The 133,463-nt window shown below is 39.8% G+C and overlaps 2 protein-coding genes across 10 annotated transcripts; one reads left to right on the top strand and one right to left on the bottom strand.

Moving 5' to 3' along the window:
• Positions 1-24,325: 24,325 nt before the first annotated feature.
• LOC127378444 (steryl-sulfatase) lies at positions 24,326-84,806 on the top strand. 8 transcript variants are annotated; one of them, XR_007888050.1, is made up of 16 exons: positions 25,664-25,744; positions 26,424-26,587; positions 28,417-28,538; positions 29,009-29,131; positions 30,108-30,519; positions 30,740-30,876; positions 34,671-34,808; positions 35,332-35,491; positions 35,788-35,909; positions 51,782-52,009; positions 71,622-71,778; positions 74,539-74,697; positions 74,970-76,015; positions 82,986-83,141; positions 83,385-83,477; positions 83,823-84,806. XR_007888050.1 is itself a non-coding variant. In XM_051427276.1 (10 exons), exons 2-10 carry the CDS (start codon positions 26,436-26,438, stop codon positions 38,484-38,486), a joined length of 1,719 nt encoding a protein of 572 aa, XP_051283236.1. In that variant the 5' UTR covers positions 24,326-24,381; positions 26,424-26,435; the 3' UTR covers positions 38,487-39,915. The 8 variants fall into 8 exon arrangements, 6 of the variants coding, with proteins under 6 accessions (XP_051283236.1, XP_051283237.1, XP_051283235.1 ...); XR_007888051.1 differs by lacking the exons at positions 74,539-74,697; positions 74,970-76,015; XM_051427276.1 differs by lacking the exons at positions 25,664-25,744; positions 51,782-52,009; positions 71,622-71,778; ... (3 more) ...; positions 83,385-83,477; positions 83,823-84,806 and adding exons at positions 24,326-24,381; positions 38,134-39,915.
• On the bottom strand, positions 36,584-51,978 carry pnpla4 (patatin-like phospholipase domain containing 4). Of its 2 annotated transcripts, XM_051427307.1 has the most exons (7): positions 51,799-51,978; positions 50,331-50,425; positions 47,752-47,887; positions 47,300-47,365; positions 45,939-46,091; positions 44,087-44,246; positions 36,584-38,499 (listed from the first exon to the last, which is right to left on the bottom strand). In XM_051427307.1, the coding sequence occupies exons 1-6, from the start codon at positions 51,976-51,978 to the stop codon at positions 44,115-44,117; spliced, it is 762 nt and encodes a 253-aa protein (XP_051283267.1). In that variant the 3' UTR covers positions 36,584-38,499; positions 44,087-44,114. The 2 variants fall into 2 exon arrangements, with proteins under 2 accessions (XP_051283267.1, XP_051283266.1); XM_051427306.1 differs by lacking the exon at positions 36,584-38,499 and having other exon boundaries at positions 43,880-44,246.
• Positions 84,807-133,463: the final 48,657 nt, after the last annotated feature.

Here is a 133,463-nt window from a genome sequence, read left to right as displayed (position 1 = left end):
ACACTCAAAGATCCTCACAGGAACAGAGCACACACTCTCACAAAAAATAGTCACAGAAACAGGCCAATAATACCGCCAAGGCTGTACCTTCCCTGCCTTACCTATCTCTCTCACCTGTTGAAGTGAAATGCCAAAAAAGTAAAACATCTATTAATAATCTGTAAATTGTCAAAATCTGCTGCTGCTAAGTTCCTGTTGTATGTACAAGCTGATGTATGCACAAATAAGCTCTACATGGCTTAACCATGGAAGAAGCGACAATAAAACTGTGCTCGTGGACTGAAGAACTAATGTACTGATCATATTAAACAGCCACATTCACCATGTTTGATTTTAGCTGTCAGAGTATTGGATAGGGTGGCCATTCGTCCGGCTTTTAAATGCCCTGTCCGGCTGCAGGCACAGCCTTAAGCCGGACACTCATTTGTCCTGCTTTTGAGAAAATAACTAAAAAGGTCCGCCTTTTGACACATTACCTCGTTAGTTTAATACTCATTGGCTAAAAAGCTGTGTCAAAATAAGTCATTTCATTGGTTACATTTTCCTGTTGTGACCTATCAACACATGGCTAATGTTAATATTCAAATGAGCCAAGTGTTGATTCGCCACGCAGGCTGTCAATCAAGCTCTCAGCGACAGAGAACGTAACGTGAGCTAACGTCAGTTGTTGGACTGAAATTCTGAAAATGCTCATACTCATATGTATAGGCAAAGCCTAGGAAAAGCCTATACATCTGAAACAGAAGGTGCTGCATTTGTTTTACCCTTTATCTATCCAGATAAAAACATTAAGAACAGTTTCTGTATGATGTTTATTATCAGCTGTAGCTATGTGGTATGTGTATGCACCTTTATGTAATCTGGTGGAAAAACATCAAAATTTAAAACCGGATCATACCAAACAAATATCTGCTGGCGTGTCCCGGTGTATGCAAAGTGTCCTCCTTTTTGATGTGAAGGAAATGGCCACCCTAGTGGTGGAACATGTTGGCGACATGCGATGCTAACTTTGTGTTACACATTGAACTTTACTGTAGCTCGGCTTTCTGTTATGATGCAGAATAACGTGAGGGTGGTAACTACTATTGTGAAAAATGACAGTGTTTTGGTTATGATATACTTAGTCACTATTTAATAATGGTAATGATCCAGTGTACTATGTGTTAATTCAAACTATTACAACATATTTGTCCTATCATGTACTAGTTGTGATTGTGTGGGTAAAATAAAGCCTGATACAGGATTATTGTTCTCTGCATAACACACTTTTATGACCCGTGATGCACACAAAGGCAGTCTTGGAACCATTTGATCTTCCATTTTATTAAAAACATACATTTGAATTTATAGGTGACAGTGTGTATCAGAACATACTCCTAAAACAGTCACCACAGCTTAAATACAATCAGGATATAATGGCTCTCCAAAGTCCTTCATAACTAATAATAACAGTTTACTGCCACCAGATGAATTAACAAACAATAGAAGTCAATACTTGGGTGTTTCACATTGTTTGCAGTAACTTTCTGGGTCACCTAAATGTGCATTTCATTTGCTGCATCCTTAAATGATTGTGCACCAGAGAGGGTGCAGATCCTACTGGGTGTTTTCAAATATTGCACAACATCTCATGCATGGTGTGAGCTCAGAGGGTTCAGAAGTTACCCCTCCCCGGACACTCACAGAAGTTGGCCTTGGTCGAGAGGACTTGTTTTGGAAGATTTTTTATTTTTATTTTTTATGTGTTAAACATCAAAGGAGATGTGTTTTTTCCTGGAAATGGACCGTGTGAAATGTGAATTTAAAGGAATTGGAATGAGATGGCGACCCGCTGTGCCGGGGCCAGCATGGGGCAGAGCGGGGAATGTTTTATGTCTATATGTTTGTTAGAAATGCATTCTTTTGATTATGACTCTCCACTTTAATCTGATCGCACACATCTGTTGGAGACACTCACACATCCTTCCTTTCTCTCTAAAGCATTCATGTAGTGTTTTGTGATCATGTGGACAACAATAAGTAATAATAACACTATCCAAAATGGTGCTCCAGCTCTTGTAACGCTCGGAGGAATATTTTAGTGTCGTACACATCATGATTTTATTGATTATATGACATGAGGGCGCTGCCTCAGTGCTAACGTCCTGTGTCTGTCTTCACTTATGTTGTAGTGGTGTGAGCAGTTTACAAGGACAAAGCAGGACAAAGATTTTATAATGATAATTCTTGGCTCTTAATGAGTGAGAGGACCTTGAAATGGAAATGGTATTTCCAATTTAATTTGATGGAATGTGGCCTGCACCCTGAAGTCTTCTCCCATGCTGTTTTTCTGTTTCTTTGTCTCTCTGCACACAACATCATCAATACACAGAGGTAAGATAAAGATAAACAGACAGACCTGTGTAGTCTTTTATATATGTTGATGGTTTGTTCTATGTGAAGGTATCTAAAGCTGTGCAATGTGCCAGAAAAAAAAAACCTAGGTTGGATTTACAGTATAAAGTTCTTATTGTCTTCAGGTGCAGATAAACCAATATGATTTTCCAGCACAATATATCACAAGAGACTTGCAGAGACAAACAAAACAAGGGTATGATTATAGCAGCAGCATTATGGCATAACAGCATGTCATTTCTGTTCAGAGATCCACAGTGTTTTGTTGGCTCACTATGGCTCTACAGCAGTGGTTCTGATAATGGGTGCTAGAAACTAGATGACCATCCATTGGTGCAAACCATTTTCTTTCTAGCTTGTCGTGAAATAACGCTCCAAAATTAGGTAAAATTTTGGCAATGGAAAAACTGAACAGAAGATGGATGGCTTGCCAAGGTAGGAGGACTCAGAGAATTGAGAATGGAAACTTGTATAGTAATTTGTATGGTGTCACTCTGTGTTGTAATACTGTAATGTTAGTAGTAGATATGAGAAATGGTAAATTAATGCTACCACCCCAGTCAAAAAAGTCTGGACACATTCCTGACCTAATGTCCTGGGAGTGAGACTCATTCATCTATCTTTCTCCTGAATCCCTTTGTGCACATTCAAGACATCCAGCAGCATCAGAATCAGAATCAGAATCAGAATCAGAATTGTTTGTTGCCAGGTAGGTTTTTACACCTACGAGGAATGTGACTTGGTGCATAAAATATACAAACATACAAATAACACAAAAATCACACAGAAAAATAAAGTACTTTTAAAATATCAATAAATAAGCTAAGCAGGAAAGAAAACTGTGCTGAAGATGGCGGTGCATTAATGTAATGCATATATACAGGGTGGGTATAAGAGTATTTCAACGGAAGAAAGAAGAAAAGTGGGAAACAGATCAGCTGGAGTTGTTCCCCTGATGTTCATGAGCTCTTCTCTTGTGAAAGAGCTAATTTTATCCATAGATCATATAGAAACAATCATGAGTGCTGCTTCAAGTACTTGGTCTTTGCGTCTGTGTAGTTTAAAAGGATACATTCTTACTTTATGGATGTTCCAATACAGAGGGAGCAAATCAATCAGATATCAGAAATAAACAATGAAATGACAACTTCCACTCATTCCACTCATTACCTCCTGTTGTTGTAAAATACACTGTCAAAGATGATTAACTCAGCTGTTAGTGTTGAAAAGAGACTGAGATCAGAAGTTAGATACAGAAATGACTCATCCTCCTACAGTGCATACACCGGCTTAATAATAAGGCCCACACTGACGTATAATAGAAACCAGAGGCATTGGCAGAACAGTGGTTGGGCTCAAGGTAACACAATGTGAATGACTGTAGACCTCTGTCATTCTGTATTCAACTCCCATCAATACATTGCTGGTGTGGAAAACCCACAGAGAGCTGAGTGGCTGCAGAGACAAACTTCTCTGTGTCATCTGCATGTCCTCAACGTGAAGGAGGTGGAACCGTTTTTGTTCAGAGCTGGAACAAAGAGCGGTGCGTGCCTCAGCCTGAGCAGCATTTGGTCATTGTATGAGTCCTTGGTATGCAGTGTGGACCACAGGCTGATAACAACCTTGGATTCATTGATCTGTGCATTTCTCTTTACATGCAGGCCAGTGTTGTTGTAGCCTATATTCATTAGATCATGGCTATTGATTCCACTGCATTACTGGGTCTCCCTGGAGAGACAGCCTACTCCAGAGTTACAGGTTAAATATTTGTCTTAGAGAAGCAATAACTGTAGAACATGTAAGTTTTCTGTCCTTGTTGGCTCTCTAGCTCACTATAATTGCACATAGAAACCCAAGGCTATGAAGAGACGCTAACTTAAATAAATGGCAACACTCACTTCTTCATTTCCCATCCTCCTCACCAGCTGCTTCCTCAACACTGGCTGAAGTGTTAAGCAGATGGACTGTGAAAAATAGTTAGGAGTGTGTGGAGCGCATACAAAGAGGAGTGCAATCACATGCATGTGCAAATGCGCACGCATAAGCATGCACACACACACACACACACACACACACACACACACACACACACACACACACACACACACACACACACACAAAAAAAAAAAAACAACATACCACCTTTGCGTGCAGTAATCCCCCCAAGATCCAAACCATGGGGTCTTTGAAGAAGTGCTGTCTGGCAGTTTTTCCTAATGCTGATTTGTGTTCCGTGGCTGATCCAACACGGCTTTAGGTCCTCCGGGATCCACAGAATTACTATCCAGCAGTAAGAAAGAGGGAAGAGGCCTAACAAAGGAGACTCACACTGAAATCGATCCTTCTCAGGCTGATTTCGACTGCCCTTTGAAAATGCTCCAAAGTATACAGTGTTACAGGAAGAGTAGCACTATTTGTTCTTTTTCACAAAACACTGAGCAGAGGAAAAACTGCTCCCTTTAACCATGAAGGTGATGGAGATGATGACAGAATAAAGCTGCCAGATACAGCAATTATTTTTGGCCCACCCTCTTCCTCCTCACATAGTTGGGTTTGCACCCAGCACTTGCCTTCAGGGGCACCTACACATTTGGTCTCCTAGCCCTTCATGTGTTATCATTACATTGATGTCACAGAGTTCTGCTTCTATTTTCTGAAAGATAAATACATCTCTGGTGATCTTTGAAAACTCAGAGTCGTTAAACAACATTTTGGTATTTTTATAGTCCTCAAAAAGGTTTAAAGCCTGGCATGTCATGGAAGAAAAAAATCACAAATATAGAAGGATACAAGCTATTATTCAATTGAGCATGCAGTGTAAGGTTGTAGTTCCATTTATACTATTTATGAAAACAAAATTCATATACAGTAAATTTAACTTAACTTATTACAAAAAAACAAAACAATTTTACATGATGAAGTGCTGAGGATGATATAAGCAGTCCCATAGCCTGAGGGAAGAAGCTGTTCTAAAGTCTGGTGGTGCAACAGTGAATACTTCTGTATCTCTTGCCAGCGACACCATGGTGAACCATGGATGTGTTAAGAGAACTGTATACAACACTGGCTCCGTTCATATCTATGAAAGCTGCTCAGTGGCGCAACCTGACCAATAACACATTTTTATTAATATTTCATATTATATTTAGTGCATAACAATGACAGTATATATCAACTGATAAATTGTACAATGAATGCAAATGGTGGACACAGTAACTGCAAGACGTTTGTGTAAAACGAGCAATTTGGATGAATTTTGAGCAGATTATTTCCTGTGGATATTGATTAGAGATTAGTTTTACTGATAATTTTAGTAACTTTTAATACAATTCTCTGTCTGTATAGTATATTTTTTTTAACAATCATATACACTATCTAAACCTAAAGAAAAATACAGTTGTACTTTTTCACAGAAATAAATGAAATGCTGAAATATAGGCCACTGTTTTTATTTTTAAAGTTTTCTTACACCCCTTAAAATCAAGAAGGCCTTGCAACTTCCCCGTGAAGTTTTGGCAACCCCTAGTGGGGGACCCAGCCTCCAGGTTACGAAGCACTGCTGTATTGGATGTTGTTTCAGCAATACTGGTCCTTTTTGACTATTATCAGTTAGCTGCAGTCGGCAGTCTTAACCACTGTGCAGACTGATGCAGTGCATAATGAACAGCAACAGTTATCAGGCCATTAGTCATTATGTTTTTCACTCCATGATACCTTCTGGGCTCTATACTGTCCATCTGTCCATCCAGATAAAAATAACGAATCGTCTGCATGATGAAAAAATGTATAACTCATACACCAAGTTGCAACACGCTGAAACCAATATTAACTGCTTATATTAATTTTATTTCTTATGTTGTAGAAAGACACCTTTTGCTGAAGGTAGTATACTCCCCTCTATGGAATCTCAGCATATTAACAGTAAAACAATGGTGAAAAAAGTGTACAAACAAAAAATTTCCATTACTGACTGCAGACTGGCAAGCTGTCCAGGGCCCAGTGCATGTTAAGATAGGCTCCAGGAACCAAATAGGTGAGCACAGAAAATTGACAGATGTATGAATTACTGAGTGAATTAAAATTATATCAGAGTCAACACATTTGTTCCTGTCATAGCAGCTTTAAACTCTAACAGCATAAATCTCACTTTGTGTTTTTTCATGCAACCTATTCTTTTTCTGCCAATACTGTACTAGAGTGCAGTACCAACTGGAATCATGAAATGCTTTAATTCAATTATACGTGCCTATAATGTGATTAGCAAAATAACTTTTCATCAAGCAAACCTTCATCTGTGGAAATCAAATCTATTCATGAAGATAAAGCAGAAACCTGCCATGCTGTCACACTGAGCTGAATCATGCACCTACATGCGTCTGTACACAGGCCTCCACACTTATAAAACACAGGCAGCCTTGTGTTAATTGTGAATGCATCAGAACTGTCAGGAGGGAAGAGACAGCTGCCCTCATTTCCCAGGTTCGCTCTCCCAGAAATGCTAACGCTGTGTTCTCCTGTAGGTCTGTGAATTACAAACTGTCTGCTTCATTTAGCCTTACTCGGCCCGTATTTGGGGGATTAGAGCATCAGAGCTGGCTCGCATCACAGCGGTACAGATTTCATCAGCTCTCATCATGACTAATACAATTTCCGTCAAGTCTTAAAAGCCAAACATGCCAAGCCATGTTATTGTTGTCTGTTAGCCTCTGATTAAAAGCTCCTCCACATGCTGCTGATGGAGGATGATATTCCTGAAACACTGCTGACACCATACATCACCTCTGCTCGCAGGTGGAGTTTATTGATATTTGACAGTGCTTAATGATCAGCTGCAGATATTATTGGTAAAACCTTAATTCACTTCCAGCCAGTATTTAGAGGGATGGTGTCAATTAAATAGCATTCACCGATCAACAAAGACCTATTTAGTGTCTAACAGTTAATCATCCAACGTAATGATGATTTCAGTTCTACCAAAGTACAGAGTACAGTATGCTGACAGCAGTACAGAGCATGCTAACAAGCTCAAAATGGCAAATTATACCATTTACCACTTTTTGCCATGTTTGCACTAAACACAAAGTAGAGCTGAGGCTGATGGGAAGGCCATTGTTGGTCTGGTTATGTGGACAAACACATGGCAGCTTTCTATGAAGCTACTGTTTAATTCATTTTTTTTGGCTTCTGCGTTATTTTGATTTGTTAAATTTTCTTGGTTCATTGCATTGTTTGCCTCTGTTCCAGCAATCTTTTTGTTGCACTTACTTCTGTCGACCTGCATCTTACACATCCCTTTTTAAGTTTTCAGGTGTCAAGAAACATCTGCCCTTTATATGGGATAGCGGTGCTACAGTACAATCCTCATACAACATCTTTACAACATCTTCTGCCAGTCAGTCCACTAGTTGAGACATTTCATTATGGACCAAATGGTAAAGGGTAAATGTACTTGTTTAGCACCTTTCTAGTCTTCCAACCACTCAAAGCGCTTTTACACTACAAGCCACATTCGCCCTTTCACACATATTCACTCAGCGATGGCAAAGCCCATCAAACAGAAACTAACTTATACACACACATTCACACACCGATGCACAGCATCAAAGGGGCAATTTTGGGTTCAGTATCTTGCTCAAGGACCCTTCAACACATGGCGGGAGGAGCAGGGGATCGAACCAACAACCTTCCTTCATTAGTGGCCGAAAATCAAAGTGGCTTTGATTTTCAGGTATTGTTAATGGTATTTTAGAGTTTGTAATTTCCTCAAAAACGACATAAAGTTTACTAATTTTGCAGCCAATGACACTTTCTCTCTTTCTGAGGGCTGATGTATAGATCTACATACACTGTTTAAACACACACTGTATACAATTAAATTAAATTCAATTTGATTTGTATAGCACCAATTCATAACAGAAGTTATTTCAGGACACTTTTCAAATAGAGCAGGTCTAGACCGAACTCCTTATAACAATATATACAAAATGTATACAGCATACAGTATAGGTGTTTGAGCAGACACCTCGTATCATTTAATTTTAAAGCATCACAGATGTATCATAAATTTACTCACAGGCTCCTGCCGGATTAGCTGGTGTTGAAGGCTTAGTGGCATCCATATCAAAATTTAAGAATTATTTTTTATTATTTTATTATTTTGCGAGATAGAATCATTGATGTCATGATAATGTTTTGGTGCAACATGAATTATTTACAGTTTACATGGAGCGAATTGAATCTGCGACGTGGCAGCTGCAAAGTCATCAATTCACACCCTTGCTGCTCAAGTGAAATGATGAAGTTGTTTTTTCCACCATTAGGTGTTTATGTGTTGTGATCCTCTCCTGAGGGTGTGTTTTACTCACACAGACACACACATATACACACTTCCCCCATTTTGCTGCTCTCCCCTCTGAGGTACAGAGTCAACATGTCTCACAGAGCGCAGCTGAATCAGAGCCGAAGGAATTTTCCTCTGAGTGCTAAGCATCCATTTACATGTGCACACGGGGCAGCCGGTGGACAAGTGAACGCAGAGATCAACAGGCTGTCTTTTTCTCTGTCTTCAAGAGAGCTTTGAGCTAACACATCGGTGAGGTGTGAGATTTATTTTACATCCAATAAAGGCTTTGATGTGGGAGAGCCAAACACAAAATCTAAGGAAATAAAATAGTTGTCATGCAGTGCTCACTACAGTAGACTGCTATTCAGAAGCTGATTCTTGTATATGCATGGGTTTAGATAGTATAGTTGCATCAGACACCACAGTAAATGCTAGTGCATCATCCCATAAGCTGCCACCCGTTGGCCAGCCATTGTAAATGCTACAAATATTTGCTGTCCAACCAAGTGACCATCTCGAAAACTCCTTGAAAATGCATGTTTTGAAAAAATATATATTATTATTTTTCATGCCTAAAGAATACAAGCTGTTGTGACAATTCATGCATGAAAGTGTTAATATAAAACATTTTAAATGCAGTAGTACACTTGATGTGGAAAGAGTCCTGTTTGTTTCATATTTTAAAGAAAATCTTTTACTTGGCCACCCAACACATTTTGAGGACCCTCATCAGTTTGCACCCTAATCAGTTTTACATTGCCGTCCACACACCTTGCAGCATTCTGACACCATACGTCAGAATGCTGCTTGTTGATTTCAGCTCAGCATTCAACATGCTCTCCCTCTCAAAACTGATACTCGAATCTCACACACTCTGCAACTGCATTTTGGACTTACTCACAAACAGATATACCAGATAGTTCCTACTGGTGGTCACACCTCCTTAATACTAGTGCTCCGCACTGGAGCCCCTCAGGGCTGTGTGCTCAGCCCCCTCCTGTTCACACTGTACACCCATGACTGAATCCCCTGACATTGAGAGAACTCTATTGTGAAGTTTGTGGACGACACTACCATCATCAGCTCTATTTCAACAATGACACTTCATATCGGGAGGAAATCATCAATCTTGAAGAGTGGTGCACAGAACCCAAAGGACACTTAAATACAATACCCAGGGCTTTTCACCCTGCGGCTGTCTGGCAAGTGTTACAGAAGTATCCGCTGCCATACCACCAGACTACAGAGCAGCTTCTTTCCCCAGGCTGTGAGACTTCTAAACTCATCCTCTGCACTCCACCATAAATAAATGACATGGAGCTTTACAATGAAATTGCTCATACCTACATACATTCTGGTTGTATACGTGTTTAAGTATATATGTATATAAGTAACTGTATATATTGTTTACTTTTATTTTATTCTATTCTAATTCAAATATTAGTATATAGATTATATGTGTGTGTAGCATAAGGGGACTACAACTGTACAACCCTGTATTATAAAATGACAATAAATTAACCTTCATTGGGTGGTGATTATTACCTGGGTGCATGGGGCTGCAGGCACTGAGGGCTGACACACTAGTAATAATGTTGTCTAACTTGGTGCATTGAGCTTAGACATAGCTTAGCCAAGAGTTAAAACACACTTGAGACTTTCAACCAAAGAGGATAGACTACTTGTATAGTGGCTATGTGAATGTGTATGAATGTGTTAGTTTCAATGGTGTGCAAAAGGGTGAATATGGCACGTAGTGTAAAAGCGCTTTGAGTCGTCTGAAGACTAGAAAGGCGCTATACAAGTACAGGTCCGTTTACCATTTACCATGTTAAAATGATATGCAAGGTAAAATTAGCATTTTCCTTGGGTTCTCCTCTTTTTTGTGGTGAGCAAATGACAACAATCACAATCAGCTATGTTGACCTCACTTCTTCCTGCAACAAAATTTACACACATCTGTGTTGCCACTCTTAAATTTCACTTTGCCATGACACTGCCAGCTGATGTTTAAAATGGCCCCTGGCTGCACAGGAAGTGATGTGTAGTGGGATTACCACTTGAACTGTGAAGCTGGTTAGATTGTGAAAATTGACTGCAGACGCTCAACTGTTGGCCAGAGAGCCAAGCCTCTAAATGAATGCTCCTAACCTTTGCACGTCCTTCCCACAGCCAAATGAAATCAACATGTGGAGCAAGTTGAAATGCCGGTACTGAACATCCGTCTAATTACTTTGATTCTGGCTGTCTCCTGTGATCTCTGAAATCAACAATAACAGGCAGATACAAAACCGAATTAAATGCAAATAAGCATGCCATGAGCATGATCAGAGAAAACAAACTATTGTGAAAATTAACTTTATTTCTGAGTCAAAAGAAAGATATATTAAGTCTTATTAGATCTTTGTTTTGCAGTTTGCAAGTTTCTTTGTAAGACAGAAATCAAACTATTTCTCTCCGCATGACTGAAAACCCAGAGGGCCAAGAGTTTTGATTAAGTCTGTTTTATTTTGTTTTGTTTTTGTGTTACTGCAGTGCTGTATCGACTCACATGCGCATACATCTGTATCTCCACGCTGTCACATGCACACTCTGCCCTAATTCTGCCGTCAGAGCCGGGTACAAGCGAGCTCTCCCAAACTGCTGCAGGCTGCAAATGCCTTTCATGGCTCTGACCTGGAGTGTGTGTGTGTGTGTGTGTGTGTGTGTGTGTGTGTGTGTGTGTGTGTGTGTGTGTGTGTGTGTGTGTGTGTGAGAGAAGAGAGAGGGGTAGAGAGAGTGGTGAGCTCTCACTTCAGCAATGGTGAAGCAGAAACCACACCATGGCCTCAGATTTCACCATGAAAAAAGAGAGTTTCTTATGAAATATATACATCAGTATAACTTAACAGCGACTTAAAACTCATACCACAATATCAACAGGAATGCTGTCTCATAATTCCATTTGGGTTTTATAGAGTGTTTGATATAGCTGCGAGGGAAATCAAAGCCATCAGCCATCTGCAGTGGTTCAGACCCCTCAACAAAGCAAAAAAACAACAAATTCATGCATTACATTTGCAGCCATTAAAAGTATCAACTGAAGAGGAGAATTTTAATTTCAGCCATTATGTATGTCTACTATGTTCTTATCATTTTACCCCCTGTCATTGTTTGCTATAAAAGTGTCTGGAAAATTTAAAAAGTACAGATTCCTTGTTGGGTATAAAAGATCATAACCTGTCTTTAAACATTGTTTCTTCTTATCCATCACTAAAACACAGTGTGCAAAAATGAGATGTTATGAGTATTATTGGACTTAAATTTGAATTATAATGTGGATGAAAATGTTATCTGAAACATTGCTGCTATAATGGTGTCAGCAGGGGTTAGGTTTTCTTACCCAGCAGGACTATTTAGGTGTATGAACCTGAAAGAACAGAACATTTCCATGATATAGTTTTATGCATGAAAGCCTCAGATATGAGTTTGAGCTGAAATCACTGAAACATATTTACTACTTGGTTAAAGCTAAACATTTCTGCATTAACATGTCTATAAATACTAGACCTAGGTTATATTTTGATAAGTTTCCAACAATGTTAAAACCCAGTGAAATAGATCATTTTACTCAGGTAATGGTGTATTGTCAATGCCTGTCACATTTTACCATAGATCTTGGTGTTTTTTTAACTATATATTTTAACCAGATGAATGATTTTGGTCACTAAACTTCTGGATCTTAAGTTATCAGAGAAACAAGCTGAGCACGTCAGCAGCAGCTCGGCTAGCAGCCCCTCTGGGATGTCCTCTATCCACCAAACATTGTCAGTTGAAACTGCTTTTTACATTTTTCCAAATCTGATCTCCCTAAATAGTTTTTAACCCCCACAGTTCACTGTGGTGGCTCCTTCTTGTTCCATTATTCCCTGCGAGATTTAAAATTAATCTACTGATGAAAAATTACCAATGATGAACAGTTGATTTCAACACTAACATCGGTGATAAATACATTCTCTTTCCTGTGCCTGCCTCACAATAAAAGCCACTCTGTTTCTTAATGCTTTTAATGTGAAGTAGCAACATTAGGAAATGCTGGGTTATCATACAGTAGCACTGTGACATAATACAGCTGTGAAGCAGCTGTGGGAGAGTGAACAGCGGGGCGGCTGTGGCTCTGAAGGTTGTTGGTTCAATCCCTGGCTTCTCCCACCACACATCAAAGTATCCTTGAGCAAGATACTGAACCCCCGGATTGCTCCCGAAGACAAGAAAGGCACTATACAAGTACAGGTCCATTTACCATTTAACAGTGAGGCTGATATCAGTGAGATCAAATTACAAACAATACAATTAATAATAACATAATCAACACTAATTAATGGTATGAGATGGGATGGTCCAGTGATGCCAGTGACTTTATACTTTAGACTATAGATACCTCATTCAGTTATTTCTGTATTGGCACTTAAAATTTAGAGTGGCAAGACAACTTATGTTCAGTGTGTAGGTTTTTAGTGTTGCTGCAAACCTTTTCATCTATATGTCAGGGCATTTGTCGAGCACTTAACATGACAGCACTGTCAGGGTGAGGCAAACACATGGAAAGAGAGACTGGTTAGAGATCAAAACAGCGTTCAACACACAGTGACTGTCCTAAATGCTGGGAGGCTGATCAATATGATCAATATTCAGTCCCATTTAATTAAAAAAAATGTTTTATGGCTGCACCATTCAACCAGTTTGAATAATCTTCTATGTTGTATACACATAAAAGCTGTAGGTTTAAACAGCTCTTGGCTGTGCAACACAAGTTATTCAAACTAGACAAATATTGAGAGATTAAATCCAAGAAAAGTGAAAAATGCTTAAAGCTATGCTTGTTCATTGGAGGTTGAAAACCCAGAAACTGTCTATGGACCTCCACCGTAGTGAAAGGATGGATTTTACTTTTTAATGACCTCACATTCAGGAGTAGCCTCTGTTTTGGGTTCCACATATACTCAAACAAAACATTACACTTGCATTACTCTAGCAGTCCTGCATAACACTAACTGCATCCTGACCTTCTGACTGATGCTCTAAATGCCCTTTGGGATCGCTTAACAACACTGCTCCCTGCTGGTGACACCCTCACATCTGCCTCCTAGGACCTCATCTGTTTGAGTAAACAAAACAAAGAATGAGAGATCAATATTTGACCAGAACTATCTGGACAATTAGGATTTCCCCTTTACCCTTAAATGCTGTTGGTTTATAAGCCAGGAAGGCCTATCAGATCCTTGTGTTCTTCTCTTTTAGCTGTTCCCCAAAGAACAAAAACATTTGGTTATGCTCCAAGCCACTGGACAGGACAGCCTTCCAGAGGATCTGAGAGGACCTGAATATACTGACATTTCTTAACTAAACTATTCAGTCTGGCTTTCATGGAGTGTTTTATAATCCTTTGGTTTCAATTTATATACTTATTTTATTTATCATCATTATTTATTTTATTCTATGTTGTTTCATCAACATTTTACTGTTGACCATTATTTATGTTATTTCATTGTATTAAAATTTGTACTGTTTTATTTATTTTTAATCAATTTATTTTTTGTAGTATTTCCTAATTTTATTTTTAGTTGCCATTATTGCTGTCTTTTATTATTTTAACTACTCACCTTTTATTGTTGTCTTATTTAACTGTTTGTTTGTTTTTTGCATTGCATGTTGTCTCTTATTGTTGTTGCTTGTAAAGCACTTTGAATTGCATTTCATTTGCCTAAAAGGGGCTATATAAATAACACTTAAATGATTAATTGATTGATTGATTGATTGATTACCTTTGCAGTTCTTGACCCCATTCAGTGTTTAAAGACTCTAAATAAATGAACTGTATTTTAATTTTTCTTTGCTTTATAGTAACTTAACTTACTGGGGACAACTGGGTATTCCCTTGCCATGAATGTTTTTACTGGCTGTCCGGCCAAGTGTGTTTCTTTTCAGATCCTCTCTATGTGCCATAGGAGTCCATGCTCAGGACAGCTCCATCTGCTGCTACGAAGTGCTTTATTATTATATGTATAAGTTACATATTTAAGTAGTACTCCCCAACATCTGTAAGCAAACTCAAGCAAATCAATACAGTTCCCCTGAAATGCAATATACCTAATTAAAAATTCCAGAATCTATGAATATGCAAATTTCTTTCATTTTTAAAGTTTTCCTGCTGGACACAAGATGTCTACTACATCACTGTTAAGTCCATTCTCAGTGTATGTGTACTGCTGGCAGCAGATGAATGTAAAAACATCCTTCTAGTGTCAAACTCAAATATACATCATTCTGCACAATCAAGCTCAAACATCTAACTGTAGGAACTAAAAGAAAAACAGATTTTTGAGTGAAGGGGACTTTAAGTGCTGTTCTCACTGAGGGCTGTGGCCCGGAATCCACTGCAAAACACCAAAGTTTTTATTTTGAAACATTTGGATGCCTCTATTTTGGGGGATTTTAACTTTTCAGCCCCATACATGCCTACTAGAGATAGAGATGTCTCCTAAGCCACGTTTGCTGGACTCAACAACATTACATCTTTTGCCTCTGTGCTGGTGAAAAGAGAGCTGACACCCACAAGGCAAAGCCCTCCATTTACCGGTTGATTTTTGTTCCGAGCCTCACCTGCGGCTGTGAGTTGGTCACAGTCACTGAGCAGAGACAAGGAGAATCTGTAGAGCTCAGCGTTGAGCCTGTGCTCCTCTGTATTGACAGCATTTGCCAGGATTTAGGCACCTGTTAAGAATGCCAACCCCCAGGCTCCCTAGGGTGCCTCTGTTTGAAGGTGTACAGAGACCTCAAGGTGAATCCAAGACACCTGTGTCTCCCACAGGAGGAGTTAAAGGATGTGTGGGCTGCTCTGCTTGACCTGCTACTACAGCTGAGTACACAGCTGTAAATGTAACTTTGGCCTCACGACACACAGATCTCATTGAGGTGTTTCCAGTGTTGCTGAATCCTGAAATGGTGAACATTACACAGGATTCAGAATTTTTGAGACAAGTAGTTTTGTGTGTGTGAGTTCCCGGACTTTACCTTTACCCACACATCTCCTAATACTGCCATGCAGATGAAATTCAGTTATACACCTTCCTCACTTAATCCTCACACTACTTTATATATAAAAAAGGAAAATCTTGATGCTGAGTTTTTACTTCTGCGCCAGTCAGTCTTGTCCCTTAGTGATTCCCAACCAGGTTCCAACTAATTTGGAAAAATGAAAATGAAAAATACAATTTAATTAAAAAAAATACAGCTTTAACACTTAATCACCACAAAAAAATCATTGTGGACATCTTTAGATTTCCCTGACCAAATTTTAAATCCATCTGATCAGTTCTCTAGGAGAAATTTGTTTATGTACATGTGTAATTTGCCAAAAATGACCACAAAATTCGAAATGGCCGACTTTCTGTTTGGTTTATGGCTCAAAGAGGCTGGACATGATACGTGTGTACCAATTTTCATAAATGTTGGTGTCATGGGTGCTGCTCTTGAGCTATTGAGCCATTTTTCCAATACTATATGCAAGACCCATTTTTGCCACTACTGACATGTCCAAATTTCATGCCCTTTAAAGCATGTGTAGGCCGCCAAAAATGCAATTCATTAACATTCATAATTATAATCCTAGCCGTTCTAAAAGGGCCTTGGCAATTCAATTCAATTCAATTTTTATTTGTATAGTCCCAATTCATAACAGAAGTTATCTCAGGACACTTTTCAAATGTCTAGCATGTCTAGACCGAACTCCGTATAACATTATTTACAGAGACCCAACAGTACCACCATGACCAAGCACTTGGCGACAGGGCAAGGTGGGTGGTCATCTGTCTCGACCAGACTTGGCAGCGGTCACTGCTCAGTGAATGGACACATTTGGAACATGACTCGTAGTGTTGATGAAGGAGTTCATCTGACAGGATGGTTGGAAACCACTGCCCTAAGATAATGGAAAGTCTTGGTTCTCTCTCCTTTTCCTTTACCTTCTGAAATATAGACGTCAAAATGAGAAGGGTATGACTGCTTTGTTTGATTCTGACATGTCTAAGCTCAGGCCAACTGTGTCTCAAGCTGAGATGAAAATTATTATTGCTTATCACATTTTTATTTCATCTACTTCCGACTATTCAAACCTCTTTCCATCCAGTTTACGATTCTAGTGATCAATTTTAGAACTGTTTTTATGAATGAACTCACTCACTTACTGTGATCATACAAGGAATCAGGAAGTCACAAAAACCATGACAGAAGGCATCCGAGAGGAGGAAGATAACCAGTTCTAAAATGTATAAAATTATGTTTTTTTACCTATTGAACATTTTTACATAATGTTGTTAAACATACTATAAGTGAGTATGAGTTTGTTAACTGGTTAGACCATCAGCGAGAAGACTTTGTTTTTTAAGTTGTGGTAATCTTAATGGCCTCGATGCCTTCTTTCAGATTCCCCTTGAAATCAATGAAAATAGGTGCTAAAAAAAAACCCATTCTTGTCCATAGGGGCCGGCAGAATCAACACAAAATAAAGTTCTTTATAGGGGCTTTAAATGGCAAAGCAGATTGTTAAAATGGTAGAACCTGGAATCATTAACATAACATTAACTTCTAACTTCAACTGCTTCCACTTGGTAAAATATGACACTGTAGGTATGCTGTCAAATTCAGTTGACATTGTATAAAGAGTCAGAAATTCTGCATATGGAGGTGGTGGGCTGGATGGATGGCTTAAACATACCCAGGAGACCGTTGGGTCCTGTTGTTTGATAAACCTGCATTTTTTATAATTGCCAGCTCCATGGGCTGCAAAAAAGAGGCCTGATAGTATTGAGTCTTATGGAGAAATAACCCTACTTCTCACTTTTATTATCTCAGTAAACAGTTTCATAATAGGTTCAGGTTCAGTCTCAGTCGCTAGTTTCAAATCCATGGCCCAATTTAGAGTAAAATATATGATGACATAGCCTTAGGACGTTGCTACCTTGTGATTGACAAGTCATTCTCAGTGAGTCAGTCCAGCGCAATGCACAACACTCCGATCAAACTGTCAAACTAGGCAGTGCTGATCAAATCCGAATTAAGATTATGTTACTCTGTTGCCTATTTTTCATTTAAAATCTTTTTACTGTACTCTTTATCTGTGATACGAGAATGTGAGTGACTAGGCAAACCACCATTGTTTCCTGATGAGTACAAGTTGGAACTAAGCTCAGCTCAATTTGCAGTACATCACCACTGCTGGTTCAAAAAAACCGACACAGCAACAATTAAATTTCAGTTTGACCTCCAAATGAAGACATTTAAATAATATGGATAAACTGTTGGTTTGTTCGGACCTGTTGCATAATCTGTTTTGTGTATCTCGACCTGTTAACTGTTGCGGTGATGTAACCATTTTCCCCCTCCCAGTGAGTGCAGTTTACTGGCATCACTTCATACACTGTATTTTCTATTACATTCGGTTGCCTTTTAATACCACTAACAAGCCCTGTTGCCTCCAGTGTTCTTTTAATTTAAAGTGCTTCACAACAACTGGCTCTTATCGTCAAGCGTCTGATGCCTGAGTCTTCTTCCACGTCCTTAGGTGTTCGAACAACCCAACCTGCAGGAGGCCTGTGTGCTGTGTTCTCCAGCCTTTGTGTTAGAGAAGGCAATGGAGCAATCTTTGAAGAGAAAGAAAGAAGAAAAATGCTTTAATGCATCAGATAGTACAGACAAGAGATCAGTGTTTTGAAGAGCCATGCCCAGCAGGAGCTGCAGAAACCTGCAGGGATGTGAATCGACTGCTCATGACGATGCCTAATGGTTGAATTTGTGGCAGATGGATAGCTGTGCAGTCTATTATGTGCGCTGTAAGCTATCGAGTGGTCAGCCTCGTCACAGTGCATTCGTTCAAGAAACAAATGCATACACACAGACAGCTGTGCATAGGATTATCTGAATACGCACATTCAATTCAATTCAATTCATTCAATTTTATTTGTATAGCGCCAATTCATAACAGAAGTTATCTCGGACACTTTTCAAATAGAGCAGGTCTAGACCGAACTCTTTAACATTAATTACAGAGACCCAACAGTACCACCATGAGCAAGCACTTGGCGACAAGGGCAAGGAAAAACTGCCTGTTAAAAGGCAGAAACCTAGGACAGATCCTCCGGCTCTAGGTGGGTGGTCGTCTGTCTCACCAGTTGGGGTGGAGAGAGAGAGAGAGAGAGAGAGAGAGGAGAGAGAGCGACAGACAGACAGACAGGTGCACAGCAACAACAGTATTGGCAATGGCAGTCAAGCAGGACCATGGCAGGAGGCTCCACCAGGATCCATGAGAACCTGCGAGACAAGCACAAGAACTCCGGGGAGAAGTGGAGTTAGTAACATGCATTAAAGGGACATGAATGAGTGCAGAAGAGAGAGGAAGAGAGTAGCTCAGTGCACCATGGGAAATCCCCCGATAGTCTAGGCCTATAGCGCATAACTAAGGGATGGTTCGGACTCACCTGATCCAGCCCTAACTATAAGCTTTATCAAGAGGAATGTCTTAAGCCTACTCTTGAAAGTGGTGAGGGTGTCTGCCTCCCGAACCACAACTGGAAGCCGGTTCCACAGGAGAGGAGCTTGGTAACTGAAGGCTCTGGCTCCTGTTCTACTTTTAGAGACTATAGGAACCACAAGTAGCCCAGCATTCAGAGAACGTAGTGTTCTAGTGGGGTAATAGGGTACTATGGCTCTTTAAGATATGAAGGGGCCTGACCATGAGGCTTTATAGGTGAGGAGGGTATTTTAAATTCAATTCTACATTTTATAGGGGCCAATGCGAGTAGCTAGTACGGGAGATGTGATCTCTTTTTCTAGTTCCTGTCAGTACTCGTGCTGCAGCGTTCTGAATTAATTGGAGCGTTTTAATGGACTTATTGGGGCAACCTGATAATAAGAGTTGCAGTAATCCAGCCTTGAAGTAACAAATGCATGGATTAGTTTTTCTGCATCTGTCTGTGATAGTATGTGTCTAATTTTTCTAATATTACGTAATGAAGAAGGCGTCCTGAGGTCTGCTTTATGTGGGGTTAAATGACAAATCCTGATCAAGAGAACTCCAGATTCCTGACGTGGTGCTGAGGCCAAGTTAATGCCATCTAGGTGACTATATCTTTAGACAATGAGTCTCTAAGGTTTTGGGGCCAAGAACAGAATTTCGTTTTTCTGAGTTTAACATCGAAAATTGCAGGTCATCAGGATTTTATGTCCTTAAGACATGTTTGTAATTTAGATAATTGATTAATTTCATTGGGTTTGATTGATAGATATAACTGCGTATCATCTGCATAACAGTGAAAGTTAATGGAGTGATTCCTAATAATGTTGCCTAAGGGAGCATATATAAAGTAAATAGTATTGGTCCAGTACAGAACCTTGTGGAACTCCATGACTAACTTTAGTATTTATGGAGGATTCATCGTTAACATGTACAAACTGAGTACGATCTTATAAGTATGACTTAAACCAGGTTAGGGCAGTTCCTTTAATGCCAATTTGATGCTCAAGTCTCTGTAAAAGAATATCATGGTCAATGGTGTCAATGCAGCACTAAGATCTAATAATACAAGTACAGAGACAAGTCCATTGTGAAGCAGTGAGGTCATTATTAACTTTAACCAGAGCTGTCTCTGTGCTATGATGAACTCTAAATCCTGACTGAAATCCTCAATAAACTATTGTTATGTGAAGTCACACAACTCTTTGGACTACTTTCTCCAGAATCTTAGAGAGGAACGGGAGGTTAGAAATCGGTCTATAGTTGGCTAAAACCCCTGGGTCGAGTAGACTTTTTAAGAAGGGGTTTAATTACAGCTACTTTAAAGGACTGTGGTACATATCCTGATAATAAGAAAGATTAATCATATCCAGTAGAAGTGCCAATTAAGGGAAACTTCTTTAAGCAGCCTAGTTGGGATCGGGTCTAACAGACGGTTGATGGCTTCGATGAAGAAATGATTGAAGTTAACTGATGAAGATCGATAGCGAAAACAGTCTAAATATACATCTAAGTTTACATTGACGAAGTCCCTGAACTTGGAGAGCCACTGATAACTGTTGATGGCAGTTGGTGATTAATTTTTTCTCTAATAGTAATAATTTTATTATGAGAAGCTCATGAAGTCATTGCTACTTAAGTTTATGGGGATATGTGGCTCAATAGAGCTGTGACTCTCTGTCAGCCTGGCTACAGTGCTAGAGGAACCTGGGTTGTTCTTTTTTCTTCTATTAGTGCTGAGTAATAGGCTCCTCTGGCATTACGGAGGGCCTTTCTATAAATCTTAGATCATCTTGCCAATTTGAGCGATATTCTGATAATTTGGAAGAGCGCCATTTCCTTTCGATTTCCTAGCTATTTGCTTTAACTGGCGGGTTTGGTGGTTATACCGGTGCTAGTTCCTTGTTTTATAATTTCCTTTTTAGGAGCGATAGAGTCTAATGTTGATCGTAGTGAGCCTGTAGCACTATCGACAAGATTATCATTTCAGAGGGACTAAAGTTGTTATGGACTCTGTTAAATTCGACATGGCATTGAATTAAACACTGAAGGAATCTCCTCCTTAAATTTGCTACGCACTGTCGATAAACATCTGCTGTAGGAAGTTTTGCCTAATGGCTTATAATCTAATAGTATGAATTAAAGTTACTAAATAATGGTCGATAGGAAAGGTTATGTGGGAGACTATTAAATGTTCAATATCAATGCCATATGATAAAACAAGGTCAGGTGTGATTAAACAATGGTTGGTTTATTTACACTCTGACGAAGCCATTGAGTCTATTAATGATATAAATGCATTACTAAGGCTGTCATTGTCAACATCCACATGATATTAAAATCACCTACATATTACTTTATCTGATTTAAGGACTAAGCTTGATAGAAACTCTGAAAATTCAGATATAAAATCAGACATCATTCAAGTATTTACAAAGACTCTTCCGTAGAACAGTGTTTTTTTTGTAATAGAGATAACATAACAAGCCACAACCCCACTTTCAATAGGACAATACATTCAACATGGCAACCGTTAAGAATAAAAATAATGATGATGGAAAATGATAAGCAATGGTTAACAAGGAATAACAAACCCACATCTATTTAAAACAGACTTCCTGTTGCTGATATAAATATTTAATATCTATGATATTGGCAGACATAAAATTGTTTATTATATGTATAATTAGATATGGATGTAGTTTCAGTGATGTCACCTAGGTCTCTGAAGAGCCATTGTGAAGATCAGTGGCCTTGGGAGTCCTGACTTTGGTGGCTCCCAGCTAATCCAAAAATGGCCAAATACAGGGAGGATGGGTGGAACTGAGGCGGGCTGAGTGAACCCTAGTTACTGAAAACTACTGCCTGTGACATCACCCACCTGTCACTTCTGTAACCAACCTCAAGTGGCCATTTGAGGACCTGCAGTTTTAGGTACTTCCATGCTGGCTTTCTTTGCCAGCCATAGAGGTTGCCGCTTGGCCCACACATGTATTGTACCAATCAAATTGCAGTACCAGCACCAAAAAGTCCTGCCCTAAGAGAACATCAATATAGTGCTGTTACTGCAGAAAATAAATGTATCGTTCTCTGTTGGATGAGATTTAATCCCAAGACCCAAATTGGAATATACTGTTGTTGATTTAGTATTGAATCTTTGAAATGCTTAATCTTTTCTCTTGGTAATTCTTATAATCAAACATTTTGCATTTGGGATAATATCTGCTGAATTCAAAACTTGTTGAAATTAAATTCCTCATTTTCCTCAAAGCCCCTTAAGGCCTTATCAGGGGGGACCCTGGAGCTGAGGCCGGTTTAAGATTCCCTCTTTAGGTGTAGATTCTGCAATGTTGGAGCCAAACAACAGATGCCAGTATTTCTCCATGCTTCCACTGCTTCCTAAATTCCCCACAACACATGAGATGAAGGAAAAAAGGCACCACATGGATTTAGAAAGGGATTTGAATGGCAAGGACATCTGGCATTTGTGTGGCTTGAAAACATGTTGAGGCTGTGTGACATGAATTAGGGAATTAGTTTGAAAAGCTACAAAGTTACTAGTTTACATGTTCTTGATGGCTGTGTGACATGAAGTGCAGAGGAAAGTATCAGAAATTTAAAGACAAGAGGAAAAGCAAAGCAAAGAAATAAATCACTATTTCAATACATGATACATGTTTAGTACTTAGCATTTACTGAAGTGAAGTAATAGTGAAGAAAGAGAGGAGAAGCATTGTCATGGTGTGTAAAAACTTAGTGCTAAGTGGAATGTAACGTCACATACAGGATTGTTTCTCTTACAATTACTAGTAACAGCTCTACTTTATTAGCTCTACTAGAAGATGTCAGGCTCATATGGGTTCACAGGTCTGAAATATAGTCATGGGTCAACTCCACCTTCATTAATATTTTATAATACACTCCACATACAGGCAATCAATGTAGAGATTACGCAATAATTTCAGTTTAGGTGTTATATGTATTCTTTTACCGGCTCTTGTGAGTCGTCTTGCTGAAGCACTCAGAGCAATTTTTCTTCAACTGTACTGTGTCAGGATGTAATAAAAGCATTAATTACAGTTTCTAAATGCCAGTTCCACCAGTAGAGCAGCAGGATCAGTCTGTGGTTATGGGGGTGATTATGAGATAGGTGCATGGATTAACAAGGGAGAGAGATGTTGCACTCAGTGCCATTTCTGTCAAGATATAAAGATAAAATCAATACCTCTGCTGCAGTGTCCACTTACTAGCCTCTTTTGGAACTGTCAGCCACATTACACAGCCTTCAGAGGAACTGTTGCAGCATAATGCAAGGTGTTGGTGTGTGACAGTGTGATGTTTCTGCTTTTTGAGCTGTTTATTGATATTAGGAATTATTAATTTTATAGTCATTTTGGGAACTCAAAAAAATAAAAATAAATGATTACCTGACCATTCCATCTGTTCAGTTGTAAGAAGACTAGAATATTCTTGTGTCAAAAAGTGACCACAGGTTAACTTTGGCCATAACGTGAATATATATATATTACTATATATATATATATATATATATATATATATATATAATATAACAGTGACCCCTCCACTGAACAATAAGGATTCTACATAGTTTTCTTCTTTTTTCCCAACATTTTTAAAACACACAGGAAACCACTCAACGTGATAAAATAGTGTTTTAAACTTTACTGACTACAGAAATGTTTGCCTGGATAATGTGACATCCTCATAAAGTATTCTGAACACTTCACTGTGTATACAGCTGATGTTAATTGAAGTTCATGGTTTCAGTGCTAATTGGGCAGGCTGGACATTATAGGACTGGGCCCAGGTCTCCGTGGCCAATTTTATTATAGACTACTGTATCTGATTGAACATATTTTAGTTTAATGGTTCCTGTACTCAAATCAAATTTACTACCATTGTTATTTTTCTCCCTCAAAGGGATCGGTCAAGTTTTATTTTGAAACTCAAAACCGGAAGCGCTCTTCTGTATTTCGGCTAACCTGATACAAGCGCAAACTCCACGTATCGCGAGACTTCTGGCATATAGCCACACCATTGACAGTATATTTCCGGAAAGTTTGTTGTGCTTGAGGTAAGTGTTAAACACCTGAGCGTCATTCACTTCCAAAAAAGTGACACAGCAGAGCTCTTTTTTAACACTTCCGGTCACTTAAGGCCTAAACACGATTCAAAGAGGACAGTATGGAGCAATGAGTGTCTGTGTGGTTAAATATGAAAAGTTGTCTACTAATGACATCTCGAAGTCCAGTTGCTGTCAGTCTTTAAGTTAGAGTTCTCTGTGTAGGCGCCTGTAAGAGCTGCATGAATGACAGCTTGCCATACAACCATTAAATCAATTGTTTGAGGGTTGTGGATACAGAGGTTGCAGTGTTCAGATCCTTTACTGAAAATATCAATATTGACATGTACAAATGCTCTATTTCTGGTTTTAATCCTGTAAAATGTAAAGGAATTTATTTTATAACTGTTTATTATTGTATTGTATGATATATTTAGTTAAATGTTATGCACACAGAAATAACAGAGAAAATAAAATGGCACATAGTGACAGTAAAATGAATAAAATAATAATAATAATAATATTAAAAAAGATAAACCCCTAATAATCCAAAATAAATATATTAAAAAGATAAGAAAATGGTCTACGATTGGATATGCATAAATGAAGGGGGAAAAAATACAGGACAGAGAGAACTGTATTAAGTGAGCATGCAGGCAACTGGATTTTCTCTTTAATATGGATAAAGGTCCAGTGTGTAAAATTTAGGAGGATATATCGGCAGAAATGGAATATAATACATGTATGTTTTCATTAGTGTAGAATCACCTGAAAATAGGAATTGTGTTTGTGTCACTTCAGAATGAGCCGTTATTATCTACAGAGGGAGCGAGTCCTCTTCTTTGGAATCCGCCATGTTAAACCACTGTGTTTCTACTAGGGCTGCCCCCTAATAGTCAACTTAGTACTCAAACTCTGTTTGGGAGCTGCACCTTGTCACCTGAATCAAAGTATGTGGGGATTGTTGCAACACAGACTTTTTCTCTTGCAACATAGTAACACACTTACCGGTACAATGTTGCATATACTAACTGTACTAGCTGATGCCACTAGCACAACTGAACTGACTATGCTCACAGCCTCAACGGAGGCCAGCTGATTTCCAGTGGCTCCAACCAGAGCTAGTTAATTTGTGAGTAACTGTTAACATTATATATCCATCAATAAGTTCATAAGTATTTATGTTGGTGAAGTTGGAAGTTATTTATTATGTGTTTTGACCAATGAGAGTGTTAAAAAAAATTATATATTTTTTTTTATTGCCTTTAATTGATAGAGACAGCTGTAGAGTCCCAGGAAAGTGGGAGATAGAGAGGGGATGGCATGCAGCAAATCAGCAAGGACAGCAAGGTACATGGGGCGCCAGCTCTACCAGGTAAGGTGCCCCATGCTGATGGATTTTTATAGTAATGAAATAACTTCCAACTTCACAAAAACCAATACTCACGACTTATTAATACAGGATGAGGTACTCCTGAATGTGAGTTGTTTGAGTCGACTATTAAGTGGAATAGACATGTAAAATTAAAGTAAAGTACAAGTAGTTCAGAATAATAATTAATTTACTTGGATTTACAATCCAAGCAATCCACATTTGCTGAGTGTGACTCAGCAAATGTGGATTGCTCAAACATCTCAAATGCATAAACCTCAGTTAAGTTTTTACAATGTTCCTACCTGAGGGCAGACACACCATCACATCCTACCTGTCTAATACATGTAAAATACACCATTCCTGCAGTTCTGTTGTATAGTTTTTGGTAATTTTAGACATGAATGTCTAAAGTCAACACATCTGGTTTCACAGTAAATGGCTATCCCTGCCCGTACATTAAAATATATTTATAGTGAAGCACACTATAACAGTGAAAAAAGTGGACCACTCTTGCTTCCTCTATAACACAGTCCACCCACTCCACTGTAAACTGTGTTAGCAGCATCAGCAGTGAGGACATTCTAGGATATGTAGATGCTGTTGGCTGCTGTAAGAAAACCAGTGGGTGTGTCTATAAACTACAGCTATATCATCATTTGGTGTTATTTCTCTCCTCCAGTGTTTCAACAACATGAAGTCTGCGTGGCTGCTGTCCTCTCTGCTGCTGCTGCTGGAAGTGAACTGTGAGTCTCTTCAGGGAAGCAGCAAGCCCAATTTTGTCCTGATGATGGTGGATGACCTAGGAATTGGAGACTTGGGCTGCTATGGCAATACAACACTGAGGTAAAAAATATTGCCATTTTCTCAGAGGGGCTGGATGGCTTGAGTTTATTTTTACTTGTGTGGGTTAGAAAGATGATTCACATGACCAGTCACTCACATGTTACCTTTAACCTAAACGTTGTCCTGGGGAGACTGTAACCTCTGATACTCATGCCTCCAGGAAGGCATCCTAACCAACCAGTGGGACTGGTCCCAAAAACATGTTGCTGACACACATGCAGTGGCTCCTTGCAGGGTTTCAATGAATGTTTTGTTTATTTGCTCCAGTCACAAGTCAAGTTTGGTCTGTGTCTGCTGGATGTGTAAAAAGCCAATTGCTGACACATTGATCAAGTATCTTAATTAGATCACCATATGGCAGTGTTGTGTTGTGTGTGTGTGTGTGTGTGTGTGTAGCTGCCTCAAAATGGATCAAAGCAAAACAAAAACCAATGGTTTTCAGTGTTGTCATGAGCTCTGTTAAAGGGCCAGTTCATTGAAATGACAAACACACATATTTTCTGTCTTCCCCCTAGCTGTATCTGTATCTTTGGTTTCGGTCTTAAAGTCCTAAACTTTGAGTTTGGAGTCCTACACAAGTCATAATGCGGTCTTCCCCAAATGTAATGCCATTTCACAACAAAACGAAATCAGTCTATCTGTATGTATCAGTATATCTTTGGTATATATTTTTTTCAACTGGCGCTCAGTAACGTAACGCTATTTCTTTATGGTTCTCTCCTGTAACTTGATTGGATGCTGTCAGATTGGATCGATTTCTTGGTTGGTGTCTTTTATTTCAACATGCTGTATACGACTTTCAGACTAGATGTTGCACTAGAGCACCAAAAGAGCGAGTGCTACAGTCCACCAGACTCCATTAACAAAAACACAGATTTTACCTCGTTGTACGTAGTTTTACCACTTTCCACAACAGCAATCACCAACTCTGGTTTGGTCAAAATAAACCCTTAATTCACAGAGTTACACGAGAAAGTACTGTAACGGGCTGCTATGGCTGCCATGTTTAGTTAGCTGATCCTTGGGGATGAATGTGTCACTAACAGGACTTGCTCAGCTTGTTATTGTGTGCCTGACAACATTATGAAAATAATCCTTACAAGCCTTTTTATTAAAGTAAAAAAGTAAGATCTTTTTTGTTTATCCAGAAACAGCCTGTTGCCACCAGATTAGACAAAACAAAAAAAGTAATTTAACCTTGTAGATAATCATAAAACACACCATTCAAACTCTAGTCTTTAGTCTTTCCCATTGACATATTAAACGATGGATGTTGCATTGAATCTTGTGCTGGTGACGTCATTTGGAGACAGAGTCTATGCAGTAGTAATGGTGTTGGCATTGTGGTATTGAAATCCCACCGATACGCCCGGCCGACTCTATCATGAGCAAAGCTAGTCAATCATGACGTTGAACCCCCTTATAGCTTCAAATAACTAATTAAAACTTATCTTACACACACTTAAACTTATCAGAAAAATAAACACATCATACATCAGTGTGATAAGAACTAACTAAAATGACAGAAACCATCTTTGGGAAAATGCTCATCCACAGGCAGATGGAGTATAATGTCATTCTTTGCTCTGGAAATTATGACTCCACTATATGTTTACATAGCAAATAGTTGTTTGCTGCTATATTAATATTCTAAATCTCATATATACAACCTTTAATGGACTGAACCTGTAAATTGGACACAAGCTGTTTTCACTGGACTTTTTCCCCCATAATTTTGGAAGATAAGTTGCCCTTACATTCAGTTTCACGCAGAAATAAATGGGACTTTGAAATCTGAATGTTCAACCTTGACTATCAATTGTTTGCAGGACCCCAAATATTGACCAGTTGGCACAGGAAGGGGCGAAGCTGACCCATCATATCGCTGCAGCAAGCCTCTGCACTCCCAGCAGGGCAGCATTTCTCACCGGACGATACCCGATACGATCAGGCCAGTTCAAAGACACCAACATAAAAAACCTTTACTGACTGACACAGTGCTTAATGTTGGTCTTCAGGCAATATCCACACACAATAGAACTGTTAAATACTGTCACATTAAACAGGTTTTTACACTTCCTGTGGAAGTCTCATTTATCTAGTGTGTGATTTATTTATTTTTTATACTTCTTATACTTTTACAGCCTTTTTAATGGTAAGTGACAGCAAAGGGGGAGAGAGAAAGAGAGGGGATGACACGCAGCAAAGGGCCACAGCTCAGATTATGGTGTACCAGGTGAGCTATCCAGGCGCCCCTAGAGAACAGTCTGTCCACATACAGTACACTGTATTCCCTAACCCTTACGAGAGATCAGATTTTTTCCTACCCTCGCATAGTAGTTTGACTTTCAAACAGAAAGTGACAGCTCTAAAGTGTTATGTGATTTAAACGTTTTTTTCCTTAATTTTTATTCATAACAGGTATAGCCGGTGTTGGCAGACCTGGTGTCTTTATATTGAATGCAGCCTCCGGAGGTCTTCCCAGCCAAGAGGTTACCTTTGCCAAGATTGCCAAAGAACAAGGCTATGAGACGGCTCTTATCGGTAAGCAGCAATTATCCTTCATTTCACAATTTAAGTGTGCATTTATACTCTAAATTTGGAATATTTAGATTTGATATAGTTAAAATCTTAAATTATATCTTAATATTTCTTCATCATGTGTGAACCTACCATGACATCACACATTGGTTTATGGAGTACCAGTCTGAAGCCTTTAGTTTGGCATTATGGCCGTGGGCATGCTGGCTTTTTGCAGCCAGTGGCAGTGATGTATGGCGAGTTGAGCTTCTCTCATCTGAGTCGAGAAAAAGGCCATGCACTGAATCTTGATTCATACTTGATCAGCCCTGCCTAGTTTAACAATTTGATCTGAGCTTTGTGCTTTGCGCTGTATGGATTCACTGAAAATGACTTGTCAATCAAAAGGTAGCCATGCCCTAAAGCATACCCTGCTTTATTGTCTATTTTTCTCTAAATGGGACCATAATTTACTAAATGAACATCATGTTTGGAAGATGAATTAAAACTAGCCACTAACCCTCCACCAACACTACTTTTTTCATCTTGCCATGCTAAACAACTTTATAATTGGTGGTTTTTCTCATTGAAACATACATTGGTACCATCTGTTGAGAAATCAAATTTTTTTCTTTTTGGGAAATGCACAAGAACGCTAACTTAGAGGATCAAAGAGAAACAGTGGGCTAAGACTTGAGACTCAGGATCAAATTTCACCCTACATCAACTCGACGGCACCAGGCCAGAGGCAGGTCTGATGAGATTTGAAGTGGAGAAACACACTGTTTTGTTTCCTTTATGAGTAAACAACGTTGGGCAGGCAACTCGCTGAAGATGCTGTCAGTGGGATTTGAAGACACACAGATCACAGAGCCAAACGCAGATGCAACGCCTTAAAGCTGCTGGAATTTTCTAAATGTTTGTGCCTTTAGCTGTTACTCTTAAAATTTTCTTTCAATACTTAAATTTTCATTATTTTCTGTCTTTCTTCTTCTCACAGGAAAATGGCACCTAGGACTTAACTGTAAGAGCAGTGACGACCATTGCCACCACCCCAGTATCCACGGCTTTAACTATTTCTTTGGTATCCCCTTGACCAACATGCGGGACTGCCAGCCAGGACATGGCACCGTGTTCCAGTTCCATAAATATTTGCCATGGAGGACACTGGCCATTGTCTTGCTCACTGCAGCCTTACTCCACTACAGTGGCTTTATCACCATCCGCAGATGGACGATTCTGAGCCTGCTGTCCCTGTTGGTGATGGTAACAGGTCTGTTAGCAGGATTCATAATGGTTATTCCATACTTCAACTGTGTTCTCATGAGGGACCACAGAGTTGTGGAGCAACCGTTCACATCTGAAAACCTGACTCAGAGGATGACTCATGAGGCAGTGGACTTCATAGAGAGGTACATGTCAGCTTTCCTGATCAGAAAACTCTTGTTTTGTTGATGGGATTCTTTAATGGTCAAAATTGTTTCCTAATGCTTTGCTACACATAACACTTTAGAGAACATGCATTAAGGAGAAAGAAAAGAAAAAAAGCTGTTACTGTAAATTGCTGTCCTGTCTGTCCTGTTATATTTGCTTGTAATGCTGGTAATTAAACTGTATTTTCTGTTACTTCAGGAACTCAGCAAGGCCTTTCCTGCTGTTTGTCTCTTTTCTCCAAGTGCACACAGCCATGTTTGCTTCAGCAGCATTCAGAGGAACGAGCCACCACGGCATCTATGGAGACGCTGTCCATGAAGTGGACTGGAGTGTAGGTGAGTGAGCAGAGTCTGCTTCATTTAATGTATAAATCTTAGTTAGTGTATTTTTTGTAATTGTTGACAAATCCAATGAAAAGACCAAACTAACAATGTGTTAGTCCATCGCTTAATAAATTCTGACTTCCCTACCCTGTCTGCGGCTCTCAGCTCCTACTCAAGACATAAATCTTTTAAAACAGTTCATAAATATAATTTTATTTAAAAAAAATGCAATCAACAATTTTGTAAAGAGTAACAAATAATACTTTTTTTTAAGTAACTCCTAACACTGTTGCACATTACAGTAGTCATTTCATCCATTGCACATAAAATAATTTATTAATGCAGCTTTAAGGAGCTATTCTACACTGAGTTTGTGTTTTACTGACCTCTGTGGGTAGAAAGGTTCAAAGGTTCAAGTGTTTTATTTACGATCACACCCAACTATGATATAGTGTTTTCCAATAGTGCACAATTGTTAACTTTTACAGAGGAGCAATAGGAAGCATACAAAGAAAGCATGTTGACTGGAAAAATCACAAACTGGTATGGGATGTGCACGGCCCAGGACAGGAGGACACTGCAGCGGGTAATTAAAACCGCTCAGAACATCATTGGTACTCAGCTACCCAGCCAGTGATATTGGGGAGGTGAGGTGCCTATGCAGAGCCCAAAGTATACTAAAAGACAGAACACACCTGTTCACCCTGCTGCCATCTGAGATGAAGTACAGAAGCTTCCTCTGTTGTGCCACCAGACTATAGAGCAGCTTCTTAGCTGTGGTCAGAACTCAAAAGTGCACCACTCTTGAACTTTGAACTCAACCCTACAGGACATAATTCCTGTGGGGTACTATTGTTGCAGCTCTGGATGATGGCTCGAGATCGAAAAGCTGCAAGGTGAAAAAAATAATAAACAGCCAGGAAGAAAAGGAAGTAACAATTCTTTCCCATTCAGCAAGCAAAACAGAAAGCAATTATTGCCCTCCCCTTTGTGCTGACACAATACTAACACTAATTACACATTCATTTGGAAAACAGGCCCCCACATTGAGTCCAATGTTCATGTCGTGGGGCAGCTGTCCTTGAGACTGAAAAGCAATTAGAGCAAAGAGAGATTTCAAATGACTGCAACAGAACCATATAATAATGAAGGACTAGCAGACATTATTATTAATTATTATCAAAAATGTATCTGTTGTCTTGTCACTAAATTTCCTTCGTATTGGTAGGGCTGCTCGATTATGGAAAAAATCATAATCACGATTATTTGGGTCAAAATTGAAATCATGATTATTCAAACGATTATTTTTTTAAACTTCAGAAACATGCTGCATTTATTGGACATTTGTCAAAAACACTTTGCAAAGAAGTCCTCAGTTACACTTTCCTTTCCCCATAAACATTTGTAAGTCTCCTTTTTACATTGACATAGTGCACTCTCGCAATCTCTACAAAAAGTTAAATGAAATAAAATACACAAAAGATAAACTATAGAAAAACAATTTGTGACTATAGAAAAACAATTTGTGACTGACTCGTGCAGTGCATGCTGTGGGGGAGGGACGGAAATACCCATGCGCGAAATACGCAGACTGTGGCTGTGTCCCAATTCAGGGGCTGCATCCCTGAATTGGGACACAGATTTTTTTACAACATTGCACAACAGAAAATGAAAAGATCATCGTTTCCCCCGATTTTATTAGTTCTGAGATTGATTGGCCCCAAAATCGTAATCATGATCAAATTTCGATTAATTGAGCAGCCTTACGTATTGGAGATGTACTATTTTTCATATCAGATATTTCTCTAGCCAGTCTTTTGCTCTTTTTTGTCATTTGCATGAACTCTAAATTCACTAATGTTTTTAAGTGACAAGATGCATGTAGTACCACTCATGTCACAGAAGTAACACGAGTGCACTTTCTACACTAAAAGGTCTTGTTGTTTGATTGACCGATTGATTAATCCGCCGCTGGTAATGGTAAATGGTAAATGGACTGTACTTATATAGTGCCTTTCTAGTCTTTCTACCACTCAATGCGCTGTACACTACATGTCACACTAACCCCATTCGCACACATTTATACACTGATGGCAGTGTCATACACCAGTTTGGGGTTCAGTGATTGCTCAAGGTCACTTCGACATGCAGTGAGAGAGGCCCAATAGCGAGCTTATCTACATCAATTGTTGGCTAGCTAGTTACATTTGAAAGCCAATGTTGATCAAATAAAGATTGATCCCTTCTGTAGCCAGTCTCACGTGTCAGTTTGAGTGACTCATATAGGCTAGCCTAGCAAGCATATCTGAAAGAAGAAAGTTGACTGAGGCTCTGTCCGAAGCTTGCTCTACTACTGTTGGAGCGCAGAACAAAAAGGGGTGGGACTTAGGAAGGGTAAACTATCATAAACCCTGCAGTTCCCCTCAGTTCTCAGAGCTTTTTAGCCTCCTTTATTGTTTGGACCACAACTTTCCAGTATGGATCACTTCAGGGCTCTCGTCAGTCTGGTATCCAGCAGAAGCAGACAGCTGTTTCCAATGTAAAAGATCTGATCAACCCAGTATGCACAACTGACCAGCACCAAACTATATGTATTAAAAAAAAAAAAAAAAAAAAACGGGCCTGGAGGAAAAACAACAAAACCCATTAAGCGTTGATCTTAATGAACTACGCTAATTCTTTGAAATGTGTATTTGGTTTTTGGCCTTCACAGTGCTGTTTATGTGTACTGCTTGATGTAAAGTTTTCATTTGTAAGTGAGAAGAGAATATAAAGACCTTTAACTTTATTTTTGTTGCACCTAACTTTTGTTTGGCCCCAGGTTCTGTACAACTCAATAGCTACTATGAGCGACTCTCTATTACATTCTCTTCTTGAATGTGAATATGATATTGGGCTTGGGGGTAGAGGGGGAGGGTTAGAATTACTCTAGCTGAGATAATTTTTTTCCAGATACATTACAGGATGGAAATCTAACTTGTGGACACCGTTTTATTACTCTGTTGTCCAGCTGCCAGAATCCAGGTGGGAGAAGCTCTAAGATGATCAAAATATTAATATGCTCATCTGAGTCTCCTTAAGTTATTCAGTTATTACCTTGCTTTCACAGCATTTACACTTTACCAGCAACAGCCAGAGTTTCACCTCTCAGGCAACACACAGGTTGCTCCAGGGAGACTCCTGACACTTGTTACAAATTACAAATACTTGCTCATAAACTATCAAAATAAAATACAAAATACTGATATGAGAAAATGTAATTCATTAAAATAGACGTAATTAAAAATACATTCCATAAATTCTATACAAACTCATAACACATTTATGGCCCAACAGGACATCACATGATTCACTTCCAGAGATGCTAATTGTTTTGATAAAATGTGTTTATTTAAGTATAAAATAACATTAAATAACGTTTTTTAAGTATTTCAAATACACAAATACAAGCTCTTAAAGTATTTTGTGAGAAATAACAGTGTGTCTGCTCAGCACATTACAAAATACTCAAAAGTCATATAATTGAAATACTGCCCATCTCTGTAAGTATCACATATCTATCAGGAACAACGTAAATTGGGTTCCAGTGTTAACAGGAACAGTTACCAATAACTTTCAGTGTACATATTTGTTGTATTATTGTGTGAGTATTGTTGTAAGGCAGATTTGAAAATTAAATGTGAACCTCTCCTTTAAACTCACAGCCATTGTTTAATTTGAGTTTCAGTGTACAGGAGTACAGAACCAACAACAAAAATGTGTCCCAACATTTACAGACTGCACTGTATATTGTGTCTTATTTTTAGGTCAGATCATGCAGACTCTGGACAGACTCAACCTGGGAAAAAACACTCTGGTTTATCTGACTTCAGACCAGGGGGCACACCGAGAGGAAATCTCTACCAGAGGGGAGGTCCATGGAGGATGGAATGGAATTTATAAAGGTACAGCATGACGAGAAACAGGAATTTAGATATTTTAGATTGCTGTCAGAACCTCACATTTATTGCATTTATAGCAGCAATACATGTTTAACAGCTTTAATGAACATTGAAAATTCCCTTCATCTGCAACAATTAGTCAATTAATTGATTAGTTGTCAACTATTAAATGAACTGCCAATTCAATTAATAATTTAAATGTGAATATTTTCAACAACATTTTATGAATGTAATTTGTTTATTTTAACAAATTATGTCAGGAGTGTGCTGGTTACTCAGGACAAACCAGTTCACCACTACTCTGTCAATCATTTGAGACTGGACGCCAGACATGTAATCTTAATGTTTGGACTCAGCAGATCTGATTCAAAATGCAGTAAAAGTTTTGTAAGGCAGCAACTGTGTGATATGCTCTGTTATCTGTGCAAGTGGCCAGGCCTAAGAAGCAGACCTGATTCAGCACCGTTTCAAGAGTGCTGGATGTGAAATGCTGTCATGACTTTGTTTTTGTCTTTCTTGTGAGCAGCAGGGAAGTCCACGAACTGGGAGGGAGGGATCCGGGTCCCAGGAATTCTGCGTTGGCCAGGAAACATCCCCGGTGGTATACAGGTAGACGAGCCCACCAGCAACATGGACCTGTTTCCTACAGTGGTGCAGCTGAGCGGAGCCTTGGTCCCAGAAGACAGGTGAGGCTGTGCAGCAGTGACACAGCATGCCTTCCACGTCAGAAAAAACAAGTGGAGCCTGAAATCTAGGTCACATTTAAAAAAGAGAGAGTCAGGGTGAGCCTGAGTGATTCTCTGATTGAGATCCTGGATCTTACCACAGTAAACATGCTTGCTAATGAGGGGGGATTATTCAGGTAATCCAGAGGCTTTGATCAGAGGGTTTCATCAGCCATTGTGATTCACAGTAATGAGCATTAGAATGTGTTTGTGTCAGACAGATGATTCACTGTTGACTTCTGTCCTCTGGTGTGCAGGGAGGTCGATGGTCATGACCTCATGGATTTGCTTCAGGGGAGAGCTGAAAGGTCCAATCACGAGTTCCTGTTCCATTACTGCAACGCCTACTTGAATGCAGTCAGATGGCACCCCGAAAACAGTAAGACTAAACCATCACCCAATCATATGCACAAACTGTTATCCACAATATCTTGTGTATGGACAACTGACAGTATATATAGTTAACAGAGCTTCTGGGTCTGTGAAGTGAAGCAGGTGTGGAACTTAGTGTCTTAAACATGCATTCTATGTAATGGCCAGCAGGGGGCAGCCCCATTGGTTGCTATAAAAAAAACAATAGCATGCAGTCTAATGGAGAAATTAAACTACTTCTCACTTGATTTATTAGCTCAGTAAAAAGTTTCCTTATGAGTTTATGGTCTCAATTCCTAGTTTCTCAAGTCTTCTTCCATACAGCATGAATTGATTGGAACATAATTTACTAAATGGTTCATTTCGTAAATTATGTTCCAATTTAGAGTAAAATAGATGGTAAAGAAGGGTATGGTTTTGGGCATGGCTACCTTTTATAAAATCGTTTCAGAAACATATTTTTGTGTACTCTTTAGCTGTAATACGAGAACATATATGACGGATGAGTCAAAACTGCTCAGTCAATGAGCACAGCTCAACTCACTGTATGTCCCCTCCACTGATTCTGACAAACCATCATTGCGATGATCATAATGCCCAACTCGATGCTTCAAAACGTTACTCCACAATCAAATGGGGATGGACTGGGGTTGGGTATTATGTTAAAGATTACATATAAGATAAGACACAGAGAGACTTTATTGATCCCACACAGGGGAAATTGATCATGATCATGATCACATGGTATGGAGCACAAACAAAATTAGAGATGTTCAAATACAATTTTTTTCTTTTCCAGTAGCGATTCTGATACAATTGCCTGAAAAAAAAAGAAAAGCCTGTATGATTGCTATCATTGTTGAATGGCCTGACTCAGGTTAAACCCTTTGTCAGAATCAGAATAGGGCAGGTTGTGACTTTGTGACTTTGCTATCCTGGGGGAAAAAATGGACGGGACACTGCTGGGAAGTTGGTTTTCGGAGTTAATAAATTAGGCCTATGTAGTATCGGATCGGTGCACACGTGTACGTGCCGATACCAAATACCACATTTTAGTATTGGAGGTATTGCTGATACAGAAATTGATATCGGAAAAACTGATAGCACACGCAAGTACAGCATATTTTACCTAAACAAAGAAAGGACATTCAAAAAGGCACTTATGATGCGTTTCACCAAACGCCTATCTATGGTGTCATATCTCTCTTCTAGACCCCCTAACAACAGATATTCCATATTGTACCTTTAATTGCCTTGTTAACCCATCTTAAAACACACTTCATTCATACTCAACAGAAACAAAATACAACTCACCAAAACTGTTTTGGTTAATCACTGTTCCAACAAACACCAACTCTAATATCTCAGTTACATGTAAAAATATTCTGGCTCTACACACTGTTACTTCCGGTCTGATGCCTCTCTTGCTCCTCTCCCGCTTTACGCCACTTCTGACCCTGCTGTGTCTTTGTTGGTCGGTGTCAGAGTCCTGGCTGGAGCCGCATCATCCAACATCATCACCTCTGTACTGTATGTGCTCAAACTGGTCAATACCAAACCCTTAATTCACTGGGTTTGATGTGAAAATATGTTTGCTCTACAGAAATGTGCCACATGTCGAAGTATCCTTGAGCAATATACTGAGCCCCCAAATTGCTCCCGATGCCGTGCATCGGTGTGTGAATGTGTATGAATGAGTTAGTTTCTGTTCGATGGACTTTGCCATTCACTGTGTGTGAATGTGTGTGAAAGGGTGAATAAAAGCGCTTTGAGTGGTCGGAAGACTAGAAAGGCGCTATACAAGTACAGGTCCATTTACCATTTACCATTCTTTCCAGCTGGACAATTTGCGCCACCCACTGCTTTTCTCATGAACTCCTAATATTTGTTGGTGGATTGAAACTAAATTTGGTTATTGAATCTTTTGCATTAATAAGTTTCCGTTCAGCAGCTCACTTTCACTCAGATGTCAGAGGATCCTTAGACACACCACCAATGACAGATGGTAGATTATGTATCTGCAGCAAATTTTTCTTCTTAGTTCATTTTTTTAATTGCAGAAACAAAAACTGCAGCTTGGCTTTATTCACTGTGTGCTTCTTCCAGCTGTGGTTGCTGTAGGGGTCAGTTAGATAAGATTCAGACAGCTCATCTACATGGCAAACTGCCCAAAAATACACTCACTGCCTCAAGGCAAGAAGTTTCACTTAGTGGTTTTATTTTTTCTTCAGGTAGCTCAGTGTGGAAAGCCTTTTACTTCACACAAAACTTCTATCCAGAGAACGAGACGGTCTGTTTCCACACTCATGTCTGCCTCTGCACGCCAGACTATGTGACCTACCACAATCCTCCACTGCTCTATGATCTCTCGAGGGACCCATCAGAGACCACGCCGCTGACTCCTGACACCGAGCCGGCCTTTTACTCCATCCTTGCTGTGATGGAGGAGGCCGTGGAGAGGCATCAGAGGTCAGTAAAGCCTGTGGAGAGCCAGATGTCTGCATGGAACGTGATGTTGAAGCCCTGGCTGCAGCCCTGCTGCTCCACACTCAGTCAGCTCTGTCAGTGCCATGAGGACGAATAGGGTGTCATCAGGGCTACAAAAGAAGATAATTTCAACGGTTAACAATGACAATGAACTAGTAACATCTGTGACCTCAGAATACGGTAGCCAGATTACAACAAATATCTGTAAAACACAGTTTTTAACATCGAATACGAAATTGTCCCGGTTTTCAGTACAATTTAGAATAAAAATTATAACTTTATACTTGTTTTCATTGCTTACATAGAGTTTAGCATGTTCTGTCCCACTCATTATTAATTACAAATATAAAAACATAAACGATTCACCACATGTCTAAATTCAACTGAGTCTGAGGGTGACATGCAGCAGGGTCGCGGGTCAGTATCGCACCAGGGCCACTGCAGTCTAGACTCAGCCTACATGGGGCATGCTGTCTGGGCATCCTGAAAATTGGTCTTTTCTTAAGAGCTCCAGGACGCTTACTCCTTTATAAAGTTCCCAGCAACCAAAATGCTGCATTTATGCTGTGAGTGTTGTTGAGATGTGTGCTTGATCTGTGTGCTATGGGTTAATATAGTTGTCCCCCATCCTGATGAGGACACACATGTGCGTTTTTACATTCATTTGCTGAAAGTGGAAAGGTTTTCTGTGCTCACTAAAAGAGAGACATACTTACAAATAGTCTGCTTAGAACAGTAATGTGTGTCTGATACGCTGAAAGAGTCTACTCCTTCTACCTGAAAAATATCTGTGAATATGCTAAATTTGTTCATTCCTAAAGATTTCGTGCTGGACACAAGAAGTCCATTCTCAATGTATGTGCACTGGTGGCTTCAAGTAAATGGTAAATGTTCAATGGACCTGTACTTCTATAGAGCCTTTCTAGTCTTCTGACCACTCAAAGCGCTTTTACACTTTTCAAGTGTCTATGTCACTTGTTTAAGTTGCATACTGGACCAGGATTTGACTTCAAGACTATTCGTGATGTCACAAATTATGCTCGTAGCCTTAAAGTCAGATTTTCAGTGAGCACAGAGAAACTTGCCTTCTCCTCATGCACAAGCCTTACTCAGGGTTAACTTGATTGAACTAATTCTATAAGCTGTTATGAAACTGAAAATTCTTTTTTGACTAAGCCTGAGATGGGAAACTCAGATTTCAGGTCTAGGCTTGAGGTCTGTTAAACCTGCTTTCTGACACATGGCCCTGCAATCAGGACATAGCCTAGCTTAGCAGGGAAAACTGCTATCCTGGCTCAAGCTGTAAAACACCTCTAAAGCTCACTTGCACATTGTATCTGGTTTGTTTAATCAGCAGACCCATCTGTGCCACATGGTTCTCATTTTTTTTTTTACAGCTTTCACCATCCTGGGCTTTAGTTGTTGTAGTGTGTGTTGTCAGTATGTTTTGTACTATCGTGTAGCAGGATGCTGCAGTGCACTCTTTGAACACCCCTGATGTAATAAAGAGGCTGTTTCAAGTTGGAGCATTGATTCCTTCTTATATTGGACAAAAACAAATAGTGTCTGAGGGGTCTTTGCAGACTGTTACATTGCAGTTCTTTTTTATTTAAAGCAATGATCAATAGTTTTTATATTAAAGCAGCAGTAGGTAACTAAATGTACTTTTGTCATATTTTCTGAAACTTTAACTTTATACTGACAGTAGAACATAAGACAGATATTCTGTGAATTGATCTGCTCCTCCTAGTGTTCCTAATGAGATTTTCATGAATCTGCCGGGCCTGAATAAAAACAACCAATCAGAGCTGAGTGGGAACGACAGAGGCACCATTCAGCTCAATGTAGCATGTAGCTAAATGATTGTGAAGCTCAGTTTGAGATCCTTGTAAAACATGAAGCAACATCAGTTTGACATAGATTTCACTGCAGTTCTTCGGCACTACTGCCTCTGCAGCTGATCCTGTAACAGCAGCACTGCACATAACAGCTGTGATAATATCAGAAGCTCAGCAGCAGTAAATTAGCAGCTGACCCATCTGAACTTTGCCTAGCAGTTTCACCACTAACCTCCACCAACAAACCAGAGCAGTGGCGTTTTCTTCGAAAATGAGGGAACCAAAAGACCAGATTGCTTCCTGGTAAGACACTTGTTTGTAATGAAAATATCCGGTGGAGTTGTTGTCACATCAGTAGTTTAAGTCCCAATCCTTTTTCCTGAAGGGACCCCTTTTAATCATTGAGAAAACTGACAATCCCTGATCAAGTGACATATTTTATGGATATTTCATATTATATTTAATACATAACAATAACATTACAGAACAACTGATTAACTTTACAGTGAACCCAATAACTGCAGGATGTTTATGTAAAATTAGAGATTTGGATGAATTTAGAGCTGATTATTTCTTGTGAATTAGTTTTTTAACAATCATACATTCTTAATAGGCTTCTTTTTTTGAAAAATTTAGTCTTTTCTTCTCCCTGGTGCATGGCTATTGTTCTTTTAGATCTTCAGTTTTAACTGTGTCCTTTTCTAACGCAGGACGAGGCTGGGAAAGAAAAACTTAGATGCATAGAATAAGAATGAAAGTCTTCCTGATTGAACTCTCTAAGCTTCAGTTGACTAGACTTTCACACTGGACAGCTTACAGAGAAGTAAACAACAAACATCCCTCCATACAGTACATACATATATATACAGTGTAGAAAAAAATCATGTAGTTGTTATGGCTGTAGTTCCAAACCTGGGGGTCACGCCTTCTTGATTTTAAGGGATGTAAGCAAAGTTAACTTACACAGTAGGTCACATATCTCAGCATTTTGTTCATTTCCGTGAAGAAAAAATTTAATTGATATTTTTAAAGTTTAGATTATTATTTAAGATATAAACTAAGACTTGAACCTGTACACAGTTTGTCAAAAAAGAAGCCTTTTAAGTACGCATGATTGTTGGAAAATATAGAAATTCATAATAAAGATTTCAGAAACTTTTTATACAATTCTGTCTGACAATTTATGTATTTATTACGATGCATTATTTCCTGTGAATGTTGCATCAGCTTCACAAAAATTATCCAAATCACTCGTTTTACAAACACCTCCTGCAATTATGGAGTTCATTATTTGGATTCATTGTACTGTTATTGTAATACTTTAAATATAACATATCTATAAAATGCCACTGATGTCAGGGATTGTCAGTTTACTCTATGATAGAAATGGGGTCCCTTAAAGGGAAAGGTTGGGAACCACTGTATTATGTTACTGGGTTCATTTTCTGGCTGAGCCCTCAGGAAACACAGGTTTGTTTTGGCAGTATGGGAGCTTGTTGGTGTTGTTTGTTTATTAGCTTCAGTAAGGGCAGCTCTCATACCTGCTGGACTGCATGTTTGTAAGTCTCATACAGACCTAAGAGGATTTTTCTTCCAGTCCATCATCTATGGGCTCTTTTTTTACTGCATTCAGAACTAGTTTTTAAAACCAAGTATACCGTTTTTTTCATGATGACAGTTCAGACTGTGTCTCTGCAGTGACTCAGTTTAGCTCACGCTTCACAAATGTTCACTTCTGTGAGCTGACACTCTGCTTTTCAGTGGATTTGGACATGCTTATCAGAGTGGTAACACATTGCAGGTGCGAGGAGTTTTGCAGTACCATACAGTGAAGTCAGCAGCTGAATAATTACACCAATAAATGGGATTTTTTTAGCTGGCCAGTTTCCAGACAGCAGGACCCTTCAGGGTTTCATTACTGAGGGGGAATTTTCCAACAAGATGAGCTGAAACAAAACGTATAAAACACACAAGCTGGGGAATCTTCCGCCCCGGGTGGGAACTGTAATTTAAGGGATGCCTTAATTGAGCCTCATTACCAGAACCAGCAGGTGGTCTTACATAATACCAGTGGGGAAACACTGTTTGGTACATCTGTGTGTCTGTGTTACGAAAGCTATTTTAAATGTCGATATTTCTTTTTTTATGTTAATAATGTATTTTTATGATACTTCATATACCATACCTGAGTTTCAATACAACAACGCTGAATCTTTATGTAAAATACAAACTCTTAATTTATCAAGACAAGCAAAGGGTCAAAGTTTATTGTTGACCCTGAAAATAGTAGCTTAATGGAACGATTGCATCTCAAGGTCTCTTGGGTACATGTGATACAACTTAAAGCACAGGAAAAAGCAAAGTAAATCAACTTTGAGTTGGGATTGATTTGACAAAATGCTATTTTCAAGAAGGAACTAGCAAAGAAATTATATAACTATAGAGTTAGATAATTAGACAGCCAGGAAAGTTAAGTCTCATTCCCAGGTTGTCAGATAATCGACTATCTTCAAGCAACCAACCCAATGTGTCTTTCTGTTTTTCTTGGTTATGATAGGTTGTTTTTGTTCAGCTATAGTGGATTCTTGCAAATGCCATCAGGAGCACTAGAAGGAGCCAGAGGAACCAGATTTCTTCACAAATGATCTGTCTCATTTACTACCGTCAGCAAATATCATACAATTTTATTTTTATAATAGTTACCTACTGCAGCTTTAACTTATGTAACATACTTAAGTTATATCAGGTACGTTATTTGAATGACATTAGCATGAGAGGGATACGTCATATTTTGAAGCAAAGGGCCACTGACTAAGTGGCAGTATTTGAGGAGTTGGGAGACTTTTTGATCATTTCAGCTGTCGTCAGTTATGATGATTGTGGGAAACACTTCTTAAGCTGTAAGACGCTTCTGGGAAACGAGGCCCTAGTAAATCCCCCCGTCCCAACTGTCATTTCACAAACTGCAAAAAAGTATCGATAACCAATTCCAAGTCCTACAGTCATTCTTTTCTACTGATATGGTGTAATAAATTAAACAAAAGTCTTAGTTCCAGTTGGTGCCTTTTGAGCATTAACATCCTGACTGTGTATAGATAGTGCAACATAATGAATTTGCCTCCTTCATGAGTGAAGCAGCAGGCTGTACGTCTCCCTAGAACATGTGAGTCTGTCCTGAGGAAGGAGCAGCTCTCACACACCAGTTCAACTGACTGAAAACTGATATGGAACCTGCTCACATCTCCTGACGCTGGAAGAAATCAAACAGAAACCCAGCAGCAGAGAAACCCAGCGGAAACGTCCGGCACTTCAAAAGCGATGCTTCATCCGTGTGTCCTGAGGGAGCTTCCAACATCCATGACGGCAGCATGGACTTTCTGTGAAGTGCTGCGATATCCAATATATTTATTTTTTCTCACTGCTTCAAGCTGGGGGAAATTAAATGCCTCCTTGGAAAATTGATGAAGAATCCATGCTCACATGAGGGCTTTTCATCATGTTCAGCTGCTGTCACATAGAGCAGATGAAAAGGTCCAGAATGTGTGTGTGATAACACTTATCTGATTGAAGCTCACAATGACACACACACTCTTTCATGCTCTGCTTTATAAATATAGACTGAGGCCTTGATCCCAGAAGAAAAACAGGCATCTTAAGAAATTTGCCAAACAAACCAATACAGGTGATGTTTACAGATCAGTCAGTCTACACAGGGCTGAATCAATGTGTTTGAAGTTTTTCTGTAACATCACCTCTTGATATTTTTGGGGGAATTTTATTTTTTTAGAAAATCAAACCAGAAATAAATACAGTAAAATCCATAAAATTCATTCACATTTCTGTAAATGGTACTTCATACTTCTTAGAGTCCGTTCGTGCCACAAGGGTCAGGTCATCCAGTCCTCTCTCTTCAGGAACCTCACTGCATCATTGAAACCTTCTTCACATAAAGACTGCATGCTGCTGGTGGATGGTGGGAACAGAGCCTGGTTCAGACGTTTGATGTTTTCCATAGAGAGCTGAGGAAAGCCAAGAAAGTGCTATATTTAGGTCCAATTTTCAAGAAAATTAGAAAGCCTTTGTTTTCATTAAAACAAATGGAATTTATTATTAATGCCAATTAATAGCGGCTATGGAAATGCTACTGTGTAACCCAGAGATTCTCAAACATTGTCATAAATCACAAAAATACACATAAAAGGCTGTTTTTGACTAAAGGTTAATATGTAAATTTCAGAAAACCAATGTTAACAATGACACCAGTGGGCATTAATTGAACTGCAGTCAGCATCCAGTTGCTTGCACTCACACTTACACAACAGCGAGCATCATGCATGACATCAGCCAAATGTGATATACACAAGACTGAAAGCTGGAAAATAAATTACAATCATTTAGAAGAATGTTACTATCTACTCTTGCCTTGCTCTGGACTAGTAAAAAGCAATCGTTAGCTTTGTACTTTTACATAATGTAATAGTGACATTATTGTGGGCTGAAATCTACCGTTTGTCATTATCATTGACATATTAAAAAAGATGGATGTCGCATCTCCACTTCCTCTCACTGTACAAAAATTAAGCCAAAATATGCTGGATATGGCCACTGCCATCGTTTGCCATTCAGAGTCAGAGTCTGCGCAGTACTGATTGGAGTTGGGGCTGCGGTTTTGAGCATAAAACCATATGATGATACCATATGACCATAAAATGATGACCGCTGACAGGTGAAGTGAATAACATTATCTTGTTATCATGGCACCTGTCAGTGGGTGGGATATATTAGGCAGCAAGTGAACATTTTGTTCTCAAAGTTGATGTGTTTGAAGCAGGAAAAATGGGCAGCATAAGGATTTGAGCGACTTTGACAAGGGCCAGGGCAAGATGGTTGGATGACTGGTTTGGAGCATCTCCAAAACTGCAGCTCTTGTGGGGTGTTCGCAGTCTACAGTGGTCAGTACCTATCAGAAGTGGTCCAAGGAAGGAAAAGCAGTGAACCAACGACAGGGTCAACATATCCACTCAGATAGTATTTTACTAGCGATAACATTACTGAGCAAGCAAGCTAAGGTCAGCCAGCCAGCCGCAACCCAGCCACACTGAATAACATTACCTGGCCCCCGCAACCCACCGTGCCAGCCGATAAGTAACCTACAAACAGCAAGCCTGCCTAAAGTTTGGTACAAACTAGCTGATGTTATCCACTGTCAAAATACAGTTTTTTGCTACATTAGCTATTGAGCTATTGTAGCTATTGGGCAAAGCTGACATCTGGAACCAGTTTTGAAACTTGCCTGATCTAACATAGGGCCAGCTATGGTCTTACAGTTGGCTGAGATATGGCTATGTCTTAGGCCATGTGCGGCTCCCAGGTCTGTACCACCTGTGGACCATAAATCATTGCTGTAAAGTGGGCTTTGTGGGCTGTCACTGCGGCAGGAAAATTCTTCTATGTGTTGTATCATACTTAGAATTCTGGATACTACAACTTTAGACATACACACTGCATATCTTATGTATTCCATTTATTACATCACAGCAGGGCATATTTCAAAATGGCTTGTTACTATTGTGCTACATTAGACATTAACAGTTAGCTGGGAGAAATGGCTTACGGCAAAATCCATCCCTAAATTAGACAATATTTTCAAATAACACCCTTAGGTATGTCAGATCTTTCAGACCAATTTGATGAGATGATCCAGTACTCACCATTACGTTCATATTGGCCAGTCTAAGTTGAGTATTGAAGCGCCCCCCGTGGACCGGACACACGTCCTGCAGTCCAGCAAACGGAGACACAGTGATGGTTCGTCCCACAGGCAGAATTGGAAGGCTGTCAGTGAAACCTCCATCAATCCATTTCTAATAGAACAAAACCAGGATACGAAAACTGACAGTCATCCAGGTAGACGAAGGTAAAAGGATTTGCTTTAATAGAGCTTTTTCCACAGCAGCCATTTTTACATGAAACAGTGATGATACTAACTAATGTTTATTCCCATTCAGGTCAGAGTCAGGGTGCTGCTACTGTGCATGCTGGCTCACTTGAAAGGCTCTACTACACTAAATGGAACAGAGCCTGTGTTTACTATTTCATGTCACAATGGCTGCTGTGAAAAGGTCTAGTGTTTTAGACTTGATTTACACAATTTTACTATTTGCATTTGGGGAAACCCCAGAGAAAAAGCCGAGCAGTGTGTTCTTGTAATTGAACATGTAAATGTAAATGGGTAAGGATGTGAACTCACCTGTACTTGTCCTTTCACACAATGATTCCAAATACATATTTTTCACAACAGACATTTTGACTTGTTATAGTAAGAAAGTCCCAGGTGTTACTAAGACCAATTACAAGTTACGTCACTGCAGTTGCGCGTGCATTGTGGTGGCAAAAAAACACGCAAACAAGTGGAGAGGGAAAGGGAAGCAGCTAAATGGGATTAAAGTGGATTATTCACCCATGTGCTTTTCTACTGTCACATGTTCAAATGTCTTCAGTGAAAAGGGCTACCAGCCTAAAAACATTTCTTGAATGTATCCTGCCTTTCAAAGAAAACACATATAGACAGAAATATATTTATATCAGAAATTATTTACTTTTACTTTGAATGAATGGACTGTACTTTTATAGTACCTTTCTAGTCTTTCGACCAGTCAATGCGCTGTACACTACATGCCACACTCACCCCATTCACACACTGATGGCAACTGGTGCCAACTGCTCACCAGAACAGAAACTAGCCATTCATACACACTCAAACAGCATCGGGAGCAATTTGGGGTTCAGTGTCTTGCTTAATGACACTTCGACATGCAGCGAGAACCCGGGGATTGAACTGCCAACCTTCAGGTTAGTGGACGACCCGCTCTACCTCTGAGCCACAGCCGCCAGATTGACGCAGCAAAAATGCTTAATATTGTGCGTTTTGTCGGACTTTTCCTAAATACCAGTTTATTTTCAGGAATGATGGAGCACATCAAATTAATGAAACAAAGATATTTTAAGTTAGAGACGCAGGACCTGGAATATCTCTACTTCATGCAGTTGAAATACTGAATGAGGCCATTACCTGTCCTCTGAATTCCACTGGTTTGAGTCCAGCATAGATGGGCACATAGCTGCTGGCCAGTAGAGCCTGAGGAAGTTCAATGTGTGGGACAATTTATCAGTAAACGTTTATTGACCCACAGTCACATGACACAATGACTCTTCAGCAGGAAGTAGTTGAACATTTAACACTTTGGCCTCGTCCACATCAAATGCGAACAATACTTTCTTTAGGTGTCAGATAAAAGAGAGACAGCAGAGTCAAACCCTTTTTGTGCCACTGCTGATATACAGTATGTCGACATTACTCACACAAGTATTGACTTTGTTATTGCCGTTTTCTGATCAAAGCAATAAAAAAAAAACACTACGCGCTAGAATGAAGCAAAACAACGGTGTAAAAGAATCATAAACATTTATGGCAGCGTTTTAAACTGAAGGGATCAGCATTATGTTTAGAGAGGTGGTATGTACCTTTATGAGCTCCTCCCTGGAGGTAAACCTGGATACGACGTGGTTCTTGCCACTTCTGAAGTGTGTTATTGAAACATGGAGGCGGTCGGTGGCCAGACTGTGAGCCTCGCTGGGCAGAATCTCTTCTATCCCCTCTCTGGAGAGAATCCGCACACAGATGCTCATTTGTCAGGTTTTTAATAATAATATCCCCACAGGGCATCGTAAACGCAGTGCTTTTTACAGCAACATGTAATTATTACTCAATCTGTTGAACATATACAGAACCACCAAAGCATACGAATGAAGGTAACTGTAACAGTATAGTCAGCTCACCATTTTTTCTCAAAGCACAATGCTTGTGTTTCAAGGCTTATTGTTTTGTAAAATTTGTATTCCTTTTTTATAATCAATGCAAAATCCTTATCCCCACAAAACCAACCTGACTTATACTTCAGAATGTCCTTGTGAAGGTAAAGAACATCTATATGAACTTGGTTGGACTGAAGGGCAACACACACTGAAATGACACTGATATTTAGATAATACAGCAATCAATTTGTGATCTTCACAGTGTGTATCATCTGTCGTCTTTGCATCAGGCAATATTGAGCATTATACAACCCTAATACAAATCTGATATTTTGTTACAGTATTGACACGACACAAATGACTGCTCAGCGAGGACCTATTGTGCTAATTTCCACTGGCACTCAACTGGAGTAGCTTTGCATTATTCACTCTTCAAAAACATCCATATATATCTTATACTGGCTGTTAATGCAACCACTCAGTCCATCCTCTGTCTGACACAAGGTGTCTTTATCTCTCTCAGTCATTCCCTGCCTGGAACAGATAACCATATAAAGAAATATGTAACTAGCAGACGCTGACGACTCATGTCATCTGGAATAGACAGTGGAAAGAGCAGTCTGAATACTGACCTTTTTGCTCACAGGGATTACCTTTACATACATTTATTTCATTATATGACTTGGCTTTGTTTATTATCATCTGACATGGGGACATTATATATATGACAGACATAAAGCATAATTGGTAGGGTGTGTATTGGCAAGAATCTGGCAATACCATATGTATCAGGATACAGGCATTATGATTCAATATATTGTGATATATTGTGAAACTGTAAGCAAAGTGATATATTGTGATTAAAATAAAAAACTGAAGAAAACTAATAGTACAGCCATATACACTGTGTTCCAAATTATTATGCATATACTGTTTTTGTTCTTTTTTCCCTAAAGAGTCTATATAATTGGCAGTCAATAGGACTTTTTTTTATTATTATTTTAATTATATTGTAATCTGGATTTGATTAAACACAATTACCAATGATGACAATGCCATTTTTTGGCAAAATAATTAAAAATGCAGTGTTCCAAATTATTATGCAAAACAGAGTTTCAAAACACTCAATAGTTTCTAATGGATCGAGGGGTTCTTGGGACTCCAGAGGCACCAGCAGCTTCAAATACCTGTTCGCTACTCATCAGTGGCTTTTTCACAGCTGCTCTCTTAATACGATGGATTAGCCTTACAGAAACGTTCCTTAACACGCCTTTATCTGAATGAACCCATCTGCGCTCTGAATCAGATACAAATCTTTTCACAGGACGATGATCTTTCTTAATATTTCGTAAGATATCCAGTGGTTTCATACCTATTCAATTCAATTCAATTCAATTTTATTTGTATAGCGCCAATTCATAACAGAAGTTAGGGGTAGGTACGATAGGGGACAATGAGCAGTGATTATAGTAATAATAGTATCTGTAGTAATAATAATAGTAATAATAATAATAACAGTGATATTAGCAATGGGAGTCAAGCAGGACCATGGCGGGAGGCTCCACCAGAAAGATACTGCACTATTTCACGCTTTTCATCTGCAGAAAGATCTTTTTTCCCCCCATATTGCATGAAACCTGTGTCTTGCTTAATAATGTGGAACAACATCCTTAAGTAGTTTCCCATTAATTAGGCTCACCTGGCAAACTAATTGAGACACCTGTCTGAGATTGATGTCAGTGATCTGAACAGACATGGGAAGCAGCACAATGGAAAACTTTCATTGAAAAACAAAAAATCAAATGTTTCTTTAATTGAATTTTGCATAATAATTTGGAACACAGTGTATATACAATTGTGGGGGGTGGGGGGGGGTTACTTTTTTATGCAACCAGAGCAGTGGGATCTGCATTTATATTTATCACAGGCTATAATGTTGGATGTTATGACACTGCTATCTAAAGGTTGAGGGACAAGAATAAATCTGGGTCTGGCTTTTAGTCGTTGGCGGAAGCTTTGCGAAATAAAAGGCTGCAAGCAGATGGCGAGCTGATGTTCTTTCTGTTGGACTAGTCAGTAATGTTCACTGGCTTGCCGTGTCCTGTGTTGTTGCACTTAATGTAATGTAACGATTGATGTTTGGCTGTGATAGCAATGTTGCTGCCTTGCTAATTTTGCACTTGTGCAACTGTCCACATTCACCACAGTGTACTGCAACCGGGGGCACCAAATCACAACAAATACCAAATCTTACCTACTGTTGCTTTAAGTGTGTGCTGTGTAATTACCGTAGTGTGAGCATGAAGTTATATCCTGGTGTGACGGCTCCCAACGGCTGTCGTCTCACACTGTCAGCGAACCCGTAAGTGAACTCTTTACAGTGCTGGAGCAGAAGGAAACAAACACATCACACCTAATGCAGTTACACTTGGTTTATCAAGGTTGATTCAGTCACTGAAGCCACAATTACAACTCACACACAAATTAAACTGCTTCACATTTCAGGTTTTTGGATGCTTAATCTGGTTCAGACACAGCTTTATTGGCCAAGTATATGTACACAAACAGGGAATTTGATTCTGACTTTAAGTTGCTGTCAGTGTATACAGAACAACTACAGGAGGATTTTAAGACATACAGATAAAACTGTATTCATGTGTGACAATGTTAGTTCCCATAGTAGCCATTTCATTGTAGTGAGACCATTTCCTGAAACTTAAACCCCACTGTTTAAAATGGTCTACTGTGACCTCTAGGATAATCACAGCTCATGAAACTGTAAAAGCACAAACTAGAGACAGAAGGCATCCTAGCTATGTTGACCAGTGTGTCTCAAACTTTTTACACTGCATACCATACTGTGCCAATATTAGGTTCTCCAAGTTGCACCATTATGACCAACGTTAAAATAAAGTAGCGTAGGCGGGCCCTATTCAGCTACGGACAGTTCACGCAGGATGCAACTGTATTCTAAATAATAAGAGACTTTATTGTTGACTGTTGTTGAATCCTGAACGGAACCGATAGAAGAACCAGCTAATTTGGCTAATTTCACTCACTATCTTGTGATCGCATTTTAGCTCGTAACTAATCATTGATGTTTGCATGCGCCACATGCATGAACGTGACTATGTAGCAAGTCGATATTGAGAAAATATTACAGGAAATGCAAAACCTATTGTAAATTTCAGTATTTTCATTCAAAATCTTTCTTACAGAAATCTACGAATGTCAAAAGTTTTTGATACTAAATTACGGCATGTTTTTGGTCAAAATTTGTTAAATTTATCACCAAATCTGTGTAACAAATGGTATCAACACAAAAATAGCTGCAATGACTTCTGAGACGCAGTAGATGGGAATGGCCATCATATACTTCCTTTACACAAAATTTGAATAGGTGCCAAACATAACACAATGTTTATTACAAATGTATGACTAGAAAGACTTGAGACACAGTGCTGAGCTGCATCTCAATTGAATCTTCAGGTTCCCAGCTTTCAGATCACTTCTATGTGGCACAAACTATTGACCTGCTACCCCTCCCTTAAGAAGACAGAGATGGGTGTATGGTTGAAAGGGGTGGAGTGCAGTGGAGTCTAAATTATATTAACATTTCTATTTCTATTTTGTTCTGGGACTTCTGGAAACCCCTCAAAGACCCCCAAGGGTCCCCCAAACTCCCCTTTGTTCCCCACTGCTCCACTGTGCAAACTCTTCTCCTTTCTGTGGGCTGCAGGAGGAGGTGAACGATACCTCTAACTTGTCAGGAGCTGTGATCATTACGGCAGCCACCAGGGCCCCGGCCGAGGCCCCTGCACAGGCCCTGAGGGAGCCCAGCAGCTTGTCCCCGTGACGGAAAAAGGCCTCCACAGCACCCAGGTGGTAGATCCCCAAGAAACCACACGCAGCAAAGGACAGGTTCAGGACTGTCATCCTCAACACCTACAAAGACAACAATGACAAGGTAAAAGTCTGTACTTGAATGTGCAAGTAAATTTTACTTTTAGTGGGATCCTATTACATAGGGCTCAACTCACGTGCTCTATTTAACCATGTGTTACAGCTGGAGAACCCAAACTGAAGTAGGCTTATTTGTCACACAGACGTTTGCCCTAATGTCCTCAGTCACCATCATCTTTTCCGAATGTAAACGCGTTTCTCCTAAATGACAGCAGTTCTAAACTTAAACAATGGGTAGTATATTATTATAATGTATTGAATACTGCAATTTAATGATGCACAAACTGTTACCCACACTCCCTTGAATACCACATTTTAAAGTCTACAACATAACCCAATGCATTTCTCTATTGCATTAATTAATAAAAAATTCCATGTCATTAGGATGAGAATCGAGAACCAGATCCAGCTGAGAACCGGTTTCAACTTGTCCAATAAACAGAATCATATGCCTCTCAAGATGGAGCAGTGAGAAAGAAACAGAGAGGGTAAATAAATATCCTATATTATAATAACATTAGTGCCATACAGGCAGATTTAGCAGGTTTTTACTAAGATAATTTAAATGAAAGTGAATACTGTACAAATATTAGGGATGGAAGTCGACAACAGATTCCAAATCAAACAGCTGTTAAACAGTGGAACTTTTACACACCTAAGTCACAGACCTTTTTTCTACTCTGTTTCTACACTGTTCATTCTCCGAGATAATAACAGTTGCGCTGACACTGAAAATGTGTAAAATGTTTTTCACACACAAAACTGATCAAGATTAATAGTGGAACTGATAAAGAACTGGACCGATGGGGCGCTCTAGTAGTTAACCTGGGAGAGCTGGCGCCCCATCGGTCCAATTCCTTATTAGTGTACCGTGGCTGAGTCAGTGGCCATGGGTTAAGTCCAACCTGTGGCCCTTTGCTACATAATGGTAATGGCAAATGGTAAATGGACCCGTACTTGTATAGCGCCTTTATAGTCTTCCTATCTAGTATTCCCATCCCCACGTCACTAGTTAAGTAACCATATAATAAATTGTAATATGCATGGAGTAATGGTATTACACATGGCTTTTCTTTGTTTTGATATTGAAAAACCCCTATCGGTCAACCCTGAACCTTGTAGTAGCATAGAGCACAGGCTGTTTTTTTAAAGGTAACCACAAACCGCTGCTGAAGAAATCCACTAATTCTGATAAGACACTACTACTAGTAGTAATTATATGTTATTCTACAGAAATGTCCACTTTTGGAACAGCAAGATGACTTATAATGTATTTCTTTTTCTAACATTTACACCTGGACTACATTATTATATGGCTCATTGAGGTTATGAATACACAGAAATGACAGCTCATCTTCTTTTGTGCATTAATTTAAAGACAACATGAAGTGTCTTTTTGTCACTGGTATTACATTAATACTTTGGCAACTAGACTTTATGAAATATAATTTCTCAATCTCTTTAGCACATGTAGGTGGAATCACAGGAAAAAAATGTTAATGCAACAAATGAGGAGGTTATCTTTCATTTATCTATCAGGTTTGTTAAAGTGTGATGTTTGTTCATTTGTGCAACCATGAAATTGCTGTAACAATGAAAATACATGAACAGCTATAAATGTGTATTCATAACCTCAATGAGTTAATAACGTAAGTTGTACATTTCTGCAGAATTACCCTGATAGTGATAGTAATAGTAATAATAATTATAATATAGCAGTAATATGGTAATCAAACATGACAAGATCCCACGAGATAACATGTAAAAGATTTTAAGGACTTGTATATTTAAAATGTATTATAGTATTATTTTGTACAAGCTAGGGGATGTATTTCTGTATGAGAGCTGTACATGAAGAGACATGTACAAGTTCACATCAACATAAATGGCTGAAAAGCGATTTCTCTATGTGTCATCAGGCTGGTTGCAGGCTGTACTGAGTTAACTGTGGTTTCTTTGAACTTTCACAGATTCCTGACTCGGTCGCTTCGGTCAAAGTACAGAAAAACAAAGCTAACGTTAGCTAACATTACTGATGTAACCTTTGGTCAGACTGAAGAGAAGAAGAGGACGTACCGTGTTTACGGTCTCAACATGGAAAACATTTAGCGTTAGCTCATTTTAACGGCTATAATTTAGCTATCTACAGAGGTAAAACAACTTGTTACTAGTCGATAAAGGTATATATGTAGCGTTAGTTACAGAACTACCGGTATACTCCCTGCTACATTCTGTCAATGTCTACACTGTAGCGCCCGTCACTGAAAGTCAAGTAGTCCGTGACAATAAACAATACTGTTTCCGCTCACGACTTTCAAAATAAAACTTCCACCTGCATAAGAAATTTTCGAGCCACCCAATGCACCAGTTCACCAGCGACTAACCTTTGTTTGTGTGTGTTTTTCATGTCAGAATGTAAATATCCACCTCTTTTTTCCTTTTTTTCGTAGGGTTTTGCACAATGGGTTTTTCAATTCAATTCAATTTTATTTGTATAGCGCCAATTCATAACAGAAGTTATCTCAGGACATTTTTCAAATAGAGCAGGTCTATACCGAACTCCTCAAACAAATTTAAGTTTAAATAAAACAATAACTATTAAAATGTATGAAGAGAGAGCTATAGTGTAGATCAGTATGGAGCCAGAATGGTGACTTTAAAATTTGGCATCCAAAAAAAAAATTGGAATTGAAAACAAAACCAGTACTGAAAAAGGAAACATTGGCATTGAAATATTTGTATTGAAAACAGTTGTATTGGCATTGAAACAACTATTGGCACTGAAAAAAGAAACTAATTAAAATAATTAAAATCTTAAAATCTTATTATTTTATTTTATTGGGATTATTTTGTATTTTTCAATGACAATCTTCAGATTTTTTCTTCATGTCACTTTTTTTTCAGTGACAGATTTTTTTACAATGTCAGTTTTTTTCAGTGTCACTGATTTTCAGTTTCAACTTTCTGTCACTGTTTTGGCGTAGAGAGGGAGGGGTCTGAGGGGAGGGGCAAGTAGAGCGTGGTTTGCATATAATTTGCATATCGGCATACTCAGTGGCGGATTGGCCATTGGGAGCACCGGGACTGGCCATCAGGAGCACCGGGACATGTCCCGGTGGCCAGTCCGCCGAACCGGCGATTGGCGATGGCCGGGTCACGCTTGATTTTGAAATAAACAATCCGTCGTGCGGCTCATTAGGGTATCTGCCTCGCTGAAGCTCACACGGACTGAGCAGCAACGTTGGGCACAAACACACCCCCTCCTCTCTTTTTCTGAGGCTCTCTGTCACAGCACTGCAGGCAGACACACACCAAGCTGCGTGTAACTAACATAGACACAACATAATACATTATATGAATATTGAAATCCTTGTAGTATATTATTTCATTGAACCTTTATTTAACCCGGTAAAATCCCATTGAGATTAAGAACATATTTGTTGTTTTATGAACATAGCCAATGCATATAAAAATGGTCAATTAGTGAACAGAAACATTTATTTTGTAGGGGAAAGAAACAGAAAAAACTGTGTGTGGAGCCTTTGCTTTATTATTTTACGCTGTTACATCACTAGGCGCCCAACCTAACTCACTCTTGGTGTTGCGTTAATCGGGTGGTGTTGGCCTGCGATGGTATCAAATTCCCGGCCTGAATTATTGTCCCAGTCCGCCCCACTGAAAAGTACGTCTCTTTTCCGGAACCCGCCGTCCGCTCTGAAGCCATGGTGGCATTGCTAAAATGTCCTGTTCACCGGGAACTTCCAAACCGCAAGTAAGTCTGTTCATCATTCAGAGCGGATGGTGGTTCCGGAAAAGAGACGTACTTCTTCAGTCTGACGATTTGCAAATTATATGCAAACCACGCTCTACTTGCCCCTCCCCTCAGACCCCTCCCTCTCGACGCCAAAACAGTGACAGAAAGTTGAAACTGAAAAAAAACTGACATTGTAAAAAAAATCTGTCACTGAAAAAAAAGTGACATGAAGAAAAAATCTGAAGATTGTCATTGAAAAAAAAAAAAAAAAAATCCCAATAAAATAAAATAATACGATTTTAAGATTTTAATTATTTTAATTAGTTTCATTTTTCAGTGCCAATAGAACTGTTTTCAATACAAATGTTTCAATGCCAATGTTTCCTTTTTCAGTACTGGTTTTGTTTTCAATTCCAATTTTTTATTTGGATGCCAAATTTTAAAGTCACCATTCTGGCTCCATAGCTCAGACTTCCTCTCAGACAAAGTTTTTATTATATTTTCGTTGTTACAACAGACAAACGAACACTGAACAAAGCAGACAGAATGGAGGTCCTAAATAAATACATAAATGAAATAAAATAAAAACTAAAATAAATAAAATAAAATACAAAATCTGAAAATAAATTAACTAAAAATAAAACAGGCAGGTGAGTAGGCAAGGCAGGCAAATCAACACATCTGTCTACCAAAACTATCCCATTTTTCTTTTATCATATCATTTTCACAATTTAATCTCCCCAACATCTTCTCGCATGCCACAGTCCCCATCATCTGTGTTTTCCACGTACTCAGTGTGGGAGCTTGGGGTTCCCTCCAACACCTCAGAATAGTCCGTGCACATGTTATTAGGCCAGTTTTTAATATTCTAAAACTGTATCTGTTCAACAGGGGTACCATAGTTCTTGGTGACCTGGGAAGCTCACAATTTAATGATTTACTCATATAATCTATAACTTTTTCCCACAAGGGGAGGATCTTAGAACATTCCCATAATGCATGTGCCACTTTCCACCCCACACTTCCAACATAAATCATTATTAATTAAACCCATTCTGTTTTAAGTCTTGATGGGGTAAAATAATATCTATGAATTATTTTATACTGAATAAACTTGCCTCTGGCCTCTCTTATGTATTCTTCAGTGTTGGAAAGAATCCCCTCCCATGTTTTTACATCCAGTGTACAAGACAGATCTTTCTCCCATATCATCTTGAGATTACTACAACCATTATTACTTGTCCAAGGACACATCTCATACCATCTTGAAGCCTTATGATGTATTTTGGGTAATTGTAAGTAGCATTCGATTGGACTTCTGTCCTGACCAACAGGAACCACCTCTTTAATACAGTGTCTAATTTGTAAGTACTTCCAAAAGTGGCCTCTACCCTCTAATTAAAATTTTTCTTTAAGTCTAATAAACGAAAGAAAATTGCCATTTTCAAATAGATCATCTATTATTCTGATGTCTTTTCTTAACCACTGAGCCCAATAGATAGGCTGTCTTTCTATCTTTATTTTCGGATTGTGCCATATGGATGAATATTTTTGAGTATACTGAGAGATTTTACATCTCTTATGTACCTCCTGCCAAACCATTTTCGAATGTCCTAGAATAGGGTTAATCACCTTATTTTTCTCATTTTTAGCTGTTTCTGCTAGAGCCTCCATAGGTTTAAAGGGGGAGGTCAGCCCCCGCTCAATCAGGACCCAGTCCAGATCAGCACCAGCTTCATCCCAATGTCCCGTAGGCTTGGACATCTCAAAGGCAACACTGTAATATTTTATGTTCGGTAATGATAAACCCCCTCTCTTCTTGGACTCAAATAATTTATCCAAACGAATTTCCTTTTTTTTTCCATCCCAAAGAAATAGTTTTATCATTTTGTCATATCTAACTAATAGTTGTTTTGGAATGCATATGAGTATTATCCCAGTTAGGTAATTTATTTGTGGTGCCACCACCATTTTTATTGCATTTACTTTACCCCATAATGTCAGGTGTAATTTACTCCAATTATCCAAATTAGCTTGTATTTTATTTAATACTTTTTCAATATTAGTTGTCATAATTTCCCTTATATCTGGATCTAATTCATCCCCTTTGGTAGCCATTTGAAATCAAAAGCTGATAACTGCTTATGTGAACAAGTTTGAGACACTGGCATGGCTTCTGATTTGTGCCAATTGATGCAATAACCAGACACTTTAGAATATGCTTCAATAGTTTCTAGTAGAACTGACACAGAATTGGCTGGATCCCGGCTCAGTACCAAAATATCGTCAGCATAAAGAAATAATTTATGCTCCCTGCCACCTCCAATGACACCCTTAATTCTCGACTCTGCTCTAATCGACATGGCCAATGGTTCCAAAAAAATTGTGAACAATAGTGGACCCCTGTCTAGTTGACCTGGTTATACTGAAAAACAGAGATATTATCCCGTTAGTAAAGACTGCAGCTTTAGGGCAGGGATATAAGACTTTTATCCATATGCAGGAACCGTTGCCAAACCCAAATTTTGAAAGGGTTGCAAATAAAAAAGCCCAATCCACCCTATCAAATGCTTTTTGAGCATCAAGTGATATGGCTGAAACAGGGTGAGGATTAGTTCTGTTCATCCAAATTAAATGCAACAGTCTCCTCATGTTATCAGATGAAGATCTATGTTTTATTAATCCAACTTGGTCTTTGTGAATAATTTTGGGTAGAACCTGATCTAATCTTAGTGCTAATGTCTTGGACAATATTTTACAATCAACATTTATTAGGCTTATAGGTCTATAATTAGCTGGGTCCATTGAATCTTTATCTTTCTTTGGTATCAGTGATATAATGGCCTGATTAAGACTTTCTGGGAGTGAGCCATATTGAAACGCTTCATGGAAAACCTCTGTGAGAAATGGACAAAGAATATCAACATATTTCTTATAATACTCCACCGGGAAACCATCTATACCAGGTGACCTCCCGGTTTTCATACCTTTAATTGCGGTTCTAACTTCAGCTTTCGTTATGAGAGCATCCAAACTATCCTTTTCCTCTGAAGACAGTTGTGGAAGCTTTACCTTCTGGAAGAAAGAGTTCAAGTCTTCATCACTAGCCGAACATGTAGTCGTATACAAATCTTCATAAAAGTTTTTGAAAACTTCATAAGTTTTTTTAGCTGATGTGAATAGTTTATCATCTTTTCTAATTGCTGTAATAGTGTTATTTGAATCCAGGCGTTTTAATTGTCTTGCCAATAATCATCCAGTTTTTTCACCATTTTCATAAAAACTTGTTTTGAGCCTAAATAGTGAATACTCTGCCTTTTTATTGTATATTTCATGTAATTCAAATTTTAGTTTAGAGATTTTTCTGAAATATTCTTCATTGTATTGTTCAGCAAGTTGCTTCTCCAATTTACCTATTTCTTTTTCCAATTGTTGTACTTTTTCTTTATTGTCCTTTTTCTTCCATGAACTATAAGCTATACATTTCCCCCTGATGAACGCCCCGACGAAGTGCATCCCAAACAGTAGCTAATCTTTCTGCAACAAACTTGTATTTAGTCTCCACCTCCCAACATTACCTTTAGTAGTATGTAAGTTTATAAGTAATTCAACCGGTGCATGGTCTGTTATTGCTATAACTCCTATATTGCAGTCTATTACCAGGTCAACAAGTGAGCTAACAACAAAAAAAAATCTATTCGTGAGTAGGATCTATGAGAGTGAGAATAAAATGTGTATTCCCGTTCTTCTGGATTTATGAGTCTCCAAATATCTATCAAACCTAGGTCTTCCTGTAAGGTATCTAAAGCTGCTCTGTCTCTGGGGGATGTCCCTGTTCTGACATTACTGCGATCCAAATGATCATCTAATGCTTGATTGAAATCTCCCCCTAAAATAATCTGACCATCTGTATCACCCAATATTTTGTTGACCTCATGAAAAAATGATGTGTTTTCTCTGTTTGGTGCATATAAGTTGCAAAGTACAACTTTAACTCCATTAATAAGTGCTTCCACACCTAGAATCTGTCCATGAGAGTCCTTAAATTGATTTAATATAGCAAAATTCAGTTTTTTGTTGATGAGGATAACAACTCCACAACTCTTACTTGATACTGAGTTATGAAAGACGTGACCGACCCAATTACGTTTCATTTTTAAAGCTTCGTCTTGGTCCCTGAAATGTGTTTCCTGAATTTATGCAATATCTGTGCCTTTAGATTTAAGATAAGTGAGTATTTTTTTGCGTTTAATTGGTGTGCTACAGCCATTAATATTCCATGTCACTATATTGATATGTCCACTACTCATTACTTCCAAAGAGTATAAACCTTCGTCTCATTTTACCCTCTTCCATAATACTGTCCCTCGCTACTTCCACACATATTAATGTCTTATTCCTGCCATCATGAAAATGAAAATGAAAATGCCTCCAGAACCAGTGTCCCAGAACAGGGACATGTACAATACCAAATAACAGTAACTCAAAAAACACTGCCTTTAAAATGAACATGACAGTGTAGTAAGCCTTGGGCTCAATATGATTCCGGTCCGTGTAGGTCCTATAGACGGTACCTTCTCCTCCTCTCACCAACCGTCCGGTTACAGCAGCTCCTCGGAGTCTCCGTCTCCACCGAGCCTTCAAAATAAAGTTCCACTCTCCCTCATAATCACGTCATACAGTCAGTCGTTCTCCGTGCTTTGAATGTTTTCCCGAACAAAGACCTCATCTTTCTTTGGGTCGGTAAAGCTCAGTCTCTTCCCCTTCCAGGTAAACCTCAGAACTGCCGGGTGTGCCAACGTGTGTTTCACCCGGTGGTCCCACAGAGCTTTCATAATTGGGGAGAACTGCCTTCGTAAGTCGGAGCGCTCCTTGGTCATAGCTTCGTAGATTGAGGGAGTGCAGTCCTCCCACCGTATCCCTCTCTCTTTTTTCGCGGCTGTCAAAACTTTCTGCCGAGCCATGTAGCGTAGAAATTTCTCCAGTATCATCCGCGGTGGTTGGTCGTCACCTGTCCTGGGTCCCCCACTTCTGTGGCTCCTCTCGATCTCATATTCGTCCCCCTGTAGCCCCAATCCTTCGTTAAGTATTTTCTTTATGTAGTCGTTCATTGCATTCCCTGTTTCTTTTCCTTCTTTCAATCCAATCAGTTTAATGTTTTTACATCTCCCTCGGTTTTCTTGGTCATCAACATGGCTCCAAAGTTGCTCCACTCTCTGTCTTAACACTTTGTTTTCATTGATCATGCTAGTGTTGCTATCCTCCACATCAGCAATACGATTTTCCACCTCTTCGAGCTGTGTTTGCAAAGCACTTACTGTGTTTTTGAGTTCTGTTGTGTCCGACTTAATCGTCGACACATCACTCGCCACTTCATTCAGAGTCGAGCTCATCTTTGAAATTTCTGGGAATATCCCCCATGTTGTTCCCTTGGCTAGCTTCGCTGCAAGTGGGGCTAACAGGGTTAGCTTGTATAGTAGCTGAAGTCAAGCGGGTTTCTACACTTCGTTTTCCCTGGTTCATTGTGCGGTTTAGATCGCGTAACTTCGTGTAACTTTGACTGTGTAGGAGTATCGACAACTTACGACATTAATTAGACTTCCACAGAGACTGTATGTAATTTAATTGTTATTAGTTGTCAGTGGAGAATGGGAGCTTATCTAAGACGCGGCCATTTCCCAGGTCTTCCTCACGTGACTCCCCCTCTCAGACTTTTTACACCGTGTACCACCTCAGAAAATATTTAGCCAAGTACCACCATTCTGACCAACAAGTACAGCAGCGTTGGCTGACTTTATTCAGGTATGGACAGTTCACCCAAGAGGCAGGTTTATCCTGATAAGAAGATTATTTATTGTTGACTGTTGTTAAATCCTGAACAGAACCGGTTAAAGAACCAAAGCAAATTTGGTGGAAAAGGGGTACTCTTGATGTGCAACTCTCTTTCAAATAGTAACCTGTTTGGAGCCACAATTGCAGCCATTCATTTACCGCTGTTTACTATCTTGCCTCATTTTAGCTTCATCACGGATGTATGCTTGCACTAATGAATGATAAACGATGTTGAAACTAAAATATTACAGGAAATGCAAAACTTATTTTAAATTGATATTAGTACTTTAATTTGAAATTTTGATAGTATTACATGTTTTTAAACAAATTAGTTTAATTTTTTAAAAATATTTCAGAGATTCCTCCGTGTAGCAGGCAGCTCCCATACCACCAATAGTACATGGGCCTTAGTTTAAGAACCAGTGGTCTAGATCAGTGGTTCCCAACCTTTTTTCCTTGAAGCCCCCCTTGCCTATGTCCAAGACAAGTCAGGCCCCCCAACCCCAACCCCTACCCGCATACACGCACTAAATAGGTAATAAATAGCTTAATGAATTTAAATGTGGACCAAAAATATGTTTCAATTTGGATTATACAGAGTTTTGATTATCCAATTGGGTGTGTTATTGGGATTTTATCAATTACATTTTTGGAAATAATAATTTGTGACCTGCTCCATCACTTTGAGTCACTTTGACCCAGAAACACATTTTGAGTTTTCTTCATGGCTGTAAAGAGGAAAGTCTCAGCTTTATGGCGATACCAAAATATCTTTTTGCCGCTGTCACTCTCACTCTCAGCTGCCGGTGCGGTGAAATAGTCCGTAATAAGGTCGATCCAGTTGTCCTCTGAAGTAGCATGTCTTACAGGAATTGAATTTAAAAGTCGAGCAATGTCGTCGTCGCAAAAAATCATTTTGTCTAGGCTGTCAATCTGTCAATCTGTCTCTGTGTCTGTGTATCTAAACTGACAGTTGACAGATGACGCAGATGACACAAACACGCTAGCCGGTGTTTTGAAATCTGACACCTGTTTCGTTTTATTTATGCTAGCTATATTTATCCTTTGTATTTTACATTAATTTTGACATTGTATTAAAGCTGAGACTTTATTCAATTAGAAACATGTAAAAACTGAAAATAGCCCAAAATTGTATTTTCTTGTAAAAACGTGTTTCTACACAAACGGGCCGCTGCGACATCCGACTCATTTTGATGGAACGCGTCACATTTTGGTAACCCCCAGGTTGGGAACCACTGGTCTAGATGACATGTGGTTGTTAAATAAAATAAAATAAACGTGCCCATAGTAAGTAAGTAAAGCTTTCTTTATATAGCACCTTTTTGACACAGAGATCTAAAGTGCTTTACAAACAACAAATAAACATAAGGGTATAACCATACCCAATCAAACAAACATAGGGTGTATGTGCATGTAAATACAAACAAAGGAAGATAAGAAAGGGAAAGAATAAACTAAAAGAGAGACGACAGATGAGGAAACAAACAATGAGATCTATAAAAAGGCTTGCCTGTAGAGGTGGATTTTGAGCAGCCGTTTAAAACAGTCCACAGATTCAGTAAATTTGTGTGATTGGGGAAGACTATTCCACAATGTTGGGGCTAAAACAGCAAAGGCACAGTCACCTTTAGTTTTACAGTTAGAGCGGGGGAATGGATAAAAGGCCGAGATTTGAGGAGCGGAGTGGCTGATGAGTGGAATGAGGAACAAGGAGATCTGAAATGTAACTGGGGGCATCAGTAAGATCTTATAATTGATTCTGAATTTTACCGGAAGCCAATGAAGGGATGCGAGAACAGGAGTAATGTGAGGCCGACGGCTGGTTCTGGTTAAAAGTCTGGCGGCTGCATTTTGTACTAACTGTAAATGAGGCACGTGTAGAGAGAGTGTAGTGTATGACTACCAACCAACCCATGGGCATAGTTGTGACAAGTGCACAAGAAGTATCCATATGTTTTGAACAGGAGAGTATGGTCCAACCCATTACTACTGGACACTTAAGGCTTCCATTACATTATTAAAGGGAATCTATTAAGGTAATAATACAGTTTTAAGGGACTGAAATTAAAGTAAAAAGTGTCACAACCAACCCTGTTTTCTCCTACATGTGAAGAATGACTCTACTGACAGCCCAACAACCACTGCCACACAAGTCCAATTAAAGGGTCGGATGGTGTGGCTGCTTTTGTACAAGGTAGGACATAAGATCAGTTTGAAACAAAACCAACACCTCACACCTGCAGCTGCTTCTAAAACATATGAAAAATCATCTATATGTGTGGAATGTGCCTCTTATTCTAATAGATGAAGACCCTAAACCTCTTAAAACAGTGTTTGAACAAACCAACTATATTTTGAACTCAAAGTTGTAATGAAACTCCTTCGACAGGATGCCTGATAGTCTGTCATATAATAACCCAAATAATAAAGAGTTCACTTTTATTATTAGTCCTACTTTGTCATTTTCCCACCTAAAGCAGTCTCCCTGAAGTGCAGTTCTTCCTCTGCTACCACTTTAGTCAGCATTTATTTCCCATGGATTCTCTGTGCTTAGCTCTCACCCTGCTTTCCTGGCACGTCAGCACAAATTTCCCGCTCCTTTAGTGTTGCTTATGAGTATGTATAGCCTAAAGTGGATTATGTGGGTTACACGCTGTGGAGGAAAAAGCAAAGTTGAACTCCATCAGAGGAGGCAATGGTGTAAGAGGGCTGCTGAAATAATGGAGGGAGGATAATGCATTTTGTTTGGTGAAGGACTAACAGAGATGCTACTGATAGCTTTGAGGCAGCAGAAATGTTTCAGTGATAAGTTTGTGATGAACTTAACTTCTAAATATATTTTTTTATATTTAGGGATCGAGCACTGAAAGTGCAAGACCCTATTGTTCCTGTTAGAATTATTAGGGATCGAGCACTGAAAGTGGAAGACCCTATTGTTCCTCTAGGAATTATTATTATTATACCTTTGGAAGTTCAACTGCATATTTGGCCCCCGCAACATCCTCAAAATGGAATGAAAATTTGCACAAAATTCAAACGTAGCTAAAATATTGATATGACATTGTCCCCGTGCACGGGCGCCGCCAAACGTCTAAGCCACGCCCCCAAGAATCAGCCCCCAAGACACATAAGGCCCACATGTACGAAAATTGCTACGCATGTGTATCATGATAAAAGAAGCAGAAAAGCCTCTTGGACCCATGCCCCAAAACCCACAGGAAGTGTTATATTTTAATTTTTAATTTTCATCATTTTGTGGTCATTTTGACTTTTTGGGCTTGTATTTGAACGAACTCCTCCTAGGGAATTTATTGGATCTGCTTCAAAATTGGTCAGTACAGTCAAAACATGGTGCTGAATGAACGCTGTTCATTTTTTCACTGTACATTGAAGGGCGTGTGCATGGCGTGCCGTCAAAGTTGGCCATTTTGAACGAATGTCACACTGTGATGACATTTTTGCCATTTCAGGGCTTCTATTTTAACCAACTCCTCCTACAGGTTTTATTGGATCTACTTCAAAATTGGTCAGTGCAGTCAGTTTTTTTTGTCCAACATTGTGCCCGTGGCGTGGCGTCCCGTGGCATCCAATTTCAAACCTTCGCCATGAAAGAGGGATTAATCATAACTTCTGCGTACATGATCCAACTGCAACGAAACTTCACATGTTCGATAAGAGTCCCGCCCTGAACACATAGTGATAGCACCACCTAGTGGCAACAGGAAGTAAGTGCTGCGTGGCGATTTTGAGCTGATTTACATGACATTTTCATGTTGTGGTACGCGCTTGTTACGACGGCACGTGACGTGGCCGCAGCACGCCCCGACGCGCGCCGGTTGCGAGATCCCGTTCATCGCTGCTTGCAGCTTTAATTTTTCTTGTTATTCTCAGAGTGATCTTCTTTAATGAAATAATGTTTAGTTCCCTGGGTAACCAAGAATGTCTATTTAATTTATATATTAAATATATATTTATATAATTAATTTTATTTTTCCCAGAATTAAAGAAAAATAAACTGCATTGAAAAGTATACACAAGCAGGGGCATGCCCAGAGTTTTTGGACTGAGGTGGCACAGGTGGGGCACTGCTTTTTTCAATGGTGGCATAAAGTATCTATGTGTCACAGCTTTCCAGTCATGCCCAATTAACAACTACAATTTGTAATTCCAATACAGTTCAATATAGCATGCAGAAATATACAAAAACACTAGGTGAAAAAAACACATTGGTAAAACTTCATGAGGTCAGAGGTCAAGGGATCCCTTTGAAAATTGCCAGGCAAGTTTTTCCACAGCCAAAATTTAACCCGCCAAAACGTAATGTTATTCATACCCCTTCCTGACATGCTAGCATGACAACCGATGCCTTAGGTAATCTGGTTTCATGTGATACCAGTACCTTTACTCTAACTTTAAAACCCGCTACAGCCACTGAAATACAGTGCTGAGTGGAAGAGGTTAGGATAATGGGGTGTCACTTGGGGTGGCCAATAAGATTTCAGGGGTGACCAAATCCACACCAGGCCCCGGCTCTGGACACACCCCTGTATACAAGACAGTATAGTATTTTGCTTCCATATTTTCTGCATTTATTTTACTACACTTTGTCTGTTGCCTCATTTGAACATTTAGACATACAATTTCAGAAAATTTGTTATACAAAAAATATTAATAATAAGTTTTTAACTGGGGAAGTTTCATGTTGATATGAAGTTTTACCCTATTCACCTGCTGTCTTAAAATGTTTGGAATTTTTGCTAAAGGAATTTTTTCTCATACATTGGGCCAAAAATCTCCACTTCAGTAGCTATTCATATCTATATTCTTAAGGGTCTCTTTTTAGACGATTAAATATAACATTTCAGAAAACATGTAATAGAAAAATTATCTTAATGTAAGTTATCAGCCATCTTTTTTTACCCTATTCACCTGTAGTGTCTTGCTTTGAAGGTCCAGTGTGTAACATGTGGGAGAAATAGGACATAATATTCATTATATGCATTTTCCGCACGTTTTGTGGCCACTGTAAATTCTCCTTCACGCTTAGAAGGGGAGGATGAAGCGAGGAAGATCTGCAACTACACCGCTAGATGTCACTAAATCTTACACACTGGACCTTTAAATACTTTATGTTGGGGAAGCTAATGTCATCCATGTTTTAGACTGGTTCATAGCTTAATCTAAACATGGTTCAACTCAAAGCCACTACATAGAACTTTCATTTTGTGTTGATCGGGTGTCCCCCTTGGACAAAAACGGTAGTTTCAAGGGTAATCGTAGTAGTATTAGACTGAAAATGTTTCATAACCAGTTAAAAACTCCTTGTATTACCTTTTAACCAAGTGTGAACCTATTGTGATGTCACCCATTGAGTTTGACAACAATGTAAAGCGTGGGATCATGGAATCATGTCAACAACAAGGTAATGTAGTTTAATTTGTTACATTTAGTCATCTTCATAAATTATTATAATATAATATATATTACTTTTTGTAAACTATATATCAGTATCAACCATCAAACAATTGGGTCTTATGCTATATGTAAAGAGGAAAGTCGCTGTGATGGAGATTCCTGTCAGTCTATAACTGGTCAGTTGGTTCAGTTGGTTGTTATTGCTTTTATGATACATCATTTGAGCAGAGACACCCTGTGGTATGGTGTTAGATGAGATTATTTAACAGTTTGTAAAACCTGCCACACTCTGCCTCCAGGAGTGCTGACTCACCACAAACTGTTCATTAGTCTCAGTTTGGGAGAAAAGTTGTCCAATGATGGTCTAAATGCTGTTTCCAAGGCTTCCCCACTAACAGCATCCTGGAGGAAAGAGTGAACACTACATAGCACACAGATCTGTAAGCATGAAGATATCTCGTGTACATATATATATATATATATATATATACATAGCTAAACCCTACTGTATTAATGTGCAAGGAGTAATCCACTATTTGTTTTTATTTGTTGAAGCAGGATGGTGTATGTGGGACTGAGTCAAAATAAATTACAGTGTGTGTGTTCATGGTAATGAAGGAACAGTATAGGTTACTAATGTGTTTTTAATAGTTTTTGGACAACAATGGAGCTCTATGGCACAGAGGAAGATACATCAGGCTTCAGACACACAACACTTGTTACTAGTATGCTCAGTTCATTGTTCACCCTTTACTAGTATGCATATTAGCATATTGGCTCTTTATTAGTCACTATAAAGCACGTATTAATGCCTTTTTCTGCATATATATACATATATATATTCATAACTACAAGACCATTATAGTCTTTTAGCCAAAATGTTGTCTACCGTAAGTTTTATATTAGAAATGTACAGAATGGGTCCCCAGCATTTAGAAAAACTGCCAGATGCTTGCATATGTTGGGCATAACTATATAATTATATAAGCATAATCACCTACTATATGTCTAATATGTAAGCAACTGTTTTGTAAATTTTTGCAAAAATGTACAAAATGGCAGTTTAAACCAAAAGTGGTCATATTTTACCTCAGTAGGCTGATTCTGATTCAGTTTGAGTCATTTAGGTTATTTCAATGCTTAATACATAACTGCAGCGGCAAAGACACCGGTCAATGACAAAATGCTGCACAGAAAAACATTGCTGCCAGAACTGAAGAAATTTAAATATATATATATATAATGTCTGGATATTACACCAATGACAGTTTTCTTTCTTGATTCTAAATAGAGGTCCAATGTATTAAGCATGAAATAAACTCAAAATTTATCAAAATCGGCCCACCGGTAGACAGCCATTTTGTATTTTGAAAATGTCCCCAAAAACCAGTCCAATACTGTCCAAATTGGTCAAGCAGTTGCTGAAATATTGTCCATGTATGTGATTATGCTTATCAGTGGATGACATGCGGCAAAGGGCTACAGCTTGGACTCAATTCCCTACCCCTATCGAAGGCTATAAAAGATGCAAACTCTGTGAACATTTTCAGACCACAATTGATATTTTCTCAACATTGCCTTTAAAGCAACATTAGGTAACTTTTCTACTTTTAGGTAACAGCTTAAAAAACAAACAAAATGCCACTACTTCTGTTATATTCTTATCTTTTACATAATTTATTGTTCTTATGCTTAATTTTACTTCTTAATTTTAACTATTACATGTTCTATTGTTCTTAGAATCATGTTCATGCTATTTGATGCGTCTTTTATTTGTTATTCATTTGATTGTGGTTTTATCACACAGTATTGCACAAATTTTTCTTTGCCTGCCTTTTATTTATTCTCGTCTCTTCACTCTGAGCACTTTGACCTTGACTTTCTGTTTGAAAATGAAATGAAATGAAATTAAAAATTATATTATTATTGAATTCCCCCCCTACCCAAATACCTGTACTAGCTGACTCCTTTTAGAAAAGCAGCATTTTAATTTTCTAGACATTTGAGTTAACTAAAAGAATAGAAGAGGTTCTGACCTGACTTGAAACAAACGGTATGGCAGCTGCAACATGGCCTCATTTATTTATTCAATCAGAAGCCCAAGGATAGTAACACAGAGCAGCCTGACTCCTTTAACTTTGTTCAAGTACCACTAGAGGTGAAACATATGATGCTTCAGCATTGAGTTGTGATTTAATTATTCCCCCTGATAAAGGAGCTGGTAGTTATTCAGTGGAAAGCCTGTGGCAGTAAAGCTGAGCTGTGAGCAAGAGCGCATGTGTGGGAGACGCTCTCAGCCCAGAGTCCATGAAATTCATGGATAAAAGAAATGAAGAAGTCCAATTTCAGATATCAGACTCATTATCCAGAGCAAAGTTATAATTAAGAGGCACTTTCCGAAAAACGCTGGAGGGAACATTATCTGAGTCACATCCAGTGTGAGGAGTGGGCTGTGTGTTTCTGTGTTTGCCTGGAAACAGTGGGGGCAATTATACTTCTCAGGGCTCAGGCCAGCTGATAAAGTCCTAAAGGCTTTTTTACAGGGAGATTGAGGAGAAAGCAACCCTCTCCTCCACCTCCTCCCTCTATACCCTCACATAAGTGCTGTTGGAAAGACATCACAAGGTCATACAGATAAAATAAATCTGTTAAAAGATCAAATAGTTCCTGTAGATTGAAAAAAGAAAAAAAAAAAAACGAAATGCAGAGCCGAGGCAATAGAAGGGAGAAATCAAAGTGAAATTGAAAGTGGAGTGGAGAGGCTGAGGGTGCGATGGAAAGATAGCATGTGGGTGTGAGGACAAAAAAAAAAAAACAGAAACAGACTGGATGTGACAGATGATAGGGAAGAGGTGATGGCTTGCTGAAAGGCCATTAGGACAATCACATCAACACATTGTAAACATGTACTTGTTATATCACTGCAGATCTGCATAGCAGAGTGTGAGGAGACGAGGATTACTCACCTCATTGAAGCATGATTCATCATAATGTCAGCTCAGTATTAGAGGCATTTCATTGCAAAGCCCAGATCCTGTGAGACTAATTAAAGATTTGTTACTGACAGACAACAGGGAGAGTTGCTTTCCTGCACAAATGCACAACAAGCCGCCTTGATTGAATTACATCTGAGCACAGATTGAGTTCAGGCTAAAGTGACAGCACAGTTTCAGGCCTGTGTGAGGACATTAACATTCTGAGGCAGCAGAAGAGCACAATTGCATCGATCAGAGGAATGAGCAGTAGCCTGTCGTCTTGAACATTTCTGAAATCTTACTATGTCTTCTCAGGAAAATGGAGGACGAACTATGCAACACTGTAAAAAAGGATTTTTGAGGGTGGTAAATATAAACCATGCAAATTGTCTAAAATTTACCTGATTATTCTAGTTATCAAAGAATCTATAAAATAATGGGTAAATTATACCTGCACTACCCATTTTTTAACAGTAACATCTTTTATATGTTGCTGTGTACAATATCGCGAATGCATAGGACAATTTAAGAATTGTTGAGTTGTTTTACAAGATTGTAGTCGGAGTGTTTCTGTGTTACGTGCCATGCATGCTTGAACCGAAAGTTTGAATCGGCGACAGCGCCCGTCGTTCACTGTCGGGACAAAACGCTGTATAGGGACTTCATTCTAACAGTCGGTAAGTAGGGTTTGCGGTGAAATTTGTTCACGTTGTGTATTTTACAATATTAGCAATCATACCGTTGTGTGTGTTTGCTGTGCAGAGCCTCCACAGTGTGTTGATGGAGAGCAGTGTAGGCCTACTTTCCGCGCATCTTGTTAACATTAATTTCTCTTTAGTCATCCGCTAAATATATTTTCTAAATATATATTTTCACTCTCAAGTGGCGACAATTAAGTCGTTAAATTAGTACCTCCCATTTGACTGACTCCTTAGTGGTTTTTAGGGTAGTCCGCCAACGGGAGTTTGAATTGGCGACAGACAAAAGATCGGGCGGGATTTGCAATTTATTTTGGGGTTTTGGGTTTGGGTGGATGGATAAAAATTGGGCTGGTTTCGGATCAGTTCGGCGGGTTTTTGTTGCCGAAACACGGGCACTTCAGCTCCTTCTCCGACTCTCTGTTTAGCAGGCAGCAGTCTCACTCACTCATTCACTCACACACACATCCACTACAGCTCTGACGTGCCCACACGCGCCTATACAGTTGACACACAGTTGACGCATCTGGACACACTAATGTCAAGAGTTGATGTCACTGTTCACTGGATTTTTATTTTTGCTAGGTCAGTTTATTATCATTATATCATTATATTTATTATTATAGCGCACTCCCGATTCACATATAGCGGTAAAAAAAATGTGATAGTATGAAAACATTACATTTGAATGGACTCTTATTTTGCCATACATTAAATAGCTGTCAGCGTGTGTGTGCTTGTGTCTATTAAGGAGAGCGTTTTCCAAAGTCTTTTATTTTGAAGGGACTCTTATTTTGAAAGACTTCTGAGATTTTAATTAGAAACATTTTTCTGATTTATTTACTATTTTTGAATTTTGCTATGTAAATGCCTGATTATTTTCTTGTGTAATATTTTCTTGTTATTCTTTTTTATTTGTAGGTCGATTCACTCTCTGTGTGTGGGCATTACATTCTTCAAGACTGACCCGTATACCAGTTCCCACACCAGTTCTGGGACTACCTGATCTCCCCCAGTGTATCCTGTTCAACAATTTCTGTTGTGTGTTGGACAGGACACATCTTTCTGCAGCTTTCAGGTATGCAGTGCTAAGGGAGTGATAAGTTAATGAAAATGAACTGGCTGTGCAAAGTATGTAACTTCACCACCTCAAAACGATCAGACCTATTGAAGCACAGCAGATTACAACATGGGCATTTTGGTCGAAACCAGTCCATACCCTGTCTCCATTCTGATTGTCCTTGCACCTTTAGGACATGGGGTGCGTTACGGACACATCTGTCTAGGTATCACTCACAGGCAACCAAGCCAGGCCACATCCTTGCCTTCAGGTGCCTAGTCTGTAATTCATGCTTTTTTGACAGTGAAAGACAATATTTTGAGCACATTGGTAGCCATCTCAAGAGATTTGAAACTGTGCCTTGTGTTTTTAAAGATTGTGATTATAAGACAAATATATACACAACGTTCCACAGTCATAAGAGCAGGAAACACAACCCACATTTAGTGGAAGATTTTAAGACCTCTGTTTTTCATCAATACCAAATGCAAACAGATGAAGAAAGCAACTTTGTTGAAGAGGTATACCACTGTGACTCTGTCCTTGGGGAGGATGAGGATTTGCACAAAATTATTATTAAGAGACTGGGGTTGCTCCTACTTAAATTGGAATGCATTTTCAGTGTCTCCAATACATGCATAGATGAACTAATAGAGGAACTTCATTTCCTTACAGCATCTGCATCTGGACCCGTCATTAAAGAAATTGTCTTGAGCACTTTGAGAAAGCATAGCTGTTCTTTTGAAGATTCTGTGATATCAGAACTGGTTAAAGACCTTAGCCAGCTAAACCCTTTCTGTGCTGCTTTAGGAGTGGATGGACCTTTAAGCAGTCAGTACAGGAGAGCGCAATTTATGAAGGAGCATTTCTCGCCGATTGAACCAGCTGAGTACATACTTCATAGTTGTGAGAAAAAGACATATCAGTATGTACCGATTCTCCCATTATTGTCTCAACTTGTGAACAACAGACACATTCAAAACACAATATTACAGAACAAAAGGCCATCTGATGTCTCTTCTGGATACAAATCATTTCATGATGGATCTTTCCTAAAAGAAAAGAGCTTTTTATGTGAAGATGAACTTAAACTCCCACTCATCCTTTACATAGATGACTTTGAAGTCTGCAACCCTCTGGGAACATCCCGCAAGAAGCATAAAGTCACAGCTGTGTACTGGGTGTTTGCAGACATACCTGCCACATTGCGATCTACTCTAACTTCTATTTACTTAGCCATTCTTTGCAAGACAGTTGATGTCACTCAGTATGGATACCAAAAAGTGCTGGAGCCACTGCTCAAAGATTTGAAGTCCTTCGAAGATGACGGTATTTTTGTACCAAGTCTGGGCAAAGTGCTCGAGGGGACTGTACTTGCTGTAGTCGCTGACAATCTTGGTGCTTCGTGGGTTTGCTGAAAGCTTTTTGGCTTCACATTTCTGTCGCTTTTGCATTGGAGAACGGTCACAGATCCAAGAGCATGAAGCAGGAAAAGGACTGTTTCCTGTACGGACCAAGTCCAACCATTCACGTTAAAGCAGCATTATCTGATCCCACTGAAGGTCATCATTGGTAAATGGTAAATGGACCTGTACTTGTATAGCGCCTTTCTAGTCTTCCAACCACTCAAAGCGCTTTTACACTATGTGCCACATTCACCCTTTCACTCAGTCCATTGAACAGAAACTAACATTCATACATATTCGCACGCTTTTGGGGTTCAGTATCTTGCTCATGTGGCACCAGGGGCTGGGGATCGAACCCACAACCTTCCGATTTAGGAACGACCCGCTCTGCCTCTGAGCCACAGCCGCCCCATCATTGTGGTGTAAAAAGACAGTGTCCCATCTCTGACAGACTGAGCTACTTTCATGCTACATCAGGTTATCCCCCTGATGCTTTGCATGATTTACTTGAAGGGATTGTACCTGTAGAGATATCATTCTGTCTTGGTGTGTTTATCAAGAAGAAATACTTCTCTCTTCAGGAGCTCAATCATTCCATCCATCACTTTCCTTACAAGTGGAATGACAAAAAAAAACAGCCCACAAGCTATTGCCCCAACTTTTGCATCACGAAAGAGTGTAGGAGACAACGCACACAAAAACTGGTGCTTGTTGAGGTTGCTAACATTTATGATTGGTGACAAAGTACCAGAAGATGACCCAGCTTGGGAGGTTTTGATGACCCTGAAAGATATTGTTGAGATTGTCATGGCTCCTGCACACACTGATGAGACACTAGGATACATGGAAAGTAAGATCAGTGAACACCGTTACAGGTATTCAGAAGTGTTCCCAGAGGAGAAATTGAAACCGAAACACCACTTTGTTGAACATTATCCATGGCTTACAACAGTTTTTGGGCCACTTGTGAATTTCTGGACCATGCGTTTCGAAGCCAAACACAAATTCTTTAAAAAGATTGTGAGGCAGACTGGGTGTTTCAGAAACATTCTCATGACAGTGGCAAGAAAAACCAGGCAATGATTGCATATCATACCCATGATTGCAATAATCAAAGGCCAACACCGTCTGTGTCCCAGATGACTCAAGTGCCTGTCGGTGTTCTAAAAGACAACATTAAAGAGTCATTTGCAGTGAAGTTCCCAGAGGCAGAGGTTGTGAACATGACCAACAAGGCAACCATTCTTGGTACAGCCTATAATGTTGGAATGCTGGTGCCCTTTGGATCGACCGGAGGCTTGCCTGACTTTGGGGAAATACTACAGATAATCATTGTGAATGAAACCCCTATCTTTGTTCTTAAATTGCTTAGTGGGTGGTACTGTGAACATCTAAGGAGCTTCAAAGTAGAGCCAACCGGAAAGACTGAAGTCCTTCAGCATTCCGAATTGAAAGATACATACCCCTTGGCTGCATATAATACAGCAGATGGTCGGATGGTGTCCCTGAAACACTTAATTTGCACATCACAGTAAGTATACTTAAGTTGAGTAACTGAGTCTGTTATCATATCAATTGTGTGTGCACAAGCAAGTACAGTTATTGGGGGATCTCCTCTTCGTCTCCTCTCCGATCTCTCCTCTTCCTCTTCTCCTCCTCTCCTCTTCTTGTCTCCTCTCCTCTTCCTCTTTCCCTCCTCTTTGGTGGAAGAAAACTGAAGTAAACATATGCACTCAAACTTAAAAACTATTAAGAAACAAACAACAAACAATCTCAATTTCTTTTCTTTCTTTGTCCCTGCAGCTGAGGACAACACACCCCAAACAGCAATGGCGGCCCAGTTACGAGTCATACTAGAAGAACACGATATACGAAAGTTGACACTTCCAACAGCAATCCCTAATACAGTGGAAGATCTTTTAATAGTTGTTGAAACTTTCCAGTTAGATGGGGAATTTGGACTATTATCAGAAGACAGCGATTTTGGGAACCAATTTTTCAGTGTCACCTCAACTGCTGACCTGCACGACAAGGCCACTGTGAAATTGATCAGAAAAGAGCCTGTGATCACCCTTGACCTACACCCAATAGATGAATCTGGATTGTCCTCTACAGTGAGTTCAGTGGATTCTGTGAGTAATAGGGAATTGGTGTCCTCTCTTGAATCGTCTAGCTCACAAGACACCATTATTCTCCCTGTCTCATGCCGCTCTGCTCCATGGCCAGTGCCATTTCAAATACCACAGTTTTCCTGTGATGTTGAACTTATCCTTGCAGAGGCAAACAAATCATATCATGCCACAGGAACACACTTTGAAGATGCAAGTGTTAAATCAGCAATAATTCATGACCTTTCAAAAGTCATATTCTCTTACACTGCCTACCCCTCAAGTCAGCAAATAACGTCTGTGGCCGAAGCACTAGTTGAGAAGTTCCCATGCCTTAAGGAGCCGGGCTCCTTTGCAGGGCTATACGGTTGGCAGCAGCGCATCAAATATAAGATGCACAATTACTGTGCCAAGCTAAGATCACGAAAATATGCTTATCCTGAAATAGAAATCAACACATTGAAGAGAAAGCATCCGGCTGGTGCAGCAGCTAAAAATGTGAAAAAACCAAAGAAAGCAGAAGTGAATTATCTCCCTCCACATCCTATTGGACAAGATGAAGACACATTGGAGAAGGAGAGGCTTGAATTAATCGATGAAATGGAAAAGAAGAATAATGCAAAGATAATCACAGAAAAAATGTCTAAAACCTTCTCAAGTCGAAGAGTTGAAGTGGTGACTCTCAGCCCTGCTGTTGCCATCTTTAAAGAAAGGTGGCCTGCATTGTTTAGTGAGACTCAGGTGAGAATGTTTGATAATTTTTGTTTCCACCAAGAAACATTCATTTGTTTACATAAACTCTGAGAACTGGTGTCTGTGTGAAGTTCTCCTATTTCAAATATGTTATGTTGTCTCCTACTATGTTATAATGTTGGGAGTTCATAGCGCCCTCTAGCGGCAGCAGTCCACCTTGTATTTTTTGTTCCTCTGTGATTATTCTTACTTGCTGTGCTTCGGTTTGACTGGTGAGGCTGAGCTGTTGATTACCTGCTGACGGCACGATCACTGTTTAAGTGCTAAAAGAAAAGCATGTGTGGAGTTGCTGATAAAAGGAAATAAACACGTGTCGGAGCTGAGTGTGACACTGTTTCGCCGGTCAAACGCACCCCGTGCGGTGGGATTTAGTTTAATAAAACCGTACAGTAATCAACACTAAGCCAGCCCCGTGACGGAGAAGCGGAGGTTGGACAGTGTCAACAACGGCAAGTCACAGTAGGCTAGCGTGGAAACGAGACCCGTCGGAGCTTCACGGCCGATCGACGGAGCTTCGGACCCGGTCCAGGCCCACAGGAAAGGATTTTGTGTGGTCTGTGACTGTGCTTGAGTGACTTTCATTGTGACTGTTTAGCGCGACGGCATAGGATAAGCCGATCGCTGCAAATTCGCTGTTAGCACGTTAGCTAGCCGCTAAGCTAACGGAAGTGGATCGCCGTCATCTTGGTACAGGTGCGGGGACCGGAAGTGCGTCATCAAAACAAAGAAGAAAGAGAGAGGGACATTAAAAGCATGGCGGACTGTGGAGAATTAAAGAAAAAGCGTTCCTATGCACAGGGGATGTTTAATAGGAAGGCAAATGCCATTGACTTCATCATAGACCTTTTAACTGAACATGACCTCAAACTTGAACTGAGGGCACTCAAGGGCAGCTACGAAGAGGTCTGTAATAGCAGTTTTGATTACATTGCTGCTATGGAAGAAGAGGATGCAAGTGGATTTGAAAAGGATGTAGCTGATGTAAAGAAAAGGCTGCATGATTGCCGCACAAAATATCAGGACACTGAGATGAAGTTAAAAGAGACATTGTGGTCCCGCTGTGCATCAGGTCAATTTGGTGGTCTGATGGTTGGCCTTACAGATGTGTTTGATCAGGCTGAAGCGCTCCAATCGGGGCACATAACCAGTGAACAGTATGATTTGGTGCACACAGCGGTTGAGAACAGGGTCGAAGTACTGGAGGAGTTTGTGCGGGGCTGGGAGCGCTATGTCCCCGAAAAGGAGGTGGATATCATGCGGGCCTTCCTCACAGACTGCAAGGAGAAGAGAAATAAGACTATAGTTGTACTGACTAACTACATGCGCCAAGGCACAAGATCAGTGCATGGCGACCTTGGTGTCCTTGCAAGCGGTGAAGAGAAGGAGGGAGATGTTGACGGCGGAGACGACAGTCAAGGCGGTGTGGATGATGGAGGAATGGCCACCGCTGATAGGCCGAGTGGACCTTCGGATGGTGGTGGGGTCAGTGGCACGGCACGTGATGATGGCGTGCAAAGAGCAGGTGCAGGCCCGGTCGCCAACCCAACCCCTGCTGTGATTGGCTGTGCACTGGATGGTAATGTGGACCGTCTTGATGGGGCACAAGGCACGGGCCCCGCGTCGGGGTCTCCCCAAGCGCCACCACAGAGGCATCCACCACAGTGGTCCATGAACCCAACATTTAACCCCGGCTTCTCTAGCACACCGCAGCAGCAGCGAGGAGCGCACGCTGTGCTAACAAAATGTTTGGGCAGGACGGAGCGTGTCCACCACCTCTCAGGGGTTGATCAGGCCCAGGATTGCGCTTGCACCCCTGAGCCTACCAAAGTTCTTTGGAGACCGGAGAAGCTATTGGAGATGGAAGGGTAACTGGGGGACCCTTCAGGCATTAGCTGAACCCACAGGATCCCCTGAGTGTAGGCTCTTCCACCTGCTGGACAGCATTGCTGATGCAGTAAAATGTGAACTCAGGCTGTCTCATTGCCGTACTGCGGAGGAGGTCTTCCAGGTTTTGGAGGACTGCTATGGGGACATGTCGCAAATAGCGGACAACATAGTCCTAGAGCTACAGGACTTACCAGCTGTGCGCAACAACCAACCAAGGGAGACATTGCAGTTGATCCAAGCAGTGGAAAGGGCGCTGTTGGACCTTATAGACCTGGGTTGTGAGGACGCCATAAAAAACCAGTTGGTGATCCGGTCACTTGAAAGTAAGCTGCCGGACAGTATGAAGGAAAGGTGGCTTTTGTACCGATGCGATGCAACGTCAACCCACGTAACCGGTTCGACAAACTATGGCAGTTCCTGAGAGATCAGAAGACGGTTCTAGTGCAACTGGAGCAGTTACAGATCACCAGACGACCGAACTCTGCCAGAGCGGGTGAGCCAAGCCCCCGTGAAAAGCCAAAGGAAAGACCGGGGGACCGAAGGCAGGAAAGGCGTTCATTTACCAAGGCCACGGCAAGCGGGGCGAGAGAAGAATCATTGCAATATCCTTGCGGTATGTGTGGCGAAGAGGGGCATACTGGACGTCTATACCGCTGTAAGACCTTTAAAAAGGCCAACCCGGCAGAGCGGAGGGCTCAAGTAAAAAAAATAAAAGCCTGCCCCAAATGCCTGGATCTCCATGGGAGGGACAGTCCGTGCAATAAAAAATTTCCCCTCCAGATCACCACTTCTTCCTGTGCCTCAAATCACCCGCCAAAAAGGGCACTGCTAGGGCGGAGACCAAGGGGGGAAAATAGGAGAGAACCCTGTGGCCCGACCGAAGAACAAGAGGCTTTGTTCGCTAGTCTAGGTCTGACTCTGGAGCAGCTGGAGGCTGTTCGGAAGGCCTGCACAAATAAGGTGTGGTGGATGAGAGTGGACCGAAAGAACATCCGGTCCTCATGATGTTGGTGGAGGTCACGACCAAGAGAGGAGACTGGGTCGGAGCCCTAATCGATCTAGCCTCTGATACCAACTATATCACTCACCAAGCAGCAGAGAGGCTTGGATTGTCAGGTGAGCCAATCACACTGGTCGTATTCGGTGTAGGTGGTATGGAGGCGAGGGTGGAGACAAAGAGGTACTGTGTGAGCATAAAAGTAGCCACGAAAAAGGGGACATGGCGGCTCCATGAGATGCTCTGCTATGGACTAGAGGAGATCGCCAGAGTGGACCATGCAGTGGACTCGGAGCGCCTGGAGAAATTCTTCCCTGGTGTCGTCAAACCAGGGGAGCTGGCCCGCCCGGAGAAAGTAGAATTACTTATCAGTACCCGGGAAGGTCGTCTTGCCCCCCAGCGGATGATGAGGTGCGTTGATCTGGTGTTGTGGGATGGTCCACTTGGAAAGACCGTCAGTGGCGTGCACCCGGACCTTTTTGAGGACATCAAGGTGACTGCGCGCCACTCATCGACCCACTTTGCATGCTCCATGAGAGCGCAGTCCAGGAGAGTCGAGGTTCACCATAACTACAGCCCAGTGTTAAAGAGCAGCGTGGAAGTTGGAACCACAGCTGCGTGCAATGCTGAGATCGTCAAGTGGCTGCAGTGGGACAGCATTGGGGCCGCCTGTAACCCTATGTGTGGTGGTTGTCGTTGTGGAAAGTGTGCCCCTGGGGGGAAGGAGATGTCACTCTCTGACGAGCGAGAGTTGGAGATCATCAGGGGTGGTCTGACCTTCAGGTTAAGTGACAACCACAGCGACAAGCCTCACTGGGACGCCAGGTACCCCTGGAAAGAGAACCCTGCTACCCTTCCAAACAACCGCGAAGCTGTCAAGGCGGCGTTTCTGAAATCGGAGAAGCGCCTCGAGAGGGATCCGAAGTGGAAGGAGGCTTACGCGAGGCAGGTGCATGACATGGTAGCCAGGGGGGCCGCAATCAAGCTTTCCAGGGCTGCGATTGACAGTTGGAACGGAGCTGTGTGGTGGGTGAACCACCTGACAGCACCCAACCCACACTCTGTCTCCACTCCGGTGAGACTAGTCTGGGACAGCAGTCGGGAATTCAGGGGTGTTAGCCTGAATGGCATCCTGCTGAAGGGCCCAGACGTCTTGAACCCCATCCGCACGGTCCTCCTCCGTTTCCGGGAGGGGGAGCATGCAGCGGTTGGAGATGTGTCCAAGATGTACAACTCGGTGTGGTTGGAGGATCAGGAGGTGCATGTCCATCGCTTCCTGTGGAGGGACTCTCCGGCGGATGACATCGGGGACTAGGCCGTGGGACGGATAAACATGGGCGATAAGCCGGCTGGTTGTATTTCCCAGGTGGCCATGAGGGAGACCGCCCATCTGCCCCAGTTCGCCGACAAAGTGGAAGAAAGACATGTCATCGTGGACAACGCCTACGTGGATGACATTCTGGTGTCCCACAATGACCCCCAAAGACTGAGCGAGATCCTTCAAGGGGTTGAGGCCATTCTTGCAACCAGGGGGTTTCACCTTAAGCCGTGGGTGCGGTCTGGCCAAAGTGGGAGGCAAGGCGGTGTTCCCACCAAAACTGAGACTATCGTGCTGCCCAACCAGTTATGCGACGAGGACAACAAGGCCCTGGGGGTGGGTTACCACGTGGGGGAGGACAATCTTTTCCTCATGGTGGCCGTCAATTTCTCCACAAGGAAGAAAAAAAAAATGCGGTTCACCTGTTAAATCTGTAGAAGCTTTACTTAGTAATTGACTAGTGTAAAATCTTTGTTTCTGGGTTGCCTTATTTTAAATTTGGGGGAAAAAAGGGGGGGAGGTATGTGGGGGGAAAAAATAAAAAACAAACACCTGTAGATTTATTTTATGTTAGACACACTAGGTTTTAGAGGGTGTGTTACTTTGTATTTTTGTTTATTGATGATGGGTCAGAGTTTTGTTTAATTTGATTTTGAAGTAGTCAGTGGCTATCCTCATTTTAGAGACCTCTTAAGTTATATTTGTTTCATTGAGTTAAGAAAAAGGACCACTTTGTCGACAGCCATAGACTGGGTTGGAAGACCAGGAGAAAAGGCCTCACCACCCGTGGAGAAAAAAAAAAGGGGGGGGGAAAAAAAAGGGGGGGGCGAAAGGGACCTAGTCACAGAGTCCCCTGAGCAGCTTGATGTGACCCTGTGGCAAAGTCCCGGTTCCGGGGGGGACAGAGGTTGTGGTAAGCTCAAAGGAAAGCTCGCCATTATTACAAGGGCCCAGGCAAAGAAGTTGTCTGTTGGTCCTACGGTGTGATGCTGATCACGGAGGGATGATCACGTGGCCTCCTACGGCCGATAACAGGGGATCCCGCCGGTGCTACATGGTCTTCCATAACATCTGGTGCATAAAAGAAGTTTTGGGGTCGGCTCTTGTAAGACAGATGGACTTTCGGGTCAGGGGGGGGACTTAGAAAAACGGGGGGGCAGAAGGGGCCCGGAAAGGGGCAAGGTTGCTGAGCCAGGTGGCCGGGCTTTATGACCCCATCTCTTCTGTACGCACCGGGCCAGCAGCTCCTTTTGAGTAACAAGCAGTTTGGGAAAAAAGGGTTGGAGGGGCAAAAGAAAAGGTCTGGGCGGTTTTTTTGGCCTCGACGATCCATGCAGATTTGGTTGAAGACCTATAAAAAAAAGGTTTTTTCAAAATAATAAGCAATTAATTCCCCTAAAAGGTATTCCCCCAGAATTGTTTCGAAAAAAGGGATGCAGACCTCCTGATCTCTACAGCTTCCTGGCAGGTATTGACAAGAAGGGGGAGAGGGTTTGGCTGGGACTGACTGGGTATTGGAGTTCAGTCCGGCGGACTCACCACATCGGAATGGGGCGGCGGAGGCAGCTGTCCGCGTGTTGAAGAGGTCGTTGTGCAGTGTTGGTGAGGAGGGTGACTTGACCACCCTGGAGTTTCAAACCCTCCTCTACCTGGCTGCCAACCTTTTCAACGAGAGGCTGATCGGTGCCAGAGCTCAGGTCCAGGAGGAGACTGTGGACGTTGTAACACCAAACTCGTTGCTGTTGGGTCGGGCGGGGTCCAGAGGTGACACCCAGGGTTTTGAATTCCCTACCTACCCGTTCAGTCGTCTGTGAGCAGTCCAGGTGGAGGTCGACAAGTTTTGGAGACGTTGGAGCCAGTTGGCAGGGCCTCACCTGTTCATCCGGCAAAAGTGGCATGCCCCAGCCCGGAATGTCTCGGTTGGAGACCTGGTATGGGTTGCAGACCAAAACGCCCTCCGGAGACGATTCAGGCTGGGTCGTGTCGTGGAGGCATGTCCAGATGATAAAGGTGTTGTCCGGGACGTCAAGGTGAGGATTTGTCATAGTCTTCCCATCAGCCTGTCCCAAGCCAGGAAGGACAAGGAGCCGTGTCTTTCCACTATACTACACAGAGACGTCAGAAGACTGGTGGTGTTGCTACCAGTAGAGGAGCAGGAGGAGGCTTAACTTACTCCCCTAAGTACTTGACACTGTGGACATTTGAATGCAGGACTCAGACCAAAGCTGTGTCACTGAACAGATATGTTGTTTCTTTATTTCATCACTTTAGAAGTTGCACATATTCTGTGTATTACATTGTCGTATTAATGATATTGTGTTATTGTGGCCTACTTGGTCAATGACAAGTAGCCCAAGTGGGAGGTGTGTGAAGTTCTCCTATTTCAAATATGTTATTTTGTCTCCTACTATGTTATAATGTTGGGAGTTCATAGCGCCCTCTAGCGGCAGCAGTCCACCTTGTATTTTTTGTTCCTCTGTGATTATTCTTACTTGCTGTGCTTCGGTTTGACTGGTGAGGCTGAGCTGTTGATTACCTGCTGACGGCACGATCACTGTTTAAGTGCTAAAAGAAAAGCATGTGTGGAGTTGCTGATAAAAGGAAATAAACACGTGAAAAAGATATTGAGTGTCGGAGCTGAGTGTGACTCTGTTTCGCCGGTCAAACGCACCCCGTGCGGTGGGATTTAGTTTAATAAAACCGTACAGTGTCTGTCATTGAAAGTTTCCTATACTGTCCCTTTACTCATTCACTAGATCAAAGAAGAGTTCCGTCGTATAACGACAATTTCCTTGGAGGAGACATTCATGCGGAAGCTTGATGAGTACTTACCATGTCTTCTACAGCTGATGCGTGCAAAAGGAGGAGCTGCTGGTTCCAGGATGTGTCCTCTACTGGACACTGTAAATGAGGTATGTTTTTATTTCCCTTATTTCACAAATGTGCAATAAGTAATTTAAATGAATTATTGGAAATTATTTGTAAACTGTTGATTTGATATGCAGGAGCTCCTAACCAACTTACCAATTTACAGTTTAACATAAAACCTGTAAAGAATCTAAAACGGTTTTAATTTTCAATGACTTAAGTCTTAGTGTATATAAATCTCTGACTTCCACTTTAAGTCTTTTCACAAAAATGTTATCTCCCTACAGTCACAGAGCCTTGAGAAAAAAAGGGATGTAGTTCTCTGTTGCCTTACTGAGTATCTTGGGGAAAGACAAGAGGACCTTTTCCAAGATTGCCAGGTTATTAAATGACTGATCTCTCCTCTTCCTCTCCTCTCCTTTCTGATCTCCTTCTCTCCTCTTCTCTCCTCTCCTCTCTGATCTCCTCTTCTCGCCTCTCCTCTCCTCTTCCTCTTCTCCTTTCCACATTGCATCATGGAAAATGTAGATGCACCAATTGTGGAATGTTGAGCCTTTTAATGTCACCTACTTTTATTGAATTGCTGATTGATAAAAAAAAACGGCTTGAGTTGAAATAAATTCCTTTGACAAGATGATAAGACTAAAATGTATTGGAACATCACCTCATATCATATATTTCAATTAAAATGTATTTGTTTTTTGTTTTTTGTTTTTAACATGGAGGACTGTGAGGACTACACAAACCAAACCATTAAGGTCATTGTGATCCATGATGTCATGGCTGAGGAAGATCCAGCAGAAGTGGCCATTGTCTTCGAGGGACACCAAGTGCTGACTGGGTGTGGAAATCGAACCAAGGCATGTGTGCTGCTCATGGGATTGATCTATGCCCTCAATCTTGAGTATCCCAAGACACTGAAAAATACCTTGGAAGTATTCCAGAAACTTTTTCTGGAGCTTGACGGAACAAAGCTTCTTAAGAAGGTCCACAGCCTCAAAAGCAAGCTCATGGAATGAACTGTTTATGTGAAAGTTCTGGCATACCTGACGTTTCTGATCTCCTCCTCTCCTCTCCTGTCCTATTCCTCTTTCTCTCCTCTCCTCTTCCTCTTTCCCTCCCCTCCCCTCCTCTCCTCCTCTTCCTCTTCCTCTCCTCTCCTCCCTGACCACAGCCTCAAAAGCAAGCTCATGGAATGAACTGTTTATATGAAAGTTCTGGCATGTCTGACGTTTCCCCTCTTGTTCTAATGAGGTTTTTTCGTTCATATAATTTCAGGAACTTGCTTCATATACATAGCATTCTGCAGAGCATAGCACTTAGTTTTTGTAGATGGAGACAGTTGGATGGGGTTGTGTCATTTTTTATTTATTTATTTGATTTTATTTGAGCAATCCTAAATACTTCAAACAAGTAAAAAAAACAAATGTTTTGTCTAGTTGTTCAGGAACAACATGTTATTATGAAAAAGGTGTTTGAAATGTTTTGTGATCCTGTTGTGCAGAACGTTGCATATTATTTTAAAACTTTTGAACACTTTTGAAGGTGCTTCAACTCTCCCTTGCTCTACTCTTGTTCCCTGTAGCAATAATTTATCCTCAGGTGGAAATATTTTGTGATACAATTGTTCCTTTGCACAGCAAAGGACAAGCAGTTGTTCTCATGGTCCACATGTTTTTTATGTGGTTGAATAAAAAACATTGACATAATCACTGTCTGACAGTAAGTTTTTGGGTAAATCTTACCTTCCTTGAATAAGTAACAGTTAATTACTCATATTAATACATTTTGAATAGTAATTATTAAGTAAATACCTTAAGAATCAAGGGTTAATATTACCCAATTTTAATGAGTAATTAGTTGTGGAATGTACTGAGAAATATGAGGTACTTAATTTATTTGAGTATTTTATAGCTTTTGAAAAATATGGAGTCAAATCTATCCAAACAAAGTGAGTGCAAATTGTTACCTCAGTTTTATTGGGTAAATTCCATAGGTTGTTTTTTACAGTGAAGGAAGGGAAAATTGGATATCCTTCAGGAGGAAGGAGGAAAAACAGTAATTGTGATTCTTAGAACGGATGCACAGGCGGGGGAGAGAGAGAGAGAGAGAGAGAGAGAGAGAGAGAGAGAGAGAGAGAAACAGTGTTCCGTATCACATTTAGGCCCAGTCGAAACTCAATCGCTTTCTGCGATGGCACAAGTTTACTTGAAAGAAAAGGGCTAAAAGTTTTGGAGTCTTGGTGTAATTGGACAACTTCACATCCAACTACAGGACTGCAGCATCCCAAATCTTAGCTTCGATTTGGACATGTCACAATAAATGAACAATACACAGCCTTTGTTTTTTTTTGTAAGCATCAATGTGAACTACATTTTTTCTTCTCCTGCTTGATAGAAATGCATATTTAGAAACCATAACCCCATCTCCACCTAGTATAACCTATGATTTATATCTAGATACATTATCTAGATAAAGACATCTGATCATAAAACTTTACGTTTGCACCTGCTGCAATAGCCGTTCTTGTCATCCCTTTTCTGCCCACATTATGACGGGATCTCAATATGCAAATCATGTTGGTGGAGCTGGCAGATATGAGCCAGTGGCACAGTATGCAATCATCTAGATAATCTTTTTACAGCGGGAATTTGCTTCATGCGCCCCTGGGATGTGTTGCACAAACTGGTATTTCCTAAGCCTGGTCCTGTAGAGTGGACTTAAGCCTAGTCTAAACTACGTCTGGTGATGCATGTTCATGTGAATGCCCATGCGCCTATGGCGCCTAGCACCTGGTGTTGCTAGGATACATTATTAACAATCTCCCGCTGTCTTGTTAATTTGTAGCTAATCATTTGTAATTTGCGGTAAGGTTAAGGACAATCAAAGAAAAGGCAATTTCACTGAGATAAAGCATTTAATAGGTGTGTTGGCAGCACAAGAAAACATTGACTGCCAAGCAGTACAATTGTGGAAAATAAGAAGAAACAATCAACTTGGAGAGAAATAAGGCCATAGCCTTTGTTCAGAAAATGATTTAAGGAAAAAGTGGAGAGACCTTCCGAGCAAGGCAAAGAAAGACATTTCTTTGACAAAAAGCCATCAAGCTGCCAGAAGTCTTCCCCTGAAAACTTCAATATACATTGATCTATAAACAGATTTTGACTTTACGCATGCTCCTGACCAGGTGTAAGATTTACTTGCGATCTTAGTGAGAAGCCCAGAAGGTACAACCGTATAACTATTAGGTTGGACTTAGGAATTCATAGTAATGAATGGAGCGCTGCCCTTGACACTGTATCCAGTTCTCCCTTAATACGTCCATGGTTGGCATTTGTGCTAGCTCAGCTACTCCCATCAATCTTGTGACCCTGCCTTTACGTATTTTCTTCTGGAAATGGGTTAAGTGATAGGGATCATGACGAATCAGGGAAGTACACTTTGTGACTAATAAGACCCAATCAGGAAGTGAACACCGATGCCTACATCATCGTTTTCAAAGGTCTCCTTTTCCGCCAATTCAGACTAAGACACAACACTGGAGTTTTCAAATTTAAAAAACAGGCAAGGCTGCATTTCCAAAAGTCTCAGGGGGAGTGCCGGGGGAGTGTGGAGGCTAGACATGAATGTAGAAAAAGTCATGCGCTTTACAAAATTTATGAAGAAATTAAAACTAATTTTTATTAGTTTTGATGTAGCCCTAGTCATACACAACATTGCTGTTTATCAAGAGTCTCCTCATATGGACTCCACTTATGTATACAAACTCTGTTGTATTAAAAAGGCTGCGCATGTGTGTACATGAAAGGATGTTCAAGGCTCCACTGTTCCTGTTTAAATAAACGCATTGCTACAATTTGTTGGGGCTGAATGTAGAGAGTTAGGAGGCCTTTCAACTTGTTAGGGGGTTGTTTTTCTTAAGGATGTGGTCAAACTGTACAGATGTTATTTACACCTGACTGAGATCTGATCACAATGCAAACCAGACGACCTTCACTTGCAGTCTGATCACATGTTAGTACCAGATGGAAAAGGAGTCTAACTGGACACCACCTCTAGAAGGTAAAATTAAACAAATAAGGGAAAACATTTTAATACATTGGTACTTTAAGACTCCATACTACTACTACATAACAGGCGTAGAATGTCCCTTCTTTTCCTGATACAATTACAAACATCAAATAAAAACGGTTATGAATTATTGCTACTTGCCAAACCTTGAAGCTAGTTACAACACTGTGTCCTCACACTGTGGGTTTTTCAGACTGATTAAATATTTATCCTTTGTTCCAAAAATAAAGCTGAAAATCCATCTCTGAATTGGGAGGAACAGACACCAGGGCTTTTGTATCATTATTAGCCCCAAAGCACATTCTCATCTTGCCTTTGTTTCATGTCCGTATGACGTTGCATTCTACTACAACACAGTCTCCAGGCTCCCCTTACAAATTTTATCAATATGTAACTCAAGCTAGATATGGGCTTCATATGAGCTCTTTCTGTTTCCACTTCACACCTAGTCTTAAAGAACTACACCCACTATTTGGCATCTTGAAAATCATTAGAGTAACACTGGTATAGAGAGCATAAGGCTGACCTTGAATCTGTGTAAAATCCATTCTTGTGCCCATATCGATCAGAAAAAAGAATCTCAGATCTTTATTTCTTATATTCTATATTGCATTCTCTATTTTGTATTGCACTCTGTATTGTAGCTGGATTGTTGTGCGTCTGTGCCCACACCAGTTAGTAATAAAACTATTAAAATTAAAGGGGCACCACAGCATTTTATCATTGCACTTCCATAAAGTTGTAGGACTCATAAGAGACAGATTTAAAAAGAATGGTCCAAAATCGAAGCAGTAGAGGCTGTGGCATCCTGACATTTAGTCCCTAGTATCAGTAAAGCTCTGAACAGATCTAGAGCCATCTGTAAAAGATGCCTTGCCACTCCAGTTTGAAAAACAGAAATTAACAAATATAATTTAATCATCGGTTATGGCCACATTCTAGATAAGGTGGTAGTTCAATGAAAAAAGTATTTGGAAATAAAATAATTTATTGTAAATTATTACAAAAATTATCACAAGCACAGCAAATCTGAGCGCAAGCAGCTTTTTAAGTCCGAAGGCAGAGTTTTGAGGAAAAGTATTAAAAATCTGCACGAGAAATCAATAAGTCATGTTCTCAAACTAAAAGACCACACTCTTGAATAAAGACAGGGAAATAGCCCCATATTTTCAAAATATGTTAATTTGGGGGCTCCTCAAGACAAATATTGATATAAGTGATTGTTTGCACATTGTAGATCAGCATATATTTCTGCCACTGCTTAAATTCTCCATGCCACCCTCTTGCCACCTCATGAATGTTTGTCTAGATTCACTCCTGGCTCCAAAAACACTGGATCACCTAAATTCAAAATGCCAACAATAGCATCTTTACATTATACTCTCACTCATTGATAATGCCCCACAACTACAGACCCCTGTTTTTTATGTAGGCTTTCTTTTATAAATGTGTAGTCTCTGCTTAACCTGAGTAACCCTGATGACATAAAAATTCCTTTCTCAGACTTGACAAAACTCCTGCAGAACCACAGAAGACATTATACAGCTGTCTCTACAGGAGTGGGACCAGCCCTGACTGCTAAACTCGGCCAGTTGCGCAAAACACCTTAAGTTAGAATTTAAGAGTCCGAGTTAAAATCGGATTGGTTGCACACCCTTAAGTCTTCTTCTCAAGGTGTCCTTAAGATGTTCACTTAAGTTTTTAAGGTTACTTCTTTAAGGTTTTCTTATGTTAGTCTTTCACTTCCTTAAAGTTAGTTAAACCTTTGCACAAAAGACCGTAGCAACCAGCAACCGTAGCAACCGTAGCAAGTTAGGGAAAAAACTTAAGTTACCTCTAACTCCATCTTAATCACAACATGGCAGCATTTTTTTGACGATAAGTGAAGAAAGTTAACGAGTTAGAGTGAAGTTAACCGTTAGGATGAAATGTCTTACAATTTTTGTTGGATTCCTTGCTGTAAATTATCTCTTTTTTGTCCAGGAAAGAGAGGGTGTCATATTTATTTTTACCTCTTGGATTGACATCTTCATCGGACAGAATTTTTCTTGTAATTCCCTCTCACACCTCATTGCTTTCTGTTTGCTGTAATTAGCGGATCAAATGTGTGTTTTCTTCTGACATTTTTTTACTAACTATAGACCAGCAGTATCACAGGCACAAGTGCAAGCAAACAAATGGTCTCTATGGAAACTGTATTTAATGCTTTAAAATGTTTTTCAATATTCTCTTCTAATATTCTTCCTTTCATAAGGAACACTTTAGTAAGTGCATCAGCTAAGGAAAAATTAAGCCTTAATGTCATACTTAAAGGTCCAGTGTATAACAATTAGGAGGATCTATTGGCAAAACTGGAATATAATATTTATAGGTATGTTTTCATTAATGTATAATCACCTGGAAATAATAATTGTTTTGTTTTGTTACCTTAGCTGTTTTTATCTACAGACATTGGGTTGCCTTCCATCATATTTCTACAATAGCCCAGAACAGACTGTAGATAGGGTCTTTTATGTATTTCGTGAGATTCACTCCCAACATAGTTTCTCCTACACACTTCAATTAAATTGTATTTGTATAGCGCCAATTCATAACAGAAGTTATCTCAGGTCACAAAATATAGCAGGTCTAGACCGAAAAATTATTTACAGGGACCCAACAGTTCCCACCATGAGCAAGCACTTGGCGACGGTGGCAGTGAAAAGCTTTTAAGAGGCAGAAACCTCGGACAGACCACCAGGTGGTGGTGGTCGTCTGCCTCGACCAGTTGGGGTGAGAGAGAGAGAGAGAGAGAGAGAGAGAGAGAGAGAGAGAGAGAGAGAGAGAGAATAAGAGAATTAAAATACAGAAGGATATTTTACCATGCACATGTGCAGTGTGCATACATTACAACACTTCATATGCCTCACTACAGCACTCTGGTCTCCAGTGAAACCATAACTAATGTTATTACCAGTTCATTATCATGGCCTCTAGGGAAAATAAATGTTTCATTAGGTGGAAATTTCATCATTATGTTGTCTTTACAGCAGATAAAGGCAAACAACATCACATTACAGTGCAAGTTCTGCCTTCCAGCTGTGCAAATGGTCTACTATCTGAGTTTGTTTTCTGAAAAGTCTTTCTTTGAAAATACACTGTGCTGAGGACCTGATGGAATACATAGAAGTAATCTTATTGATATTTCTTTTCTCTTGTCTTTATTAGCATATTTGGTGTTGAGGTAATCCAAAAGTAATTGAAATGTTATTTTACGTTACGGTGAACAAATCCACGTATTATAATACTTGGACTATATTTTTTGAACATGTAATTACAGCTGCAATAGTTTAGTAAAGTAAACTTTTGTCATATTTTCTGAAATTTTCACTGTATCTTGACAGCAGTACAGAAAAAATCAAGTTCCTTTGGCTCGTTCTAATGCTCCTAATGGCATTTGCAAGAAACCCCTGGGCCTAATGCATGTTACTAACTTCTCTTCTTCTCCAGAGTTATTTTACTTTCTCGTCTCATAGGTTCTCATGGATCCTGGTGGTGCCTGCTGCCATGGTCCTGCTTATTATTACAGCTAATACTGATAATATTACTGTTATTATTATTATTATTATTATTATTAATAATAGTAATAATACTCTTGTTATTCATCAACCCCTATCATTGTGGCTATTATCGTCATTGTCATCGTCATCATCATCATCTTCATTAGTCATTTCTCGTAGTATAATTGTTGCTATGGTTATTGCTGTGCACCTTTGTCTCCATCTTCTCTCTTTAACACCCATCCCCTCTACCCCGCTACCCACCCTCTCTCTCTAACCCCAACTGGTCAAGGCAGACGACCACCCACCTAGAGCCGGGATCTGTCCGAGGTTTCTGCCTCTTAAAAGTGAGTTTTTCCTTGCTGCCAACGCCAAGTGCTTGCTCATGGTGGGAACTGCTGGGTCTCTGTAAATCACTTTATAAGGAGTTCAGTCTAGACCTGCTCTATCTGAAAAGTGTCATGAGATAACTTTTGTTATGAATTGGTGCTATACAAATAAAACTGAAAATGAAACTACTGTCAGGATATAATGAAAGTTTCAGTAAACATGACAAAAAAGTTTCATAAAAGTTACCTACTGCAACTTTAAAGTAACCCTCCCAACCCTGCTTTTAGCAAGCACGTCTGATTAATGAACATGTCTGATTAATGAAGTGAAACAAAATGTAAATAGTGGGATTATGGAGCTAGAATGAATAATGCCACTTTTTTCTTTACTTTTAGGGGAACTGTTCCTTTAACCAAAAGCAATCTTCCAGGATCCTTTGAGACTGTCATATGTCATATGTCATATGTTCAATATTGTTTCTGTATTCATATGTTACGTTTACATGATGTAGGATTTGCCTTACAAATATGCCCCTACACTGATTCAGACAAACATGGTGAGCTCTGAAATCCAATAGTCATTTCAGGGATGAGACATTTATCTCTAAAAATCTCACAGCCTTGTCATTTTGAAGATTGCCTCGCTACAGGTGAGATTTCGACAATTGCACAGTGGCATTATTTGTTTTCTGACAGCATGTAGCTGCTGTTTGAGCAGGCTGAATCTTATTTAAAATAAACCAGGGCACTCAGACATGTTTTGTCTCCAATCTGCTGCTGTTAAATTTCTCCGGTGCGTATCATTTTCATTGGGGATCCTTTTCCCTTGCATTACACATAACACACATAACAACATTTCATGCTTGTATGCTGCAGGGCAGGCAAGTCTCTAAGGAGACAGATGCCATGTCCTGACTAATTTGAACAACATACAAACTGATTATAAACAGGAGGCCGCAAGGCATTCTCTGCTTTCAATTTCAATGCTCAATCGCAGCATGAGAGCACGTAGCGAGTCCCCTCAGAGTGTGTATAGAATGATCAATACCAAGAGAGACATCCACAGACTGACATTAGCCATTGCAGTGTTTTGTTTAGGCCCCTGGTCAAAGTGAAATGTTCTCCTGATAATTTCATTGATCGCAGTTGGCCTGGAAATGCTGAGCAGGGAAGCCTGCATAATGAGCTGCAGCAGTTATTAGAAGTTGCCCTTAACACAAAGAGAATATTACAGATCATGTTCAGCTTCTTAAAATGCATACACTGAGCAGTTCAATATTCAGACTGAGACTGGACATGATGTGTCTGTGTTAATATGTTCATTTCATTCTTTTTAAAGAACTGAATACAGATTTGTTCAGTTTAGATGCATTGGAATATATTTCTCAGTGCTAGAAGAAGAAAGAATAGTCCACTCCAGTGCCTTGAGTGTGAAATCTCATTCCTGATCTTGGAAACAGTAGCTTGACGAAATAATCTTAAATTATGTTCCAATGAATAGCTTTTTCCATTTTTATTTTATCTCCTTAAGTTGTATATTAACCACACTCACAGAACTGGGAAATACAATGTTTTATTCATTCCTTTCCCTCCATTTTTTCTTTAAAGCAGATCTTTTGGATTTGGTAGATCCTTCTCTACCAGCCTGGAGATCTGCAGGAGCTGAGGGTACTGACTGATGCTGTGATGGAGTAAGCAGGAGGAAAATATTTAGGCCACTGCCAGGGTCAGCAAAGAACTGAAAGAAATCAATGGAAATTTAGGGCAACTTAATTCCACTTTGCAACGTTTGCTGTTTCCCTTAAAAAAAAGTTAAAAGTCCCCAACAGAAGAGGTAGGGATGCAACTAAAAACATTAGATTATCCCATGCCTAAGTTTTACTGCTGCAACAATGAGTGCTGCCAATTCTTATGGCACTCTGTATGTTTTCAAAATGTAGCATATCTAGATCAAATTGCATTGTTGTTATCTTTGCAAAATAACTATTGTTAATCTTTTTTTCTGCATATTGGGATAGGGAGGTACACAAACCTTATCAGGCTGGTATTGTAGAGTGCCTCTTCTACTAACAGGCAGGCACTGGCCACCCATGAAGTCTTTCAAAGCTAAAGATGAAGCTTCTAGTATCATATGAAAGTAGATGGCCTAACGCATCAATTGGTACCAACCTCTAACTTAGTTATCCTCCCCTCATATCCTCCCCTGTATTTAGTCCATGTGTTCCTTTGCCTTAGTTTTCGGTTTGTCTTGTCAATTTGTGACTTCTTCCAGCCCGTCTCCTCAGTCTTTCTCAGTGTTTTGGACTCCTACGCCTTTTGGGCTTTCTGGTTTATTTTGTCTGAACTTTGGATTTATGCCTAACCCTTTACGCACTTGTTTGTCTTTTGAGCTGCTTCTCTAGTTTGACCTTTGCCTGCTTCACCATCAGGTAAGCCTTGTCCCTTTGTTTAAATTAAATCATTGAACTGTACCATTTCTGCCTAATTTTTGTCTAAAAAATAGCATACTATCTCATTATACAGTTTACAAGACTATTCTGCCTATATAAGATGCTTTTTCATATTCATAAGGTTTTCTCATGTTGACAAGTGTCAATGACAAGTTTCAAAAAAGTATGCTAAATCTGTTGTACAATTCTGAGCTGCCTTTTTGTTTCATTACATTTATTTGAATCAATGAGTAAGCTTTTTACTTACTGTGACCACTGGTACTACTGTCAGAAGATAACACCCACCTTCTGCACATCAGGTGAAGCTGGTAAAACATTAAAAAAGCAAATATAAAATATTATATATATAGCATGTGTAACTTATTTAAAATGTTCAGTAATACAGTAAAACTGTTTTGCGCAGCCAGCAAAAGAACAGGCCTTTAACCTTGTTAGGTAAATGTGGTCCAGGTCTACTAACTCACTTGTTTTGTAGCTTTTGATCACATTTCATCGTTTTAATAAATCATAAAACACTGTAAATAATCTGAATGTAACTTGATGAGATTCTTCTAATGTTACAACAGCTAATACATTTTTCCCTCTCACACAAACACTCATAATCACACCAGCCCCACCTCCATACATTTTTAATTGTGAATATTCAGCAAAACACCTTGTCTCACTTGTCTAACTTCCAAGATTAGGCCACATAATATCCCCACAGTGATCACTCTTGAGGGAAAGGTCATTGAAAAGGTCAACTCCTATAAATACCTGGGCAATGTCATAGATGATTTCTTTACTTTAAAGCCACACGTACAGTGTGAAAAAACAAGGCTTAAGTTTAGTTTCTATTTTAATATTTCATGTAAAAAAGAAACTTCATGCTGCCACGTTTTCACCTGTATTGAATTGTGGGGATGCGTGTCCCCCATGATTCACCACTGTGAGCTTTACGCTCAGGTAGGATGGCCTGCTCTAGCAATCCGCAGGCACACACTGGTATACTTTCATATACAAGGCTGCTCCCATCCTAATTATGTACTTATCTATCAAGGAACTTATGTTGGCTGTACCAAATGTTTGTACAGAGACTGGGAAAAGAGTATTTGGGTACTCCCGACCCTCTGACTAGAATATATCACAGAAGGTTTGAAACCTCCATGATCTAAATTCTTTGAATGATTTTGAATCCATTTTGAAAGGCTTGGAGGTGGAATCATTGGGTTGTCGATGCTTAAACGATATTGTTGGATGCGTGGCTTTTACTGCACTGTTTATTCTCTGGGATGTCATATGCAGTACTGTCTTTTTTTGTATCTGTTTTAAATTACTTGTTCTGATTTTACGCTGCTGCCTATCTTGGCCAGGACTCCCATGAAAAATATTTTTAATCTCAGTGGGACCTCTCCTGGTTAAATAGAGGTTAAAAAACTATTCATACAAGACTTGAGCAAATAAGAAGTCAATGAGACTCAACTTTACACCATTATAACATTTACGTAACAATACAATACTTAACAAGAGGGATGAAGCACACAATAGCTGTGGTTACATGCACATTGAAATCATTACAAATGAAGATTAGGGGTTAGCTGTTTACATGTAATCTGATGTAATACGGTCTGTGATTGGAAAGTTGGTGATGTCAGATCTACTTTTGGGATTTAGCCTTGAAATAAGCTGTCTTCAAACACTTTCGTTATCCCAGCTTTGTTTCCTTTTTCTTGGACTGAATAGGTCTTGCATTATTTTCCGAACATCAAGGACTCCTTGGAGTGAAAATGAAAAGGAGAAACGTACGGCCCCACACATTTACTTCAAGATGGAAGGCACCACAGAAAGAATGAAGGCATATAGTATTATATAGTATATAAAAAAAATAGTTTACATGGTACAACTTTTCTTTTGAGTTCCGAAAAGGTTTAAACTAGCCCTCTGCAACTGTTTGAAAAATCTAGAGGTGTTTATATGGAGAATTTTTACTTTGTTTGAGCTTTGAACCGGATTATAGTCAGAATTTTAAAGCGATGAATGGGCCCTGGCAGTCCATGCACTTCAGGCTTGAGACATGATTTTTAGAGCATGCTGCAGCCACTGAAAATGCAATACATTTGGAGGAATAATAATTCCTATAGTTTCACTGCACTAATACAGCAGCTGATACTAAACTGATCCTGTGGTAGCCTGCTTTCAATCCCTCCCTCAGTCTGTCTGTTATTATTTTGTCACTTATAAAACATCATACTGAGTTGCTAAACTTGTATATATCTTGTTTACACTGTAGTGCTCCTTAATATCATCTGATTGTTGATTTGTTTTCACTGCCAGCTCAAAGAATTGGTTTTGCTGTGCAACAAAGTTAAAATTTCAAAGGTTACAGCGCCTAAGTAACATAAACTCTGTGGTCATAAGATAAAATGAGATATTATTATAACTGCTTTTTGGTGGATTCCCAAAGTGGCCCACACTAGCTTTGGGTTACAGGACAGTTTTGCATTGGTGTGTCTATTGGGAAATAAGTGGTGGTTAGACTGTATCATATTTCTGCTTTATATTGGCCTTCAGTAGAAGATGGGATGTTGACCAATTAATGCCCTCCACCAGCAAATGGGAGAGGGACCCTCACAGAGGCTGGCTATTCTCTCTACGGCCTCAGAGGTGTCACTCTAAAAACGTTCAATAAACAGCAGCCTCAAAGATTTTCATTAACATGGCTTACGTTGGAGAGCTGGAGTGTCTAAAGGCAATTATTTCTTCTTTGGGGGAAACACTGAATATTTGTGATCCTGAAGAATTTCTTGGCATAAAAGTATCCAGAAAATATCAGTCATCAGTCAAACCTGTTACTGCTGGTGTACATGGTGATGCTCATTCAAAACACTTGAAATATACATGTCAGGTTTGTTATTCTTCATCACCAGTTCATGTAACACACAAGTGAGTCAACCCACTCCCACATCTTGCTCTTCTAAATATTTGCTGGTAGCTACTAAAATCTACAGCTACAAAGGAAGCATGTTTAATGGTTCTGTTATGCAGTGTTGTCAATTACTAAATACAAATTGCATGGCAATTTTTGTAATTAATAGCTTAATCCACTGGATTGTAAAAAATACTTTTGGATTACTTTAAAATCAAACATTGAAAATATTACACCTTAAACTAAATGGACACAGCCACAAAAATTTTGTTCTACAAATGTTGTATTTTCTCAAAACATTTACAGTGCAAATAAAATTAAGTTTGTATATCAAGCATTTACAGTTGGTCAAATCAAATGACACCGAATATCTTCTGAGATTATACATTTTTCCATGTTGGAAACAAGTGGTGCCCTCTGTGGCTGCAAATTAAGCCAATGCTAGTTCCTGAATTGTCGACCAATCGGAGGCTGTGTGGGCATGTGTGGAGTAGCTCTGATCTCAAACGTATTGCACAATAGAATAACAGGACCTTTCAAGATCTACAGAGCCCAGAGGGTTAAAAAAAATTCATAGCTTTTTATAAATTGCCATATTTCAAAAATGTAATCAAGTAATCCTTAACAAACTATAATATAATTTTACATTTTTTCAAATGTAATCTATAATCTGGCATCTATCAGTGTAGTTAAAGATTGTAACTCCCTCGCTTCACCCTGATGTCCGCACCTTACACACTACTTCCAGAATTGTCACTCAATTTTGGCATTGGATGTGCAAAATCATCCAATGTGAATGTATACTTTGTAGACAGCTTGCATGATGCTGCTGCACACTCAGCAGTTTCACAACAAGAAGTCAAGTACTAAGATAGAAGTCTTGTCTTATTCCTCAGCCAAAGTCTTATCTAATGAGTATATTTTTAGATGAGGTTCAAGAGTCATCATTGAGTTCTGACATGGCTCTGTCAGAGTAGAACAGCCTTTCTCTGGCACACTGAGCAGAATGCAGATGCCCTTTCTCACACTTATTTCTATTCCCCAGTGGATCTGACCTGAAAAGGTTAGGCCACTATTCCGTAAAAGTCAAGCCGCTGCTCAGTGTTGTAGTTTTCTTTAAAAAATGACATTTGGCTTGACATGATTTTTCCCCCCTACTCTATTCTACTAGTTTATACACTAGCATTTTACAGTCTGTGTGTGTGTGTGTGTTTTTGTGTGTCACTGGGCTTGATGAAAATGTGAAGCACAGTTTTTCCTCCACTCTGACCTGAAAACCTTATCATTTATGGTAAAACAATTTGTGGTATACTGTGTGTCTGCAGAGGGCAATTTGCTCTCTTATCACATCATTTGTGTTTAATCTTGGTAAGAGAAACGCCAACAACTGTTACAGACACACACGGCACAGTGAGCACGGGAACAGGAGGGAGGGAGACGTGAGAGAGCGAGAGAACTTGGTGCTACATAGACAGAGACTACACACTGGAAAGGTGCATTTTACACATAATTTGGTAATAAATTAATTTAAGCAACAAAAAATCTGAGGAGCCACTTGGGAGCCGAAAGAGCCGGCTCTTTTTAGTGAGCCGAGCCAAAAGAACTGGCTCTCTAAAAAGAGCCGGAATTCCCATCACTGTACCATATTTACTGACAGTGAGCTGTTAAAATATAACACTGTGCAGAGGTGAATGCAACATAGGAGTATGGCTGATTCATTGGTTTGAAGGGTATGGGGAGACAGGGCTGCTGAGCCTGAAGCTGCATCTCTTGGCCTGGCACCAGGCATGGATAACTGATTTAGTATGAATATCTCCTAAAAGTTTGCCTGCACTAATTATATGTCACCTAAAAGTGGAGTGAAATGTAAACATTCATATGTTTCAATATTTTAATATTAACTAAACTAACTGGTTGACTTCCATCACTCACTTTGTGAAACATTGACATTCTGTCACCCTTTCCATTTTCTTTGGTGTATTTCTTTAGTTTTTTGGAAGCCAGATTTTTCTTAAGGAAGCTTAGACATGATGCTGCACTCCTCACTGGCAATTAACTGCTTACAGGTCCTGTCTGCGCCTGGTTTTGGGGCACAAACAAACCATTTCATGTAAATAAAGGGGGTCAGGGGATGCAGAGTCTCACTGGATGTTTACTTTTTGCTAAAAACAAGAAGGCATAAATATATTTATTATTTATATTTCGGGTATAAAATCAAAGGATTTGATTCTCTGAAATTATCTCTGCACTTTTTTAAGAAAAGCATCTTTGATTTGTATGCAATATTTTCAGTTTAGCAGCTGTATGGATGTTGTCTCAACATTCATTTTGGCATTAAAGGTTTCTGAACACAGCTGCAGGCCATAGTATCAACAGCCAGCCACAGTTTGCTGAGAATGGCTGGTACTTCATCCTCCAAGGAGGGCCAGACAACAGTCATTAGAAATCAGAGAATGTGCAGACTGCTGTTGTTTCTTTTGGTGCTGCTGTGGACATGAGTAACGTGCATACATTTGCCTGTGTGGGGGAGTGTTTGTGCAGGTTAGCTGTTCCTTTGAGTGTGTGTGTGTCTGAGGGGGCATGCGGTGCAGAGTGTGTGTGAGCTTGCTGAATTACATCTGATGCGTAGGTGTGTCCTCTGAGATGGCAAGCAGCTCTTTGGGGGGGGGGATAGACATGCAGTACCACCTGCTGTCATTTGGTGGAGCAGTTGCTCTGCAGCTGTTGTATCTGCTGCTCCTGGATCTGCTTGTTATTCAGCTCTCTAACACAATCCAAAGAACCTTGCTCTGAAATAGATGTGCTTTAGTCCCGTCAAGCGCTGTAATACAATCACTTACCTAAGAGATGTTACCGATATCCATCTATGCAGCAGATAGGGGGCTGATTTTGCAGCCAACATAAAACATCCCATAGTCGCTGTTGCTATAGTGATCCTCCACATCTCTAGCCGGACCCCTGCACACTTTGTTGAGGTGGATGGATTTGCAAACAACAAAACGGATGTGTGAATGTGAAAGGGCGGTTGTGTCACAGCTGGGGGAGGGAAGGTTGGGGGTTATCAGGGGGGAAAGGCTGTTGCTGCTTCGTGCTTATGATCCTATAAAAGAGGTCATCTGTCTTTTTTGTTTTCTGCCTCTATTTTCAGCCTTTTTCCTCCATGCTGATCGGGGTAGTTATCACCCTGGGATTATACAGCAACTTGATCCATTATTCATGACTCAGCAAAAGTAATAAAACTTCCTCCCAGGGCAAAGCAACCAATTCCTCTTTTTTAGGGTGTTTATATTCCCAGAGGTCTCCATTATGAGTTATGAACCATAATGTACTGTAAAATGTAAAGGTGGGAAGCTCTGCGTGTGAATTCCAGCCGTTTGCCGCTGGTCTGGAGAGGTGAGCGTTCTGGTTAGTATCAGTTCAGGCGCACAACTCACCACAGCAAGAGTGCCTATTTGTTGTGCACTGTGGTGTGAAACAAGCTTTTACCTTGAGGAGTGGTGCCCTTCTCCATTTTAAATGCCCTCCTGGAATTTGATTAGAGACAGGAGGGAAATTTTTACCTTCAAAAACGTTTCTTATCAAATTTGACTAATTTATCAGGCTGCTGCAGGGTGCTTGGCTGCATATTTATTGAAAGAAATATCATTATCAATACCACACTGGTTGTCTATGGGATGTTCCTGGGGAACACCACAGATTTAACACATAAAGATTAGTAGTGAAACCAGAAGTATAATGTGTTCTGTGGCTGTTGAGAAGCTTTATTAAAGCTGCAGTAGGTAACTTTTATAAATATAACTTTTTGTCATATTTGCTGATATTTTCACTATAGCCTGACAGTAGTTCATGAGACTGATCATGTGTGGGAAAAATCTGGTTCCTTTGACTCCTCCCCGTGTTCCTAATATAGATATTGTTGTGTTTCTGTTACCTTAGATGCCATGTTTCTACAGTAGCCCAGAACAAACAAATCAACCACTGGCTCTAGATAGGGCTTTTAACGTTTTTCACAAGTTTTGCAGCCAATTCTACACACGGGAATTTTAAGTAAATTTTTCTGAACTAATAGTTTTCATCATGCCAAATTTTAGGGGGTGCTAAATCCCCCTCACCACCTATACTTCCAGTGGCGAGTGTTACAGGGACAGGCAGGGCTTAAAACCACAGCTTCCACTCTTCCGACACTGGCTGATGTCTGATACAGTTGTCATTCAGTCACCTGACAAAGCCTCTTTGTTTTACATAATTGTAGTTGATATAGCAATTACAGTACTTGACTGCAGTAAAATATATCATAATGTGCATTTCATTCTCATTCCCAGTCTTTTTCACTTTGTTCACATGGTTTCTTCTGCAGACCAACTGAAGGACCAATTAGAGACAGGAGATATTGTGCATCACATCCGTGGCTGGAGAAACACCTGGGTGGAGAAGGTGATAAGTAACACCGCTGCTTCTGTCAGCAGCTCCCGTCCTCCAGCTCTTGAGTGATGCACTTAAAGACAGCTTGCAGGTGTTGATGCACAGGAGTGCATGAGAGCAGGAAATAGCTGGAAAACAGCAGCGGGCTCAGCAGCTCTCTCTGGATAAACACGGCTCTGACAACATACACCTCTGCTGACGTTCTCCAAATGAGGAAGCGTAGATCTGCGCTGCAGGCTGGTGTGAGGTGGGTAGGTGGGGGGGATCTGGAGGTGGCCTTTATCTTTCTACCTTCGGCTAAAAGCCAGTCTATGGAAGTAATGAGACACATTAAGAGTGGCTGCTGATAAAACAGGAGCGTTTTAGATTTCTATCTCTTTGAGGAGGTCCGGGAGAAGTGTTGAGCTGCCGATCTCAGATGCAAAATAAAAGCCCCAGGCTCTTGGGGGATTCGTGCGGGTGTGTGTGCATGTTTGCGGTGAGGGCAGTCTTCTCTAATATCTGATGAAGTTAGATCATCTCCGTAGACCAAGAGAGCCTTGAACCAGCCCCTCAGAGTAATATTAAGGTAAAGATGGGTTGAAAGTTTCTTTAATTTCGTCTACTTTTTTTAGTTTACCAACACAGACCATGGCATTAAATATATGGGTTTAAAATAGTGTGTTGCATCTAATGAATGAAGGAGAGGGCCAAGACGATGAGGAGACATGGGTTCAGAGGGAGGAGTGAGGGATGTAGGGACGAAGGGATGAGGGGAGAAATCAGGGGCCGTGGACGGATGGAGTATGATGATAAATCAGGAAGACATGGGAACTAGAGGAGCTGAGAGTAGGGGGAGCCGTCTTGTCATGAACTTTGCTGTGGATAGAGGCCCCCAGTTGTTCCTGTATTGAGCAAGCATACGCCCATGCACATGGATAACTTGATACACATTCCTATCAGCGGTTTCACACTATTGAACTAATTTACTGGTCCACTCAAAAACACAGCAATGGAAGTTATGACCACCTCTATTGGTCGTAACACATGTATTTAAACAATCCAGGTTTCAGACTTGTAAATGAAATGTAAATCAGCTTTGTTTTATGAGGAGGAAATGCATTCAACATGTTTGTGACTGCAAGGAGACACCCAGTGAGAAACACGGAATGTATGTAGCATGTGGGGGGGGATCTTTAACATATTTTCCAAGTTAAAAAATGTATCACTAGTGCAACTAAAGGGATTTCACTTTTTATGGTTTGCAGTGACAGACACTATAGGTAAAGCCTCGTTTTTATGTGTAACAGTTTAGGTCAGTGTTTCTTGGTGGAACTAATGTTAGCGTGAGAGAATGGAAAGACTATAAACTCACAGCCATGCTGGTACTGGGATTTCCACAATAGCTTTAAGTAACACATCAACCTTACAAGCCCGGCAGTATGGCTACTTTTATTACATGAACAAAACAGGGCACTGTAATCCAAAAGCCCTATAGTTGAGGGGAAAGAAAAAAAGAAGTTCTTATGAACTAACTCAAGACAGGTTAGCCACTGTCTGATGTTTCTCTCGTATCTAGGCAACACAGTATCTTAAAGGCACATTTCACAATTTCAGCTGTTACAACACACTGGTCAGGAGATGCTGAGCTATTTTGCTTCCATAACATGTCTTCTTTCATACTCTTTTTTTTTTTGGCTGTAGTGTATTTTCTGATTAATGGAGTTGAAAAGGAGAGATCCAAAATTCCCTCTGTAAAAACCTTTGACTCTAATATTTCAAATATATGCAAATTAATGCATATTTAAGTCGAAACATAACATTTCAGAAAACTTCTAATACAAAAAGATATAATCCTAATGTAAGTATTGTGTTCAGCTGGGAAAGTTTCATGGTGATACCAATTAGTTAACTTTTTTTTTTTACCTTATTCACCTGTGGTGTCTCCTCTTAAAAGCATGCTTCCTTTATTGACATTGAACTGAATCACAATTGTTCCTCTAACCGTAACCAGTGGTAAATGGTAAATGGACCTGTACTTGTATAGCGCCTTTCTAGTCTTCCGACCACTCAAAGCGCTTTTACACTACGTGCCACATTCACCCTTTCACACACATTCACTCAGTGATGGCTATCGAACAGAAACTAACATTCAACAGAAACTAACATTCATACACATTCACACATCGATGCACGGCATCAGGAGCAACTTGGGGTTCAGTATCTTGCTCAAGGATGCTTTGACATGTGGCACCAGGAGCAGGGATTGAACCCACAACCTTCCGATTAAGGAATGACCCGCTCTGCCTCTGAGCCACAGCCGCAAGTGCTCTTGCTATCACAGGCGAGACTTAGGCCTTGGTCTTCAGCGGTAAAATCCAGGACTTTTTACATTATCCATCCACCATGGATTCCAGGAAAAACCCAGCCCCGGCCCCCATCACCCTGTGTGACTCCACAGTCTCCACATCTTACTCAATGCGATACATTAACACTGGATTATTATCTCTGCACACTGCACACATACTTTATATTCTGTAGACAGTGGACATATTTTTGCACATTCCTGTTTCAAACACTATACAGCTTTTGATTTTAATATAGATATATTCTACATAACTTTTTTTCGCTATTTTACTACTTATTCTACTCATGATTATTTTGCAGTGCTTGTTATTTGTTTGTCCTTTTCTTCTACTATGTTTATGGTTATGCAACCAAGGTAACACCAACCAAGGTAAATTCCTTGTGTTAAAACCCGATTCTGATAATCCAGGCAGCAATTATTTTTCCTCTCAGAACATAATTAGCAAAATAAATTAGTAGTATACAAACATAATTTCTATGAGACAGGGTTGCTTGTTTTGCTGTCTACGTCTATAAAGGCCATGGACTAGGCTGAGAAATTGATATTTCAAACTAGTTTAGGCTGAAAATGCTATGGAATGTTGCATTTTTCTATTCTATGTTTTTGTCTAAATAAAATCAGTAAATACAATTATTTTGTCAAGAACCAAATTAGCATATAAGGCTGATTTTACATTTACAGTTTGCTGTAATAATGATATTTTTATTAGTATGAAGTTCAACAATTTCTATGCACCATTAGGCGTATATACTTTTTACCAACAATATGTTTGATTTTACAGTTACAGGAGTTACAATCATATATCGTATTGTCTTGTCACATGATCAAGCAGAGACTTTACATTGGAAAACATCAACATTACCCAGTCATTTTGTATTCTTTATATATAGTTTTTATAGTTTATGTGAAATGAGAATATAAATTTAAAAGCCATGACAGAGATTAGTTTGCCGCTTTCGAGGGCATATATAGCAAATGGCACCATTTTTAGTTTAATGTGACATGTGTATTTCCAAGGTAAAAATCTAAATCAGTTGCAAGGGCCTCTTCTCCACCCATTGTTGGAGTTGCTCTCTTACAAGCCCCCCCTCCTAGTGTCTGCACTGTCTATATGACTGGTTCCCAATCTCCAGTATGGGTCGTGAGGCCTTCTTAGTTTAAAAAAAATATAAAAGGCCTATATCCTAGCTTTAAATTACTTTATGTAAAGAAAACTAAATGTCTCACAGGGATAACAGCCTAGTCCTGCATTAGAAAAATATGTATAATGGGCAAGCATTAGGTGAAGAAAACACTGTATTTGTCAATATAGAAGCCTATGAAGTATGTATGACAGTTAAAAAACGAAAAAGCACTAATAGAATATCACAGAAAATAATCTGCTCAAAATTCACCGAAATCACTAATTTTACACAAAACAATGTGCTGTTATTGTTGTGCGTTGAACATGATATAAAATATCATCAAATATGTCACTTAGTCCAGTGGTTCCCCACTTGGAGTTGCCAAGGCCTCATGGGGTGTTGTGAAGCCTTCTTGATTTTAAGGTGTGTACAAAAATGACAAAAAATATAAAATACAAAAGGCCAGTATCTGACACATAAGCAGGGGTCGTCAGTTCACTAAATTATAAAAAAGGGGTCACTTAAGGAAAAAGGTTGGTAGCCACTGTCTATATTTATGCCCCTGTGCAGCTCGATATGTGTGTGATAGCAGACAGAGTGTCTCTGAGCTTTCGCCAAGTGCATGAATATATATATTTACCCATTAACCTGAGTCAATTAACTTCACACTAACTTCATAAGCTGCCTGAATGGTCAACAAGGTCACAGTCTGCAGCATATGGTTCAACTGTGTGCTCCATAATGACACATTACCTACCATGGTCACAGTCTCCATCAGCGTTGGGTTGTGATGATATACAATTAGTATGGATTGGGCTTCTGAACAGATCTGAGTTTTTAATTGCAATGCCTAATGCTCTCATTAGCAGCGAGAGCTCCACACCCACACATGATCTGTATGCACACAGTCACATTATTGAGTTCGAGAAAAGGTGACACCGGCATGCTAATTAGCGAGTGGAATGTGCTCTTTAAACTATTATTGATGTTTTAGTAATCGTTGCTGTGCTTTGATTTTGGGCCTTGTCAAAAAACGCTGCAGAGGAAGTTTTTTTCCCCTCACATTGAACACGAACAAATCCCGGTGAGCAATGATCGAAGTGTTAATTTATGCAAACTACATAAATGGCCTCCCTTAATTACTGCAGATTCAACAGTCAGCGGACTTCTATTTGCCATGTTATAATTTTTTTTCCCATTGTTACACTAACAAGTCAACGTACAGATAGAGTGCGGTATTCCAGCAGCAAGAGGACAAGTGTGACGTTTGTGTTTTCCCCTTCTGGGCTCGCATCCCCAGTGTATCATGCAAATAGCAGACATAAAGAAAAACTGACAGTGAAGAATCACAGGGCGGTGTGAATAGAAGGCCTGCAGGGCCTTCTACATATCAATAATGAGGGATGAGCCACAGCTCGCACATGTCTGGGCTCCATCTCAGGGGGATTCATTTAAAGGGTGGATGCTGGTGCCCTCAGAAGGCCTCGCACAAAGCCTCTGGTTTCATGTCGGATGCCAGGGCTTACAATCCACTATGTTTCTCTCTCCTGTTGGCATTCAACAAAAGCTGACACATTGTACAGACTGATAAAAATGTATAGAGCAAGAATTTACATGGTATGTTCAGGATTATAGAGGAAAGGAAGTGCGTGTGAATTGAGCCTTTCTCTGCCTTTTTGTGGTTGATACAATTCTCTATTCGTGTATGTATTTTTGTTTAGTATTTTACTTGATCTTTTGATTAATGTGTTATCCTTTAAAGGTCCTGTGTGTAACATTCAGGAGGATATATTGGAAGAATTTGAAAATATTATTCATAGGTATGTATAATCACCTCAATATATAAGAAACATCTTTTCTCTTTCTATCATCTCTGGTTTTATTTGAATATAACAATTGATGTGTTGTGTCATATAATTCAGTTTACAGCTCAAAAACACAGTTTAAGGTGGACTATCTCTTTAATGAAACTATTACGAAATAATAGTTCATGGATTAATATTTATACTCACAATTAAGATTTTAAAGCTGAATTTGTTGGTTGCTCACTTCATCACTACACAATATGATTATTTTCTAACCAGTTTTGGACACTTTTAACTGGTTTACACACAGGTTGAAGGTGTGCTGTAAGCGAAATCAACAAACTTCCAGTCCGTCCTTGCAGTTAACAGTCCCCTTGCTCCTCCCCATGCTGGAATTCTGCTACTTGCCCTTGAAGAGTTTGCTCTCCTGATTGGATTAAGTGGGAAAGGGATACCAGAACATTTATTTTCTGTTTACTGCAGAGAGGAGGAACTGCGAGACCTATGTTACTGATTGAACACTCATCAGGAGCTATTTAATGCTTAAAAAATATCATTTACAGCACCTTTAATTGATGTAATACCACCTTAAAATAAAATGCATTTTATTTGTAAGCGCTTTTCTGAATACTCAAAGACACTTTACATAAAATCATAAAAGCAGCAAAAACAACATCAAATAGTAAAAACACTAAAAACACATCGGACTAAGCTAAACATTAAAAGCAATTTTAAAAAAGTGAGTTTTTGTCAATGATTTGAATGCTGTAAGGTCGGTGCAGTCACGGATTTGTTTGGGGAGAGAGTTCCAGAGGGAGGGGGCAGCAACGGAGAAGGCTCTGTTGCCCCAGGTTCGGTGCTTGGTCCTGGGTGGTGGAGACAGGAGGTTTGCGTCAAATGAGCGGAGGCTACGGGATGGGTTGTGGCGGTGGAGCAGGTCAGTAAGGTAGGAAGGGGCCTGGTTATGGAGGGCTTTGTGTGTGAGGAGGAGGATTTTGAATTGAATTTGTTGTGGGACCAGGAGCCAGTGGAGGTTCTGGAGGACAAGGGTGATGTGGTCACGGGTGCGGGTGTGAGTTCTGGATGTACTGGAGTTTATTTAAGGTTTTGGATGGTGTGCCGTACAGGATGCTGTTGCAGCACTCAATTCTGGAGGTGATGAAGGCTGAGGGTTTCTGCAGTGGAGAAAGAGAGTGATGGGCGGAGTCGGGCGATGTTTTTGAGGTGGAAAAAGGCAGTTCTGGTGATTTGTTTTATGTGGGGTTCAAAGGGGAGGTTATTGTCAAAGATGACTCCGAGGTTGCAACTGTGAGGGGATGGAGACAGAGTGGAGGTGTCGACAGTGAGGGAGAAACTGTGAATGGTTTTAGTGATGGATTTGGGACCGATGATGATCATGTCTGTTTTGTCGCAGTTAAGTTTAAGGAAGTTGGTGTGCATCCAGGATTTAATGTCAGTGAGGCAGTTGGAGAGAGTGGAGTGAGTGGCAGAGGTGATGGATTTGGTGGAGATGTAGAGCTGGAATTCATCGGTATAGCAGTGGAAGTTAAGACCATGGTGGCGAATGACGTTGCCAAGGGGAAGCAGGTAGAGTATGAAGAGGAGAGGACCAAGCACCGAGCCCTGGGGGACGCCTTGGGACAGCGGAGCGGTGTAGGAGGTGCAGTTGTTGATGTGGATGAACTGTTGTCTGTCGGTGAGATAAGATTGAAACAGGGAGAGGGCGGTGCCGGTGATGCTGAGGGAAGATTCGAGGCGGGAGAGAAGAATGGTACTACACTAATAGTAGTGACTGATGATGAACATGAAGAAGATGATGACGACGACAACAACAATGGGGGACAATGAGCAGTGATTACAGTAATAATAGTATCTGTAGTAATATTAATAGTAATAATAATAATAACAATAATATCAGTGATATTAGCAATGGGAGTCAAGCAGAACCATGGCAGAAGGTGTTACAAGCCTCAAGCATGAGTTACCTGTAAGCAGGTATTGTGTCCTGTTTTGTACAGGAAAAGCAGAGACAGGAGACGTTACTTGTGATCGCTCAGCAGGCTGTTCTCTGTTTTTTATTTAACAGAATCTTTCTTTTTCACTTTATTTAAACCATCTTAGTGTTTTGTTCACAACAATCTTCCTTTTAACACATTTCGCAATTTACATGACATCAAGCTTTAAGGTTCATATACTAACCCACTGGAGTGACATTTTACAAATGTACAAAATTACTGCTGAATGAAACAGAAATCAAATTCAAACTCCTAATTTGTACAGTTGAACAGTGACTGCTATTTAGGTCCAAAACCACATTTACAGTAGCATTAATACTTTTAAGCCCAAGCTGTTCACATTTTTACTAAATTCTTAAACACAAAGTATACATAACAATCATTACAAAAAAATACCTTTGCCCTTTTTAACTTTACCAAAATATTTTATCTATATATAGTCAGTATTACCCTGGTAACATGACTTGGATGAATGACTTACGTAAACCGTACTTCACAAAGCTTTGGCAAAACAAATATAAGACAGAGGGTATGTCAAGGAGCAGGGACCATAAATAAAATAAGTATTAAGAGTAAGGGCGCCATGTTGTTTACCTTTTTTTCACGGGAGCTAGCAAGACTTCATTGCAGGAAAACTCAGTTTCTTAGCTAAGTAAACTACTGTTTTACACATCAAACATTGTCAAAACAACATAATGAAGGTTTTAAAAGTCCTTATAAATGCATTGTGACAAGATATGAACTTTTGCAGTTCAGCAAGATCAGTCGGGGGCACCATGGCCCTGCTGCTTGGCTCAAGATGGTCACCCTGTGTTAGAGCCATGGCAGCAACCCAGGCAACATCTCCGCGCTTGCCTGCTCCACAGTCTTCCAACGTGGCAGTAACAGCTTCTCCTGTCAGTTCCTTCTTACACTCACCGACATATCTGTTGATGTCGAGGGAGCATCTTGAAAGAGTAACATTTAATTTGCCTGGTCTGTACCGTATGTCAAATCTGAAATCTGATAATTCTCCCACCCACCTGTAGCCAACTGCATTCAATTTAGCAGTACTCATGACATACGTCAAGGGATTATTGTCAGTGTAGATGGTAAAATGTGGGGCATAAAACAAGTAATCCCTAAATTTCTCGCCAACTGCCCACTTTAGGGCGAGAAACTCTAGTTTGTCTGAGTGGAGTCTTTAATTTCTTTCAGTGGGTGTGAGAGTTCTTGAGCCATATCCAATTACTCTGAGCTTCCCACCCTGGCTCTAGTAGAGGACAGCTCCAAGTCCTTTATCGGACGCATCCGTGTGGAGCACAAAAGGGAGTTCGAAGTCTGGATAAGCAAGAACAGGGGGGTTCGCCAGCATGTCAATCAACTTACACAGTGTTTCCTGATGATTCTCAGTACATTCGACTGGAGTCCTGGATGGTAACTGGGCACCTTTTCCTTTCTGTCCCCAATGCCTTCCCTGAGGCTGCTCTTCCTTGTTTTTCTTTGGTTGCAAGAGCTCATTGATTGGTGTTGCCAGTTTGGAGTAGTCTTGGATGTATGAGCGATAGTAGCTCAAAAAGCCCATAACCCTACGCACATCTCCAACAGTGGCAGGTGCTTCATTCTTCAGAGCATACACCGCTTCCAGGTCTTTAGGATTAATGCGCACCCCCTCGGCTGAGACCAAACGACCAACATATCTCACTTCTCGTTTAAACAGGTCATATTTTGTGGGCCTGAGTTTGACTCCATGACTCTGCAGGGCTCTCAGGACCTTTCTCAGCCCTTCAACATAGTCCTTGAATGTCCTTGCATAGTGCAGTATGTCGTCCAAATATGGAATACAACACTCATCTCGAAGGGGAGCAAGCATTTCTTCCATACTGCGTTGAAAGGCCACAGGGGCATTGGTCTGTCCGAAAGGAATTCACACCCACTCATAAAGACCCCAGGGGATGATGAATGCAGTCAAGTGGCGTGACCCCTGGGTGATGAGCCCCTGATGGTACGCCTTCCCTTGATCCAGAATAGAAAACCAGCTGTACCCACCCAAAGTATCTGTGAGGTCTTGGATTCTTGGTAGGGGGTGCCGGTCTGGAATGGTGCGTTTATTAAGTAAGGGATAATCACCTCAAGGCAGGGCAATAAACAGTTTGATATGCCCGGCTCGTGGACGGCTTACCGCCCGAGACGTAGCCGGAACTGTTTATTGATTGATTATCCCGTTTATTCTACTTCTTGCTTGCCAACATAATAAAACAATTCAAATACTTGGAAATAATTATGCTTTTTCTTATTTGTATTGCATGCTTATTAAATGTACACTCTGTTTGAGTTCATCTCCCTCAAAAAGTAGTCCCCTTTAGAACTACGGTGAATAACTATAGCTCAGCTGTAGCTAATTAGTTTCTATAGCAACCATACAAGGCTGCATCTTTGAACTGTAGCATAAAAACGTCTTAACAATTTGTTTAGTTCTTCGGCGCTGCAGGTGTCCGGGTCAGTTGTCACTGTCAGTCTATCCTTCTGGTGGCTCTTCCACTCGGTGAAAACCTTGATAGCAAAGGCAGTTGCCTTTTTCGTGTTTGATTCAAGAGCCCCGTCTTCAATTGTACGCAGCTCCTCATCTGTCAGATCTCGGAACCAGGTACCCTGGGCCTTGTCTTTTGCTTTTGTCATTCCGTCGTCCTCGTCGCTCTTTAACCAGTCCTCAAATGTCTTCCCTACTCCAAATAGATTAAAATTGACAATGAATTTGTCCATTTTTAAAACGCTGCAATGTTTAAAACTACGGTGAATAACGTTAGCTCAGCTGTAGCTAATTAGTTTCTATAGCAACCACACAAGGCTGCATCTGATCACTAGTTTAATAACGTAGTTGCTACATTGTATCTTGCTTGCGAAACTATGTATCGACCGACCCTCCGATAGATTTCAAACACATTTTAGAAACCTTTTTAAACAAGGTTTATTTTTACAATGGACCTCATGTTTGAAATTTCTGTGATAGAAAAAAAAATACAAGCGGTGTATTGATCTACTATTTGATGACGCTGTGCTCAGTCAGCGGGAAACCTGCCGGGTTAATGCCCTCCTCCCAGCCAATCAGAATCAAGTATTCTTAAACAAAGTAGAATAAAGAGGCGATAATCGATTATCTGAGCCTCCCATCTTTCTTCCGCACGCAGACTACAGGTGCTGAGTACGGGGATTTGGACTTTACAATCCACCCTCTAGCTAAAAGATCCTCAATGTACTCCTTCACTTCTTTGTAAAGGGGTTTTGGGATGGAAGTGTGTGATTTCTGAATAGGAGTACTGTCCTTGAGGGTGATGGACATTTCTAAGCTTGGTATACACCCCATATAATTTTTGTCTTGTGCAAATGCTCCTTACTCTTCCTGCAACATTTTCTTGACAATCTTTTGCTGATCTTCAGTTAAATGGCTAACATCAACTGGTGGGACCCATTCCGGTGCCCCACTACCCTGTTTGTCCTGACTTTCAGGGGGTTTGTCCCCGTTGACTTTGTGAGCAACACTTGTCTCATCCTGGTTCAGCTCATCAGTCGCTGCAATTCTGGATATTGGCTCAATGCTGCCTAGAACAGTTTTACAAAACAAGGTTACATCATGCTTGGTGCGGTTGCCAATAGGGACTCTCACATAAGGGACTCTGTCCTGACAGATCTCTAAGAGGCTGTCACCAACATCCAACTGTTGTAACTGTGGGTTACTCTCACTGGGTTCAAAGTGGATTGGATGTGTCAATTGTGGATGGTACCTTAAACTTAATGTGTCTGACCTGCCTAGCTAGAATGACCACATCATGCAGTCCCACTTTCAGCACACTTTGACTGACATTATCACTGGTGAGTTTTGTCTGGATGAAGTTGACTAATGCGGTGGCCTTGTCATCTTGAAGGTTCATTGCACCACGTAGAAGACTCACAATGGTTGGTATGAGATCTGCGCTCTCCTTTGGCCCCAATATCAGCTGCTCAATTACACTGAAACCAATCAGGGGGCAATCCATGGGGACACTACTCACCCGGAAGGGCACTTGTTTCGCTAGGTTTGGGTCACTGTTGTCTTTCTTAGCTAAGCAAACTACTGTTTTCCACATCAAACGTTGTCAAAACAACATAATGAAGGTTTTAAAGGGTCGTATAAATGCATTGTGACAAGATATGACACACTACTAACCTGTTTCGTACAGGAAAAGCAGACACAGGAGATGTTGCTTGTGATCGCTCAGCAGGCTGTTCTCTGTTTGAGGAGCGGAAGCCTCATGTAGCCCTACTAGCACTCACTAAAGTGGACACCCCCTCTTGTGGCACAACTGGGAAATTGCACTTTTAAAACTACTACTCCCATATCTTGTAACCATTCATTAACATTTTACCTTCTTCACTGGCTAATACACAAAACATTTGAACAATTGTGACTATACATTTGTAGGCGTCACAAGGGCTCCACCAGGATCCATGAGAACCTTCGAGACGAGAAAGCACAAGAACTCCGGGGAAGAAGTGAAGTTAGTAACATGCATTAATGAGACATGAAGGTGTGCAGAAAGAGAGAGAGAGAAAGAGAGGAGCTCAGTGCATCATGGGAAATCCCCCAATAGTCTAGGCCTAGAGCAGGATAACTAAGGGATGGTTCAGGACTCACCTGAGCCAGCCCTAACTATAAACTTTATCAAAGAGGAACGTCTTAAGCCTGCTCCTGAAGTCTGCCTCCCGAGCTAGAGAGAAGATCCTGGTATCATATGAAACTAGATCCCTTAACGCATCTGTCGGTACGGTATCCATCATGCTAGCAAGGGGGCTCCAAAGCTAGGCAAAATTTATAGTAAAGTAATAGTAAAAAACTGGCAAGGCTATTTTCCAAGGGATCCCTTGACCTTTGACCTCAAGATATCAGAATGAAAATGGGTTCTATGGGTATGCATGAGTCTCCCCTTTGCAGACATGCCCACTTTATGCTAATGATGCTGTTTTTTTCATGTGGTATTAATGTGTTATTTCTGCCTAGTGTATTTGAATATTTCTGCATACTGGGGTCCATAAACAATATTGGAATTGCATAAATTGGAAATGACTGGAAAGCTGAGACACATACTTAATGTCACCCCTGCAGAAGGCAGTGCCTCACTTGTGCCCCCACTGTTAAAAAAGTCTGGAAACGCCCCTGACAGAGGGATGGACAGACAGACTGACATCCACAGTCACCTCCTTAATTCCATCATGTTGAAATATTTGTTTTCAGTGTGCTTCTTCAACAGCATTTGCCTTTATGTGCCACAATCAAATCGATACGCTCCTTCATGTTTCACAGAGATAAATAAATCCTAGCCATTATCTCATATGCACACAATGTCCTTGGATTGGGCTTATTTATCCCACCCAGAACACTAGCTGTCTCACCCTCAATGGGAAATTCTGTAACCAGTGGCACTTTTTCCACTCCATGTTGCTCTATTGACACTGAAAGCTACCCCTGACATATGACATTCTGTGCTGAAACAGAAAAACAGGGATTGTTTGTGTAAATATGATGGCATCAGTCTCTGGGCTTGGCAGACAGAATGCTTTTTTTCCTGCAGTAAACACGGTGAACTTGTCACAGGGATCAGATGCCACCGGGCTGGCAGCAGAACGGCCCACAGAAATGGGGCCCATTTTGTTCGACATACTGCTGACTTCATCACTTCATCACCACAGCATTTTCTTAATTTCATCCTTAGATTTACCTGATTGTCTGAGGTGGGTGAGTAACGTAACGTTAATTCTACGTTGTTTTCTCCTGCAACTTGATTGGATGCTATCTAAATGGTTCAAACTAAGTTAAGTGGCGATTTGAAAAAACTGGGATCGGGACCTTGGTTTCGACTGTTATCAGTCTGTCTTTACTCTTAAATGGTAGAAATCATGCAGCAATACTAGCTATTTAGTCAGCATTGCCATTTAAAGGATTTTAATGGTTACATCTACTGACTGTTGGTTTAGCAAATGTATAAATATTGTTTTCCACAGAGCTGTCTTGTACTGAAAGGAGCAAAACATACAGGTATTAATGGTTTCTATATTCGCTGCAGCAGAGTGAGAGAGTGTCCTTGAACCCCAGCTCATGTCTCCACACAGAACTGAGCTTGCGAATTAATTGCTATTGTGTATTGTTTAAATCACTTATTAAACTCATTTATCACCTGATCATGACAGTTTCCAGTTTTTTAGATTTCAGACAGGGTCTCTCGTGGCACTGATTCCAGATAAAAAAGCTCTGAAATGCTTTTAAAAGTTTGTGCTGGGACACAAAAGAACATGTCAGGCATAGTGAGAGGCTGATGTTGAAGGAAAAATCCAATCCTTACATAATGTCAATGTATGATGTTTAGTGCATTCAAGGTTATTTGATGATGTGATGTTATTTACCTCCACCACTGTTGTTTTTCAGAATTATTCTGGCATCAAAACTCAAACTGTATTTCATTCCTGTTGATTGAGGTAATTGCTTTCGGCTTCTCATGGATTTCTCTTCTTATGATTACTGATGTTTGCTGTAAACTTCTAGCATAAGAAGAATACTGATTTCAGTGGATTCACTACACTACAACACCATCACCATGTCACCCATGGTGGTTGGCATAGTAACTCCCAAAAAATATGAGCATCACTCTGGAGTGTATTGTGCTCACATTAGAGGTGGAAATTACAAATCACTTTGCTAGGTCAAATAGTTAAGTTCAGTTCAAATAATCATAATATCTATGTAGTTTAACAAGGAAACTCTGATCTTAATGTCCATTTACTACGTTTTTCTGAAGCTTTCAACTGCAATCTTATCATCTTAATTAGTGTGTACCCTTAATACATATGAACTGAGTATGTCTAGTTCGCATGACCTATTCAATATCAGGGTAAAACCTCATGGAAAATCCTCACATTGTCATCATAGCGTCCCTGCCATCTGTGCCCAGCCCTGGTCATGAATTCAATTTGTGTTGGCACAAGAGTTAAACTACAACTAGAACATGGCTGTGTTCATGTAGCGCTTTGATTCAAAGCACTTTACAATTTGCCTCTCATTCACTGATTTACTCACACACCAATGGCAGTGACCTGCTGTGCTAGGTCATAGGTCACATTTGGGGTTGAGCGTCCTTGCCCAAGGAGACTGCCTCCTGAGCCACTACAGAATGACAAGTCAATCAGTCGTGCATCAAACAGTGAATTCCACTGTGTACAGAATGCATGCATGTCTGGACAGTGATATATTTTCTCACTGTCACTGTTTACACACAGTAAATATCATACAGTAAGTACTGGACTACAAGCCTGCAAAGGCAGAGTTGTTGATGAGAGGTGGAGTTGGGTTTTAGAGGTGTGGTTACAACAGTTGATCCTTCCGAAATCCTGCCCCTTTTTGCGATGTGAACCAAAAACAGTTCTGATAAAATTTGTCAGAACCGCAACTTTTTCCTTTCCTGTACTTAGATAATCTATGTGCTAGGCTCGTACGTTAAAAAGACACCCACATTTGGAAGATGGTTCAAAAATAAAAATTACAAAATCATAAAAGTCCAATCTTAAGTTAGCTAATGTTAACAAAACACAAGCTAACTACCAGGCTAATCTAAATAAACTGTTAGTTGGCTAACCTACAATAATGGCTGGCTAGTTAGTTATATCTGATAGCTAATGTTAGCTAGCTAACAATTGGTGTAGATTAGCTAGCTAGTTAGCTAGCAGTTTGCTAACATTAGCTAACTTAAAAAAACATTTAAACATTTATGAGGCTCAATTGGCAGAAATAAAATATAAAATTAATTTTGTATAATCACCTGAATATAGGAATCATTATTCCTATATATATATATATATATATATATATATATATATATATATATATATATACAGTATATATATAATATAATCATGTTTTGATTTTATCTATTTTCAAAATCTGTCATTTTACTATAGATGAGCCTAGCATAGCTTTTTGAAGTAGCCTACAGTAAAGGAGAAAGGTGACAGAGGTTCTAAAATGGGTGAGATTTAGGAAGGGTCAATTGCGCACAGCTGCCGTGGCCTGCGTTGGTGGGTCCCAAAATCCCTGGTGGCGCCTTTGCGGCCAACACCATTAAATGCAGATTGAACACCCATGGGCCCATGGAGGTCTTGACCCATTGCTGCACTGTACAGACACTCACAGATTAAAGAGTCCAGTAAACAACATGATGAACATTACTGCAGCTCATCAGTCTCAGCCCACTGCTACTTTAGATAACAGTGAAGACGAGTGATGTGCTGTGATTCACTGTTATTAGACGGTGTCTTTGATGATGACGGCTGTCTAATTCCTTGTCAGACAGACTGTTAGCTCAGGGTTAAATGTTGGAAAATGGAAAATGAGGGCATAATCTTCTTCTTGCTGTTCCTCTGCAGACTCTGGATATACAGTCCGTCCTTATCACAAGCTCTTGCTAAATATTTCTGCAGGCTCGCCCAGAGAACTCTTGCACTGCTTTCTCACGTGTCTTGCTGGGTGTTATATCAGAAATCCACTTTCTTTTATGTAATCTATGTAAATTGTAGGGCACGCAGCGGAAACATGTTTAACTGCTGAATTCTTGTAATAAATGTCAAATGTGTTTGGACTTTATGTAAGATTTCTGTGGTAAGGGAACGTATCTCTTTTAAAATAACATCAATAAAGTGGCCAAATTCATTTAAAAATTTAATATTACACTGCCCATGTTTTACTATAAGCCATTGTATTTCCTAATTCATTATTAAATAGACTTCCTGTGTTCCTGGTACAGCTAAATGTGGAGTATTTGTCCTGATTTCTGTATCTAAACTGTCCATGAAAATGAGAATTCTGGAGATATGGACTGAATAATAATCCAGCTCCAACTGTTAATTACAATATGTGTAATGACTTCCTCCAGCTTCCTTCACTTCCACGCTGCCATTACCACAGAGCTGCAGTGTCCAAGGAGACTTTGTCCTAGATTCTCAAAATCAAACTCAACGTCCACAGGACCACAATGTAATGACAGTGAGAAAACTTCTTTCAATTTCATCCTAGCCTACAGTTTTTGTAAGAATAAAATGAGAGAAATCAGTGGCATCAATCTGTCTGTCTCTGTCTCTACTTTGTGGTTTTACAGTTCCTTCTTTGATTATCCTAGAGGTCACAATAGCTTATTTTATACAGTGGGGTCAAGTTTCAAAAAATGGGCTCACTACAACCAATCAGACATGAATAATAGTGGACTCATTGGATCCAGCTTTCAGTTTCAGATTTTCAGTCATTGCCAATATATGCAATTCCAATACTGTTTATATATTATAATAAATAATTGAATATTCATAGGTATGTTTTCATTAGTGTATGGATATGTATCACCTTGTTACAATACAAGTTTGTTACCTTAAAAAAAGCCAGGTTGCCTTCCATGGATGCTGCCATTTTTAACCTGTATGTTTCTGCAATAGCCCAGAACAGACAAACCAAACACTGGCACTAGATAATGTGTTTCATGGAGGAGTTCCCCTTTAAAGGACACTGTTTTTTTTCCAGAAATTCAAACAATTTGCTTATGTTATGTAATTATATATGTTATATATATATATTATTTGCTATATATTATAATTTTATGTCACCAGCTGACTTTTATAAACGCTGTTGCAAATGGTAGTATGAATTTGTGAATGCAGCTCCATGTCCCTGCGCACTATGAGCAGCAGCCGGAATGCTAGGATCCCAACTGCTGTTTATTCTGTGTATTTGAACGCCATCCTGTATGGTGACCACAATTCAATTCAATTCAATTTTATTTGTATAGCGCCAATTCATAACAGAAGTTATCTCAGGACACTTTTCAAATGGAGCAGGTCTAGACCGAACTCCTTATAACATTTACAGAGACCCAACAGTACCACCATGCCAGCATGTGTCTGTTTACGCCAGTGAAATGTCAGAAAATAAAGTTAGGTTTATTTATGCTTCTTTAATCAACTTTTCTTCCCCACTTTATTGAATCCATCCAAGTTCCATCAGGCATCCGTAGAATACAATTTTAAGAAAAGATTTTACAATTCAATAACTGAAACACATCAATATTCAGACTTTTTTTTACACTGGTGGAATACAAACATGTGAGGCTCTGCATGGCATGTCATGGCTGAAGTGTGCAGTACTGTGCCAACATTGAAGGACCACTTACCTTTGATGTGCACATCGTTCACTGCTGCCCTGGAATAGTTTGGAACGTGTTAAACATCCCAAAGCTGCAGTGGCAAATTTCCAGAGCTGCAGTAGAAATTGCTGTGGTAGAGACAGGTCATTCCATCTGCAGTGCTCTATCACTCAAATTGGTTTGGTGGAGGTAGAGGCATTTTAGAAAAGACCCAGGCCGCTGAAATGAAACGAGAACCTGGTGTCAAGTTTAAGTGGGCCAGTTTAAAGTTAAGGTCGATGCAGCACATTGCAAAATTACCTCCTCTCTCCACAGACAGCACACACTGCTATGTCACTTACAAGTTAGCAGGAGAAGAAGCTGCTCCCCAATCTCCACAGTCCAAGTAATAAAGGGTCATGACATTCAGCATTTCCAAGGCCAGGAGCACATGAGAGCTCTTTCATTGAAGTGGAAGACAGATTGAATGCCTGGACAGCCACAGAGAGAAAGAGATGAGCCAGTCTTGGAGGACTCCTGGGGTAGAAGATTGTATTGATTTCAGCTTCCCTCCCACATGACAGGAACGAAACCCAGTTGTATGTCAGTGATATGTCAGTGATATGTCCAGGACTAAAAGTATTGTAAATATTGCGATTGGGAGGACGACAAGGTTGGCTTTAAGACCCTTTAACATTTTTAAGGTTGTGACCTTTAGCTGGTAATTATCCTGTGCATTTTTGGAAACACACTGGTGCAAGAAAATTATATTTAGATTTTGTTCAATGTCACAATCTGATTCAGCAAAGACAACCTTTTTTCAGCACAAACTCTGATTTGTGCTGGAAATGTAGACATGAGAGATTCAAGAGAAAATGGGAGGGGAAACTGCATTAAAATAATTTATCTTACTCAAATTAATTGTTGAAGGCTGAATATTAGATAAAATGAATTACTATTGATTATAATCTCTCTATAGTATGGCACAGCTTTATCTCCGAGAAATGATATCTATGGGTGTTTCTGCACCTATGGTCACTTTCATCATCATTTTTTTAAAATAGAAAATTGTTCTTAAGATTTTAATCTGTAACATGTTTAGTTTTACATATAACTCAACTTGAATTTTTCAGTCTTACAGCCTACAGACATCTTTGTTCCTATCCTCACCTATGGTCATGAGAGATGGGTCATGACAGAAAGAACAAGATCGTTGGTACAAGCTGCTGGGTTTCCTCAGGTGGGTAGCCGGCTTCTCCCTTAGGGACAGGGGTGAGAAGCTCGGTCATCGCCAGGGACTTGGAGTAGAGCCGCTTCTCCTTTGTGTAGAAAGGAGCCAGCTGAGATGGTTCGGGAATCGGGTGAGGATGCCTCCAGGGCGCTTCCCGAGGGAGGTGTTCCTGGCACGTCCAGCTGGGAGGAGGCCACGGGGCAGACTGAGGACCAGGTGGAGAGATTATATCTCAACACTGGCCTGGGAACGCCTCGGGTTCCCCGAGTCAGAGTTGGCCGATGTGGCCAGGGAAAGGGAAGTTTGGGGTCCTCTGCTGGACTTTCTACCCCCGCAACCCAATCAAGCGGATGAAGATGAGACGAGAGATGAGATGAGCCTACAGACATGTTGCAGAAATTAAATTTTTGCTAATATTGCAGATAAATTGCAGATACCAAGGTCGGCTATGTTGGCTTTGACTCTTAGCATCTACACATACAAGAGTGTAACAGTAATAATAATTAATCTTCTGAATTTAGTTAAAAATACACAGTTGCTTAGCACTGCATTACAGACACACATTAAATACTTCAAAAGAAAAGATGATGTTGACCTTGTTTTTCTTTATCTTGAGGGTCACCTAGTGTCATCCATGTGCTCACTTATTAACGTCTGTTTCCATAGAAATTATCATTATTATTACTTATACTATGCCATTTTGTTCAGTCACTGTGACAGTGAGAAGAAATCATGCGAGAATCCATCTTGCCAGGCTGTTCGTTAAACAATAATGGCTGCTAAAAAAGTATAGCAGCTGGCATGCTGCTAGCTTCAGTTGTATCATTACTGGAGAGTATTTCTTTATTGAAAGAAGAGCAATAAACAGCACTGAAGTCTTTTCTCAATGGAAAGAATGACTGTGACTATAATATATAGTTTGTTGATCTGATTGATTGAAGTTCGCCAGTGATAGAGGGCAGACAATTCATCCAATCACCTGTCAAGTATTTTTTGTTGAAAGTGCCTGCCCTTTTACAAACAGTTTCCAGCGAGGACTTCCCAGATGGTTCTGTGTAAAAAAGCATATCATCATATGCAATTTTTTTGTGCCATTTTCAGTGAAATAATGACCGTTCTGCTTTGACTTTGACAAAGGGTTTAACCTGATCAAGGCCATGTATTATTTATGCAGGCTTAGAAGTATATGTTTGTTAAAAAAAACAATTTAAGTAAAAGAAATAAAAGCTGAAATATTGATCTCCTGTCTCATTTTCATCTTTTGATGTCAAACCAAAATGTTTTCAGTCTACAGCAAAAATAAAGGAATTGGCCTCACTGTTCCAATACTTTTGGAGGGTGTGTATATTCATTTTCACTGCTGTGACTGAAAAGAGGCCTGTAACATCTCATATATGCTACGGTTTAGCAACAGCCACCCGGTGAGCCGATGGTGATTTTGGGCCGGGACTTTTTTTTTTTTTACTAATGGTACTAGTTTTAGTAATGGTATAGGTCACGATACCTATTGGTACACAAAACTGGTAGATTGGCCAATTAGTCATGATTGATTCTGGGCTGGACCAATTACAGCCGAGGGCCGATCGGCTGTCAATCAATCAATCATACAGAGAGAGAGGAGATCACGTAAATGGAGAACGGCAAGAAGCGGAAAGAATTAGAGCTAAAAAGAGAAAAGCCCTTCAGGCAGATGCTGCCAAATGTGTCAAAATAACACAGATGTTAACTGGTGGCTATGGCGGAGCTTCATCTTCAGCAGCAGCAGCATCTGAAGCAGCCGCAGGTAATGATGGCGGAGGTGGCCGTCAGGTGGATGAGGGGAAGGGGAGGCAGGAGGAGGAGAGACCCGCGGCCGCCGCCGGTGCGAATGGAGGGGAATCTGACATAATTTAGATTGAATCAAATTAGGATTTGCCAGGAGATGTCATGCTACTCATTAACATAAAAGTGGCATGGAGTTAAAAGTAACTACTTAAATTATTTTGTCTTTTATACATGAATATCCTCTTTATTCTAGATAAGTTGTGTTTTTATCTTATTCTCTTTTTTTACTAACATTTAACAGCAAACTCTTGTGGACATTGATTACCTGTATTTTTTAATTTTTTGGGTGCCCGATTAGCTCAGTCGGTAGAGTTGGTGACTCATATATGCAGCAGCCTGAGTTTGAATCTGACCTGCGGCTCTTTGCTGCCTGTCATCCTCCTTTCTGCCCCCCTTTCCTGTCCCTCCCTAGCCATCTCTGTCAATAAAGACATAAAAGGCCAAAAAAAATAATACTTAAAAAAATAATAATAATTACCTGTATTTCTTTTAGTGTGGGCATGCTTCCGTTCAATTTAAAATATTTTTCGGTAAAATGTTCTTGTGGGCCTTGGCTAATTTCTCAGGGAAAAACGTGGGCCTTGAGGTTGTAACCATGATATGGCATGAGTATGGTATTGGGCCTCCAGGAGGTTAACTAGACCAAGCAGCCTTTTGGTTCCCGCTAAGTAGGCTACTGTATAGAATAACGGGACTGGGAGGATGGTGTAGGTTTAAGTTTATTAGACAAGTACATATACACCAACAAGACAGTGTTCAAGCATTGTCACAAGAAAATTTGTTTTCATTCATAGGCTTCATTGTCTTTCCATCAATACCTGGTGGGCCGGTCTCGGCTCAAAATGCCCGGGCCGATTTTTTGTCCCAGTCCAGCCCTGGCAATAGCAAATAACTGCAAAGCCATAAAATATTCATACTGAACCGGTCTGCAAAAAGGGTCAGCAACAACATTTTATTTGTTTTCCTACAATATACTCTTGTAGTAACTACAGCATGATTACCATTTTTATAGTTCTCCCTCGGCATAAAGGACATCAACCAACTTCCAGGTGCTGCGAAAGACAACCTCATGTTCACCAGAGACGTGAAAGGAGAACAGACAACACAAACACACAAGAGGCAAAGCTTGAGCACAACATTCAGATAGGAGAAAATAAACACAGAGAGAGAAGAGGAGAGGCTGAATCCCTGACCATTATATCCTGACTCTTCTCTCTATATTCTGCCCAACCTCCTTCTCCTGTGTTTGATATTGTTAATTCTCTGTAGTGCATATAAATGTACTCAATAAATTCAACAGATGCTTCTACTTTCCAGGAAACAAAGGGAGACTGATACTACACACACAAAAAGCAATTGAATGTGCATACTGAATTAGGCCTGAATTTAGCTGGAGTTTAAATATAGGCATTAGAATTGTCAGGGGCCTTCTGCTTTCACTAAAACATTTATCGAAGGCAGATGGCAGATATGTGCTCAAAACTACCCTTGAAAATGCAGACATGAGAGATATTCAGGAGAAAATGGAAAAATCTTGAAGGAAGGAAAACTGTAGTTTAAACAAGTTCAAATTTAAGCTTTTTAAAGAAAGTGTTTTGCTGAATATGAAACAAGTTGTGTAATAATGCAATATTATTGATAATCAATTCTCTCAACCCTCTCACCAGACACAATGTTGATATTGGACAAAAATCCTCCATACATTCACTGAAAACATAATGTGGAACACTGTATTTGTAGAATACTTAACACACTTAAGCACTTAACGTTGCCTGAAAATAAGAATTGTTGGGTTTTCATTACCTTCAAATATAATTAACTGAATAGTCTTTAAAGGTCCAGTAGGATTAAGTGGTGTAGTTGCAGATTGCAACTCTGTGGCTTTCATCCTCCCTATCCAAACGTGTAGGAGAAAAAAATGTGAAAGGCCCATAGTTTGTCCCTTCTGGGCTACTGTAGAAACATGTGAATGGCAGAATGGGCCATGGAAGGTCACCATCTGTAGATAAACAACAAAAACAACACGATTCTTATTTTCAGGTGATGATACATTAATGAAAACATAGTTATGGATATTATATTCAATTTCTGCCAAAAGATCCTCCTAAATGTTACAATAATTATTTTGTCCACATATATTAATTGATTATATAGAGGCTGAAATATGTAAGGATAAATTGTTTCTTTCCAGGCAATAAATTAAGTGATTCAAGAAAAAGAATTACCCGTTTGTGCACACAAGCTATTAATTCAAGGACAATGACTAATTTGTGAATATGAGTTATTATTTCATGGGCACAAATTATTGTTTCAAAGGAAGGAATCAATTATTCGGTGAGCATGAATTACTAATATGTGCACACAATGCACAAATTATTAACTCTTACGAACAAATCACAAATAAAATGTCCTTGCTGATACCTGCTGGGCTACAGATCATGTTCAATTCAAATCAATTCAGTTTTATTTGTATAGTGCCAATTCATAACAGGAGTTATGTCAGGCCACTTTTCAAATAGAGCAGGTCTAGACCGAAATTCCTTATAACATTATTTACAGAGACCCAACAGTTCCCACCATGAGCAAGACCTTGGCAACGGCGGCAAGGAAAAACTGCCTTTTAAGAGGCATAACCTGGTTCAGGACTCACCTGAGCCTGCCCTAACTCTAAGCTTTATCAAAGAGGAATGTCTTAAGCCTACTCTTAAATGTGGTGAGGGTGTCTGCCTTCCGAACCAAAACTGGAAGCTGGTTCCACAGGAGAGGAGCTTGGTAACTGAAGGCTCTGGCTCCTGTTCTACTTTTAGAGACTATAGGAACAACAAGTAGCCCAGCATTCAGAGAACGTAGTGTTCTAGAGGCTACTATGAGCTCTTTAAGATTTGATGGGGCATGACCATGAAGAGCTTTGTAGGTGAGGAGGAGGATTTTAAATTATATTCTGAATTTTACGGGGAGCCAGTGCAGAGTAGATAATACAGGAGAGATATGATATGTTGTAAGGGCTTCTCTTTCACTCCTGCAGTACATTTCTCTACAATTTCTTAGCAGACAGGAGCTTATAGGGCCACCACTGAGGACAACACCCCAAAAACTCTTAAATTCCCAGAAAATGTAGGCGTCTTAGCAACCCAGAGGGCATCTACATTGGTTGTACAATGAGAAGCTATGTGGATACTCTGTAAGCTGTTTGACTCAATATGTTTAGATTCGGCAAATTTTTGGCCACCAATAAGCCAATAAAGAAATAAATGATATAGTGAGAGTGGAGAAGGTTTTGAAATGATATGCTTTATATGTCGCAATTGCAGTGTTCAGAAAATTTTGTTTTGCAATTTTCATTTTCTTCTGCAATTTTTTAGAAAAGCTTCCATCAAATCAGGCATTTATCAATCAGTCCGCAACATTACCATTAATGTGCAAAAAAAGTGTTGTCTGGCACAAACTGTGAACTGGTGAACAAAAGTAGGCTTCTGCAGCTTTGGTAAACTTTATGTCTCAAACTTCCAACAGAGGCCAGTAAATACCTTACCTGACAAAATTCCTGTTTTTCCTGTGTTTCTCCTGTGTTTAAACACCCTCATCCAGCTTTGTTGTTTCTCCCAGGAAGCTCCCATAATTTGCAGGGCCCCTAAACTTAATAACTTATTATTATTATTATTATTATTATTATTATTAATAATTGTGATACACAGTTTTTGTTTGATGTCACCCATGTTTCCAGAAACACAATGTACACACATATTGTGTAGGTACTGATCCCTGTAGACTGCCTCATCTTCTGAGCATTGATGCATTGTGTATAAAGGACCATGCAGCTTGTTGAAAATATGATTTATCAGAAGTAAATGCAGCACACAAAGCTTGTATTGTGCTGAATTATTCCTGAAGGGATAAGCACTGTAATCACAGCGCTTGCGGTACTTGCTCTAGTGGGCAACGCTCCGAGCACTTCATGCATTCCAATTTCTCCAGAATACATTAATATTGTCCTCTAGTTCTCCCATGGTAACAGTGGAAATTATACATTTTTATGAGGAGATCACAGGAGAAGCAGAGCACGGAACATGCAGCATTACGGCACGATGAATTTTTACACCACTCCAGATTAAAAGTTAATGGAAATAGCTGAAGATGGGATGTGATGAGTCCGTGTTTGCCTCCAGTCCTCCCCGTCGCTAAGGCTACTTTGACTTTACCCCTCAAATCCATGATTCACAGATTATGACGGCTCCCTCCAGTACTTCTTTGATCATCCAGCAGCAGAATCAGACCCTGACAGAGCTATCAGAGCTGTTTTTCTGGGAACAACTGTCCACAAGCAGCTGCACTAAGAACTGCTATACACACACATTGTGTTCTATTGCTGGTAACACACACTTAAACAGATTAACGCTTCCAAAGGTAACATTAAAATTTTAGGACCATTCCAGTCAAATCATAGATTTACAGGGAAATCTGCTCAATAAATTGTACATGTATTCTAATGCCACCTTTATATATTTATATTCAATGCTTTACCAAGTATGCCACAATAAGGTAATGTTTTTGACTTCAAATATCTTCAATTGGGGGCTTTGCCAAGCAAATATTGATATATGTGATTGTGTGATATGTTTTTTTCATAGACTATCATTTAAAATGGATGTAGTCTCTTTGACGTCACTCAGACTGTAAACATGTTTATTTCTGTTGTAAAGTTGGGCATTTTAATATGGGGCCCTATGGAGACTGACTCACTTCTGGAGCCAACCTCAAGTGGCTGGAACTTCATTTTCCCTCCACAGATATTGTGATATTATAGTGACAGTGATTGAGAATTCTGATTTGACATGACATTTTTGGATTTCCTGATCCACTCCCCCCATCTCAAGTTTGCAAGTGTCTAATGATCAGAATAACCTGACAAGCTCTTTTATTAAATAATACAAATCCACAGATAACTTCAGAAAGTTTAAACACGCAACACTCTGTTCTCCAAAAGAAAAGTGTATCCTGTGAATTTTACCTACCTATGGTTTACATTAAATGTTTCAAAGAATTGGGGCTGCAATTTGTTAACACTCCTTAATCAATCATTGGTAACAATGCTAAAAAATAATTGATAAACTGTAATTAAAAAAAGCTTATACCTAACAATAACAAATGTAGGGTTTTTTCCCCTCAATCAAAGCTTTATTTCCACAGTAGCATGTTGCAATGTTCGCAGTGTTCTAGTGGGGTAACAGGGTACTGTGAGCTCTTTAGGATATGAAGGGGCCAACAAAAGAATATAACCTAACAAATATTCTGCTGATAGCTATAATGTAGACTGCATCTATATATTTTAGATCTTTATTTGATTTGATAGTAGATCCATTAAATTGTATTTGTTTGATGAAATTGTTAATGATCAATAAATAGATTGTTGATTAATCGTTTTCATCCATACTAAGAATACAACACTGCATCTCTTCATTTTGTGGTAATTTAACTTAAGACTTATGTAGGTAATTTTTATGAGACAAAATGTTGGCATTATTGTTGAAACCTTCACTATATCCTGACAGTAGTACATAAGACAGATCATCTGTGAAAAATCTGAAGATCAATGATCAGGTTCATCTGGCTCCTCCTAGTGCTTCTAATGGCATTTGCAAGAATCCACCATACTTGAACAATAAAAACCAATCAGAAAGAAGTTGATTGCTGAACCTAACCCAAGGTGTTTTTCTATCTTCCTTGGCTCTGATTGGTTGTTTTCATTCTGACCAAGAGCACTAGAATATCTGTATCATGTACTACTGCAGGAAATAGTGAAAGTTTCAGAAAATATGTGTTGTTGTTTTTTTTTTAATAAAAGTCACCTTTAAAATGGACACATTTACAGATATTGACTCTGTACAATATCAGAATCAGTCTAAAAAAGATACAATGTAGAAAGTAATTTTCTATTCAGATCATCAAAACCTCCAAATGCTTAGAAATGTTACGTAACTATGTTCTCATGATGACGTTAATCTCAGAGCTCTGTCATTCTTTTGGGTCTTTATGACCTTGCTCATGACAAATTAACCTAAACATTCAATATTTTACACGTGCAGTCAGCAGTGGTTAGCAGATTCACAGTTATTGAGTTTAGAGATGTCAGACAATAACAGCAGTAGAAAAACCTTTCTAATGGCCCTCACACTAACACAGCGCACACAGCTTTATTTATAGCTGACTGGCTGCAATCAGCTGCCTCCTTGGGCCCTGCAGTGGCTTTTACCTCAGCCACAGGCTGTTAGACAGCTCATCAACATGACTGACAGCTGCTGGGGCCGGAGCCAGACCAACTGAGGGGGAGGAGGGCGGGACAAACAATACACTACATCAAGACCACAGGCTGCACATTAACAACTTCAAATGCAGGTTTGTTTCTCTTTTTTTTATCACAATGGAAAATACCAAAGGATAAGTTGTGTGTTAAATGTAAATGTATAAAGCATTTATAATTTGAGATCAAAACTTGTACACGAACAAATAAAAGGGACATTTAGCAACTAAATAAACCCCACAGTGTAGACGCGAACTTTCCTACACTGATGTTAATTACAAAAACATCCGGTACACATTTTTCAACTGTGGACTGTTGCCTCCCTCTGAAGATACAGTATGCTTCAATTTTTAGCCTTATGGTCTCAGGTGTAAAATCTCTGCCCTGCAGATCTCAAAATGTGTGCTCCACAAAGAGAGGGATCTATACAGGATATTTTCTTTCCTGTCTTAAGGTACCTCTTAGGAGTATTTTATGAGCCCAGAAAATAAAAATAAACATAAACAAAGCAGCCGGAAATGTTGTGAGGCACTAGTGCTGCCCACTGTGCTTCATTCAATTTTAAGTTTTAATGATTTCATATCTAATTGCTCTCATTCCTTTTCTATGCACACAAATACACCAAGTAATTCTTGATTATAATAGATAACAAAGTTAGGTTCCATACTGCAAACAGAAATTAAAGACCTTTATGATGCTGGCAGCTGCAGTAATAATCTAATATTATATCTGTGAGTTAATCCTTTCAACATATCCACCACAGAGCACTTTGTACCTTCTGCACAGTCAACAGTGTATAATTAAGGGAGCACTGATGCTTTACATTTAATGACCTAAGATTATACCTGACTGTCAAGGGTAACATTTAGAACAAAGCGTCAAGGATTCATTGTGTAATCAAGTTATATTGTATAGATGAGGGTGTTGCAAAGGAAGAAACAGCTACTTGAAGTCTGTACAGCATATTATCTTCAAGCACTGTGGAAATAAGTATACTCAAGAGTAGAGAGTAGAGAGTAGAATACTTTTCATGTTTCCCCTGCCACACAGAAAAAACATATTCAAACATGTTTTAATGATCAATTGTGTTAGATTGAAAGCACATACTCTCAGTAACTCCAAAGTTAAGTAATTTCCCCCTGGGATTATTAAAGTATTTCTGATTCTGATTCTGAGGTGGTAGTGTATTGCTACACACTGGAGCACCATATAGTCTAGCCGCACATTGTCCAAACAGGTGTGATATGTGTCCAGGCTCCAGAGTGTATAAGTAGGCTGTGTAGTCTTGGAAAAGAAAATGTTGTTCAAGTTTATTGTCACATGTAAAGGTAGAGTGAAAAGCCTGTGCACTGGTTCTCTCATTTCTTTCCAAACATCCTTTATCATCCCTGGTATGAGATGATATACAGGGATGATAAAGGATGTTTGGAAAGTCAAATAACTACAGAGAGACAAAGAGAAATGACTACAAAGAGATGAAAATTAACTACAGAGACGCCAAACAACCAGATAAAGAAACAAAACTGCAAATAGACACGAAACATACAAAAGAGATGCAAAACAACTACAGGAAGCCACACAATAATACAAAGATACACAAAACAACTACAAAGAGAGACAAAACTACCACAGAGACACAAAAGGACAACCAAGACATGCAAAATGTGTTCTCTGTGTTATCAAAGCAACAAGGAAAAATAGCTTTAGGCATTCCTATCGACACAAACAATCAAATACAAGCAACACAAAGCAGCTGTAGCGCTTATCTGATCTCTAAACAGTTCAATCACTGATTTTGTATGGGTGAGAAAGCATTGATCTGTATAGGTAAGGGAGCTACATGAGTTAGAGCGTGTATATAAATACAAATAATTCATGTGTTGGCTTATGGATAGTTGTTAGGTAACACTAGCTTAACAGTTATTGTTCAGACTAAAGAGCAGAAATTCTTCTTTTTCATATATTTTTATCAGTTAACAAACAGCTTCAGGTGCATCTCAACAATCTGGAGGACTGGAGGAGGGTCAACCCTGATTTACATGTAGCCCAAAACAAAGACAGATTGCAACCAGATTTGTGGTCTGGCCAGCAAAAACACATGTGGGCTAAAATGTCTTAATTTTCATATTGAAATGGGGCCATAGGGTTCCTCCTGGCTTACACATAAGAAGAACTTTAAAAGAATACCAGGCCCTAAAGATTACGTGTTTTATCTTGTGAGCACAAGATAACAAATATTATATTTAGGGACTCAATGATGTATTTACCTTCAAACTCACTGTCACTTTTACTATATAGTATATATTTAGCACATCCACAGTTGACGTAAAGGCCCCATTTCCACCTGTATTAACGTGTGATCTATATTTGGATATATTATCTTGAGAATGGCATTCATTCTACAGGCCTTTGCATTTACAGCTGATTTTAATAGGCATAACTCCATGCTGACCAAACTGCATACGAGTATCCTAGAACTGAAATATCCTGGTTATGTTTTGCATATGCAAACACCTCATCCTGGTTTCAGAAACCTGAATAAGACCATATCCTGGTTTTGAGAAACATGTATGCTACCTGGAGTACTCTGAGAGAAACCAGGATCCCTGTGGTCCGATCCAACAGACAGTTACTGTAGCTGAAAATTGCAGTTTGTCGCGTATGGGGCTACATACCTTTGTTATGGCTGATCGGTGTATATATCCCATTTCACCAGTGTTTACCATTAAAAGATTTTATTGAGATGATTGAAATATCTGTTAAATTACTACAGTGGTGTAATTGAAATGCTTCTTTCACCTCTTTTATTTTCCATCCTCATGGCCCTACCCACTTAGCCAATAAAATTATGCACTTGTGACAAGACAATTAATCTCACTGATAAAAGATGCAGCGATGAGGATCTGACTTTGTAATTTCTAATTACTGAAGTGTAAATATGTGAAGTAATGTTACAAGACTGATCCATTTCTCTCTGGGAAGCCTAATGAGGCAGATGTACATCAGGCTGACTTTGACTGTTAATCACTCTACAGTATCCCGGTAAGCTGTGGGAATCAAAGACAACGAACCCCTCATCAACATGCCCGCAGATAAACAGTATCCTTTCCTGATCAGGAAACTGGCAACCAGAGAATAGTCAGCCCAAAATGTTCTCTTTGTCTGGCAACGTGTGAATAGATTGCTTTACATAACACTCTGTTATCACTAAAATGGAATTCACATGCAGGAAAATGTAATTTGCGAATATCAACAAGTCTTCTCCAAGGCAAGAAATAAGAGAGCCAAGACTGAGCTCTGCCACCAAGCAACACTTTCTGGAGCTGTTCCACTGCCAATGAATGAGCTGGCACTCGTAGTATCCAAGGTGATTTTCTGGGATATGTGCACATTTTCTGCTTCACAACTAGCAACTACAATGAAATGAAGCTCATTTAGATGTGATAACTCAGACAAATACTCACAGTTTATAGAATAAATCCACCATTTGTTTCAGTGCGGCAGCTCCAGACAAGATGTCTTAGTAGCAACGTGGATTAAAGAGATAGTTCACCATTTTGGGAAATATGCTCATTTGCTTTCTTTCCCAAAGTGAGATGTTAGATCAATCTCAAAATTATGTATGTGTGTTAAAGACCCAGTGTGTATTATTTATCATTAGGTTTTCATTACCTTCTAATGATTATCTACAGAGGGAACAGGTCTTCTTCTATGGAGTCCATAGTTGAGTGTTGAATCTCATTCCCAGGTCATCACTTTGGGACTTGGAACCTCTGTATGGTTGTTTTTGCTCAAATGCGATGGTTTCTTGCAAATGCCATAGCAGCTCTGGGAGAGGAACCTGACTTTTTCCACAGATTACCTGTCTTATGCACTATTGTCAGGATATAGTGACAGTTTCAGCAAATATGACAAAAAGTTATTTTAAAGTTATTTTTTAAGTTACCTACTGCAGCTTTAAAGGACGTGTGTAGGATTTAGTGGCATCTAGCTGTGAAGTTGCAGATTGAAACTGCTCATGTCTGTATTTAACAACCTGGGAATAAGAACAGGCTATGAATTGTGTAGGAGAAACTACAGTGGCCACAAGAAATGCAAAGGGCCCTATCTACAGCTAGTGTTGGTGACCCACAATGCCAGTAGATAAAAACAGTTAATTCTAGGGTAACAAAAACACAATTATTCCTATATTCAGGTGATTATACACTAATGAAAACATACCTGTGAATGTTATATTCCATTTCTGCAAATCCTCTGCAGATCCTCCTTAATTTTACACACTGGACTGTGTATGAGAAATATAAATTTGATAAACTTTTATATTTGAGATCCAACTGACTATCTCATTCTTAAAATATTTCCCAAAAATGTTGAATTATTCTTTTGAAGTCTTTGTTGATGGTATTCCAGTTGAAGTAGCATGATCAGATTGCTAATTTATGTTGGAGTATCTTAAAAATATAACAGTAAAACTTATTTTCTCCAGTTACTTAGGGGACACTCTTGACTTTTAAAAGGGTTCCTCTGATTTTTCTTGCTGTAAATATAATGCATACCGTTGCCTTGAGGCCTTGTTAGTCACACCCAATTAAGCACACATTATTTCCAGCTTTTCACAGGGTTCAATTTACACAAATGATTATAGTTTGTCCAAAACCCAGAGGCTGTAGTGATTTCCAACCACACCACTCTGCTGCGCTTTACAGGCTGCCGCTTATATTTACTTTGAAGCAGTTGAGAAGGCCAGTGTTTTCTGTAAATAGCAGGGAGGATGTGGAGAGCTGCGCCGTGTCCCGCATAGATATGAATATTTTATTGGGCTGCTCAGGGGTCACTGCACGTCAGCCATGACAGCCACATAAATCAAGACACATATCAAGCAGGAAGATGTTCCTGAGGTGCAGCAGACTGTTAATACGGGGCAACTGTGACCCTTTCTGCTGGTGACACATAAACACACAACAGGAATGCAGATAATGGGCCTCATTTATCAACACATTTATGTTTTTATTTCTGTAGGAAATAAATGAACTAAAAAACCAACACATCTCCAACTGGAAACCATATGAATCAGTTTGAACCACACAGAACAGGTAGATTCTTATACAGCATTAATAACTCTTTTTTATTATAAATAATATAAATATTATTATTATTTTTTTTTTACAAGCTTGTACTGATTTTACAGATTAAATGTAGAACTCTGAGGACACTGTGACTCTTCTCGTCCTAAATTCACCTCAAGGTCAAGCAGAGCAACCACATGAGCTATCAGACAGTTGAATCATATTATTAATATCTTCACCACTTAGGGTGTTTTCACATATCCTTTTAAAAACGACCAAACTCAGTCTTTAAGCAGACCAACAGAAAAGTTATTTTTGCATTAACATTGTCAGTTCATTTGAGGATCGAGTTTTTTTCTCTGGTCCACTTCAGCTCTAACGACATATAACAGATGGACATTGTGTTTCCACTCGGAGTCAGAGTCTGCCCAGTAGCGATCGGAGCTGGTGCCGCAGTATCAAAGTCCCGCTTATATGCCTGACTGAATGAATTGTGGGCAGGGCCTGAAACCAAACTTGATCACCTCAACATACATCAGCGTGACAAGAATTACCTAACATGACAGAAACAATCTTTGGGAAACATTTTGTTTGACCAATCTGATAATATTGTTTTGCGCATGTGTGGGTGTGGTACGTTCATCATCTATGTCCAACAGAAGCTCCAGTATAAAGTGATATTTTATCCAGTTTTAGCCATTATTTTACAATACAGTCTTTAGATCCTTAAGGTTTTTAACTGATGTCTGAATAAGTAGCTATAGCCATTTTTTT

This window comes from Dicentrarchus labrax, unplaced genomic scaffold (assembly GCF_905237075.1).
Source record: "Dicentrarchus labrax unplaced genomic scaffold, dlabrax2021, whole genome shotgun sequence".
Lineage (NCBI taxonomy): Eukaryota > Metazoa > Chordata > Actinopteri > Moronidae > Dicentrarchus > Dicentrarchus labrax.
Note: the sequence above shows the minus strand (reverse complement) of the source record. Positions and strands in the feature narration are given on the sequence as shown.

Bases quoted from the DNA above. Each gene is read 5' to 3' on its own strand.
- pnpla4 (XM_051427307.1), bottom strand. From the start codon at position 51,978: ATGACAGTCCTGAACCTGTCCTTTGCTGCGTGTGGTTTCTTGGGGATC. The intron at 46,092-47,299 runs GTAATGGCCTCA...TTGTTCTATTAG, and splicing joins CAGTGGAATTCAGAGGACAG to AAATGGATTGATGGAGGTTT. The intron at 44,247-45,938 runs GTGAGTACTGGA...GGCTTTCCTCAG, and splicing joins TGGCCAATATGAACGTAATG to CTCTCTATGGAAAACATCAA.
- LOC127378444 (XM_051427275.1), top strand. From the start codon at position 25,688: ATGGCATGCAGCAAATCAGCAAGGACAGCAAGGTACATGGGGCGCCAG. The intron at 26,588-28,416 runs GTAAAAAATATT...AATTGTTTGCAG, and splicing joins TATGGCAATACAACACTGAG to GACCCCAAATATTGACCAGT. The intron at 28,539-29,008 runs GCCAGTTCAAAG...TATTCATAACAG, and splicing joins ACGATACCCGATACGATCAG to GTATAGCCGGTGTTGGCAGA.